This window comes from Sminthopsis crassicaudata, chromosome 2, assembly GCF_048593235.1.
Source record: "Sminthopsis crassicaudata isolate SCR6 chromosome 2, ASM4859323v1, whole genome shotgun sequence".
In the NCBI taxonomy this organism is placed as follows: Eukaryota; Metazoa; Chordata; class Mammalia; order Dasyuromorphia; family Dasyuridae; genus Sminthopsis; species Sminthopsis crassicaudata.
The window spans coordinates 133974637-134109295 of record NC_133618.1 but is presented as its reverse complement, the minus strand read 5'-3'; the positions used below and the strand labels follow the sequence as shown (position 1 = coordinate 134109295).

General features: G+C 34.5%; 1 protein-coding gene across 2 annotated transcripts; it reads right to left on the bottom strand.

Moving 5' to 3' along the window:
• Nucleotides 1-36899: 36899 nt before the first annotated feature.
• On the bottom strand, nucleotides 36900-134445 carry ADAM32 (ADAM metallopeptidase domain 32). Of its 2 annotated transcripts, XM_074287311.1 has the most exons (21): nucleotides 134289-134445; nucleotides 131956-132032; nucleotides 127283-127344; nucleotides 119172-119250; nucleotides 112970-113046; nucleotides 111622-111799; nucleotides 104933-105001; nucleotides 94481-94552; nucleotides 93963-94129; nucleotides 87579-87660; nucleotides 75128-75261; nucleotides 72965-73151; nucleotides 69853-69948; nucleotides 67428-67623; nucleotides 60189-60297; nucleotides 58780-58963; nucleotides 48290-48376; nucleotides 46518-46626; nucleotides 42063-42231; nucleotides 37569-37607; nucleotides 36900-37098 (listed from the first exon to the last, which is right to left on the bottom strand). In XM_074287311.1, the coding sequence occupies exons 1-21, from the start codon at nucleotides 134344-134346 to the stop codon at nucleotides 37083-37085; spliced, it is 2247 nt and encodes a 748-aa protein (XP_074143412.1). In that variant the 5' UTR covers nucleotides 134347-134445; the 3' UTR covers nucleotides 36900-37082. The 2 variants fall into 2 exon arrangements, with proteins under 2 accessions (XP_074143412.1, XP_074143413.1); XM_074287312.1 differs by lacking the exon at nucleotides 37569-37607 and having other exon boundaries at nucleotides 36900-37144; nucleotides 42048-42231.
• Nucleotides 134446-134659: the final 214 nt, after the last annotated feature.

The window sequence follows — 134659 nt, the reverse complement described above, 5'->3', positions numbered from 1 at the left end:
GACTTTATAGGTTCGGTATAGAATTATATACGTATGTGGTAAATTTCTCCCCCATTAGAATATAAATTCATTGAGGAGATTTTTGTATCCTTAATGACTTATAGCAGTGCCTGGCAATTACTTAATGAATTCTTATCCAACTGATATTGTATAAGTCCATGAACAGCAAGACTCTGGTTCAGCTGTTACTTGAGACCTGGGAACAATTCAAACTATTGGCTCACCATCTCCCTAACAATTAATTATAAAGACATACGTGATAAATTTAGGATAATCTTGATATAGAATGCATGTGAAAGGAATAAGGCATTTTAACTATATTATTTACCCCTTAACAATGAATTTAAGACATGCTTGAGATAAATACATTAGCATGATAATTTCTGTTATTTATTACTTTGTTTCCACAAGTATTAGGGACTGAGAAACATCACAATTATTCTGTTGGCATTGATGAGCATCACAACTATGCTATTTACAATTTTATGTTAAGTATCTTGGATACTTATAGTTAAGGTGGACACTGAAATGTCAAAGTATGGATTGTGCATTAACCCTGAAAAGTATATGATGTCATCTGAAGGTAGTTAGTAATATTGTAACACTAGCCTAAAAGATACATACATATATGTAATATTTATGTGTGTGTGTGTGTGTGTGATGAGCTGGTGAATTTGGAAAAAATATAGAAAGACTTGAACTTATGAAAGAAGATATTATTCATCGTCACAGAAACTGAGGACAAGTAAGCATATGACGTATATGAATGTATATATGTATATATGTATATATGTCTTTAGCCCATCTGCCGAAATGGTTCATCAGGGTGTGGCTGCTGTGCATGCTACAGCTTCACAGAGTCACAGATTATAGTTAGGTAATCAAGTGGAATCAAAGGTGGAAAGCAGCTGTCTTCCCAGAAGTACTAATCTTCCCTGATCACACAAACTAGGTTGAAGGTAACCAAGGAGTCTCAAACTGTATGGTGAATTGGGGAACGACAGGTGTCTACCCCAAGCGTGTAAAGACTTCCCTTGGTGGAATGGTCCCATGAGAACAATTTGTTTGACAAACCCAAAGATCCCAAATTTTGGGATAAGAATTCATTATTTGACAAAAACTGCTGGGAAAACTGGAAATTAGTATGGCAGAAAATAGGCATGGACCCACATTTAACACCACATACTAAGATTAGATCAAAATGGGTCCAAGATTTAGGCATAAAGAACGAAATCATAAATAAATTGGAGGAACATGGGATGGTTTACCTCTCAGACTTGTGGAGGAGGAAGGAGTTTATGTCCAAGGGAGAACTAGAGACCATTATTGATCACAAAATAGAACATTTTGATTACACCAAATTAAAAAAGTTTCTGCACAAACAAAACTAATGCAAACAAGATTAGAAGGGAAGTAACAAACTGGGAAAACATTTTTACAGTTAAAGGTTCTGATAAAGGCCTCATCTCCAAAATATACAGAGAATTGACTTTAATTTATAAGAAATCAAGCCATTCTCCAATTGATAAATGGTCAAAGGATATGAACAGACAATTTTCAGATGACGAAATTAAAACTATTTCCACTCACATGAAAGAGTGTTCCAAATCACTATTGATCAGAGAAATGCAAATTAAGACAACTCTGAGGTATCATTAAACACCTGTCAGATTGGCTAAGATGACAGGAACAAATAATGATGAATGTTGGAGGGGCTGTGGGAAAACTGGGACACTGATGCATTGTTGGTGGAGTTGTGAAAGAATCCAACCATTCTGGAGAGCAATCTGGAATTATGCCCAAAGAGTTATCAAAATGTGCATACCCTTTGACCCAGCCATACTACTACTGGGCTTATATCCCAAGGAAATACTAAAGAAGGGAAAGGGACCTGTATGTGCCAAAATGTTTGTGGCAGCTCTTTTTGTAGTGGATAGAAGCTGGAAGATGAATGGATGTCCATCAGTTGGAGAATGGTTGGGTAAATTATGATATATGAATGTTATGGAATATTATTGTTTTGTAAGAAATGACCAACAGGAGAAATACAGAGAGGCTTGGAGAGACTTACATCAACTGATGCTGAGTGAAATGAGCAGAACCAGAAGATCATTATACACTTCAACAATGATACTGTACAAGGATGTACTCTGATGGAAGTGGATATCTTCAACAAAGAGAAGAGCTAATCCAATTCCAATTGATTAATGATGGACAGAATCAGCTACATCCAGAAAAGGAACACTGGGAAATGAGTGTAAACTGTTATTTTTACCTTCTGAATCCAATTCTTCCTGTGCAACAAGAAAATTCGGTTCTACACACATATATTGTATCTAGAATATACTGTAATATATTTAACATGTATAAGACTGCCAGCCATCTGGGGGAGGGGGTTGGGGGAGGAAGGGAAAAAATCTGAACAGAAGTAAGTGCAAGGGATAATGTTGTAAAAAATTACCCATGCATATGTACTGTCAAAAAAAAAAAAAGTTATAATTATAAAATAAAATTAAAATTAAAAAAAAAAAAAAAAAAGAAATTGTTTTAACAGAAAAGCAAAAGCTGGAGGATAAGTTTTCTCCCTGGGTTTAAGACCAAAACTTAAATTTAAATTTTTTTAAATACTAAAAGTTTTATAAATCCAGGTTTAATTGGGTCCCAAATTTGTTGTGTTCAATTTGAATCTTGAAAACTGTTTCGCTTCTTGATCACCAAACAGATTTTTAAATATTGATCCTTTTCTGGTTCTTGAAAAGGGAAAGTTTATTTAAGGAATGTACTTGAAGCTGCATGACATTTAACCTGAGGAAGGATTTTTTTATTCGTCAACAACTTGTAGTCCTACACCTAATTACTCACATAACCCCATGATAGCCTTGAGGTTGGGGACACATTAACTAGATACAAAAGACTCTAAATTTTAAATGCTGACAGATGTTTCATGGTAGCCTCAATGACATAAACTAAGATCTTTTGGGGGAACCTCTGTGTATCCCCTTCAGGGAGCTCTCAGACCCTGGGAAAAGCCTGCAACCTCCCAGTTAAGTGGTTTCATTCAATTGGAAATCTTGGTCAGTCACCCTCCATTGAATTGCCACAAATAACTCTCAGTGGCTCAAACTCCAGTTAAGTAATCTCATTCAATTTTAAATTGAATTGAAAATCAGTCTTTCAGGAGTTGGCCCCTATCTCTGGGCCAAAGATCAAAGAAAATCCCAATATATCTAGGGTTACATGTCCAGATCTTTTTGGCAGAAGTCTTAATAGACCATGCCCACTAGTGAAGATATTCTCTTCTCAGTGTTAACCTTTGCTATCTTCTTAACAGGACCTGTTGCCACTAAAAAATCGATCTTTTAGCAAAGCTGGCTTCTCAGTGCCAATAAATCCCTTTTTGCCACACAGATTTCAGGTTTTAGTATTCTTTCCCATAGGACCTGTGGCTTTAACCAGAGGGGATTTCCCATCCCTATTCTTAGACCTCTTCACCACTACCACTAGCCTCATCATTTGCACCTCATCATTTTGGTTCCCTGACCAGGAATCCCAAAGAATCTGGATGAGGTAAAGCCTTTTTCTTTCTTTCTTTTTTTTAAATTTTATTTATTTATTTATTTTTTTGTTTATTTGTTTTTATTTTATTTTATAATTATAATTTTTTGACAGTACATATGCATGGGTAATTTTTTACAACATTATCCCTTGCACTTACTTCTGTTCAGATTTTTTCCCTTCCTCCCCCAACCCCCTCCCCCAGATGGCAGGCAGTCTTATACATGTTAAATATATTACAGTATATTCTAGATACAATATATGTGTGTAGAACCGAATTTCTCGTTGCACAAGAAGAATTGGATTCAGAAGGTAAAAATAACAGTTTACATTCATTTCCCAGTGTTCCTTTTCTGGATGTAGCTGGTTCTGTTCATTATTAATCAATTGGAATTGGATTAGCTCTTCTCTATGTTGAAGAAATCCACTTCCATCAGAATACATCCTCGTACAGTATCATTGTTGAAGTGTATAATGATCTTCTGGTTCTGCTGGTTTCACTCAGCATCAGTTGATGTAAGTCTCTCCAAGCCTCTCTGTATTTCTCCTGTTGGTCATTTCTTACAGAACAATAATATTCCATAACATTCATATACCATAATTTACCCAACCATTCTCCAATTGATGGATATCCATTCATCTTCCAGCTTCTAGTCACTACAAAAAGAGCTGCCACAAACATTTTGGCACATACAGGACCCTTTCCCCTCTTTAGTATTTCCTTGGGATATAAGCCCAGTAGTAGTATGGCTGGATCAAAGGGTATGCACATTTTGATAACTTTTTGGGCATAATTCCAGATTGCTCTCCAGAATGGTTGGATTCTTTCACAACTCCACCAACAATCCATCAGTGTCCCAGTTTTCCCACAGCCCCTCCAACATTCATCATTATTTGTTCCTGTCATCTTAGCCAATCTGACAGGTGTTTAATGATATCTCAGAGTTGTCTTAATTTGCATTTCTCTGATCAATAGTGATTTGGAAGGTAAAGCCTTTTTCTTGTTATCTATTCTTTAGCTATTTCCAGGAAAGACTTGGGTTATAGGAGCTCCAGGGTCAAGCAGAATTTGTCTCAGAGAGACACTTGAAATGGTAACAAAAGTCCCCTTAATCAGGGAGCATTTTGTCATCTCTCTGTCTCTAGGAGATGCCTAGAGCTATAGACTCAGAAAATCTAAGGCTTGTGGCAAAATGGGACAGAACACCTCCATTTCTAAGAATCCTTCCTTAGACACTCAGAGCAGAGAAGTCTCAATATCAAATCTCTCCCAGACTGAAGAAAAGGTTGGCCATTACTGTGGGGACCCCATGCAGCTTTTGAGGGTTCCAAAGCCAATGTCCTCCTTGATCTATCCTGGGGAGATGTTAATATTAAACAATATGCCCCAGATATGCAGAGGAAGCTGCAGAAACCAATTATGGGCCCTCAAATTTCTTCCACTCTATTGTTAGAAATAGCTGTTGGAGTTTTTAATAATAGGGATCAAACTGCAGCAGAGGAGAGAGGCTGCAGAATTAAAGCAAGATTTGGAGAAAAGTCCCTTCTCTTGGCTACTAATACTTCTGGGAACCGCAGAGATTCGTGCTTTAGGTGTCATGGAAACTGTCTGAAGAAACCCCCCAGTCTTTGTCCTGAGTTTGAGCATGAGGAGCCCTGGAGGAGGGACTGCCTACAGGGGATTACCTACCCCGCAAAATACCCTCTCAATGGAGCGGGAGCCTAACACTTGATGGCCTGTAAGATGGAAGGGGTTTCTCCTTTATTCTCCCTCTTGCACTCTGGTCTCCCCCATAGAGTGGGGATTGCAGGGGAATTTAAGATCTAGGGACCTTTCCTCTCCCTCACCAGCTTGGTGACCTGTCATTTAAATGCTCATCTCTTATTATTCCCTCCTATCCTGCTCCCTTATTGGGGTGTGATTTAATGGCGAAATTGGGGACCCAATTTTCTCTTCTCAGACCTCCAGATGGTCTTTTTGTACTGCTCCCAAAGCTCCCGTATATTTCCTCTGAAATCTGAGAGAAAATAGATTTCTCCACTCCAGCCTTAGTAAGGATTGAGATATTTCTTAAGCACAAACTTTGGAGCTGCTTAACAGCAATCTTAGCTTGATCTGCAGGCCTGGAAGGCAGGGCCACACCCTGGCCTATCCCAGATAGGTCATCTGCTTCTCAAAGAAACTGGATACCACTTCCCTAGGATGGCCTTCCTGCCTTAGAGCAATGACTGCCACGGCCCTTTTAATTTAAGACGCCTCAAAACTAACTTTGGGACAGCCATTAGAGGTTTAAACACACCCCCCCATTAGGTACAGAGCATTTTGGAAGCCAAAGGGCACCAGTGACTTGCTGGTGGAAGGCTTAATAGGTATCAAGCTCTCTTACCTGACCTGACTCTCTGGGTGTGCACACTCTTTACTCCTGACACCCTGCTCCCTGACACCACCTAGTGGGGAGACATCATTCATAGCCTTTTTGAAAATGGGGAAAGAAAGGCAGGTTATTCTGTGGTGATTCTCAATCACGACTTAGAAACTAAGCCACCGCTTCCTGGGACTTCTGCCCAGAAAGCTGAACTCAGTGTCCTAACCAGAGCTTTGGAATTGGGGAAGGGAATGAGAGTGAACATCTATACTGACTCCAAATATGCTTTTCACATTTTGTATGCCCACAGGGCCATATGGAAAGAGAGGGGTCTTTTAACAACAAAAAATTCTCTCATTAAACATGCAGAAGAAACCCAGGGAGGTTTCAGTCATATTTTGTAAAGGACACCAGAAGAGAGATTCACTTCAGGCCAAGGAAAATAGGTTTGCAGATTCAGTTGCTAAAGCTGCTGCCCATTTATCCCTAACCATGGTACTTTTAATCCCCCAGCTCTCTGATTGTTATACCCCTTCCTATAATTCACAGGAAAAAAAATCCTTGCAGAAGAAAGGGGATACATCTTTTCTTTTTCTGGATGGTTTCAAATACCCTCAAACCAACTCTTAATCCCAGAGGCAAATCAATGGAAACTGATATTTGGTTTTTAATCAGGGCACACACCTGGGAAGAAATGCTCTTCAATCCCTGGTGAAATGCATTTTCACAGGTCAAAAGCTGGGAGAAACAATTAGGCAGGTCCACCAGGCCTGCCCAATTTGAGCTCAAGTAAATCTTTTTTTTTTTTTTTTTTAATTTTTATTTTATTTTATAATTATAACATTTTTTTGACAGTACATATGCATGGGTAATTTTTTACAACATTATCCCTTGCACTTACTTCTATTCAGATATTTTCCCATCCTCCCCAAACCCCCTCCCCCTGATGGCAAGCAGTCTTATATATGTTAAATATATTACATTATATTCTAGATACAATATATGTGTGTAGAACCGAATTTTTTGTTGCACAGGAAGAATTGGATTCAGAAGGTAAAAATAACAGTTTACATTCATTTCCCAGTGTTCCTTTTCTGGATGTAGCTGATTCTGTCCATCATTAATCAATTGGAATTGGATTAGCTCTTCTCTTTGTTGAAGATATCCACTTCCATCAGCGTACATCCTCGTACAGTATCATTGTTGAAGTGTACAGTGATCTTCTGGTTCTGCTTGTTTCACTCAGCATCAGTTGATGTAAGTCTGTCCAAGCCTCTCTGTATTTCTCCTGTTGGTCATTTCTTACAAAACAATAATATTCCATAACATTCATATATCATAATTTACCCAACCATTCTCCAATTGATGGACATCCATTCATCTTCCAGCTTCTAGCCACTATGAAAAGGGCTGTCACAAACATTTTGGCACATACAGGACCCTTTCCCTTCTTTAGTAGTCCCTTGGGGTATAAGCCCAGTAGTAGTATGGCTGGGTCAAAGGGCATGCACATTTTGATAACTTTTGGGGCATAATTCCAGATTGCTCTCCAGAATGGTTGGATTCTTTCACAACTCCACCAACAATGCATCAGTGTCCCAGTTTTCCCACAGCCCCTCCAACATTCATCATTATTTGTTCCTGTCATCTTAGCCAATCTGACAGGTGTTTAATGATACCTCAGAGTTGTCTTAATTTGCATTTCTCTGATCAATAGTGATTTGGAACACTCTTTCATGTGAGTGGAAATAGTTTTAATTTCGTCATCTGAAAATTGTCTGTTCATATCCTTTGACCATTTATCAATTGGAGAATGGCTTGATTTCTTATAAATTAAAGTCAATTCTCTGTATATTTTGGAGATGAGGCCTTTATCAGAACCTTTAACTGTAAAAATGTTTTCCCAATTTGTTACTTCCCTTCTAATCTTGTTTGCATTAGTTTTGTTTGTGCAGAAACTTTTTAATTTGGTGTAATCAAAATGTTCTATTTTGTGATCAATAATGGTCTCTAGTTCTCCCTTGGACACAAACTCCTTCCTCCTCCACAAGTCTGAGAGGTAAACCATCCCATGTTCCTCCAATTTATTTATGATTTCGTTCTTTATGCCTAAATCTTGGACCCATTTTGATCTAATCTTAGTATGTGGTGTTAAATGTGGGTCCATGCCTATTTTCTGCCATACTAATTTCCAGTTTTCCCAGCAGTTTTTGTCAAATAATGAATTCTTATCCCAAAATTTGGGATCTTTGGGTTTGTCAAAGATTAGATTGCTATTTTTATTCACTATCTTGCCCTGTGATGAACCTAACCTATGCCACTGATCAACTAGTCTATTTCTTAGCCAATACCAAATGGTTTTGGTGACTGTTGCTTTATAATATAGCTTTAAATCAGGTACACTTAGACCACCTTCCTCTGACTTTTTTTTCATTAGTTCCCTTGCAATTCTTGACCTTTTATTCTTCCATATGAATTTTGTTGTTATTTTTTCTAGGTCATTAAAATAGTTTCTTGGGAGTCTGATTGGTATAGCACTAAATAAATAGATTAGTTTGGGGAGTATTGTCATCTTTATTATATTCGCTCGGCCTATCCAAGAACACTGAATGTCTTTCCAATTATTTAAATCTGACTTTATTTTTGTGGCAAGTGTTTTGTAATTTTGCTCATATAATTCCTGACTCTCCTTTGGTAGATATATTCCCAAATATTTTATACTATCGACTGTTATTTTGAATGGAATTTCTCTTTGTATCTCTTGCTGTTGGATTGTGTTGGTAATGTATAAAAATCCTGAGGATTTATGTGGATTTATTTTGTATCCTGCGACTTTGCTAAAATTCTGAATTATTTCTAGTAGCCTTTTAGCAGAGTCTTTGGGGTTCTCTAAGTATACCATCATGTCATCTACGAAAAGTGACAATTTGATTTCCTCATTTCCTACTCTAATTCCTTGGATCTCTTTCTCGGCTCTTATTGCCAAGGCTAGAGTTTCTAGTACTATATTGAATAGTAATGGTGATAGTGGGCAACCTTGTTTCACTCCTGATCTTACAGGGAAAGGTTCTAGTTTATCACCATTACATATGATGTTTACTGAAGGTTTTAAATATATGCTCCTTATTATTTTAAGGAATAGTCCATTTATTCCTATACTCTCAAGCGTTTTTTAGTAGGAATGGATGTTGGATTTTATCAAATGCCTTTTCTGCATCTATTGAGATGATCATATGGTTTTTATTAATTTGATTATTAATATGGTCAATTATACTAATAGTTTTCCTAATATTAAACCAGCCCTGCATTCCTGGTATAAATCCCACTTGGTCATAGTGTATTATCCTGGGGATGATTTTCTGAAGTCTATTTGCTAATATCTTATTTAAGATTTTAGCATCAATATTCATTAAGGAAATTGGTCTATAGTTTTCTTTCTCAGTTTTCGATCTACCTGGTTTAGGTATCAGTACCATGTCTGTGTCATAGAAGGAATTTGGTAGGACTCCTTCAATCCCTATTTTTTCAAATAGTTTACATAGCATTGGAGTTAGTTGTTCTTTAAATGTTTGGTAGAATTCACCTGTAAATCCATCTGGTCCTGGGGACTTTTTCTTAGGAAGTTGGTTAATAGCTTGGTCTATTTCTTTTTCTGAGATGGGACTATTTAGACTACTTACTTCTTCCTCTGTTAATCTGGGCAAGCTATATTTTTGAAGGTATTCTTCCATTTCATTTAAGTTATCGAATTTATCAGCATAAAGTTGAGCAAAGTAGCTCCTAACTATTGTTCTAATTTCCTCTTCATTAGTGGTGAGTTCACCCATTTCATTTTCAAGACTATCAATTTGCTTTTTCTCTTTCCTTTTTTTAATCAGGTTTACTAAGGGTTTGTCTATTTTGTTGGTTTTTTCATAAAACAAACTCTTAGTTTTATTAATTAATTCAATAGTTTTTTTACTTTCAATTTTATTAATCTCACCTTTTATTTTTTGAATTTCAAGTTTTGTGTTTGGGGGTTTTTAATTTGTTCCTTTTCTAGCAATTTTAGTTGTAAGCCCAATTCGTTGGCCCTCTCTTTCTCTATTTTATGCAAGTAGGCCTGTAGAGATATAAAACTTCCCCTTATTACTGCTTTGGCTGTATCCCACACATTTTGGTATGATGTCTCATTATTGTCATTTTCTTGGGTGAAGTTATTAATTATGTCTATGATTTGCTGTTTTACCCAATCATTCTTTAGTATAAGATTATTTAGTTTCCAATTATTTTTTGGTCTATTTTCCCCTGGCTTTTTATTAAATGTTATTTTGATTGCATTATGGTCTGAAAAGGATGCATTTACTATTTCTGCCTTACTGCATTGGATTTTGAGGGTTTTATGCCCTAGTATATGATCAATTTTTGTATAGGTTCCATGAACTGCTGAGAAGAAAGTATATTCCTTTCTGTCTCCATTTAGCTTTCGCCAAAGATCTATCATATCAAACTTTTCTAGTATTCTATTTACCTCTTTGACTTCTTTCTTATTTATTTTGTGGTTTGATTTATCTAATTCTGAGAGTGCAAGGTTGAGATCTCCCGCTATTATAGTTTTGCTATCTATTTCCTCTTGCAGCTCTCTTAATTTCTCTTTTAAGAATTTAGATGCTGCACCACTTGGTGCATACATGTTTAATATTGATACTGCTTCACTATTGATGCTTCTCTTTAGCAGGATATAATGCCCTTCCTTATCTCTTTTAATTAGATCAATTTTTGTTTTTGCTTGATCTGAGATGAGGATGGCTACTCCTGCTTTTTTGGTTTTGCCTGAAGCATAATAGATTCTGCTCCACTGTAACGTGCTCTCCTGGCAGTTACAATTACTAGTCTGTCCTAGACCCACCAGAGTACCTTTGACCACTGTCCTTTGCAGTGTGAGCTCTACCCGGCTCGCCTCCTCTGAGGCCTTCTAAGGTCTCTGGCCACAATCTCTTGAATCTATAGCTTAATAACCGGTAGCGCACTCAAGAACAGCCATGTGTAATCTTAAAAGCCTTTATTATACCTACTCACATAATGCCCTAACTGATGCCCTGACTTGTTGGTTCCCTGGTGAACACCTGGTCAGAAGACCCATGTGTTCACTACCAAAACCCTTACCTCTTTCGGCTACCCATCTTGGCTTGGCCACCCCGGCTGGTGAGCCAGGGTGAACAGCAGGAGGTTAAAGAGGGCGTTTGCTGCCTGCAGTGGGCTTACATAGGGCCTGTGAGGTCACGCACACAGCCAATCAGCGAGAGAGTCACCCATTACAAAAGTATCTCAATATGGCCAGGATCCCGCCCAAGGGCAGTCCTAATATCCACAGAAATTACTTCTGGGCCTCAATCCCGATGCACTGTGTCCGCCCATTTAAAGGGCCCTTACAATTCCCTTTCTCTTGTTTTGCGGGAACCGCACATCTCACCAAGCTAAACTTTTAGCACCAGCTATAGTTCACTTGGTCCATGAGATGACAGAGTGTTATGCCCAAGGAGGTACAAAGCAGCAGATCAGTAAACAGAAGTATGACAATGAGAACCAGGCTCAACAGTGGCCCAAATGTTCAACCCATTCATCAAAGTCATACTCGAGATAATAGGCCAAAGAGATTGGATGCCAATGAGGTAGGATGTCAACACTGAGGTGGGAAGTCAACAAGGTAAAACATCACAATTCTAGTTAACAAATATCAGTAGGTAGGTTGTCACAATTCTAGTTACATTTATCACAGTTCTAGACCAATTCTAGTTTCTTACAATTTTCTGTTGCACTTTTCACACTCCTAGAACAATTCTAGCTTATCACAATTCTCAATTGCACTTGTCACAATCCTAGAACAATTCTAGTTTATCACAATTCTCAATTGCACTTTTCACAATTCTAGAACAATTCTAGCTTATCACAATTCTCTATTGCACTTTTCACAATCCTAGAACAATTCTAGTTTATCACAATTCTCTATTGCACTTTTCACAATTCTAGAACAATTCTAGATTCACAGGTGCACATAAGCAAAGTCATGTCCAGTAACATTGTCTCAATAACAATGGCAGGTGGGTGTGTTGGTTTTTCACCCACTAATTTAAAAGCATAGTCCTTCAATAGAAAGCATAGGGCAAAGCCTCTTCCCAGGCCACCATATGGCAAGTGGCCACGGGAGAAGCAAGCAGGCCCATTGTCCATTTACAGTCTTTATATTGCGTATCACCCAAAACAGTCCATTTCAGCTGCAACACTGGAACTGTGTCTGGTGTCTCTGGTCACGGTCAGGAGGGACATTGCTGCCATCAGCGTCTGAAGGGCTGCGGACATCTGGCTGGTCTCTCTGGACTGTTGTCTGGTCCTTCTCTTGGATCCCAGGTTACAAATGTCTCTGGTGGGGATGAACTCTACTGCTGGATCTGCACCTAGGAAGGAATGTCCCCGGGGCCCAACTTGGGCCTTTCCAAATGCCATCCAGGCCTTTCCACATCACAGTGGAAACAAAGTTGTTGTCAAAAAGATTAACAAGTCAGACAAAAGTCAGTCTGTCACTTAGCTGCACTTTCTGTGTATGCCCGAAGTGCATTGCTAAGGTAAAATGCAAAGAATTTAAAAATGTAAAACCAAAATAATTTAAAAGTGTAAAACCGAAATAGATTAAAAATATAAAACCAAAATAACTTTAAAATGTAAAATCAAAATACTTTGAAGATGTAAAATCAAAAATGTTTAAAAATGTAAAATCAAAATTTAAAAATTGTAAGTAATCACATATCCCAAAATTCCCTTCTCTTGTTTAGAAGAGAAGATCTTGGGGATAGTCTGTGCAGTAATGACTTTACTAGAACACTCGGCTATATCCCTGAATTCTTTTGCCTAAAAATCAAAGTTTGAATTTCTGATACCGAATTGTACTCCAGGAGTGTGAATCAATAAATCTGATATTTTCCTCCTGGGTCAAAGATCACACACTGTCTATTTATTCTAGTGATTAAAACAGCAATTTTCCAACCCATTCTAAACATAAACCCTGTTTTATAAGTACCCGTAGGGGGTTGGGAAATCAAGCTCACCTGTGGAAGTGGAAAATCCACGAGGTAAGAAAAGAGGAGTTTCAACTCTCCAAAGACGATCCTAGCAGTTTTAAAAGTATAAAACTCCACTCTCTCTAACTGCAAGGTCTTGTCCCTGTAAGGTTTCTTAGAAATTAATGGAACTGTATTTTTAAAACTTTTCTGATTATACTCAATACCCCACAATTCCTTTTTGCCTTGGGGCATAAAGCCATCATTGGATTCCCTAACAATGAAGCAATGGACAATAGATTGGTTTTGGACTATTTCTTGGTTGCTGAAGAAGGGGTATGTGTGTCTGGTGTCTACATACCCTCCTTCTAGGACTTCTGGAAATCTCTTACAATACCATGTTGATTTATATTGTTTGTTATATCACTATTTGCATGTACAATTCCTGTTTGTTACACCACATCGAGTCTGCACTGATTGTGGGGAGAGTCACCACTAATAGCCTCTGCGTTATTGCTATGTGCTTGTGTAATAACTCCCATGCTGATGGGTTTGTGCATACTTGTCTCTAATAAGGCCCTTCAATCCAGAAACCCGCTAGCAAATCCCCCCCCCTCCCAAGGCTGGGGTTAAGTGACTTGCCCAGGGTCACACTACTAGGAAGTGTTAAGTGTCTGAGATCAGATTTGAACTCCGGTCCTCCTGAATTCAGCACTGGTGCTCTATCCACTGCGCCACCTAGCTGCCCCTGAGACATCATAAGACTATTGTAGGACTTGAAAGTCTCAGAAATCATTGGATTCTCTGAGACATCATAAGACTATTGTAGGACTTGAAAGTCTCAGAAATCATTGGATTCTCTGAGGCATCATAAGACTGTTGCTGGACTTCAAAATCTTGTGGGGATCATTGGATTCCCTAACATATAAAAAGACTGATGTGGGATTTCAAAAACTTGTGGGGATCATTGGATTCCCTAACAATGAAGCAATGGACAATAGATTGGTTTTGGACTATTTCTTGGTTGCTGAAGAAGGGGTATGTGTGTCTGGTGTCTACATACCCTCCTTCTAGGACTTCTGGAAATCTCTTACAATACCATGTTGATTTATATTGTTTGTTATATCACTATTTGCATGTACAATTCCTGTTTGTTACACCACATCGAGTCTGCACTGATTGTGGGGAGAGTCACCACTAATAGCCTCTGCGTTATTGCTATGTGCTTGTGTAATAACTCCCATGCTGATGGGTTTGTGCATACTTGTCTCTAATAAGGCCCTTCAATCCAGAAACCCGCTAGCACTCCACCCTTTTACTTTTAGTTTGAATGTCTCAGCCTGTTTCAGGTGTGTTTCCTGTAAACAACATATAGTAGGATTCTGACTTTTAATCCAGTCTGCTAACTGCTTCCTCTTTATGAGGCAGTTTGCCCCATTCACATTTATGGTTAGAAGGACTAATTCTATATTGCTTGCCATCCTATTAACCCCTGCTTATGCTTTTCCCCTTTCCTTCCCTTTTACCTGCCTATCCAGTATTAAACTGGTGAACACCACTTGCTTTTCACAGCCCTCCCTTTTTAGGATCCCTCCCCCACCTTAAAGATCCTCCCCTTATTTTACCCCTTTTCCTCGAAATTACTGTATTCCCTTCCCCTTAGCTTACTCCTTCCCTTTCACTTTTCAATGAAGTGGAAGAAGTTTCACCATAAATCGAATATGTCTATTGATACACGCTATGTTCATCTCCCTCCTTTCTTTCTCTCAGATATAATAGGTTACCTTTGCCTCTTCATGAGATGTAGTACCACCACTTTACACTTTTTTATGATATAATCTCCTTTCCACCACTAGTTTCTAAGACAAATTGTACATATGTTCTTTACATATTTTTTTGACAGAAGTATAGTTCTCAAGATTTCTTTTTACCTTTTTAGAAATCTCTTGAGTTCTGTATTTGAAGATCAAACCTTTTATGTAGGTCTGGTTTTTTCATCAAAAATAGATGGAATTCATTTATTTCGTTAAATGTCCATCTTCTTCCCTGAAAACGATGCTCATTCTTCCTGGGTAAGTTATTCTTGGCTGCATACCAAGTTCCTTAGCCTTTCGGAATATCATGTTCCAGGCCCTGCGTTCTTTTAATGTGGACACTGCTAGATCCTGGGTTATCCTTATTGTGGATCCTCCATATCTGAATTGCTTTTTTCTAGCAGCTTCCAATATCTTTTCCTTTGTCTGATGGTTCTTGAACTTGGCCACTATATTTCTTGGCGTTTTGATTTTAGGGTCCCTTTCAGTAGGTGATCGATGAATTTTTTCAATGTCTATTTTACCCTCTGTTTCCAAAACGTCTGGGCAGTTCTCTTTGATAATTTCCTCGAAAATGGTGTCCAAGCTCTTTTTTTCCTCCCATTTTTCAGGGAGTCCGATTATTCTCAAATTGTCTCTCCTGGATCTGTTTTCCAGGTCTGTTGTCTTTCTGGTAAGGTACTTGACAGTCTTTTCAATTGTTTCATTTCTCTGGTTTTGCTTGACTCCCTCTTGGTTTCTCCTTGAGTCATTCATTTCCACTTGTTCCAGTCTAATTTTCAATGATGTATTTTCTTCACTCACTTTTTTTATATCTCTTTGTAATTGTCCAATTGAGTTTTTATCTTCTATGGAATTTTTTTCCATTTTATCCATTTTATTTTTTAGAGAGCTGATTTCTTTTTCCAGCTCACTAATCCTGTTTTCCTTGGAGTTGTTTACCTTTTCCAGCTCACTAATGATTTGATTTCTTTATCCACTCTGTCTTTGAATGCATGGGATGACTTCTCCAGGCTGTCTTGCCAAGCTTCCCTTTCCTTTTCCCATTTCTCTTCCAGCTCTCTTGTGAGAGCCTTTTTGATTTCCTCTATGAGGTTCTTTTGTATTGAGGAGCAGCTTATATCCCTCCCAGGGGATACATCTGGGGACAGTCTGTTCCTAGTCTCCTCAGCATTTGAAGTCTGCTCCCTCTCCACACAGAAGCTGTCAATGGTTAGAGCCCTTTTGAATTTTTTGTTCATTTTGTCAGAGCAGGAATCAAAGAAAACAAACTGACAAGAGAAACAATTGGTCTGTTTTGCGGGGGATGGGGCTGGATGGTATTAATGGGCTTCCTCTACAGACTGGGGGTAGGGCAGCAGAGAGCCACTAAGAGAACAGCAATGACTGTACTGAGTCTGCGCTCTGAGGCTCTGAGAACGCACCGAGTCAGTCCAGGTGGGGGTTGGGGGTGGCCGGGCTCTGAGAGACGCTGGCTTTCTGGGGTTTTAATCTTCACCTCCGGTGTTTACACCCCCTCCACAGCTCCTGGCTTGCTGCCAAGATGGAGCATCCACACTGGGGCAAAAGCCCTTTCACAGAAACGGCAGAGATCGTACCCCTCCCCCTCAGGTCTGAGCTGTGTGAGCTGCCTGTCTTGCTCTGGCTGTCTGCCCTCAGTCTGCGCCCAGTCTGATTGACCCTCCCCCGAGCAAACACAGACCTTTTCTGGCGACTTTCAAGGATGTCTTCTCTTGGTGATAATTTGTGGATTTCTTTCTGGGTCAAGCATTAAGTCAGAGGCTTGTCATGAAGTAAGTTCTGAGAGAAAACGAGGAGCTCAAGCAGCTGTCTGCCTCCACGCCGCCATCTTGAGCTCAAGTAAATCTTGAAGAAGCTGTTAGCCCTCCCCCTCTCCTGAAGCCTGTTTAGAGAAGGGGCACACACCCAGAGGAAGATTGGCAAATACACTTTGCACAAATGCCCCCTTGCAGGGGTTTCAAATGGCTTTCGGTTTTGTTAGCACCTTTACTGATTGGATAGAAGCATTTCCCTGCAGTACTGAGAAGGCTCTGGAGGTATCAAGGCGCTTGCTAAAAGAGATATGCCCAGATATTTTTTGTAGACATTTTAATAGACCATGCCCACTGGTGAAGATAATTCTCTTCTCAATATTAACCTTTGCTATCTTCCTAAGAGGACTTTTTACCACTTAGAAGTCTGTCTTCCTAGCCCTGCTGGCTTTTCAGTGCCAATAAATTCCTTTTTGCCACACAGGTTTTCGAATTTTTTCCCATAGACCTGCAGCTCTGACCAGAGGGGATTTCCCACCCCAATTCTTGCACCTCTTCACAAAACCACTAACCTCATCATTTGCACCTCATCAGCATCTTAATTATCCTCTAGCATGGCTTCCATGAGTCCCCTTTTTGCAGAACACTCTGCCTTCTGCCTAAACCTCTTTACAAATCTGCTGGCATGGGATGCCTATCCAAACTTCTGTTTCCTGAAGATATTTTGTCCCTACTGCTGCCCACCCAAGAACTAACATCAGGACTATGTGTTTAAAACTGCAAAAGTAAGTTTTTGCCTTTAAGGTATACTTTGAAAAAGGTTCTCCAATATTGATCTTGAAGATGATCAATTCCTGCAATTAATGCTTAAGATGTTCCTTGATTGCATGTGATAACTTATATCAGATTTATTGCCATCTTGGAGAAAAGGGAGGGAAAGAGAAAAGTTTGGATCTCAAAATCTGATGTAGAGAGCCAGAACTCTGGAGAAGTATACTTGAAAGAAATCCTATTTTTTTGTGGAAATTCAAAGGCAAATAGCTAGCCAATGTTAGCAAATACTTCCTTATTTCAAGCAGCCCAAGAATCTCATTGTAAATATCATCAGGCTGCTGGAGCTTTACATTTGCAATTTGGGATAACAAAAGAGAAAGCTAGAAGCATACTAAAAGCCATACAGCTTGCCTTCCTTTCCACTCTCCTATGCTCCCTCCAGGGAAGAACCCTCATGGTTTGAGACCTAATGAAATTTGGCAAATGAATGTGACCCATTATAAATCTTTTGGTCATCTGTCTTTTATCCATGTTGTGGTAGACACCTTTTCAGGATTCACTTTTGCAATACCAGCAGCAAAAGAGACAGCTCAAGTGGTCACTGAATTCCTTATACAAGCATTTGCAGTTATGGGTGTGCCACAAGCAATAAAAACAGATAATGGACCTGCATATACTTCTAAACATTTTGCACACTTTTGTGCACAGTATCAGATTTTACACACCACTGGCATACCTTTCAATCCTCAAGGATAGGCAATAGTAGAGAGGAAAAATAGACATCAAGATGCTCCTCCAAAAACAAAAAACAGGGGTAGCCACAGATAGCCCTAGAAAACTTCTAAATTTAGCTCTCTGTACAATTAACTTCTTGATTTTTGACAAAGATGCACTGGCTCCAGCAGATAGGTTATATAACCCACTGGAAGGGCAGTGTTCAGTCAAGCAGCTCCGCTAACTTTAAATAATTGCCAGGTGATGTGGAGAGACCCAGAAAGTAGCGAAGGGAAGGACCAGATAGCTTAACTGCTTGGGGGAGAAGGTTTGTTTGTATATCCACAGATGGAGAAGGAATCAGATGGGTGCCAACGAGCTGTATTTGCCTTGTCTATCAGAGAGAGACGGAGCAGACCCTTGAAACGAAGGAGAAGACCCAAGATACATCTGGTGGTTACATTGCTGATTGTGCCCACCACTGAAAGAGCCTGGCAGTTTTGGCAATTGACTCATGAACATTAAAAATTGTTAATAAGACAGTTGCAGAACTTTAAAACCAGCAGGAATCATTGGATTCCCTGAGTTAACACCTTGTTTCAAGTATACTTCTTTCAAGTATACTTCTCCAGAGTTCTGGCTCTCTACAATCTTACAAAAATTAATGTTAAAAAATAAAATAAATTTAGGGAAAAATGTCAAACTTCCAACCCATTGACCCATGTTATTTCCAGGAATATTCCAGGATATAGCTCAAACCAGATTTAAATGAAAATGGAAATTGTATCAAAATTAATAATAATAAAAAACATAATACATTAAAATGTGTGATACTTCTATAACAACCATATTAAGAAATATTGGTAACAATTGAAAATTTTAAAAATTGCAAAGTATTAACTGAAAAGTGAAGAAATAGAAAAGATATGACAATTTGGGAAAAATGCTTTGATCTTTGCAATGACATAGCAGGTCTTGTTCAGACTTTTTTGTTAACTAGGACTAGAAAAACTCAAAATGACTACTCCTGTGCTTTGAAATGGACAAAACACTGGCTCCCTCATCCCTGGGTCAAGGGGCCTCAGGCTTATAGGAAAATGTTGCTTAAACTAAATTAAGGGAAGTGTTATATTCAGATTGGGCCCCATCCCCAGGTTCATGAGACCCTAGACTTTCCAAGAAGTAGGTGTCTACATTGCAAAAAGTTTCCGTTGTGTACTCACTCTCATCCAGACACTTCCCCATTGTAAAGGAGAAACTATGTCAGTGATTCCCAAAATTTGTAACCGCAAGGCTGTACCAGGATGTGGGAAATGGGCTTAAAAGTACACCTCACTAAAGGTTCGGGGCTGATCTCTACTAGCCTGTCTAGTGGAGTCAGTCGCCGGCCGACTAATAAATGATGCTTTAAATTGAATAATTTGGTCAGAGCTGTCTATCTCATGTCTGTCCATTGCAGCTTCAACATAAATAAATATGAAACACTTTTGACCTTCCAACAATTTTTTATGGAATTACTAAGGACATCTCAAAGGATTTTTGAAGTGATTGTCCAACAGATTTCTTCATATATTGGGACGATAAATGAAGAGTATAGATTTCAATCTCCTTTTGAGAGAATGGGAAATATCTGAGATGTTGATGCTTCTAAAGAATACTTGAATTATAACTAATCAGCCGATAATAACTATATAGCTTAGGAAAGCAAGGGTTTTAATGTAATGGGTTTTTAAAACAATGCATGCTAAAGGAAAATGTAATGCTAAAGGAAATATTCAGTTCAGTATACATAGTCTGGGATATAGTTGGAATATAGAAAATGATATGGAAACTTTGTGGTTATTCATGATATACAACTGGAATTTCCTGGGTTTCAAAGCCAGGGCAAGGGAACATTAGGCTGACAAGCAAAAGGGTGGGGACAAGAAAGTATCATGCTATTTAAAGTACTTTGAAGATAGAGAAATTATAGGGAACCAAGAGTCTATGTGTCTTTAAGAACGAGCCAAGTGAAAAGCCAAGCTTCTATGTTGAAGCTCTGCCAGAAATCTTTGAGACTTAACATGTTTCTATTAGGAATAAAAAAACTCCAGAAATTAAATCAGAATGTGCTTCCCTATTGGCATAATTTTGGTAGACTGATAACCTAAACACTTTAAATTTTTGACAGTGGTTTAGTGAACTATAGGCCTTATACTATGAAGTATTTGAAATAACTGCACTTTGTAAAAAATACTAGTAAATAATTGAAACTATTAAGTATTTTGTATGATATCATTTGGGAATATAGATTCATGAATAATTTAATCCTGGTTTCATTTTAACTGGGAAGAACTATGATCAGTTAGACTATTTGGCATGGAGAAAAAGTATTGGGAAAATGCATAAGAAAATGTATTTTGTGACCTTAAAAAATAATCTTAAAAAAAGTTACCCTAATATTGCTTATATCTGCAACATTACATAGAGTTAATGCCTAACATTACTTTGATAAATCATTGCATTAGAAATATCGTTCCTAAAAAAAAAAAAAAAAAATTTGGATTCTTTTGATTTGTATACTAAATTATTAAAAGATTGATATATTTGAAAATTATCTATTTGCAAATATAATGGATAATAGTGACAATCATCTTTGAAGTTGGTATAGCAAGGATCCTTTAAAATGCCCTCATCTGTGAAAGCAGAGTCCTAAATATCTTGTTAACCATATTAATCTTGAAATAAATGACTTTAAGTATGGAGTTTGAAACAAACCATTATCTCATCTGCTCTTAAGCTCTTTGTAATACAAAATACTTATCAAAAGATCCTTGGGTAACTGGGTCTGATAAACTATCAGCTTTAAGGGAACTAATTTTTAGATGGATTTTATATTCGATTTTGTACTGGAACAAGATTGTCATACTTGAAGTTTCTTCTCTGAAGTTTGAGTGGACAAAGAAAAAATGGACCTTCAAAGAACTTGCAGATTTTCAGGACTTACTATCAACCAAATATGAACTTCAAATTTAACATACAAGAGTCAATATGAAAGATCAGGTTTTTTTTTTTTAATTCATCCATTTAGTTTTATTTATTTATTATTATTATTATAGCTTTTTATTTACAAGATATATGCATGGGTGATTTTTCAGCAATGACAATTGCAAAACTTTTTGTTTCAATTTTTCACTTCCTTGCCCCCACCCCTTCCCCCAGATGGCAGGTTGACCAATACATGTTAAATATATTAAAGTATAAGTTAAATACAATATATGTATACATGTTCAAACAGTTATTTTGCTGTACAAAAAGAATTGGACTTTGAAATAGTGTACAATTAGCCTATGAAGGAAATCAAAAATGCAGGCAGACAAAATAGAGGGATTGGGAATTCTGTGTAGTGGTTCATAGTCATCTCCCAGAGTTCTTTCACTGGGTGTAGCTGGTTCAATTCATTATTGCTCTATTGGAATTGATTTGGTTCATCACATTGTTGAAAATGGCCACGTCCATCAGAATTGATTATCATATAGTATTGTTGTTGTAGTATGCAACGATCTCCTGTTCCTGCTCATTTCACTCAGCAACAGTTCATGTAAGTCTCTCCAGGCCTTTCGGAAATCATCCTGCTGGTAATTTCTTTTCTTTTCTTTTCTTTTTATTATTTTTTTTATTTAATTTTTATTTTATTTTATAATTATAACTTTTTTTTTTTACAGTACATATGCATGGGTAATTTTTTACAACATTATCCCTTGCACTTCTGTTCAGATTTTTTCCCTTCCTTCCCCAACCCCCTCCCCCAGATGGCAGGCAGTCTTATACATGTGAAATATAGTACAATATATTCTAGATACAATATATGTGTGTAGAACCGAATTTCTTGTTGCACAGGAAGAATTGGATTCAGAAGGTAAAAATAACAGTTTACACTCATTTCCCAGTGTTCCTTTTCTGGATGTAGCTGATTCTGTCCATCATTAATCAATTGGAATTGGATCAGCTCTTCTCTATGTTGAAGATATCCACTTCCATCAGCATACATCCTCGTACAGTATCATTGTTGAAGTATATAATGATCTCCTGGTTCTGCTCGTTTCACTTAGCATCAGTTGATGTAAGTCTCTCCAAGCCTCTCTGTATTTCTCCTGTTGATCATTTCTTACAGAACAATAATATTCCATAACCTTCATATACCATAATTTACCCAACCATTCTCCAATTGATGGACATCCATTCATCTTCCCTGCTGGTCATTTCTTACAGAACAATAATATTCCATAATATTCATATACCACAATTTATTCAGTTGTTCTCCAATTGATGGGCATTTACTCAGTTTCCAGTTTCTAGCCACTACAAAGAGGGCTGCCACAAACATTCTTGCACTTATAGGTCCCCTTCTCTTCTTTAAAATCTCTTTGGGGGGCAGCTAGGTGGTGCAGTGGATAGAGCACTAGCCTTGAATTCAGGAGGACCCGAGTTCAAATCTGGTCTCAGACACTTAACACTTCTTAGCTGTGTGACCCTGGGCAAGTCACTTAACCCCAGGCTCAGGGGGGAAAAAAAATCTCTTTGATATATAAGCCCAGTAGTAACACTGCTAGATCAAAGGGTATGTACAGTTTGATAACTTTTTGAGCATAGTTCCAAATCGCTCTGCAGAATGACTGGATCTATTCACAATTCCACCAACAATGTATCAGTGTCCCAGTTTTCCCACATCCCCTCCAACATTGTGCATTATCTTTCCCTGTCATTTTAGCCAATCTGACAGGTGTATAGTGGTATCTCAGAGTTGTCTTAATTTGCATTTCTCTGATTAATAATGACTTGGAGCATCTTTTCATATGGCTAGAAATAGTTTCAATTTCTTCATCTGAGAATTGTCTGTTCATATTGTTTGGCCATTTATCAATTGGAGAATGGCTTGATTTCTTATAAATTAGAGTCAATCTTTATATATTTTGGAAATGAAGTCTTTATCAGAACCTTTGACTGTAAAAATATTTTCCCAGTTTATTGCTTCCCTTCTAATCTTGTCTGCATTAGTTTTGTTTGTATAAAAACTTTTCAATTTGAGATAATCAAAATTTTCTATTTTGTGATCAATAATGATCTCTAGTTCTTCTTTGGTCATGAATTCATTCCTCTTCCACAGGTCTGAAAGGTAAACTATCCTATGTTCTTCTAATTTATTTATAATCTCATTCTTTATGCCTAGGTCATGTATCCATTTTGACCTTATCTTGTTGTATGGTGTATTAAGTGTGGGTCAATGCCTAGTTTCTGCCATACTGATTTCAAATTTTCCCAGCAATTTTTGTTAAACATTGAGTTCTTATCCCCAAAGCTGGGTTTGTCAAATACTAGATTATCAAAGTTATTGACTGTTTTGTCCTTTGAACCTAACCTATTTCACTAATCAACTGGTCTATTTCTTAGCCAATACCAAATGGTTTTGGTAACTGCTGCTTTGTAATTTTAGATCTGGTACAGCTAGGCCACTTTCATTTGATTTTTTTTTTCATTAATTCCCTTGAAATTCTTGATTTTTGTTTTTCCGTATTAACTTTGTTGTTATTGTTTCTAGGTCAATAAAATAATTTGTTAGTCTAATTGGTATAACGCTAAATAAATTAATTTAGGTGGTATTGTCATCTTTATTATATTTGCTCACCCTATTCAAGAATATTTAATATTTTTCCAATTGGAAAAACGTAGGAAGATGTGTATGTGGTGTGTTTGTATGTGCGTATGTATGTATACATTTTAAATGGTAAGGGGATGAAAGGGGGGGAAAGAATGTGTGCAGCAGAGAACCAAATAACAATTTATAAGAAAAAAATGGTCATGAATATAATTTATTCTAATATACATACATACATACACACACACACACACACACACACATATATATATATCTATTATATATACACTTACTTGATCTGGTAATTGTTATATATATTTTGAATCCTCCCTGATATTCTACTGGACACATGACAATGTTCTCTTTTGTTTTGTTTTTGTATTTGTTGTTTTTTAACTTTTTTCAAATAAAAAAAAAGGAAAAAGGCTGTTAAAATTTTTAATTGCTTTCCTTTTACTCTGTTAGTTCCAACTTGCCTTTACATATTATGGACAAGATTTTAATCTCAATCTATTCCAAAACAAATGATAAGGGGGGGAAATGAACAATTTCAAGGTTATTGAACAGGAACATTGGACCTGCAGTCAAGAACTGAATTCTTCTTCAGATACTTTCTGGAAAAAAAATCACTTCAGTTCCTCATCTGTAAAATGGAGATCTAACTCAAGTATCTAACAAGGATTTTCTGTGACTAAAATAGAACATACTGTACAATTTATAAGTGCCATATAAATTCTAACTATAAAAGAACATGCAAATTTACAGAGAAGTGAGTGATGGAATCAACTGGAATTGAAATGCAGTTATGTACAAAGGATTTTTTTTTTTTTTTTTTTTTTTTTTTTGGTGAGGCAGTTGAGATTAAGTGACTTGCCCAGGGTCACACATTAAGTTTCAAGTATATAAGGCCAGATTTGAACTCAATTCCTCCTGATTCCAGGGCTGGTGCTCTATCTACTATCCACAAAGGATACACTTTTAAAGTTAATTTGCATTATTTTCTATGTCACTTTTTTAATAGCAAAAATACTTATTTATCCAGCTTGAAAACAAGTCAAAGAAAATATAAAATATATACCAAGCAATGTAGAGTGAAGGACTCTCTCATGGGGAATAAATTCAAATAAGAAAAGAGTCCCAGGTCTTACCCAATAGGAAATTTCTCTAAAATCTTGATGTGTACCATGGTGACTGCCAATTCCTCTCACATTGGCTTCTATTTTTCTTTGGGCCTGAAGAAAAGTTGGGATCCCAAATATTTTTTCTCTTGCTGTTGGAAACCCCAAGTTGTTTCCATGAGCCACTATGAGTTGGCTCCAATATACTTCTGTCACTCTTCTGTTTCAATATTAATCTTTCAAAATGGGATCTTTAGAGAGAGAGAGTTGAAAATCAATTTTAATGACAGGGTTTTGTTTTTGTTTTTGTTTTCTGCTTGTTTGTCCTTGGCTTTTGGGTGTGTGGTTGAGCTACCAAGTAAGATACCTTGCCATAGGTTTCCAGATCTTCAAGGAGAGAGTCTACACTTATCAAGGTCTTGCACCAATTCAAAACTTTTCACATACAAAGTTAAAGTGATCTGTTTTTATTTTCACTAATTTTCTAACATTATATGGCTGGCAGGGCTGCTACAGAAATATTGCTGGTTAATAAAAGAGGCTTTAGCACCTAAACCACCTTACAATTTGTGCCACAGAATGAGGCAAACAATTGTAAGGCAAAACAAATATCTAATTTCTAGATTTTATTAATATCTGGATTATTTTTTACTTAAGTGATTTCAATAGTAATCCAAAATCATTGATATGTTAACCAGAAACAATCCTCCTTTTGATATGTTCAATTCATATGTCTCAAAGGGAATTTGAGAGGCAAATCTCAAAGGTAGCATATTAATCAGGGTTACATGACCTAATAAAGGATAATTATAATGTTCTGTCTCTGGCCAAGAGACCCTAAATTCAAAGGTGCAATACGTTTTTGTAAGCATAGAACAAAGAACAGCTATCTAATCAACATCACACAGATCAAAGTAAGCAGTCCTAATAGCCCCAACATGTCATGAGGTTCATTTTAAGGAATGCCTTTGTAAATTAGCAGGGCCTACCTACTTGATTAAAACAGATTTACGGGGCAAGGTCAGATTACCATAGTTTCTTAGGGACACCCCACAAAACTGAAACAATGTTTCATGAGAAAATGGGGAAAAGTATTTCTAGTAGCAATTATATCTTTGGAATCTTCAGAAAGGGGGAGGTTAAACTTTGGTCTATATGTTTGTATCTCTACAAATGGAGAAGGAATCAGATAGGTGCCAACGATACATATTCGCCTTGTCCATTAGAGAAAGACGGAGCAGACCCTTGAATTGAAGACGACCCAAGATATATCGGGTGGTTCCATCGCTGATTGTGCCCACCACTGAAAGAGCATTTCAATTCCAGTTGATTCCATCACTCACTTCTCTGTAAATTTGCATGTTATTTTATAGCTAGAATTTATATGTTACTTATGAATTGTACAGTATGTTCTATTTGAGTCACAGAAAATCCTTGTTAAATACTTGAGTTAGATCTCCATTTTACAGATGAGGAACTGAAGTGATTTTTTTTTCCTGAAAGTATCTGAAGAATTATTCAGTTCTTGACTGCAGGTACAAATGTTCCTGTTCAATATCCTTGAAATTGTTCATTTCCCCCCCCTTATTTGTTTTGGAATAGACTGAGATTAAAATCTTGTCCATAACATGTAAAGGCAAGTTGGAACTAACAGAGTAAAAGGAAAGCAATTAAAAATTTTAATAGCCTTTTTCCTTTTTTTATTTGAAAAAAGTTAAAAAACAAAAAATACAAAAACAAAACATTGTCATGTGTCCAGTAGAATATCAGGGAGGATTCAAAATATATAACAATTACCAGATCAAGTAAGTGTATATATAATATGTGTGTGTATGTGTGTGTATATATATAATATATATATATATTAGAAATTAGTCATGACCAATGTTTTCTTATAATTTGGTTCTCTGCTGCACACATTCTTCCCCCCCTCTTCATCCCCTTACCATTTAAAATGTGTATACACACACACATACACACACACACACACATACACACACACATACACACCACATACACATCTTTCCTATGCTTAATTCTGCTCCATAACTTGGTTTACTATTGCTTAACCCTCCTCTCCCCACCTAGGGATCCCTCATCTTCTTCCCTCACTCTTCGCTTTCCCATCCACCCATCCTTCTTCCCTTTATAGATTTAGGGGGTGCTAAACCCTCCATGATATAGGTAATGTGGTCTATTGAACCCATTCTGGATGTGAATAGGTTTTCAGAACTTCTAATGCCCATCTATTCCTATTCCATCTAATGCCTCTCTATTCTTCCATTGCATCTAATTTATTAAACGTTATTTTTCCTTCTCTGCCAATCTTTGATGTAAATCTCTCTCTCTCACACACACACACACACACACACACACACACACACACACACAAACACACAGAGTTTGTCCATGTTCCTTAAAACTGATCTTTCATATTGACTCTTGTATGTTAAATTTTAAGTTCAGGTTTGGTTGATGGTACATTCTGAAAATTTGAAAGTTCTTTGAAGGTCCATTTTTTCTCATTTAAAATTCTAATTTTGCTGGATATATTCTTGGTCACAGATCTAGTTCTTTTCATTGGTAGATATGATCCCAGGAATAGTCTTTTATTGTAGCTGCTAAGTCTTGTGTAATTCTAATTGTAGCTCTAGGGTATTTAACTTTTGTTTCTTGCAAATTTTCTAACTTTCCCCTCATGTTCTATCACTCCAGGACAATTTTCTTGGATTATTTCCTGCATTATTGTGTTAAGGTTCTTTTTTTGGTCACATTTTTCAGGCAGTTCAATTACACTTTCTCTTTTTAATCTGTTCTCCAGATCTGTTTTTCTTATAAACTATTTCACATTGTTCTATTTTCTCATGTTTTGTTATTTCTTGGCCTCTTATAGCTTCACTGGTTTCCCTTTGACCAAATTATTTTCATCTTTTCAGATTCTGTACCCTTTTTTCTAGTTGGTTTAACTTTTTTACATGATTTTATTTAACTTTTCAATGTCTCTCAGATTTTTGAATTCTTTTTTAAGTTCTAGAAATTCTCTCTGGGCGGGGAGCCATTTCATGTTCTTTGGGTTAGTGTCCTACTCTGAAGATGAATCCTGGTCTTCCCTCTCAATGTTTCAATGGTGGGCTTTTTTGATTTTTTTAAAATAAGAGGTATTAGTGAAAGCATCTCTAATTGTGGGATAGGGATATGGTCACTCCAACTTCCCTTCAACTTTCTACTAGAACCAGAAACCCCATACCAAGAACTCCACCCTCCTCCAAGTGCCCCCAGCCAGTAGTTTCCCTGACCTGCTGCCTCTACACTCATTGGGTGCTGGTTCCTTTTCGCCCAGGGCCACATCTCAGCAGCACAGCTAGTCTCGCTGTTCCCAATCATCCAAATTTTGTTCAGTCTTCTGGGACTGAGTCCAGGGAGTCAAACCCTGACTCCACAAACAATCTGGGAAGTGAAAGTCTCTGTGGTTCTTGCTAAAGCTTCAGCCACGCCCAGCTAGCCCAAAAGATTCCCATTTGATGTTTCCATGGAGCTAACCTGGAGGTATTTATTTGTACATCAGATGGGTTAATCCCCAGCCCAGGGACTTTCTTCAGATCTTCTCAGGTTGTAACAGGAACCCCCCTCCCAAGTTCTGCCCCAAGTCGTCTTGGTTTTTCATTGGTCTGTGTTCACAATGAGGCACAATTTTTATCTATTTGTGGGGGAAATCAGGGAAGCCTGAAATTTACCAACCTATTTCGACATCTTCCCAGAATCCTCCCACAAGATAATTTCAATATGCTATTCTGTATTGTGCTGCAAAGTAAAACCTCAATATTATCTTATTAATATTGTCATTAAGTTGTCAAAAGTGTTAGTATGCAAGATGAAATCTGGGGACTACAAAGTTAATTTGTTACCATGATCTTATGGTGATAAATCAGCAATCTAGTAGTACCCTATGTGGTTAATCAATTCTATGTGGCTATATATTACTGGAAATGTTGGAGGGATAATACTGTGAAGGCTGGATCCCCAACTCATTTCCTTTATTCTCAGCTTCTCTTTTCTTAATAGTTTCCCATTTATTATACCATGGACATGGCTATTACAACTATTGAAAAATGCAAACTTATTGATTCATAAACTGATTTTTCCAGAAAGATTTTTGACTCATGCCCAAGATCAGAGTTCAAGATTCTTGTCCTTACACATCTATGGAAGGTGGATTTGTAACATTTAGATCTAGATCTAATAAAACAGCACAATATACATTTTTTAACATTTGTCTTTCCTTTCTTGTGGTAAAATTTTCTATCCAATGAAGGGTGATTATGTTAAAGGAAAATTGCTTGCTTCAAATTTCTTTCTGTACCCTAACAGTATTTGTCAATATGTCAGTCATACTGGAAAATCTAAAAAGATTAAATAAGCAGGTCTTTAATTCCCATGAAGATCTTTTGTGAAAAATAAGACTGATTTTACTCAAAAGCCAAAATTTTGTTTTTAATGCACTTGTAATCATTTGCTTGTACTCAGCATGACTTGAAGATTTTCCTTTTAACAGAAACAGACTTTTAAAGGAATTTATTTTCAGATGTAATATTACCCTATCAAAAGTGACAGAAGCACCCAATTTACAAAATAGTTGTAAGGACATTTTGCAAGACTTTGAAGATTCAACATCATTTTTATTGTATGCCCTGGATCCGCACAGGCAATAGAACGATAAAATAAATTCTTAAGAATAACATAACTTAAGATTTGATATGTGCTGATCCTGGATTTAAGTGACCTAATATTCTTATCACACTTATGTACATTCAGAACATTCAAAACAGAAGACATGCCCTAAATGTTAGATTCTTCTTATATATGCCATGCATATGCTATCTAGAATTCTAGTCCCTCTACTAAACAAAATTCCAATTGAGATTAAAGCAAGCTAAATTGCTATAAAAATTAATGATTTGTCTTGTTTACCAACAGATGTCAAAAGTTATGCTCTGACTGCTTAATAACTCTTACTATATAAACTAAGTATTATTCCTTGAAAAAATTGCCCTTATGAACTACTAGAAAGGGTCATTTGATGTCTTGCTTACCATTAGCATTGACAAGACCATCAGACATGGATCTATATATCACCTTGCAAAGAAACTTACACATTCTAGGAACTAGCCATTTTTTCCTCCTTCCATGCCCCACACTGATCAAGATAAAGGAAAAGAAATCCAAAATGAATACACTAAAGTACCAATACTACATTTCCACTAGTGCTCCAAGCTGAGATTCTGTCCCTCTCCATAGCAATCCTGGATCTTCTCACATCTTTGTAGAATCTGTGCCCTAATGCTTTAGGCTTTCATTGATCAGTATGAATTTAAAGGGACTAACCTTCACACCTTCTAGGATTTATACCTTGTGGCAATGAAAGCTATGACCTGGACTCTTGTTCTTGAGATTGTTCTCAATAATAGGTAATAACATTAGTTGCATCCTGAATTTACAGTCTCATACAATAGTTAATATCAGTATTCATTGGTCTTTTCTCTTGACCTACAGGTTTTCATATGTATCACCAAAGATTTCACACAAACTAAGTTTTACAACCATCCAACTAATTATCTGAAGATTTCAAGTAAAAATTCTAATTACAGAATTATTGGAGATGGATATCATTGAGTGAAGCTACTCATACTGAAAAGTGAAAGGGGTAGCAGTTCAAAGGGACCCTTATTTTCCTCCTATTATGTGAGTGACTCAGAAGGTATGATTCATGAAACTAGCTCCAGTACAAATGAACTGAAGTCATATAAACTTTTAAGTTTTTAAGTCTCCTTATAAGACAAACCACAGAAAAAAAAAGTTTCCCTATTCTCTGTTCCCGAGTTCAATGGAACACCTTTTTTGTCCTTGAAAGAACAATTGCCCTATCCTGCCTCCAAATTGGCTGCAAAATTTAGAATTTAACCTAATTACCCCTTTTTTTCCCTTTTAATCAGTACACTTGGTTCACATGAATTTCTCTGCAAACCTAATTGGTGCTTCTTGCTATCATGGCTTCTAATAACAAAACATCTTTCTCTAATCTATATTCTAAAATTGCATATGTATAAAACAAGTGGTCACCAGATTCTGCTTGAAGATAGACCTCCACTGAAAGAAAATTCACTCTTCCTGTGACAGCACATTTCGCTTTTGGATGAATCATGTTTTTTAGAATAATTTTCCATATATCAAACTTTTCCTATCCAAAGCTCCCAAATTTTGCTTTTAGCTAAGCCCTCTAGAATCAAATACAAAAACTTGAATCCTTCTATCATGAGATAATCCTTTGAATTTTTGAAGATGCCTACCATGCTGCCACCTCTCTCCTGGTCTTCTCTTCTCCTGGATAAATATCCCCAATTCCTTCGGCAAATATTCAAATGATTGGGAAAAAACCTCAAAACCCTTTAATCACTGGGTATCTTCCTTTGGATATCATCTAGTTTCTCAAGTGTCTTTTTTAAAAACTGTAGCACTAAGACTGATTACAAAAAATCAGATTAGGTCTAACCAAGCAGAAGTCCTTCTGAATCATCTCCCTATTCCTAAAAGCTATGACTCTCTTCACAGAGCCCATAATCACCTTAGTTTTTTTGGCTAAACATTAATTCATTTTCAGACTGTTTTCTGAACACTCGAGGGAATTCTGATTATTGCTCCCAGACCATCCCAGCAGAAACTCTACAGATAAGCAAGTCAACATGCTGTTACCATACCAAGTGATTTGAAAATAACATAGCAATCAGTCAATAAGTAGCACCAGGAGGATACAGAGCAAGATATCAGACTGCAAATCACAGGACGACTTTTCCCAATGTGGCACATGTACTTTGTTTTACATGTACTCTCCTTGTGAGAATTTATGCTAGTTATATTATTATCATACATTACTCTCCAAGTGGGATCTTCTGTATTCTGGATAACCACATAGTTCCATCAAGGCTTTAGGACCTTCCAGTGTTAGCAAACTCTTCCTCCAATTTCAATATTTATATATCTTGTAATGTAATCAACACCATTAATGCTTGTCTGTCTTTAATGAGCTGATGACTCTTTCAGGGAGTTCGGCCCATCCACTGGGTGCATAAATCTCATCAAAATGTGTTTGCTTGGGTTGGAGATTGTTGAAGCCTGAACACCTTCATCCTCCTCCATTTTCTCCTTAAGGTGATTTTGTGAACCCAAATATAAGACTTTACATTTTTTTCTCTTGAAATCATCCCTCCTCACCCAACTCCATCTCTAATTCATACAAAAACAATTTGGCCAGAAGTGGGAAGGCCTGTCATGAGGAGGTGTGCTTTTTCACCTTTGCACCTTGCGAAGAGACTGTCTCACTTTTGTTTGTATCCTTTTCCCTTTATTGATTCCTTTACCATGGTCTCTGGAAAAGGTAGCTCTTTCCTTCAACAATGCTATAACCCTACATTATCTTGTCCTTTATCCACTCCCATTTGTTCTGGAAGTTCATTCCAAATGATCCTGTCTCAGTGTTCTGTATTTTCCCATTTGCTGGCTGCAAACATGCTCAAGTCTCACCCACCTCTTAACTCTTTTAGCCATACTTCTGTCTTAAATTATGCTGTATTTTTCTTTCATCCTCTTTAAATTCCTCAAGAAAGTTATCTCTATGTTTTGTCCCTAGCTCCTCTCTCACTACATAATCCAACCGTAGTAAGACTTCTACCCAACTCAAACTGAATTAGTTACAGATCTTCTTTGGCCTCTTCCTCATTTTTCTTCTCTGTATCATTTGTGATTGAAGAGTATATTACAGCATAATTTGCATAATGGTTAGAGAGATAGAACATAATATTCCCTCTTCTAGATTTTTGTAACACTGATACCTTGGTTCTTTTTCTATCTCTCTAACCATTGACCATTCTTCTTTAGTCCCCTAACTGTGGGTATAATCAAAGATTCTATACTGGACCCTATTTTCTTCCACCACTATACTCTAATAATAGCACCCACCTCATTATGTTGTGAAGATCCAGTGAGATCTAATAATGTGACATAGTAAGTACTACATAAATACTTATTTCCTTCTTATCTGCTTGTCTCAGTAGTCCTATTCTTGTGCAAATGACTCTGATGGATATAGCCATCTTTGGTTTCACCTGAATTTCACTTCCACCTTCCATTTTAAAATCAATATCCTATAGATATTTCAGTACCAACATATTGAAAACTCATTATATTTCATCCCAAACCCACTTCTCTTCCACACCTTATTATTGTCAAGGAAACTAGCATACTTGAAATCACTCAGGTTACCAATTCCTCACTCTCCCTTATCCCCAATATCCAATTAGTTGCAAGACTTTAGAGATTGTCCTCACCTTCACATTTATTATTTTCTCTCTATTCCCACACCCTACTTCAGGCTTTTATTATTTCTAAGCCTAATTGATCTACCTAAAGTCTCTCCTCTCCTTTCCACAACAACCAAAATGAAAGTCTAATCATCTCCTTGCTCAACAAAAGTATATGGCTCACTGTTATCTATTACATTAAATACAAATTGCTCTCTTTGACTTGTAAAAACCCTTCAGAAGCTGACACAAACTTAACTTTACCTCATTATACATTATTCCCTTTTCATGAATTGTATAGTTTCACCAAATGGTTCCTCACATGTTAACATATCCCCAAAGTCTACACCTTTACTCAGCTGTTCCTCATACTTTATGCTGCTTAAAATCTAATTTCCTTTATAGCCCACCTCAGTTGTTGCCTTCCCCAGCTTCTGGTGCCTCTCAAAATTGTATCTACTTATTTTCTTACATTATGTCTGAGGCAATGTTTTAGTACCTTTAAAAGGAAAAAAATATCCCATCCTATGGAGCCCAAAACATAGGTGCTTACTGGGACATGACTATTAGGTTTTCTTTAATGTAGAAGCTGTTACCTGATTACTTTCTAGTATATAAGTTATACTTGTTTGTTTCTGGATGCTTGCACTATGGCTTTATTAGAATTATTTCTATTTTCTCTTTGACCTGAAAGTTCTGGAATTTGGGTGGGAGTTTTTATTTGGGGATCTTTTAGGTAGTTATTGGTGTATCCTTTCAGTTCTATTTTACCTTCTGGTTCTAGAATATTAGGACAGTTTTCCTTAATTTCTTAAAAGATATATCTAGGCGCTTTTTTCATCATGAGTTTCAGACCAATAATTTTAAAATTCTCTCGCATCAATTTTCCAAGTCAGTTGTACTTCCAATTAAATATTTCACTTTTTTTTTCTATTTGTGTTTTTTTTTTTTTTGGTTGTGCTTTATTCTCTCTTGATTTCCCAGAGTCATTAGCTTCCATTTGCTCAATTCTAATTTGTAATTATTTTCCTTAGTGAGCTTTTGTACTACTTTTCCCAATTTTCTAATTTTGTTTTTGAAAGCATTCTTCTCTGGCGGTAGGTAGGTGGTACAGTAGATAGAGCACCAGCCCTGAATTCAGGAAGACCAGAGTTCAAATCTGATCTCAGACACTTAGCACTTCTAGCTGTGGGACCCTGGGCAAGTCACTTAACCCCAGCCTCAGGGAAAAAAAAAAAAAAAAAAAAAAAAAAAAGCATTTTTCTCATTTGCTTTTTAAGATTTCCTTTTTCTCAACTCAAAGAATTCTTTTCATATTTTTTCCTTTATTTTAAAAATCTCTTTTGAGCTCTTCCATAGCCTAAGAACATTTCTTTTTTCTCAGAAACTTTGGATATAGGAACTTTTGAATGTGTTTTTTGACTTTTTTTAGTCTCCATAGTAATTTTCAATGGTCTATTGTCTGCTGATTTTCCTAGCCTATTACTTGATTTCTAGCTCTTTGTATTAAAAGCAAGCTGTTTCCAGGGTACAGGATGCACTGTTCCAAGTTTCAATAGTTTTGTGCAACTTTTTTCAGAGATCCTTCTAGGAACTGATTATATGCCCTCTTTTCTACTCTGGAACTTTTAGGAGTATCCCAACCCCACTGTAGCTGCAAGATCTAGTGTGCTAAAGCCACAGTTATATCCTACTGGGGCCAGGGCTGGGGCCTCAGGAAGCTGCTACACCACCACTGCCCATTCCCCCTTCTTGGTTTGCTAGTTTCCTAGTGACTGATCTTTTATGCTGACCTTACAAGTCATCTTTGGTGTCTCTGGACTGAGAGGTCTAGAAACAGTCTGTGCTGCTGATTCAGGGATCCTGCTTTGTTGGAGTTGGGGTAGGGCTAGAGCTGGGGCTGGGGCTGGGACAGGAACTGCACTGGCAAGTGCATTAGGACGCTGAACTCCCACTCTGTTGTCATAGACCTTTTCTGTTGACCTAATTTGTCTTCGGCTGAAAAATGTTCTACTCTGTCTTTTTGGGTGTTCCTCCCTTTACTCCATCTTGGCTCTGCCTCATGACTGTTAACTTTTCAACCGATATGTTGAATTGTAATAAGTTATGTTTACTGGATTTTGTTTTTAATCATTTATTCATTCTATGATTATTGCTCAACATTCCCTTTGTGTATGTAATGTACCTATACCCATTCTGATTGTACTTTTAATTTTCTTTCTCACTAGGAAGGAACCCTTAAGATTTAAAGCCAAAAGCTATTATAATTAGCAATGTATACCAATTGCTAGCAGCAATTTTCTCTAGAATAGCCCAGGTAGGGGGAAAAGGCAATAACTGTGAAAATATGGCTCTCTGATGTGAACTTGACAAATTGTGACAGTAGGTAAGTAGTATTAAGGACAGAAGTGAGTGCAGGTTGCTATACCCTAGGGCCATAGTTTAATCTAACAAGCCTTCTGGTTAGCCATTGTACTAGATTCTATAACTTCATACTCTTGTTTAAGATCTTAATTCCTCATTGTATATCTTTGCCTTCCCCTTTACATTCTATGATTTTGCTGGCTGGGCTGAGGAGATTTTAACTGATCAGGAGCTTCCAACTCCAAACTAAAGAAGCTGCTCCCTCTGAGACTTTCTATTATATTACGGTAAGTAACTTTGGTATAGTGGAAAAAATAATGTATTTATAATCAAAGATCTATGTTTAAAGGCAGACATTGTGTAACACTAACTCTGAGGCTGTTATGAAATTCAAATGAGATAACCAATATAAACCATAAAAGATTATTGGCTATCATTGTTGTGCCACAGTTCTCTTTTATTGTCCTGACTCAATTTCCCTAATTATTCTGCCTTAGTTTCCCTAAATTGTCCTGCCTCAGTTTCCCTAATTGTTCTGCCTCAGTTTCCTTGTTTTGCCTCAATCCCCTTAAGTTGCAAATCCCCCTCTAGTTCATGAAGACTAATATAACTCAGGGCTATTAACTCTAAAGTTACAAATTGTCAATATCTAAATTCAAAAAGGGGGAGTCCAGACTTTCTGTCTAGCCCAGATACTTTCTTACCTCCTGGTTTGTTAGAATTTATGGTCCCACCTCCCAACCTGTTAGAACCACATTAATGGTTTCTGCCTGGAGATTCCCGCTCACCAGAGTTTGGACTCCACCCCCTGCCTTTGTTTAGCTACTGTGTCTAAATATGTCATACAGAACTCCAATTCTTGGCTGGATGCTGGATTCTTGGAGATGATAGTCTCATTCAGCCCTGGGACCAAACCATGGATCCATTTGGTCCCAGTAAACCTCTCCCTTTCAAATAAAATATTAAAAACTCTCTAATCTCTATCTTGCCTCAATTTCTCTACCATTACATCATTATTATTACCCTGCTGTCTAGTGTGGCATTGTATTTCTTCCTATTGAAGGACATAGACCCTTTCAGGGGCTTCTTATCCAGTATCATGCTTCTGACCTTACATCTGAATTCTGTAAACACTGTTAAGTCTGTAATAACAAATGCCTTTAGCCCTAAATAAGGCATCTTTCCTTGGACCTCTCTCTTTCTCCAAGTTCATTTTTAAAACCTAGTCCATTATATTATTAAAGGGGTAGTTTCTAGACTATGAGTCTCATAATTATGATCAGTAAATACTTAGGACACAGTATGCAATATCAATCTAATTTTCCTTTCTATTCAAACCTAGCCCAACATTATCAGAGAATTATCAAATTGCCATGGAAAAGTAAAGAAATGTTAGACAGAATTTATAATGGTTCCAAAAATAGTTTACTCTAAAAAATATTAATATCCTCAAAAGTGACAAACCATCGATTGGCAAGGAAAAGGGGGAGTGTGAGAGTGGAATATTTTTCCTATGTTTCTATTAGTCTGATTTCTGATGCAGTGAATTGTAATTTATTTTCTCCAGAGTTTTGCTTTTGGCATCTTAGGTACTATGTTCACTGTAAAACAAAGAGTAATGATCAACATTACTTTTTAATGTGATTACTATGAACTGGTAGATAATATAGCCAGAACAATTCAGTATCACACTAGAGATGACTTCTTTTTCTTCAACTATAAAAGTTACCTTAGAAACATCTAAAACTAAATATACTTTTTTCAAACTCAGACATGTGTGAATTATAAAATCAGTTCAATATACTTAGTTACTGTCATGTACTAGGCATTAGGGCTAAGAAAGAAAAATAGATAAAATTTTTTTATTCTCAAGGATTTTATATTCTACTGGGATGAATAAAACTATATATATAAAAGTATAATATAATTCAGGACAAAATGTTCTAATTAAATTTGAGTAGGGAGAGCATTTTCATCTAGTCAGGGTGCAGTTGTCAAAGAATGATGGAATGGAATAATGCATTTCATATATTTTTTAAAAAATATGGTTAAACTTCTTAGATATACTTACCTGCTACTGCTATATGAATATGTACTTTCTGATCCAGACCTATGTAAAAGTAAAAATATTGTTCTAAATTAGCAATTATGCCAAGGCTATGTAATATCATACAAAACTTTATTTGGAAGATCAGTTTTCCCAAATATCTCTTTTAAAACACACTGTTGACAAATTCAACTTTCAAACAATTTCCTCCGCTTATCAAAAATTATATTTGTGGCAAATAAGAATTGGAAGAATCAAGTCACTCTTTTTTTTCCTCTGGCCACCTTTCTGAGTCTTTAGAAATGACTAAAGCAAGGCCATAAATATTTCTAATGACATACATTTTTAGGGAGGAAGAGCACACAACTATCATGAAATTTTGTTATGATTAACTGAAATTCAGAGTATAAGAAAGCATTGACTTCAAAGACTTTGTTCATAAATGTTGTTCATGGTTTATTTTAAGTGAATTTTATCCCTCTTTGGTTGGTAGATGATCTATATATTTTTCTCATCAACTATTTACCTGAAAATGATTCACTAAATTAGTAGGGTTTTTTTTTTACATCATTGTATCCATTTTGTGTATTATTCTCTTGTGTCTGTTCACCTTTATATTAGTTCACACTAATAGTTAAATGAAATTTGGTTATTCCAAAATTTCTTTTAATTACTCATATTTATTGGCATTGTATAATTTTTATTATACTCATACACCCCAATTCACTTATTCATTTATATCCCTTTCAAATAAATTTTCCATCATTCTTTACTATTTCAAGGAAGTCACTAGATTTCATTAGTGATATATTTTACAAAATCTTGTCAAGTTTGTCATAGAATCTCTCTTTTTGTCATTTCTCTGCAAAATTTTGGTAAATAAATTAGAATAATCTTTGTATTCTTTTTGATTATGTTTTTTAAGATGACCAAATGTACCATGAAGTTGTCTATTGTTTATTGTTTCCTTTGGGTGCACATTGAAATCAACATCATCAAATTTCTTTGCCTGCACAATGATGCATCCTTCTATTTCAATTCTCTTATTTCTTTTGGTTCATTTAGAATTAGAATATCAATGTAATTTTGCTTCTCCATATTATGTCAATTCATTGGCTATTCTAGAAATATCTCATTTTTAAAGTCCAACCTCTTTTTTCATAATTTTGCATACTCCCTACAAAGATGCAAATTGCAAATTATCCATGCCTCCTCCTGCTTGTGATTCCTTGTCCATGTTCTAATTTATCCGTTAGTTGTCACCCAACTTTCTAAAGGCTTCTCTCTTGATATTAAATACTAATGGAGCACATAGGCTGCCTATTACTTAAGCTTCTTTGCTCTTTTGCTATATGATTTTGTGCCCTCATTTCCATCCATCTCTTTAATGACATCGAATTACCTCTTCAATATAATCTAGTTAGAAATTCTTTAGCCTTCTATCATACACTTTTCTCTGGATGATCTCTGGACATTCTAGTATTAAAATGATTCATAACCACACATCAAAAAAACATTGACACTTAAAAAAAAAACGGGCCTTTGTTTCAGAGAAAAAATCTAAAGTGCTTCACATATGTTATCTAATTTGATCCTCATGAGCCTATTATGTATTATCATTTCATAAAGAGAGTTACTGAAAAAGGCTATAACTTGACTAGGGTCAAGAAGATTTTTTGGTATTAAGCAAGTGCATGATGTTTTATTAATGTGATTTACTGATTCCAATTAATCTTTTTTTTTTTCTGGTCTGATGATTGTACAACTATATGTATCTATGCTTGCTTCCAAAAGTAATGCCTCTGCCTTTTGGAAGTTCATTTGCTGGATTATACACAGTTCTTTCTATATTTTTGGATGGTTATCTGTGCTCCAAGGTACTGGCTTGACTTCTTCAGATTTGGAAGAACATCAGGAACTAAAATATCTTTGGAACTTTGGGATAGCCAAATTAAATTCCTTCAGTCTGGTTAGCTTTGGATACTTTATGTGCAGCACTGAACCTATTACTATTATATTACTCAGGTATTTGATCAGTGTTTGTATTTCTGGTTCCCACTTATGTAAAAAGCATCACAAATTAAAATTCAATTAATCTTTTATCCTTTTGGTCAGATGAAGAAAAACTGGATAAATTTATGAATTTCGACACTATTCAGAGAGTTTTACTGAAGAGATGGAGACCTATTTTACCCAAGAAAAAAATAACAATTTTTTTAAAAAGAGATTATAATCATCCCATACTTATTCATAGCATATGTATGAAATGCAGTGACTACTACTTCCAATAATTTCTTATATTCAAGATATTCAGAGGAAAAAGTGACACAACTGTAAAAATGATGTTGAGGGACTAATTCACAGAAGGTAATAATAAAGATAACATACAAAATGTGTGTTAAAAAAAATCTCATTCCTTACTAATAAAGAATATCAATAGTTACAAAATCAATCATTTTTTTAAAATGTAATATTTACATAGCGCTGTTTTGCAAACTACTTTACATGTTATCTCATTTGCTTCTCACAACAACCCTGTACTGCTGTTCATGTCTAGGAAGAGATTTTTACCCATTTTCCTTACTCCAAGTCTACCATTCTATCCATTATGAAATATTGCCTCTTACATAAAATAAATCCAGGCAATTTCCCTTCTTACACACAATTCAGGACTTAGATCATTCCTCAAAAATATCTGTCCAAGACATAGTTACAGTGGATTATCTATGTAACAACATAATACATATTTTTCCTTCACTTGGACTTTTCAATTAACTAGTCAGTCTGAATTCTTTTGAGCCATCAAAATTATTTTAGGAAGCACTACAAAATTCTATCATTTGATGTAGTCAGCACAATGTTATCTGCAAATAGAAGCATCTAAAAGACCTTAACATTTATAAGGAATCCTTTATGAAGATCCAAGTTCTTTAATTTGAACAATACTTTATGTGATGATAGCAAATACATTTATTTGATGAGCATTTTTTGTTTTTTGCTTTACTTGATGTTATAAGATTATAATCAGAAGACTATATGAGATCCCTCACTAATAATATGTTTTAAGGAATATATTATGATTATGGGATCTTTGTAGGTGATACCTTAATGGAGAACAGCCTTTAAGGTAGTATCTTGTCCATGAAATAATGCTTTTTTTCTAGTCCACAAATATATATATATATAAACACTGCGATCTTATGATCTCTACAAATTTCAGTTAATTTTGTAACTACCAAAATGGCATTCTGTAGAAAATAATTTTTAAAATCTTTTTTTTTTCCTTCTAACCCCTTAATAGTTCACAAAATTAAAAAAAAAAAACACTTTGTGGACATGGGAATAATGATTAGTGGGTACTGACATTTGTATAATATTTGAGATTTTCCCCAAGCCTCTATTATCCTTTATTATTTATCCTTTTAGACTTTAATGCAGAAATTCTACAAACTTTTTTTTTTCCATTTTTTGTCCTCTTTCCAGTTTTATACTTTCTATCTTTAGGATGATTTGGCTTAGTTAAGTTGTTCAAAAGACTTTCTTGAAATATGATTTTCTCTCTATTGTTATTATCTTATGAAGTGATATTGCTCATATCATGTTGCATGGAATACTTTACAAGTGAGTTTATGTTTTGTCTGACATACTTCTAACCTGATAAGGAGATTCAATAATGGATAAAGTAACTTTTGTATTTTAATCACTCTTTTTCTAGTCTCCTCTAGTATCTTTATTATGACCAATACCCTATAATAGGTAAACTTCCCTAAGAAATGGTATGCTTTTATCTATTCTTTTATACTTTTTTTTCATTTTTCAGTCCCAATATACTTTTATCTGCTGTTGCTTTTTTTTTTCATTTTTCAGTCTCAGTACCTTATTAAATAGAGCAATTTGAAGTTGCCTCAATTTCTTTCCATATATCTTCTCGTTTTTGTTCTTCTAGTTTGTACCAAATCTAAAATCTTCATTCTAATAAATCAATCATTTAACTTTAAGCTAAATACTAATTCAGAAATTACTCTCACAGTTTTTTTCTGCCATTAAAATGTAATCTATTTTATTATTTGTGAGACTGAGATGCTCTCCCTCCTGTCATGAGCATTTTTTCCTCATGAGAGGCTTCTATCATTAAGCTTCCAGACATTCAAATTCCTTATTCTAACTACCTTTCAAAAAATAATATCTAGGATTTTTTTTACAATCTTTTTTGATGATAATATCTGAAGTTTTTATACTAGTCCCAGTGGTTTTGTAGCCATATTCTATAGGGAGTAATCAAGATCTTTAATCTGAGCAGACTTCTTTTGTAACATCACTCTATCCAATGGTTTTCAAAGATGTCTAAATTGATCAAGGTCTTTCCCCACAATCTAAAGACTAAAAATGAATGATTGATTAATTACAAATGAGTGATTGATTTATTCAGTGGAGGTGCTCTAGACCTTTTTAATACCCAGTGAACAACTGAACACCCAGTGAACCCTAGTGGTTAAAAAATACACAAATTCAATTTACTCAGTAATTGGTGATTCCTCTGGCAATAAGCATTCTTTCAGAGATTTCCATTTGAGAATTATTATGACCATAATGAAAAAAATAGGTAGAGAAATGTAGAAACTTATAAGCAGCCAGTTCTTCTTAGGAAGTTCAGCAGCTCTGTCAAAGGTGACAGGCAGGACTTGTCCTAAAAATAAAAACACAGCAAGAAATGAATGACATAAAAATCAGCTAAAATGAATAATAGTTTTAATAATAATAATTTTTTTCAAACAAGACTACAATGAACATAAACGTTAGATTTAAAAGCAAAGACCGAGTGATCAAGATTTATTGAATGTTTTATTATATGCCAAGTGTTTTGGTAAGTCCTAAAAATGCAAAAAAATGGAAAAAGCACCATAAATAATGAATCAATATCATTTTTTTAATATGTGTGTGTTAAATGGCATAACATCTAAATACTTAAAGAGCTAATCAGATTACAGAGAAAAAAAAGTAAAACTATAATCCTGGGGATTCTAATATTGTGCCCGTTCAGTCTGGACAAATGAAACAAAAATATAAATAAGAAAAGTTAAAGATGAGAATAGCATTTTAGAAAAGTAAGATGAGAAAAATACCTGGCAAATATTGAGTGGGAATTGAAAAGAAAATTTAACATTTCATAACATTTCTTAACTTCTATAGCACCTATATAAATAGCAATCTATATAAAGATATAATCTTCAGAAAAAAATAAAAGAAGCTTACAAAGCACAAGGTAAGTGAAGAAAAGATCAAAATAATTGAATCCTATATAATTTATTCTTAAATTAATGAATCAAATCATAGCAATAGTAGAAAAACTTCTTTAAAGAAAATGACAATGATGAGACAGTATTTCCAAAAGGTATGGAGAAATTTTTCACACCTAAATGATTTCATGAACACAAGAAAGAAAAAGAAAGAAAGAAAGAAAGAAAGAAAGAAAGAAAGAAAGAAAGAAAGAAAGAAAGAAAGAAAGAAAGAAAGAAAGAAAGAAAGAAAGAAAGAAAGAAAGAAAGAAAGAAAGATAAGAATTGAGAGTGCAACTAAAAAGGAATACAGAAAAATAGAAAAAAATAAAATATTAATATTAAAATTTTAGAAATTTGGAAAATTAAAAGACAATAGTAACCAAATAGAAAGGAAAAAAAAATTTTTTTGAACTAAGAATTGTTTCTTTTTAGCTAATCAATTAGAGAATGAGAATCCTGGCTGAGGAGTAACATAGTTGGCCTTCTAGCCATAAGAACCATGGTAGTATGTTATAAATACAGTGTCTTACAACTATTCCAGAAGACCAGTGATGAACTTTGCTATCTATCTCCTGAAAGAGGTGTTGTATTGGCATAGAATAAAGTATAAAGGTATACATTTTGAGATGCAATTAAGGTGAAAATGTTTTTTACTTGATTAGGAGCCAAGGTCCTGATATTCTGGGAATATATCCATTGCATCAGACTGAAACAAGAATATAATTGTCACAAAGGTACCTTGGGGAGGTTCATTGACTATATTCCTCCCACGAAAGGTTCCCAGGTCTACTTTGTATTCACTATTATTAATAATAATAACTTATCACAAGGTTTGTACAGAGGTAAATGTGGAAACTATCTTTGCATATATTTGGGAAAATAAAATACTATTTAAAAATAGTAATTTACATTTACACAGTATTTTAAAATTTGCAAAGCATTTCTTGTATGTTCAGGGAAGCAAGGAGGTGTATTGGGTGGGGAAATGGGTAGGTTTTCAGACTCACTCCTCTCTTCTCCAGACACTGCCCTCCCACCTGGCAATACTTCTGCCCCCCTGACTGAACTCAGGCTCCCAATAGCATTTTGTCCTCTCCTTCCCATCCCTATGCACCACTTTTCAACTTTCTTTGACAAATTCTTCTCTAGCAGAATGAAAGCTCCTTGTGGATTGGAACTGTCTTTTTACTGTTGTCTTTGTACTTCCAGCGCTTAGCACCAGGCCTGGAACAAAGCAAAGTCTTCATGAATGCTCTGGTATATCTAGCTGGCTAGTTAATTTAGTTGACTATTTTAAAGATCACAATATGTCATAACGAACTTGCCACAATACTAGACCACAGTGATGTAGCTGCCCAAGAAAAACAAAAATTCTCTCTTAAAGCACATTGGTTCTTTGGCATATCTTTGAGAGTAACCCACTGACCCATGTGACCCAAAAATACCAATATCATTTATTGTGTTATCTAACACTAGCAAATGAAGTTGGCAGCAAAGCTTCCCCAGCAGAATGGAAATCATCATTATGGGAATGGGGTATTCCTGCTGTGCTACATGTAGCATCCTTTCCTACAACATCATTTTCATACCTTCCTATAACAGCCCTTTACAATTCCCCCATAATTAAAGATTGATAAGGAAAGTGTTAATGGTCAAACTTCTGTTATGGATACTCAGGAAAAAAAAAGATGACAAAAACCCCAGTCATACATATTAAGTGGCTGAATCTAAGGTAGTTTGTCATATAATATCTCACATACATATCACATATTAATATCTTGTCATAATATCTCACAATGAAAAGCATCTATATTTTGAAAAGCATTTAACGTGCATTATTTTACAACACTATGAAGTGGGTACTATTAAACCCATTTTAGAAATGAAGAAAATGAGACTCAGAGGGAGTGAATAACTTGTTAAGTCCCACACAGTTAGTAAGAATTTGAGGTGTGTTTTAAATCCAGGTTTTCCTAATTCCAAATTTAGCACTATATCACTGAATATGAGTGCCTCATTAAAATAACTGACCCAAAAGGCAATATGAAATTCAGAGAATAGGAATGAATCAGAGGTACAAATAAAGAGATGTTTGAATGAATACAAAGATGGATGAATGGATGAAAAAATGGATGAATGGAAAGATGGGTAGCTAGATGAATGAACAGGTGTTTATTAAGCATTTATAATGAGACAGGCACTGAACTAAGGCCTAAGGCTACAAATACAAACACCAAAATAGTTCCTATCATCAAGGAGCTAGTGGTCTGAGTAAAGAAAACACATAAAGGGAAGCTAGAAAGCAACATTGGAGGAGAGGTGAAAAAAAGAGCAATAAGTACATTAGCATGGTTTGATAATGTCTAATTCCAGGAAAAATAAAATGAAATCTTTCCAATAAAAGCTCAAGATGCCAGGGGACAGAGTCCAAAGTCTGATGGGAGGCTGATGAGGAAAATAGACAAGATACATGTGGAATAGTTTGAAATAAATGTCCCAGGAGTTACTAGAAGTCTGGTTTTAAGCAGCTTAAGGTTTTAAGCTTTAAGCTTTAAAGATTTAAGCTTTAAGAAGCCCATATCAAGAATATTGGAGGGGATGTGGGAAAACTGGGACACTGATACATTGTTGGTGGAGTTGTGAAAGAATCCAGCCATTCTGGAGAGCAATTTGGAACTATGCCCAAAAAGTTGTCAAACTATGCATACCCTTTGACCCAGCATTGCTGTTATTAGGATTATATCCCAAAGAAATACTAAAGAGCGGAAAGAGACATATATGTGCCAAAATGTTTGTGGCAGCTCTTTTTGTTGTAGCTAGAAACTGGAAGATGAATGGATGTCCATCAATTGGAGAATGGTTGGGTAAATTATGGTATATGAAGGTTATGGAATATTATTGCTCTGTAAGAAATGACCAGCAGGAGGAATACAGAGAGGCTTGGAGAGACTTACATCAACTGTTGCTGAGTGAAATGAGCAGAACCAGAAGATCACTTATACACTTCAACAACAATACTGTATGAAGATGTATTCTGATGGAAGTGGATATCTTCAACATAAAGAAGATCCAACTCACTTCCAGTTGATCAATGATGGACAGAAATAACTACACCCAGAGAAGAAACACTGGGAAGTGAATATAAATTGTTAGCACTACTGTCTATCTACCCAGGTTACTTATACCTTCGGAATCTAATAATTAATGTGCAATAAGAAAATGGTATTTACACACATATATTGTATCTAGGTTATATTGTAACACATGTAAAATGTATAGGATTACCTGTCATCGGGGGGAGGGAGTGAAGGGACGGAGGGGATAATTTGGAAAAATGAATTATAAAAAAAATTAAATTAAAAAAAAAAAAAAAGAAGCCCATATCAAGACTCAGGGCTTCCATATCAAACACTATACTCCCCTTTAGCACTTTTTCTTGACTGTCCTTATTGCATACTGTCATTGCTCCATCATCAGGAATTCTGTGCCACTAGAGCCAAGGTTAAGTACATTCCAGTTGCTGCCAGCCCCCACCAGAATGATGCCCAGGTATCTTTTCCTAGAATAATTATGTATTTTTCTTTCTTTAATTACATGAGAGCCTAAGTGCCCTACATTCCTTTCCTGCTGATGATAAAGTAAAAAAAATAATTCTATTCTACATTTGTTTATAGGCTGTATTATGGATACTAACCTTTTAACCACGAAATGAAATCTTTAATAACTCTACTTCTCCTTATACTGCAATTTGTGCTGAAATATCCTAAATGACACATGCATAGTTCAGGTTCATTAGTGCACGCCTAAGATAAAAAAAATAAAAATGAAGATTATGGATATCATAAATGATTATTTGGATAAATGTTCTGCATGCATATTTTCTTTTATATACTTAATTACAATAACATTTTAATATATGTATGTGTATATATATCATATTTATCGTAGCAAAATTGACAAAAACTAAAGAACTTCTTCAAGGTCAATTAATGATCACCAACCATTTCTTCAAATAGTCTAAACCATGACCTTTTGACTAAATGGTTACTTAAATCCCATCAACATGTCAACAAGTCAACAAGCATCAGGAATTGTGCTAAGCACTCAATAAAGAAAAACAAAATTAGTATTTGCCCTCAAAGAGATCACATTCTAAAAGGGGGGACAACAAAAATATCTATGTGTTACATATATTAAATGTAGAATAAATTGGAAATAACTTCAGAGGAAAAACATTAAGGGGCACCAGGAAAGGAATCTTTCAAAAGGTGAGATTTCAGCTAAGATTTAAGGAAAATAAAATTCAAAGATGAAAGGGAGCACTGCAGACATGGGAGATAGTCACTGAAAATACATGGATTTTGAAACTGAGTATCTTCTGTAAGAAATAGCAAAGAGACCAGGGTCACTGGATTGCAGAGTAAATAATAGGGTTGGGGGAGTGTGAGAATAATTGGAAAGATAGGAAGACATGTTAAGAAAGGTTTTTGAATTCCAAACAAGATTGCAGCAACAAAAAAATAACAAGAGTTACAATATTGCTATTATCATCTGCTCTCTGTAAAATTCTATTGCTTCCATCCTGTTTATGTATTCACATTCTATTTATGGGTGCTGAAATTGATGCTCTGGGCTTTCTGACCTTTTTATATAGCCTACACTATGAGTATTATAAACTGCTGTCTCTATCTTTACATTATTGATTAGTGACTGGCAACTGTACTTTTTCATTCAGAAAATTTTGTCACAATAAACAACAAAAATCTGTTGAACAACTTCACCAAATTTTTTCTTTCTCTTGCTCTTTTATAGTATTTATTTTCTCCTTCAGATTCTTTTTGTTTTTCTTCTATTCATTTTTTGCAAATATTTAATAATTTTCTTTTCCTTAATCTTTTTTTCTTTTCTTGGAATCAGTAGCCATGGTCCTCCCACCCAACAGAAATCTTTCCCCCAACTTAAAAAAAAAAAAAGATATTTCAAAAAACTTTGAAATTCATAGGTATAATTAAGTAACACAACTCTATGAATTGGCGATATTGTGTCAGTCTGTGTTTTGATTCAATTTCCTCAGGAGCCTAAGATAATTTCTGAACTAAGGGCTCATACTGAAAAATTCACAATATTTCTCAAAGGCTAGTTCAAATTGGCTCTAGGACATTTCTATCTGTGGCCAAAGACATATGAGCTATGGTATAGAGCATCCTAATCTATGTCAGGAAGTTCATGCGAACCGATTCTGTGCCCCTTACAAATCATTGAATTACACAAATACATGTATAGCTGTAGACAGGCTTATCCTAAACTTTCACCTAAACTAGCTTTAGCCGTTTAATATGGTGTTGCAATTATAAGTTTATAAATGATATTTGTAAGTATTTAAAATGAAGGTGATTAAAGGAAATACCTAAATCACAAATTATAGGATGCCAAATGATGCTATTGAATTAAAATGATGTTACTTACTCCATGACCACTGCAATACGTCTCTGAACAAGAAGTTGCTTCACCTACGAGTTTACTCAAATATACACACTCAGAATTAAAACAAAACTAAAAAAAAAGAAAGAATCCATATTAGGTGGGCCAAGACATCTGAACTTTCTATTCAACTTTTGTACAAAACAAATCAATGCTTAAAGAATTATCAGAATTTGAGATAAAATATAAATTTATGTTGACATAAACTCTTAGGTTTTACAAAGACAGGATTTTTTTTTCAATTCTTTTTTTTTTAATTTTTATTTTATTTTATAATTATAACTTTTTTTGACAGTACATATGCATGGGTAATTTTTTACATTATCCCTTGCACTTACTTCTATTCAGATTTTTTACCTTCCTCCCCCAACCCCCTCCCCCAGATGGCAAGCAGTCTTATATATGTTAAATATATTACAGTATATTCTAGATACAATATATGTGTGGAGAACCGAATTTTTTGTTGCACAGGAAGAATTGGATTCAAAAGGTAAAAATAACAGTTTACATTCATTTCCCAGTGTTCCTTTTCTGGATGTAGCTGGTTCTGTTCATTATTAATCAATTGGAATTGGATTAGCTCTTCTCTATGTTGAAGAAATCCACTTCCATCAGCATACATCCTCGTACAGTATCATTGTTGAAGTGTATAATGATCTTCTGGTTCTGCTCGTTTCACTCAGCATCAGTTGATGTAAGTCTCTCCAAGCCTCTCTGTATTTCTCCTGTTGGTCATTTCTTATAGAACAATAATATTCCATAACATTCATATACCATAGTTTACCCAACCATTCTCCAATTGATGGACATCCATTCATCTTCCAGCTTCTAGCCACTATGAAAAGGGCTGCCACAAACATTTTGGCACATACAGGCCCTTTCCCTTCTTTAGTAGTTCCTTGGGGTATAAGCCCAGTAATAGTATGGCTGGGTCAAAGGGTATGCACATTTTGATAACTTTTTGGGCATAATTCCAGATTGCTCTCCAGAATGGTTGGATTCTTTCACAACTCCACCAACAATGCATCAGTGTCCCAGTTTTCCCACAGCCCCTCCAACATTCATCGTTATTTGTTCCTGTCATCTTAGCCAATCTGACAGGTGTGTAATGATACCTCAGAGTTGTCTTAATTTGCATTTCTCTGATCAATAGTGATTTGGAACACTCTTTCATATGAGTGGAAATAGTTTTAATTTCATCATCTGAAAATTGTCTGTTCATATCCTTTGACCATTTATCAATTGGAGAATGGCTTGATTTCTTATAAATTAAAGTCAATTCTCTGTATATTTTGGAGATGAGGCCTTTATCAGAACCTTTAACTGTAAAAAATTTTTCCCAATTTTTTACTTCCCTTCTAATCTTGTTTGCATTAGTTTTGTTTGTGCAGAAACTTTTTAATTTGGTGTAATCAAAATGTTCTATTTTGTGATCAATAATGGTCTCTAGTTCTCCCTTGGACACAAACTCATTCCTCCTCCACAAGTCTGAGAGGTAAACCATCCCATGTTCCTTCAATTTATTTATGATTTCATTCTTTATGCCTAAATCTTGGACCCATTTTGATCTAATCTTAGTATGTGGTGTTAAATGTGGGTCCATGCCTAGTTTCTGCCATACTAATTTCCAGTTTTCCCAGCAGTTTTTGTCAAATAATGAATTCTTATCCCAAAATTTGGGATCTTTGGGTTTGTCAAAGATTAGATTGCTATTTTTATTCACTATCTTGCCCTGTGAACCTAACCTATGCCACTGATCAACTAGTCTATTTCTTAGCCAATACCAAATGGTTTTGGTGACTGTTGCTTTATAATACAGTTCTAGATCAGGTACAGCTAGACCACCTTCACTTAATTTTTTTTTTCATTACTTCCCTTGAAATTCTCAACCTTTTGTTGTTCCATATGAATTCTGTTGTTATTTTTTCTAGGTCATTAAAATAGTTTCTTGGGAGTCTGATTGGTATAGCACTAAATAAATAGATTAGTTTGGGGAGTATTGTCATCTTTATTATATTCGCTCGGCCTATCCAAGAACACTGAATGTCTTTCCAATTATTTAAATCTGACTTTATTTTTGTGGCAAGTGTTTTGTAATTTTGCTCATATAATTCCTGACTCTCCTTTGGTAGATATATTCCCAAATATTTTATACTATCGACTGTTATTTTGAATGAAATTTCTCTTTGTATCTCTTGCTGTTGGATTGTGTTGGTAATGTATAAAAATGCTGAGGATTTATGTGGATTTATTTTGTATCCTGCGACTTTGCTAAAATTCTGAATTATTTCTAGTAGCCTTTTAGCAGAGTCTTTGGGGTTCTCTAAGTATACCATCATGTCATCCAAAGACAGGATTAATACACATATAAAATGTTACTTTTTTTCATTAATATAGTCCCTATATCTATTTAATTAGATTAGAAATTTCAAGATATGACAACCTCTATTATAACACTGAACAATAGTTCAGATAACTTTTGTAATGATGACATGAAAAGAGGACTAAACTATCATCAGAAGACCTAAATTGGATTGCCATTTTATTAGCTTTGTGACTACAAACAAGATAATTTCTCTCTTTGACACTTCCTATTTCCACGTCTGTTTCATTTTCAATCCCATCAAAGGGAGAGGGAAGGATGCCATTCATAAAGTACTGAGCCTGGACTCAGGAATAGAGACTTGCCTTCAGATCTGGCCTTTTTATGTGACTCTGAGTAAGTCAACTCATAACCTCTGGTTGCTCCAATTTTCTCAATTATAAAATGGGGATAATAATAGCACCTATCTTACAGGTTTGTGGTGAGAATCAAATGAGATAACATTTATAAAGAACTTAAAACAGTGCCAAATACATAAGAGTTATTATGTAAATACTAATTCCCTTCTCCTTTTCCCCCACTCCGATTTTGTAAAATATGGGGATGGTAACAGTATCTAATGACACTCCACTGAAACTTGATAAGGATTAGAGAAGTACATGCAAAGGTACTTTACAAACAAAAAAGCATATTTTTAAAATTATTATCAGGGGGGTGGAGCCAAGATGTCAGAGAAGATACACGCAAATTTGTGAGCTCCCTTCTTCCCTCAATACCAACTAGTTAAATCAGCCTCAAAAATAACGCTGGACGGATAAAAACCACAAGGATTAGAAGCACAACTTACCAGCTGAAGAGATTCTGAAATTTCCATCGGTTCCAAGGGGAGGAAAAAAAGACCGGCATAGACAGGGTTGGACTAGGGGCCAGCACACTGTGACAAACGGGCTGGGGAGAACTCTGGGATCAGAGAAGGCACTGAGATAAAGGAATATGGCACAGGCTGATAGCTCTACTCTACTTATAAAACAGCAGATCAGAAGAGAAATCAAAGCCACTTTAAAATAAAAAGCCAGAAAATATAATCACCCCAATCCGGAAGTGACCTAAAATAGATCTTGGCACGGCTGTGCAGCTGCCTTCTGCTGTCCAGGGCTTTTCCTTGGGGCAGTTAAGAACCTGAACAGCAGGGAACACAGCCCGGGACAGCCTCTAATCCAAATAGTGGGGGGCTCAGCCTGAGGCAGTGGAATTCTTGCAGTAGTGAAACTCCAGCAGCAGTAGAACTCCCACAGCAGCAGAACCTCCACAGCAGTGATTGTGCTTCCCGGGCAGAAACTTCCGGTTTGAGTGCAGGGGTTTTTTGCAACAGCTGCCAATATCCACGGCCCCATGGGAGGCATTGGCAGGGGTTTGTGACGCTTTCACTGTTCAGCCTCAAACCTCAGGGCAGTCGCTAGGCCACACAGCGGGGTTCCTCACTGGGCACTCCTTGCAACGCAGCCATACTAACCACCTCTGAGTCATTTCCAGGCAGGGGGAGGGGAACTCTCTCCCAGGACTCTCTCTTAGCCCAGTCACAGGATTGCTGCATCCTATCCCCAGTCTGGGAGGAAGCTGGTAAATTTCCTACCCAAAGGCAGACCCCCAGAGATTTTTAACAATGAGTAAGAAGCTGAAGAGAATGATTGACGCCTTCTATACAGAGAAAGACAGGGTTTCCAACCCCGAGGAAGTTAATAGCAGAGAGTCAGCAGATAACACCCTAAAGGGAAATGATACCTGCCCCACATCAAATAACTCTCTCCTAGAAGAGACTATTAAAAAGTTAAGAGAGTTTGAAGAAAAATGGGGAAAGGAAAGAGAACCTATGATAGAGAATAACAAGGTCCTGAAATTTGAGTTGGAAAAAATAAAGAATGCACAGGAGGTGCAGGGAAACAAAATTTGTGAATTGGAAAAGATTAAAAAATCACAGGAAAGTAGGATTTCTGAATTGGAAAAGATAAAAAATTCCCAAGAAAGTAGGATTTGTGATTTGGAAAAAGAAAATAACTCTCAAAAAAAAAAAATTAGTGAAATGGAAAAAAATTCAACTGAGCAAAATAATTCATTTAAAAATTCAATTGGATATATATAAAAAGAACTAAAAAATGTGAATGAAGAAAATAACTCAATAAAATCAGGACAGAACAAATAGAAATGAATGATTCATTGAGAAACCAAGAATCAGTCAAATAAAATAAAACAAAACAAAAAAAATACATGAAAAGCTGGAGAATAATGTCAAATATTTACTGGGAAAATCTATAGAACTGGAAAATAGATCTAGGAGAGATAATCTGAGGATCATTGGACTTCCCCAAAATTATGATGAAAAAAAGGGGCCTAGATTCTAGTTTACAGGAAATCATCAAAGAGAACTGGCCAGAGATAATAGAAACAGAAGGGAAAATAGGCGATGAAAGAATTCATCGAACACCTTCTGAAAAAGACCCTGAAAAAAGAGCTCCACGGAACATTGTGGCTAAGCTGAAGAACTACCAAACTAAGGAAAAAATATTTCAAGCAGCTAGGAAAAAAACAATTCAAATATCAAGGTGCCACAATAAGAGTCACTCAAGATCTGGCTGCCTCCACATTAAAGGATCAAAGGGCCTGGAACCTGATATTCCGAAAGGCAAAAGAACAAGAATTACAGCCAAGAATAAACTACCCAGCTAAGTTTAGCATTTTCTTCCATGGACAAAGATGGACATTTAATGAAACAGAGGAATTCCATTTGTTCTTAAGAAAAAAAACAGACTTAAACAAAATATTTGATCTACATCCACAAGACTGAGAGAAGCAGAAAAAGGTAAAAAGAACTCTTGAGAACTGTATCTCTGTTGTGAATATATATTAAGTCCACATGGATAATTTGATTTTACTGATATAACATAAAAAAGGGAAGTAGTAAAGGGAAGATGATAGTATCAGAAAAAGGGAAAGGAGAGATAAAAAGAGGGAAAATACATCCCAGGAAGAGACATAGAAAATTTTACCACATCTGAGGGAATTTAGAGAGGGGGAGAAACATTGTGTGAATCTTACTCTCATCAGAGTAGGCTCAAAGAGTAAATAACTGACATATTTGTTTTTCAGAGAATTCTCTCTAACCTCATTATAAGGGGGGAGAGGAAAAGGGAAAAGGAAAAGAGGAATAAGGGAAGGGTACAAGAAAGAGGAAGGGACTTAAAAGGAGGGGGGAGGGATACTAAAAAGGGAGGGCTGTGCATCACAAGTGGGGTCCATAAATTAAATATTGGGGAAGGGGTTCAGGGGGGTCAAGGGATAAAAAAATCATAATCAGGGGATAATATGATGGCAGGAAATACAAAATTAGTAATTTTAACTGTAAATGTGAATGAACTCTCCCATTAAACACAGGAGGATAGCAGACTGGATCAAAAGTCAGAACCCTACAATATGTTGTTTACAGGAAACACATTTAAAGCAGGGAGATACATACAGAGTAAAACTAAAAGGTTGGAGCAGAATCTATTATACTTCAGATGAAGCCAAAAAAGCAGGAGTAGCCATCCTTATCTCAGATCAAGAAAAAGCAGAAATTGATCTAATTAAAAGAGATAAGGAAGGAAATATATCCTGCTAAAAGGTAGCATAGACAATGAAGCCATATCAATACTAAACATATATGCAACCAAGTGGTATAGCATATAACTTCCTAAAGTTGAAGTTAAGAGATTTGCAAGAAGAAATAGACAGCAAAACTATAATAGTGGGAGATCTCAACCTGGCACTCTCAGAATTAGATAAATCAAATCACAAAACAAATAAGAAAGAAATTGAAGAGGTAAATAGAACATGAGAAAAAACTAGGTATGATAGATCTTTGGAGAAAACAGAATGGTGATAGAAAGGACAATACTTTCTTCTCAGCAGTTCATGGAACCTATACAAAAATTGACCATATATTGGGACATAAAGATCTCAAAATTAAATGCAGTTAAGCAGAAATAGTAAATGCTTCTTCTCAGATAACAATGCAATAAAAACTACATTCAACAAGAAGTTAGGGGTAAATAGACCAAAAAGTAATTGGAAACTAAATAATCTCATCTTAAAGAATGACTGTGTGAAACAGCAAATTATAGAAACAATTAATAATTTCATCCAAGATAATGACAACGATGAGACATCATACCAAAATTTGTAGGATGCAGCTAAAGCGGTAATAATAGGAAATTTTATAATTTTGGAGGCTTACTTGAATAAAATAGAGAAAGAGAAGATCAATAAATTGGGCCTACGACTTAAAAAGCTAGAAAAAGACCAAATTAAAAACCCCCAACCAAAAACTAAACTTGATATTCTAAAATTAAAAGGAGAAATTAATAATATTGAAAGTTAAAAAACTATTGAATTAATAAATAAAACAGAGTTAGTTTTATGAAAAATCCAATAAAATAGATAAACCTTTGGTAAATCTGATCAGAAAAAGGAAAGAGGAAAATCAAATGAAAAGGGGGATCTTTCCACCAATGAAGAGGAAATTAGAGAAATAATAAGGAGTTACTTTGCCCAACTTTATGCCAATAAATTTGATAACTTAAGTGAAATGGATGACTACCTCCAAAAATATAGGCTTCCTAGATTAACTGAGGAGAAGGTAAACTGCTTAAATCGTCCCATTTCAGAAAAAGAAATAGAACAAGCTATTAATCAACTCCCCAGGAAAAAATCCCCAGGACCAGATGGATTTATATGTGAATTCTACCAAACATTTAAAGAACAATTATCCCCAGTGTTATATAAATTATTTGGGAAAAAAAGGGGATGAAGGGGTCCTATCAAACTCCGTTTAGACACAGACATGGTACTGATACCTAAACCAGGCAGGTTGAAAACTGAGAAAGAAAACTATAGACCAGTTTCCTTAATGATTATTGATTCTAAAATCTTAAATAAGATATTAGCAAAAAGACTTCAGAAAATCATGCCCAGGATTATACACTATGATCAAGTAGGATTTATACCAGGAATGCAGGGCTGGTTTACTATTAGGAAAAATATTAGTATAATTGACCATATTAAAAATCAAATTAATAAAATCCAGATGATCATTTCAATAGATGCAGAAAAAGCATTTGATAAAATTTAACATCTATTCCTACTAAAAACGCTTGAGAGTATAGGAATAAATGGACTATTCCTTAAAATAGTCAGGAGCATATATTTAAGACCGTCAGTAAGCATAATATGTACTGGAGATAAACTGGAACCTTTCCAAGTAAGATCAGGAGTGAAACAAGGTTGCCCATTATCACCATTACTATTCAATATTGTATTAGATATGCTAGCCTCGGCAATAAGAGTTGAGAAAGAGATTAAAGGGATAAGAGTAGATAATGAGGAAATCAAACTGTCACTCTTTGCAGATGATATGATAGTATACTTAGAGAACCCCAGAGAGTCTAATAAAAAGTTATTAGAAATAATTTACAACTTTAGCAAAGTTGCTGGATACAAAATAAATCCACATACATCCTCACCATTTTTATACATCACCAATAAAATGCAACAGCAAGAGATACAAAGAGAAATTCCATTCAAAACAAGTGTCAAGAGTATAAAACATTTGGAAATCCATCTACCAAAGAAAAGTCAGAAATTATATGAGCAAAATTACAAAACACTAGCCACAAAAATAAAGTCAGATTTAAATAATTGGAAAGACATTAAGTGCTCTTGGATATGCCGAGTAAATTTAATCAAGATAACAATACTCCCCAAACTAATCTATTTATTTAGTGCTATACCAATCAGAGTCCCAAGAAACTATTTTAATGACCTAGAAAAAATAACAACAAAATTCACATGGAAGAATAAAAAGTCAAGAATTGCAAGGGAATTAATGAAAAAAAAAAGTCAGATGAAGGTGGTCTAGCTGTACCTCATCTAAAGGTATATTATAAATCAGCAGTCATCAAAACCATTTGGTATTGGCTAAGAAATAGACTAATCAATCAGTGGAACAGATTAGGTACACAGGACAAAATAGGGTACAACTATAGCAATCTAGTGTTTGACAAACCCAAAAATACCAACATTTGGGATAAGAATTCATTATTTGAAAAAAAAACTGTTGGGAAAACTGGAAATTAGTATGGCAGAAATTAGATATGGACCCACACTTAGCACCATATACCAAGATAAAATCAAAATGTGTCCATGATTTAGGCAGAAAGAATGAGATCATAAATAGATTAGAGGAACAGAGGATAGTCTAACTCTCAGACCTGTGGAGGAGGAAGGAATTTATGACCAAAGGAGAACTAGAGATCATTACTGATCACAAAATAGAAGATTTTGATTACATCAAATTAAAAAGATTTTGTACAAACAAAACTAATGCAAACAAGATTAGAAGGGAAGTAACAAATTGGGAAAATATTTTTTTACAGTTAAAGGTTCTGATAAAGGCCTCATTTCCAAAATACACAGAGAATTGACTCTAATTTATAAGAAATCAAGCTATTCTCCAGTTGATAAATGGTCAAAGGATATGAACAGACAATTTTCAGATGATGAAATTGAAACTATATCCACTCATATGAAAGAGTGTTCCAAATCTCTACTGATCAGAAAAATGCAAATTAAGACAACTCTTGAGATACCACTTCACACCTGTCAGATTAGCTAAGATGACAGGAAAAAATAATGATGAATGTTGGAGGGGATGTGGGAAAACTGGGACACTGATGCCTTGTTGGTGGAGTTGTGAAAGAATTTGGCCATTCTGGAGAGCAATTTGGAACTATGCCCAAAAAGTTATCAAACTGTGCATACCCTTTGATCCAGCATTGCTGCTATTGGGCTTATATCCTAAAGAATACTAAAGATGGGAAAGGGACCTGTATATGCCAAAATATTTGTGGTAGCCCTTTTTGTAGTCTAGAAACTAGAAAATGAATGGATGTCCATCAATTGGAGAATGGTTGGGTAAATTATGGTATATGAATGTTATGGAATATTATTGCTCTGTAAGAAATGCAGGATGAATACAGAGAGATTTGCAGAGACTTATATGAACTGATGCTGAGTGAAATGAGCAGAACCAGGAGATCACTATACACTTCAACAACAATACTGTATGAAGATATATTCTGATTAAAGTGGATATCTTCAACATAAAAAAGATCCAATTCACTTCCAGTTGATCAATGATGGACAGAACCAGCTATACCCAGAGAAGGAACACTGGGAATTGAATGTAAACTGTTTGCACTACTGTCTTTCTATCCAGGTTATTTATGCCTTCGGAATCCAATTCTTACCATGCAACAAGAAAATTGGATTTACACACATATATTGTATCTAGGTTATACTGTAACACATTTAATATGTATGGGATTGCCTGTTATCTAGGGGAGGGAGTAGAGGGAGGGAGGGGAAAATTTGGAAAAATGAATACAAGGGATAATGTTGTAAAAAAAAAAATTACTGATGCATATGTACTGTCAAAAAAATTATAATTATAAAATTAATAATAAAATAAAATAAAATTATTACCATAATTTGCAACTCAACCACAATTTGCCAGAAACAGGATTTGCTGAGCTTTTAAAAACTCAGTACCTCAATGTAGTATCTAGCAGTCATAGTCTATGTTCTCAAAGTCCCAACTTTGAGTTATCTTGGTTCTCAACTATGAGTTGAATTTAATAAATTTTAAATCCTACAGCCTCCTAAAATCAAAGGCAGAATTATATTTCATTTTCACAAGATTTGGACTTTTACAATTTATACTACAATTTATGTGTACATGTGTAAATTCTTATAGTGTTGTTCTCAATAAGTGACTTTCAAAATGAAAATACACCTCACCTAGAATCATCCTAGGAACCTTTGAGTTGTAGGCAGTTCTAAGGCTTAAGTCGTGTCTTAAGAGAAGGCTGCTTTTCAACAGAGTTAGATAATAAGCTACAGAAGAAATAAAGTAAGATTGGTGGCAGCATTTTTGGGTATATTCATTAGGAAATGCTTTGATTGCACTCTCATATTTTATATTGAAAAAAAGAAATGTGAATTTTTATGTTTTAATAGGAAACAAATATGTAATTATTTTCCTAAAAAAGATTTTACTTACCTTCTTCACATCACATGGACTTCCATTTCCTATCAACATTGGATCTGGAGTATTTTGTTTAAACTTGTGATCTAAACTTATACATACAGTGTTTAGCACAAAAGTATATATCACAGCAACATTTTCTCGAACATATGGTTTTCGATATGGATATGTACAAATTAACTTGCCACAAAGAAGATTCCTACAAATGTAAAAAAGAAATTGTTAAACACATAGTGGGAAAATTCTGATCATCTGATTTCCAATGATACTATCTGATGAAGTCAAACAATGTGAGGGGGGATGACAACAGAGCCAATAAAGTATTAAGTGAAGTAGAAAGATATGAAAACATTAATCAGTCAAACCTGACAGAACTAGTTACTAGGTAACCCTTGCATAAAGTTTAAAGAAGGTTTTGGCCAAACTTGGTAGATTTACAGAATAGATAACTCTAAGGAGTGTGACCTCTGGCAAAAGGAAGAAGGACCCACTGAAAAAGAACCTGTGGATTTACCTTTCTAAATCTATAGTTCACAAGCATCCACCAGGATACTTACCTACCTGTGATGTTCTGTTTCTCTAAGTCGTGATCGTTCTCTGGGAGGTAGTTTCTTTGGGGAGCTTCTGGAAGCAGCTTTAGTTTCAGTTCAGTTCAATAATCTCAAAATGCAGCCAGGAGTTAAAGTCCTTTATTGTCTCTTTCCAAATCTTATATCTAGATCCTTTATTTTCTCCTTCAAGCCTTGTCTCCTTCACTTGGGGCTCGGCTAGCTTTCTCTGAATCCAAAGCCTCCAGCCAGCACAAAGGTAGACGAGGGAATAAATCAGACTCTGCCTCCAAGAGTGTGGGATTGTGGTTTTCCCAGAATTCAATCCTAGTTATGAATATCCCGGAAGTCCATGAGCAGGGTTTTCCTTTAGACTTATGAATCTCCCCACTGAAATCCTGGCTCTCTGAATCTTCTTGAGCTTCCCTGAAGTTCTCCAGGGAAATCTTCTTGACCCAATCCAGACTGACTCTCCTTATTGAATCTTGGCTCCTTATATCCTCCCAGAGAATGGGCTTGTGGATAATCCCTGGGTTTGTGGGAGCTCCTTAAAGGATTAATGAGTGAGCTCCTTTAAAGGTGTAAACTCCCTCAAAGGTTTGAACTCCTTTAAAGGTGTGAACCAAGAAGATTACCTTGTCTCAAGTTCTGGCCCATAACATCTGTAAGAATTCTAACACCTACCTTTAGTAGTCAGTGTGTAGACACAATCAGCTTAAAACAAATACATTCTGAGATGACATCATAAGGATATTAGCTATAAAACATACTACCTAAAATCCTGGGCTATATTCTTGGGCTGCTGCAGAGATATTATTCCCACTGAAGAAATCACTGATCCTTCTATTTATCAAAATAAATATTTTCAAAACATACCTCCAGTTACAGAATTTAAATATATTTTCTGCATGCCGGCCACAATTCCCAAACCTGTCTTGCTGACTATTGATTTCTTCATAGCAAGCAAAGGGACCATTCCTGGAACCTGAGAATTAAAAATAAAATTGGATAACCAAGGCTTTTCTTTCTCACTTATACTATGCTTTCCATTTATTTGTCCATAATTGTGATGTGAATCATGACTGATATAACTAAAGAGCTTTCTAGAAGTATGAATAGGAAGAGGTCACGCACATGAATAATTATCATTGGTTATTTCATAATATAATACCACGCATTCTGTCTCTGTTGATGATTCCAATTTGACTCAAAGCCCATTAGTTTGATGATCATTCAATTTTAGTCATAAAATAGCAAGGTCCCTAGATGGAATGTCACCAAATTGAAAATGTCTTCCTGAAGTTACAAAGGACAACTCCAAATAATGAAATACACTTAAAAATGAAATAGAACCTGTTGAAAGACATTTTCCAACCAAGCAGAAGGGTTGGTGATTTGAAGCCTTAATTATTACATACAAATTATTTTAATTCTGGCATTTCCTAGTTTCTAATGAATTTCATTTCTCTCTGAACCATTCTGGAATGTTTTTATCATTGTTCCATCTTCTCTGGGGATTCCAGATGGTTCTATATTTCATAATGTTCACTTTCTTGTAATGTATGTTAAGATATATTTATACTTTGGGATCCTCCCTGTAACATTTTTAATCAGCAATTATTTTTGTCTATTTCTTTTTAAACCCCATGAGAAAAGGTGGACATGAATATGCACAATCAATTCTCATACTGGCATGTCAAAAACATCTCATTTTACATATTATCCATCATTTCTTCAAATAAACAACAACAAAAATGATGAAAATATTATGTTGTGATCCACATTCAACCCCCCCATTCCTCTCCTTGGCTCTTATCACAAGATCATTGGAACTAACCTGAATCACCTCACTATTGAGAGCCATGTCCATCAGAATTGATCATTATATAATCTTGTTGTTGCCATGTACAATGTTCTCTTGTTTCTATTCATTTAACTTAAAATCAGTTCCTGTAAGTCTCTCCAGGGCTCTCTAAAATCATCCTGTTGGTTGTTTCTTACAGAACAATAATATTCCATAACATTCATATACCATAACTTATTCAAACATTCCCCAACTGATGTGCATCTATTCAATTTCCAGTTCTTTACCACTACAAAAAGGGCTGCCACAAACATTTTTGCACATATGAGTTCTTCCCTTTTTTAAGTTCCCTTTGGGATACAGACCCAGGTCTTTTACTCTCCAGAATGATTGGATCAATTTACAACTCCACCAACAATACATTCCAGTTTTCCCACATCCCCTCCAATATATCATTATCTTTTCTTGTCATCATAGCCAATCTGAGAGGTATGAAATGATATCTACCTCAGAGTTGTCTTAATTTGCATTTCTTATATCTCTAATCAATAGATTACTATTGATAATAAATCACTATTGATTAAGAGCATTTTTATATGATTAGAAATGGCTTTAATTTCTTCATCTGAAAATTGTCTTTTCATATTCTTTGACTATTTATCTATTGAGGAATGCTGTCTCATTTCTTAACTAGCCTTAATCAGTAATTAGGTCTTGCCTCAGTCAAACTGAGACCTAAAGTTCTTAGCTCTAAAAGGCCTTTCCCAGGGACCCCTATGTGCAAAAATGTTTGTGGCAGCCCTTTTTGTAGTGGCTAGAAACTGGAAATTGAAAGGATGCCCACCAATTGGAGAATGGCTGTATTAACTGGGGTATATGAATTTTATGGAATATTATTATTCTATAAGAAATGATCACCAGGACAATTTCAGAGAGGCCTGGAGAGACTTACATGAGGGATCAGTGAACTGATGAACAGAATCAGATTATTATACACTTCAACAACAATATTACATGATGATCAATTCTGATGGATGTGGCTATCTTCAACAATGAGAGGATCCAAATCATTTCCAGTTGATCAGTAATAAAGAAAACCAGCTACATCCACAGAAAGAACACTGGGAAATGAGTATGGACCATAACATAACATTTCCACTCTTTCTGTTATTGTTTGCTTGCATTTTTGTTTTTTTCTTCTCAGGTTATTTTTATCTTCTTTCTAAATCCAATCTTTCTTGTGCAATAAGATAACTGTATAAATATGTATACATATATTGTATTTAACATATACTTTAACATATTTAATATGTATGGGACTACCTGCCATCTAGAGGAGAAGGTGGAGGGAAGGAGGGGAAAAGTTGAAACAGAAGTTTTTGCAATGTTGAAAAATTACCCCTGTATATGTTTTGTATATAAAAAGCCATAAAAAAGGCCTTTCCCCTTGCACCTGGGGTGATCTCCAGTTGTCCTGATAATCTATCTATATCTTGCCAATGGAGAAAAAAGGAGAAGTGAGCCCTCCCCCTCACTCAAATCCAGTTCACCTCTTGTCAAGGTATCACCTCCCTGATGTTATGGTCCTTATTTCCAAAGGACAAACAACACTATCTAAAACCATCAGCAAGCATTATCTACAATGGGAGTAAGCTGGAAGCTTTCCCAATAAAATCAAAGGTGAAACTAGGATGCCCCTTATCACCATCATTCAATAATGTATTAAAATATAATTCTAAAGGAGGAAAAAGAAATTTAACGGATACTAACAGGAATGAGGAAACAAAACTACTTTTTTTATAGATGACATGTAGAATCCTAGAGAATCAACTAAAAAATCTTTAGCAAAGTTTCATTAAATAACAAACTCACATAAGTTATTAGCATTTCTATATATTAACAAAATCCCAAAGAGACCAAAAAAAAAAAAAAAAAAGAAAAGAAATTCCACTTAAAATAACTATAGACAATATGAAATACTCAAGAGTCTGTTTGCCAAGACAAACCAGGAAATATATAAACACAAACACAAAACACTTTTCACACAAAGAGAGTCAGAACTAAACAAATGGAAAATATCAATCTGCTCATGAGTAGTCCAAGCCAATATAATGAAATTACAATTTTGCCTATATTAATTTATTCAGTGTCATAACAGTTGTACTACTAAAAATTATTTTATAGAGCTAGAAAAAATAAAAATTTAATTCATCTAGAAGAACAAAAGAGAAGCTGATGAAAAAAATGCAAAGAATATGGCCTAGCTCTATCTGATCTCAAACTTTATTATAAAATAATAATTGTTGGGATTCTGATTGTTGCCTCTAGCCCTGAGCCCCACTGAAATAATTAATCATGCATCTTACTAGAATAATGAGCAGGTTAGCATATTCTGTAATCATATGTGACAATTATCACAATTATCAGCCAATAGTAAAGTAGCACCAATAGTTTATAGACCGGGACGTTGGACCACAAACCTTCATAAAAATCTTTCCCCCAACAAGGTGCCTCTGCAGTTCCCCTTCTTTGCTGTCTTTGGGTGAACCTATATAATATATAATTATAATTATATTATATAATATATAATTATATAATATCATTACCATACATTAATACCACCCTAAGTTTGCAATGTTCACAGACACTTGAGAGAAATGGGACACATCTTTTTTTTTAATTCAGGAAATTATAACTATTCACTCTCCCCTTCCAACTTGGAAAGTCTTACTTTTCCTCCAATTAGAAAGAAATGTATAAAAGTTTGTCTCTTCCTGTCTTCAAGGTCTAGACCTAAGCTAAGGAAATCTGGGACCTATCTATTAGATATACATTTCTTTAAAAATCAATATGCTCAGAAGATCAAACATTTGTTTCCTCCTTTCACTCATCACATGTTTAATCTTGTAACATGGTTTTGAGAGCCTTAAGGGAGTCTATAAGCTAATAGAACATGGAAAATATTGTTACATATGTGTCCTCCAAATAATATTTTGTCTAGCGGCAGCTTGTTTTTATCACTGATAATACAAACCTTCTAAATAATAGTTTGGCTACCACCAACTTGTTTTGCCTTTTTGACAATACCTCAAATAATAGTTTGCCTAGATTCCTGATAGACAATTCAGCTAGCACCAAGGAGACCCACCAAAATTATAGTATAAGAACCTCACTTTCAGAAGAACACTTGGGAGCATACTCTCTTCTCTAGTAGGAGTGCCCATTTACACTGGAGCACCACCTCCCCTCCAACCAGGATCATACCCTCTGTCCCAGCAAGTGGATTACCCCTTTTCTGCCCAATGCAGAATATAACAAGTTATATTCTATGATAGTGTGTATACTTGAGTGGGATGTCAAATCCTCTTTTCCTTTTGTCCCTTTCCTTGAAAACTTCGCTTGAACTGCCTATTATTTATTATAGCTTTTTATTTACCAGATATATGCACGGGTAATTTTTCAGCACTGACAATTACAAAACCTTTTGTTCCAATTTCCCCCCCCTTCCTCCTACCTGCTCCCCCAGATGACAGGTTGACCCATATATGTTAAATATGTTAAAGTATATGTTAAATACAATATATGTATACATGTCCAAACAGTTGTTTGGCTGTACAAAAAGAATCAGCCTTTGAAATAGTGTACAATTAGCCTGTAAAAGAAATCAAAAATGCAGGCAGACAACAATAGAGGGATTGGGAATACTATGTAGTGGTTCATACTCATTTCCCAGAGTTCTTTTGCTGGGTGTGGCTGGTTCAATTCATTACTTCTCTATTGGAACTGAATTAGATCTTCTCTTTGTCAAAGATATCCACTTCCATCAGAATACATCCTCATATAGTATTGTTGTTGAAGTATATAATGATCTCCTGGTCCTGCTCATTTCATTCAGCATCAGTTCATGTAAGTCTCTCCAGGCCTTTCTGAAATCATCCTGTTGGTCATTTCTTACAGAGCAATAATATTCATAATATTCATAATAACATTCATATACCACAATTTATTCAGCCATTTTCCAATTGATGGTCATCCATCTACTCATTTTCCAGTTTCTGGCCTGTTAGGTTCCTTACTAGGTGCTAAGTCGGTACTTAACAATTCTCTAGCTCAGAGTTCACACCTTTAGTTCAAACCTTTAAAGGAGTTTACACCTTTAAAAGAGCTAGCTCATTGGTGTAAAAGAGTTCCCACAAGCCCATTCTCTGAGAGGATAAAAAGAGGCAACACAAGTCTAGAGAGGCAGCCTTAGCTTTAGTTCCAATACTAGTAATCCCCAAAATGCAGCCAGGAGTTAAAGTCCTTTACTGTCTCTTTCCAAATCTTCTCTCCAGCTCCCTCTGAATCTAAAGCCTCCAGCCATCTCGGAGGGTAGAATTTCTAATCCTATTCTTCCTGAATCCTGGCTCTGAATCTCCTCAAGCTTCCCTGAAGTTCTCCCGGGAAGTCTTTCCCTTGACTCACTCCAGACAGACCCTTCCAGACTCTTAACATCTTCCAGACTGCCTCCTTCCAGACTGACCCGTGGCTCTTTTTATCCTCCCAGAGCCTATGGGAACTCCTACAACCAATGAACTAGTTCCTTTTAAATGTTAAACTCCTTTAAAGGTATAATCTCCTTTTCAGAAGTTTAAAGGTATAAACTCCTTTTAGAGGTGTGAACTAAAGGTGTGAACCCTGAGCTAGAAAATTTTTAAGTACCGACTTAGCACCCAGTAAGAACCTAACATCTCCCCCTTTCTTTTGATTTAGAACATAGGGTGGTCATGACCTTGAAACATAAATCCTTCAATATGGATTACTTAAACACATAGTAACATAACACATTCTAGAAGTGATGTAACAACATGATCAAATAATCATAAACTGAGAATTTATATATGTCCATAAGTCCATTGTCCATTAGTACATGTGTCAGCAATCCAATAATTCCTGAAAGTTTTAAAGTCCTACAATAGTGTTCATCAACAATTTTTCATCTCAAGAAGTCCAATGATCTCTTAGCACCTAGTAAGGAACCTAATAGGCTGCCACAAACATTCTTGCACATACAGGTGTCCCTTTCCCTTCTTTAAGATATCTTTGGGATATAAGCCCAGTTGTAACACTGCTGGATCAAAGGATATGCACAGTTTGATAACTTTTGGGGCATAGTTCCAGATCGCTCTCCAGAATGACTGGATATATTCACAATTCCACCAACAATGCATCAGTGTCCCAGTTTTCCCACATCCCCTCCAACATTCCTCGTTATCTTTCCCTGTCATTCTAGTCAGTCTGACAGATGTGTAGTGGGATCTCAGAGTTATCTTAATTTCCATTTCTCTGATTAATAATCACTTCGAACATTTTTTCATATGGCTAGAAATAGTTTCAATTTCTTTGTCTGAGATTTATCTGGTCATATCCTTTGACCATTTATCAATTGAAGAATGGCTTTATTATAAATTAGTGACAATTCTGTATATGTTTTGGAAATAAGGTCTTTATCAGAACCTTTGACTGTAAAAATGTTTCCCAGTTTATTGCTTCCCTTCTAATCTTGTCTGCATTAGTTTTGTTTGTACAAAAACTTTCCAATTTGAGATAATCAAAATTTTCTATTTTGTGATCAATAATGATCTATAGTTCTTCTTTAGTCATAAATTCCTTCCTCCCACACTGCCTATTATTTTTTAAGTTATTCTCAGCACTTGAACTTATTAAAAAGTTGTTTTTTTCTCCCGTGTCTTTGGCTGTCCTGAAAGCCTTTTCTCTAACATAAATTGGATTCACAGAGAAAGACTTACTTATTGACAGCTACATCTACACTAGGGGAATATGACACTCAGAACTCAATTGTAGACAGCTAGGATCAACAGAGGAAGACTCCTCCCACCCAAGAGGGAGCTAGAAAACAGTCATAAAACAATTATAAAACACAAGGCCAAGCCTGGGATGACCAAGACTTTTTAAAGATTTTATGAATTAAGGAAGTGTCAGTGTGAGGACAAGCCTTCAAGTCTATAATGGTACCATCATCTTAGCCAAGTCTGGATCTACATCTCTGGTTTAAGCTTCATTGGTCACATAATTCACCTTAAATTATTTCCCCAAGAATATATATCCCTTATGGACTCTTAAAATATAGAATCAAAAAAACTGGGTGACCATCTTATATCACCTATCCTTAAAGCTATTAGTGTCATCATCATTATTATTTAATAATTTAATTTAATAATTTAATAATAAATTATTATTTAATAATTTAAGTTCCTGTTTTAACTTTCTAGTGTTGATAACAGTAGTCAAAGTATACACAAATATCCTACCTCTTCCATATAGACGCCGACATTGGTGATCAGGGTTCTGGCACATTCCACCAAAACATAAGCTTGTACCATCAGCACATAAACTTCCATCTATTGCCTTTAAATCCCTTGGGCATGCTGAAGAACTGCCGTTACATTTCTCAGGAAAATCACAAAGTTCATCATATGCAGGTCTACATAAAGTCCCTCTATTAAACTGGTAAATAGCACATGAAGAATAGAGGAAAAATAAGAAAATTACTGTGTAAATAAACTTACTAAATTTTCTACTTCAAAACTTTACAACTTTTCTTTGTAATTTGTTAATAGTAACAAATTTCCCTTTGGGTAAATGAGCTAAAACTTATAAACATTCCTACTGCATGTTTTAAACCATATCTTGAAATGAAAACAAATTGAGAATTTTCAGAATTAAATTTTGAGATGAAAGGGATAGGAAATATGAAGCACGGGAAGAGGAATATATAGTAAGCCAAAAGAAGCGTTATGATTTCTTCTCTTACTCTCTTAATATAAATATTCTCTAGCAGTCTATTTTTAACACTCTTCTTTGCATATGCCTTCTTTCAGTGATTTTATCCACCTCCTATGGTTTCAACTAACACCTTCTCTGCAGAGAACTCCTAAATCTATATATTTAATCCTGGTCTCTTTAGAACTTTACTTATCTTCTCAACTATCTACTAGACTTCTTTACTTAACATGAAATTGTATCCACAATTCAACACATTCAAAACTTAATTTACCATTTCACTCCCCAAAAGATATGTTCCTCTTCTTGATTTTATGAACTCAGCCAACAATGTCCCCATTCTTCTAGTTATTTGTGTTTGTAATCTTAGATATGTCATTTTTCATTTCCTCCTCTCCTTTAATCTACACACCTAATAAGTCACCAAATACTGTCAATTTTATTGCCAAAATATTCCTTGAATCAAACCACATACACACACACACTTAGTATTCCCACTGCAACAACAACAACAGTGTAGTTCATCAGTAGCCAGCTAAATTATTGAGTTGTCATGTATAGATAAACCAACAGGGAAAACATTGATAATTGAAGGAAATATGGCCTCCAGATCAAATAAACAAGTTCAGACATCTATGAATACAAAAAACACACAAAAGAATGTGATTTAATACTTGATAGATGGATTTTGACAATACCATGGAATCATAAAATAATGTTCTTGAGTGGTTTAAAAAGAATCAGAATTATAACAACAGGATTTATGGCCTGCACAACAGAAATAATTGGCAAAATAGGAAATCCAGTGGTTAAATAAATAAATAAATAAATAAATAAATAGATAGATAGATAGATAGATAGATAAATAGATAAATAAATAACTAAATAACTAAATAAAAGAGGTTGCAGACAGCAAGATGCAACATGGTTAAATTTAACAATTCAACTCAAAAACAAATTCTTCAAGTGACCAGAAAACTTTTAAGCACAAAGGAAAGTAAATTTTAATAACACAAAACTATAATGGATCCAATATAAATTGCAAGAGAAAATTGAATAAATGTTATTATAAATAATAGTGGGGCTGAGGATAAAGCCTAGACTGACCAATAATCTGACAATCTAAGCTTAAAAACACAGGAAAAATAATGAAGCAATTGAAACATTCTTAAACAAAAATCCAAAGATTTTCTTCTGGAACACTCCAGACAACAGAAAAGCAAGAGATGAATGCCTGCAGCAGTCAGTCAGAAACAAAGTGACAGCAGATCAATAAAAGAGTTCTTTCTAAACATCCATGAGGAAATCAGAGTGAAGACAAAAGTGAAGTAGAATAACAATCATGTACATTATAGACAGGACTTTAGTCAGCAAAATTTTTAGGATATCACTGAAAATGTTTTATCAGGATAATGGTATGATCAAAGTTTTGCACCAAGAAGGCTATTCTGATAATTACAAATAAGAGAGTCTGAGTGCAGGCAGATGTCAGAATTCTACTACAATAGACCATGTTAAAGGTAATGAGAATCCTGAGAAAAAGATTACATGAATAGGATAGGAAAAAAAGAGAGATTTTAGATTACAGAGGAATATTGGCAAATAGTTACAGTAAAGAATGAAGGAAAGAGAGAAAACAAAATGATTACTTTGAATAATGACCTCAAGACTAAATATTTTATATCAGTGATCTGAAACCCCAATTTCAGTTTCTTTAAAGTTAAAAGGACATGTGGATTAGTACTGCAATTTAACTCTTTGTCTCTCTTCACAAAGATTTGCTAATCTGATTACCTATCCTTCCAAAGGTAGGGATAAGAAATGTATGCCATTTATGAGACTGGGGGTGGAGAGGACTAAAAGCTGACTTATGCTTGGTTTGATATCCCTGTTTTAAATGATTTCACTTAATACTTTTAAAACTTTTTAGGTGTTACCAAATGAAGATCTTACCTTACAATCTGGCTGGCAGCAAATTCCAGAAATACAATGTGCAAAATAATTTCTTCGACAGTAAATTGGATTACAGCATTTTGAATAGCCACATACCTATTAATAAAAAAGTAAATAGTTAAATGAACTGTATCTCATTTCAATAGAATCTATATTTCTTGACTATCTCTTAAGCATTAAGATTTTTTTATACTCACAAACTTACCACTTATAGTGTTTTATGTAAGAGTCACTTATATGCTAGAATAAATTTAAGGAAATATAATTTTAAATGTCCTCATACTACAAACTGTATCATTGTGAGTTTTATAAATATAACAAATCTTTGAATATGAAAAGCTTATCAAAGTCATAGAAAGCTTTATGTATGAGTCTAATTTTTTATAGTGTTTTCCCATCTTCATAACACTAAAGGAATTGAATGATAAAATCACATAACATTACAGATTGAAGGAATCTTAAAAGAAATTATCTAGTCTAATCCTTTGTGTTTGAAGAAAGCTGAAGCCAATAGACTTCATTCTCTTCTAAGATTTTGATTTTTTGATTTGCTTTTAGTTCTCCAGACTTTACTACCATGACTCATATTGGCATTTCTCTCAGTGCCTGAAACCACTTTGCTCTTTTCTCCTGTTGGTAAATTCCTTTCCAGGTCTCCATTGAAGAGGTCAGGTTTAACCTGGCCATGTTTTATTTTCTTCTTGGATGTGCTTTTGACTCTTCTGACTTTGTTACTATAACTTTAGTTGCCTCCTAAAATTTCCCACAGTCCCTGGGACATTCTCATCTCAGAACAATATATAGATTAATAGTCCATTTCATCTAATTGTGGGTGTTTCTCAAGGCTCTTTCCTAAACCCTTTAACTCTTTTCTCTACACCCACAACATATCCCATGAATTTGTTATTTCCTAATAATTCACAGATATAAATACATATATGGATATAGATTTGGACATGAATGTGGACTTAACATAGCCCCAGTATGCCCCCTGAGTTTCAGTCCCACATCGCTAACTGCCTATGGGATACACTGGATACAACTCAAATTAGCATGTCTAAAACAGAATAATTATATGAATGAGGTGCAAGAACAAGGACTGACACACAGAAATTAGATGAAAGAAGAGCCCTGGTAGTTCTGGAATCTTACATTGGGAATGGGTTAAAGAAGGAACAATACACACATTTGTAGGAGGACATAAAAGATTTCTAAATTTATTAATAAGAGGGAGAGGGAATAGGATAAATGGAATATGGAAGCTGTGTGTGGATTAATGGGAATGGGATAGTGTGAGGAGATCACTGGGATTGGAGTAAAGACGAAGGTAAAGGATAGGAGAAAAGAGTGAGGGAAGAGGATAATGGAGGGATCCTTGGGGTGACAGGTTAAATAATAGCAAGCAAGATAGTGGGTAAAAGTAAAGTAGTCAGCAGGGATAGGAAATGAGATACACACAACATAATAAGAATAATTAGAAAAAAAGCAGAGGTAGTAATCACTGATCTCAAAGTTAAAGTTAAAATAGATTCAATCGAAAGACATTAAAAGTCAACCAAATTAAGCCATATTATTTTAGATTATTTAAGACTACTACTATAAGTTTAAATATTGCTGTGGAATCGAAAATGATGAGTTGGTGGATTTAAAAAACATGCAAAGACTTGGCCCCAAAAAGGATAATATCATTCACCTGCAGGAAAAACAAGCATAGTAAAAAAAAAAACAAAAAAAAAAAAAACAAGCATCTCTTACATAGATGTATATGAATATTTAGTATATATGTGTATGATTAGAAATATGCATATGTGATATATTATATGTATATATATATATATATGTATATGCATATACATATATCCACACTTAATTATAGCCTGCTTGGAGGAGGTGGGGGGGTGGAGAAAGGAGAAGGAAAGAATAAGAAGAATAAAATTAAAAGTGCATAGCAGAGAACAAAAGAAAACCTAAACAGAAGCAAAAAAAAAAAAAAAAAAAGTTCTGAATATAAGGTGTAATATTTATTATATATCCTTTATTAAAATGAATATTCTTTCATTTTTTAATCCTCACCTATCCTGCTAGGCACATAATTTCTTTTCCTTTTTCTATTTTGTATTTAAATTTCAAATAAGTACATTTAAAAAATTACTCCCTTTCACAAATTCTATAATCCAACCAAAATGGCTTGCTATTTCTCACATACATCTTCTGTAGTTGTGCCTTTGCATATCTGGAATTCCACATATCTGGAATGCAATATATCCTTCCCTACATTCTTCAGATCCTTATTTCTTTCAAAAGTTTCACCTCCTGAATGAGTCTTTCCTGATCTTCCCAGTCAACAATGCCTTCTCCCCTCAAAATTACCTTGTATTTATTTTGTGTGCAAATAAGATAGATAAGGCAAATATGCATGTTTATGTACATGTTTTTCTTCTCTAATAGAATATCAGAAACTGTGTCATTTTCCCCTTGTATTCCCAGTTTCTAAGACAGTGTAGATCAGGGGTTCTCAAACTACAACCCATGGACCAGATGCGGCCCACCAGGTTATGGCAAATGGGCTGAGGGGCAGAGACAGAGTGTGAGTTTTTATTTTTACTATAGTCCGGCCCTCCAAGTCTGAGGGACAGTCAACTGGCCCCCTATTTAAAAAGTTTGAGGACCACTGGACTGTAGATGATTGACAAATAATTGTTGATCCATAGATTAATTGCTTAACAGTTTTTCCTTTATTAAAAATGAAGAATCATTGGTCAGGTTGCAGGGAGGAGAGAAAAGGATTCTGAAGAGATCAATCAGGATATGACTTTGATTAAAAGTAAAAGCACTAGTAAAAAAAAAAAATTACCAAAAAAAACATTCTATGAAGGGGAAAAGGTCCTCATGACGAGTTTTTTAACAAGTTATTTTTTTGTGGCACTTTTTAGACTTATCCAAAACTCCACAGCCTAACTCCCCTATGTTTTACAATATGTCTTAATAATGGTTTTTGACCTTTTTTTTTGTTTTTTAATGTTGCTGGATATACAGATTTTACAAAATATTTCTTCATAGCAATTCACAATATGATATGTTCATAATAAAATATGTTTCTCTTAATATTTACCGAGGGAGGGCCACAATCACACTCTTCATATTCAGATACTACATAATTCCCACAGGATCCATAACCCTCAGCGTAAAAATATTTAAGAGTTGGTTGATTTTTAAGACATTTAGCTCCTGTCTTTGAAATGAAATTGTGAAGGTCACTCAAGCTGCAGCGACTAAACACCTTAATTCCACTGGAGAGCCTAAAAATGAAATAAATAACTTTGAAAGAAATATTACTTCTGAAAACCCATACATTTCTTGACCTATTAAAAAACAAATGTGAATATTGATTAGGTTAAGAAAAAATCTAAGTGATTCAAAATAGAAATTTAATTAACTCAAACTGATACTGTCAACATGAGATAATTCTACTTTTCTTATTGGAGTATATTAAAATATATAATCTTGATTTGGCAATGATTAGATATATAACCTTAACTTTTCAGGTTTGTATTAGAATGTAAGAATACTGCATTGGGAAACAGCATCATGAGGCAGGACAGTTAATTATGTCACCAATTATGCTCAAGGATATAAACATTTCAGGAGCTATTTGGTTAAGCTCTATCATAGACCTAAGATGCTGAAATGGACTATAGGGGTCATCTAGTTTGAACCCTTCAGATGAAGTAACGGGCTCAAAGCTGAGAAATACACATATTCTTTCTTTTGTCAGTTTCTATTGCAAATTTGAATGCTAAGGCATTTGAAAGATATTAGTTTATTATGAATAATGGCTGTCTATAGTTTCTTTCTAGAACAATATTAACATGCTGTATTTTTATTATTATTTTAATCTGATTTGGGTCACACCAGGACTTTTGTGGGATCCATGCATCTTGCAGGCTTTTCTTCTAGGAATTCTGATGGACTTTAAAAAATTTTTCTTTGTGTTTATAAATGTTTTGAAGTTATTTTCTTCTGGATTTGTCTTAAGCATCCCTGGTTCCACCTTTCTTATCAACTGTTTTTTGGGGGGTTATTCATTCTTCCAACCTTATTTCCTTTGTATGAAGAATAGTCTCTAGAGCCATGATAGAGGTCTTACTTGGCTCTTATCTGTATTATCTAAGATCTTGACACTGTTTTCTTTGAACATTATGGACAGAGCACCAGAGCACAGAGCACTTCAAGGATCACAAGGAGCCACTTGAGGATGGGTCAAGTCAGTGAACTCTATAAGTTCCAACTCAATTTTGGGTCAGAAAATACAATTTCAGGTTTTCCCCCAGTTGGAGCTCTAGTAGATAGAATTTGACCTTAAACTACATCAGTCAACTAGAAAGCCCTTCAAGTTTAGAGCCAAAGAACTTCAGAACTCATCCTTAGTCTGATCTTTAACTACTTATCTATAGACTGCAGCCCAAACATAGGCTAAAATATAATCTAAAATCTTGTACTAATGTCAATTGGATGGCACAGTGGATAGATTCCCCTTCCTGAAGTCAGAAAGATTCATGTCCCTGAATTCAATTCTGGGCTTAGATTAGCTGTGTGATCCTGTTTGCCTGTTTCCTCATCTATAAAATGACCTAGAAAAGGAAATGGCAAACCACTCCAGTATCTTTGTCAAGAAAACCCTAAACAGGGTCACAAAGATTTGGATACAACTGAAACAAGTGAAAAACAAATGAAAGTGATATTTTCACAGATATAAAGAAATAGAACTGTCCCTATTCACACCTCCTACTACAGGTCCTAGCCTCCCTCTAAGCTGTGCCTTTGACATTATTTCTTTATAGATTGTTATTGCCTAGAAACTAAAAAAAGATTATAGATACTTCTGAACTTTAAGTCTGATTATCAATAACTGCAAAAAAAATTAATTAAATTTTTTTTAAAAACCCTGTAAACTTTGTCTCTTGTATTTCATCTGTAAAGAAATCCTGATAAATTCTGTAATGCGAATAGCCTAAGTAGAATAACTTTCCTAATCTATCTTTTAAATTAAAATTTGGTATCAGAAATTGTCTGAAAGGCCTATCTGCATTCATTCATTCTTAAAACATGTTTATTTTTTAAGTGTCTATTTTGTAAGGGATGGGCCAATTTGTGTTTTTCTGGGTATTTCTTTGTTTCTTTCTGGTCATTAGTTAGAAATGACTTGGATCTTATATACAAAATATATTTTCAATAAAATAAAAAACATAAGAAGGAAATGTTTCTTTAATCTTACACTGCTTCTGGGCTCATAATGCAGGTAGATTGCAAACAATGGCATTTCTTGTCATCATATCTTATTCCCAGACTAAGTCCCAGCAACTGTGCAATAATAACAGAAAACGCCTCCACAGTTATTCCTTTGGGATACTAATGTTGAGAGAAAAAAAAGGGGAGGGGAGGGAGAATTGTTATCAAAAAGTTTATTGAAAAGAGTAAGAAAATTAAATTATCAAAATTTTTCTTACTATTGCTATAACAAACATTGAAAAATAAGACTATTTAACAACCTGATCACCTATTCTTAAGACCTAGCTGGTAAGGTAAGCTCTATTAGTTTGGTGTGCCACATAAGAGCCATAACTGGCTGTCAGGATTTTAACTTAAAAGCACAGCTTGAACACTGGGCTTAACTATAAGATATGTAACAAATACACAAAAAAGACAACACACCATCAGGAATATATAATTCAGTAAATGTGATAAAGTGTAACTATAATATATAACTACATACAAGTTGGGACAGCTATGTTGTGCAGTAGATAAAAGTGCTAGGTCTGAACTCAGGAAGATGTAATCTTCCTGATTTCACATCTGGCCTCAGAAACTAGCTGTGTGATCTTGGGCAAGTCATTTCACCTTTTGTCTCAGTTTCCTCATCTGTAAAATGAGCTAAAGAAGCAAATGGCAAACCATTCCAATCTGGATCATGAAGAGCTAGACAAGAGTTATTTTGTCTATTTTGTTGAGCAAGGTTAGAAATGGTAAATAATGGAGAAAAGGAGGCATAATTGATAATTGGTAATAAAAGTATTCATATAGTGCAAAGGTTTGCCAGAAAAAAAGTTTTTCTTTCAAAAACTATCAGGATTATAATGCTTAAAAATTATTTTATTTAATTAATTTAAGTAATAAATGCTTAATGAATTTAATATTCAGTTTTGAGAATATTTCATACTACTAGTACAGTTCTGTCATTAAGATGAGGATGTGGATAGGAACCAAAAACAGAAAACACAAAGGACAACTTTAGGACAGAACTCCATAGATGTTTTCACCTTTTTGACACATCCTTTGCCCTCCCTTCCTGTCCTAGAAGAAGAGGAACCATATATGTGTCCACTTTCATCATCAATTTAGGGAATAGTTCATCACAATATAGAAAATCTACATAATTTCTGGCCCTCTCTTACCAGAGAATATGAATTATGTCATTAAAATGTTAAATGTTGATATTATATAATAACATACAGATATTTTATGCATTTCTGAGTTTCTCAAATTTTTTTGTGATGGCTTCCACGTGTCATTGTCAAAATGACAATACTCTATTAGAGTCAAGTTCCAGTGTGTATGATTGTGGCTGCTCAGATCAATACAATACAAGAGTCCATGTAAACATTTGGGGTGGGTTCTCTTAATTTTGCACGCCATCTCTTATGAGGACACACTGGGTGATCCCATATCAATGTTTCTCATTTCATACAATTAGTCCTAAAGAGGAATCTTAAAAGGGCTCTTGTATTGTTTTTTCTGACCACCACATGAAGGCTTACCCTGTGTGAATTCCCCATAAAAGTCTTTTTGGCAAGTATACATTCAACATTCAAACAATGGGACCAGTCCAACAGAGTTTCACTCCTTGCAGATTCATTCAAGAAAGGATGTCAGTGCCTGTTGTCTTATATTCTCAGGTGATCTTCAGAGTCTTCCGAAGACAATTCAGATTTTCCTGGCATGGTGCTGACAAATTGTCCAGGTTTCATAGGCACACAACAATGAAGCTGGCACAATTTTGTAAATCCTCAGTTTAGTAGTCAGTCTAATACCTCTCCCTCCCCACACTTTCTCTCAGAGCCTCCCAAACTCTGAGCCAGCACTAGCAATACATGTGTCAACCTCATTATCATGTGGACAATCTTGGAAAGTTTACTGCCAAGTGAACTTATCCACAGCATTCAAAACTTCTCCATTTGCTGTAACTGATGGTTCCACATATGAATGATGTGGTGCTGACTGCAGTACTATCTGAGTCTTCTTGTAATTATCAGGTCAAAATTAGGACAAGCAGCAGAGACTCAATCCATACTTTGCTTCATCTGTTTCTGAGGCTGCATTGGTGCACAATCCATGACAAAAAATCATGCACCAGCACTGCCCCCCACTTTAGTTTTGGCTTCTAGTCTTTTCAAGTTGAAGAATATACCATTAGTGTGGCAGCTGACTTCAATGTCATTTTGTTCTCATTGAAAGCATTTGATCACATGGCTGAAAATATGCAAAAAAGTTTGGGAGCAAGCACCCAGCTTTGTTTCAGTCCGCTGGTGACTGAGAAAGTATGAGAGCATCCTCCATAACCAGAACCCAAGAGGATGCCACTATGAAACTGACATACAATACTGATGAACTTCTCTGGGAAAGTAAATTTTGACACAATTTTCCAATAAGTCCTCATTACTGACAGTATCAAAGACCTTCGTTAGATCTACAAATTGAGTTCTGCTCCTGGCCCTGGATTTGTCAAGGCAACAAAGAGAGTATCAATTGTTGCTTAGTCCTTGCTGAAGCCACACTGGCTTTGTGGAGGTCCCCTCCACCACAGCCACTCCAGAAAAATGTGTATCCACAACTTACCAGCTGAAGAGAATCTGGAATTTCAACAGAAAAGGTCAGTTTCAAGGGGAGAAAAAAAAAAGACCAGCACAGACAGGGTTAGGTGCTAGCACACTGTGCCGATTGGGCTGGGGAGAACTCTGGGATCAGAGAAGCCACTGAGATAGAGGAATATGGCACAGGCTGTTGGCTCTTCTCTGCTTATAAAACAGCAGTTCAAAAGAGAAATCAAGCCACTTTAAAATATGAAGCCAGATCCTAAACCCACCCCAATCCGAAAGTGACCTAACAGATCTAGGCATGGCCTTCTGCTACCCAGGGCTTCTCCTTGGGGTAGTAGTTGAGAGCCTGAACAGCGGGGACATAGCTCAAGGCAGCCTCCAATCCACATAGTGTGGGGGTCAGCCTGAGGCAGTGGAATTCTAGCATCAGCGAAATTCCCGGAGAAGCAGAACTCCCAGAGAAGTGAATCCTTTGAAGTAGGGACTGCGGTTTCTGGTCAGACACTTCTGGTTTGAGCTCAGGGGCTTTTCACGTCAGCTGCCAATATCCACGGCCCCATGGGAGGCATTGGCAGGGGTTTGTGACGCTTTCACTGTTCAGCCTCAAACCTCAGGGCAGTCGCTAGGCCACACAGCGGGGTTCCTCACTGGGCACTCCTTGCAACGCAGCCATGCTAACCACCTCTGAGTCATTTCCAGGCAGGGGGAGGGGAACTCTCTCCCAGGACTCTCTCTTAGCCCAGTCACAGGATTGCTGCATCCTATCCCCAGTCTGGGAGGAAGCTGGTAAATTTCCTACCCAAAGGCAGACTCCCACAGATTTTTAACAATGAGTAAGAAGCTGAAGAGAATGATTGACACCTTCTACACAGAGAAAGAGCGGGTTTCCAACCCCGAGGAAGTTAATAGCAGAGAGTCAGCAGATAACACCCTAAAGGGGAATGATACCTGCCCCACATCAAATAACTCTCTCCTAGAAGAGACTATTAAAAAGTTAAGAGAGTTTGAAGAAAAATGGGGAAAGGAAAGAGAAGCTATGATAGAGAATAACAACATCCTGAAACTTGAGTTGGAAAAAATAAAGAATTCACAGACAGGAGGTGCAAGGAAACAAAATTTGTGAATTGGAAAAGGTTAAAAAATCACAGGAAAGTAGGATTACTGAATTGGAAAAAGAAAATAACTAACTAAAAAAAATTAGTGAAATGGAAAAAAATTCAACAGAGAAAAATAATTCATTTAAAAATTCAATTGGACATATATAAAAAGAACTAAAAAATGTGAATGAAGAAAATAACTCATTAAAAATCAGGACTGAACAAATAGAAATGAATAATTCATTGAGAAACCAAGAATCAGTCAAACAAAACAAAACAAAACAAAACAAAAAAAATTAAAAGCTGGAAATAATGTCAAATACTTACTGGGAAAATCCAGAACTGGAAAATAGATCTAGGAGAGATAATCTGAGGATCATTGGACTTCCCAAAAACTATGATCAAAAAAAGAGACTAGATTCTATTTTACAGGAAATCATCAAAGAGAACTGTCAAGAGATAATAGAAACAGAAGGGAAAATAGGCATTGAAAGAATTCATCGAACACCTGAAAAAGACCCTGAAAAAAGAACTCCCCGGAACATTGTGGCTAAGCTGCAGAACTACCAAACTAAGGAAAAAATATTTCAAGCAGCTAGGAAAAAAAACAATTCAAATATCAAGGTGCCACAATAAGAGTCACTCAAGATCTGGCTGCCTCCACATTAAAGGATCAAAGGGCCTGGAACCTGATATTCCGAAAGGCAAAAGAACAAGAATTACAGCCAAGAATAAACTACCCAGCTAAGTTTAGCATTTTCTTCCATGGACAAAGATGGACATTTAATGAAACAGAGGAATTCCATTTGTTCTTAAGAAAAAAAACAGACTTAAACAAAATATTTGATCTACATCCACAAGACTGAGAGAAGCAGAAAAAGGTAAAAAGAACTCTTGAGAACTGTATCTCTGTTGTGAATATATATTAAGTCCACATGGATAATTTGATTTTTCTGATATAACATAAAAAAGGGAAGTAGTAAAGGGAAGATGATAGTATCAGAAAAAGGGAAAGGAGAGATAAAAAGAGGGAAAATACATCCCAGGAAGAGACATAGAAAATTTTACCACATCTGAGGGAATTTAGAGAGGGGGAGAAACATTGTGTGAATCTTACTCTCATCAGAGTAGGCTCAAAGAGTAAATAACTGACATATTTGTTTTTCAGAGAATTCTCTCTAACCTCATTATAAGGTGGGAGAGGAAAAGGGAAAAGGAAAAGGGGAATAAAGGAAGGGTACAAGAAAGGGGAAGGGACTTAAAAGGAGGGGGGAGGGATACTAAAAAGGGAGGGCTGTGCGTCACAAGTGGGGTCCATAAATTAAATATTGGGGAAGGGGTTCAGGGGGGTCAAGGGATAAAAAAATCATAATCAGGGGATAATATGATGGCAGGAAATACAGAATTAGTAATTTTAACTGTAAATGTGAATGGGATGAACTCTCCCATTAAACGCAGGAAGATAGCAGACTGGATCAAAAGTCAGAACCCTACAATATGTTGTTTACAGGAAACACACTTAAAGCAGGGAGATACATAAAAAGTAAAGGTAAAAGGTTGGAGCAGAATCTATTATGCTTTAGGTAAAGCCAAAGAAGCAGGAGTAGCCATCCTTATCTCAGATCAAGCAAAAGCAGAAATTGATCTAATTAAAAGAGATAAGGAAGGAAATATATCCTGCTAAAAGGTAGCATAGACAATGAAGCCATATCAATACTAAACATAAATGCACCAAGTGGTATAGCATCTAACTTCCTAAAGGAAAAGTTAAGAGAATTGCAAGAAGAAATAGACAGCAAAACTATAATAGTGGGAGATCTCAACCTTGAACTCTCAGAATTAGATAAATCAAACCACAAAACAAATAAGAAAGAAATTAAAGAGGTAAATAGAACATTAGAAAAACTAGGTATGATAGACCTATGGAGAAAACTGAATGGTAATAGAAAGGACTATACTTTCTTCTCAGCAGTTCATGGAACCTATACAAAAATTGACCTTATATTAGGCCATAAAGATCTCAAAATTAAACGCAGGAAGGCAGAAAATAGTAAATGCCTTCTTCTCAGATCACAATGCAATAAAAACTACATTCAATAAGAAGTTAGGGGTAAATAGACCAAAAAGTAATTGGAAACTGAATATTCTCATCTTAAAGAATGACTGTGTGAAACAGCAAATTATAGAAACAATTAATAATTTCACCCAAGATAATGACAACAATGAGACATCATACCAAAATCTGTGGGATGCAGCTAAAGTGGTAATAAGGGAAATTTTATATCTTTGGAGGTTTATTTGAACAAAATAGAGAAAGAAAAGATTAATGAATTAGGCCTGCAACTTAAAAAGCTAGAAAAAGACCAAACTAAAAACTCCCAACCAAAAACTAAACTTGAAATACTAAAATTAAAAGGAGAAATCAATAATATTGAAAGTAAAAAAACTATTGAATTAATAAAACCAAGAGTTGGTTTTATGAAAAAGCCAATAAAATAGATAAACCTTTGGTAAATCTGATCAGAACAAGGAAAATTGTTAGTCTTACAAATGAAAAGGGGGATCTCTCCACCAATTAAGAGAAAAATAGAGAAATAATGAGTTACTTTGCCCAACTTTATACCAATAAATTTGATAACTTAAGTGAAATGGATGACTACCTCCAAAAATATAGGCTTCCTAGATTAACTGAGGAGGAGGTAAACTGCTTAAATCGTCCCATTTCAGAAAAAGAAATAGAACAAGCTATTAATCAATTCCGCAGGAAAAAGTCCCCAGGACCAGATGGATTTACATGTGAATTCTACCAAACATTTAAAGAACAATTAGCCCCAGTGTTATATAAACTATTTGAAAAAATAGGGGATGAAGGAGTCCTACCAAACTCCTTTTATGACACAGACATGGTACTGATACCTAAATCAGGTAGACTGAAAACTATAGACCAGTTTCCTTAATGATTATTGATTCTAAAATCTTAACTAAGATATCATCCCCAGGATAATAACTATGATCAAGTAGGATTTATACCAGGAATGCAGGGCTGGTTTAATATTAGGAAAACTATTAATATAATTGACCATATTAAAAATCAAATTAATAAAAACCATATGATCATCTCAATAGATGCAGAAAAAGCATTTGATAAAATTTAATATCTATTCCTACAAAAAACGCTTGAGAGTATAGGAATAAATGGACTATTCCTTAAAATAGTCAGGAGCATGTATTTCAGACTGTCAGTAAGCATAATATGTAATGGAGATAAACTGGAACCTTTCCCAGTAAGATCAGGAGTGAAACAAGGTTGCCCACTATCACCATTACTATTCAATATTGTATTAGATATGCTAGCCTCGGCAATAAGAGTTGAGAAAGAGATTAAAGGGATAAGAGTGGATAATGAGGAAATCAAACTGTCACTCTTTGCAGATGATATGATGGTATACTTAGAGAACCCCAGAGATTCTAATAAAAAGTTATCAGAAATAATTTACAACTTTAGCAAAGTTGCTGGATACAAAATAAATCCACATACATCCTCACCATTTTTATAAATCACCAACAAAATGCAACAGCAAGAGATACAAAGAGAAATTCCATTCAATACAGCTGTTGAGAGTATAAAATATTTGGGAATTCATCTATCAAAGTAAAGTCAGGAATTATATGAGCAAAATTACAAAACACTTGCCACAAAAATAAAGTCAGATTTAAATAATTGGAAAGACATTAAGTGCTCTTGGACAGGCCGAGTAAATTTAATCAAGATGACAATACTCCCCAAACTAATCTATTTATTTAGTGCTATACCAATCAGAGTCCCAAGAAACTATTTTAATGACCTAGAAAAAATAACAACAAAATTCATATGGAAGAATAAAAGGTTGAGAATTTCAAGGGAATTAATGAAAAAAAAAAGTCAGATGAAGATGGTCTAGCTGTACCTCATCTAAAGGTATATTATAAATCAGCAGTCATCAAAACCATTTGGTATTGGCTAAGAAATAGACTAATCGATCAGTGGAACAGATTAGGTACACAGGACAAAATAGGGTACAACTATAGCAATCTAGTGTTTGACAAACCCAAAGATACCGACATTTTTTTATAAAAATTCATTATTTGAAAAAAACTGTTGTGAAAACTGGAAATTAGTATGGTAGAAATTAGATATGGATCCACACTTAGCACCATATACCAAGATAAGATCAAAATGGGTCCATGATTTAGGCATAAAGAATGAGACCATAAATAGATTAGAGGAACAGAGGATAGTCTACCTCTCAGACCTGTAGAGAAGGAAGGAATTTATGACCAGAGGAGAACTAGAGATCATTACTGATCACAAAATAGATTTTGATTACATCAAACTAAAAAGTTTCTGTACAAACAAAACTAATGCTAACAAGATTAGAAGTGAAGTAACAAAATTTGGAAAATATTTTTACAGTTAAAGATTCTGATAAAGGCCTCATTTCCAAATTATATACAGAACTGACCCTAATTTATAAGAAATCAAACAATTCTCCAATTGATAAATGATCAAAGGATATGAACAGACAATTCTCAGATGATGAAATTGAAACTATTTCCACTCATATGAAAGTGTTCCAAATCATTAGTGATCAGAGAAATGCAAATCAAGACAACTCTGAGATACCACTACACATCTGTCAGATTAGCTAAGATGACAGGAAAAGATAATGATGAATGTTGGAGGGGATGTGGGAAAACTGGGAACTAATGCATTGTTGGTGGATTTGTGAAAGAATCAGGCCATTCTGGAGAGCAATTTGGAACTATGCCCAAAAAGTTATCAAACTGTGCATACCCTTTGATCCAGCAGTGCTACTACTGGGCTCATATCCCAAAGAAATACTAAAGAGGGGAAAGGGACCTGTATATGCCAAAATGTTTGTGGCAGCTCTTTTCATAATGGCTAGAAACTGGAAAACGAATTGATGTCCATCAATTGGAGAATGGTTGGGTAAATTATGGTATATGAAGGTTATGGAATATTATTGCTCTGTAAGAAATGACCAGCATGATGAATACAGAGATGTTTGGAGAGACTTACATGAACTGATGCTGAGTGCAATGAGCAGAATCAGAAGATTACTATACACTTTAACAACAATACTGTATGAGGATGTATTCTGATGGAAGTGGATATCTTCAACATAAAGAAGATCCAATTCACTTCCAATTGATCAATGAGGGACAGAAACAATTACACTGGGAGAAGGAACACTGGGAATTGAATGTAAACTATTAGCACTACTGTCTTTCTATCCAGGTTACTTATACCTTCGGAATCCAATTCTTAACAAGAAAATTGGATTTACACACATATATTGTATCTAGGTTTGTAACATATGTAAAATGTATGGGATTGCCTGTCATCCAGGGGAGGGAGTAGAGGGAGGGAGGGGAAAATTTGGAAAAATGAATACAAGGGATAATGTTATTTAAAAAATTACTGTCAAAAAATTATAATTATAAAATTAATTTAAAAAAAGAAAAAATGAGTGTTGAAAACTATCTTCACATGTAATTGGAAAAAAATAAAATTTTAAGTTTTTTGCTTTTTTTTTAAAGATTGCTTTAATGAAAATGATGGGGAAATTCAGTGAAAAATAAAAATTCTATAGGGTTTGCCAGCAGGATAGTTTGTCCATTTCTAAGAGGTAGTTTTTAACTCCATCAAAAGTAAAGTATAAGCAAAACTTAAAGAGATAAACAGGATTTTGGGCTCAGTAAAAAGGCAGATGAAATTTAGGTTTTGCTAATAGTAACAAAATAAGACATTTTCATGTTTTCCTGATAATTATTTATGGACCAAAGGCATGTGGTCCATCTCAACTACTCAGTGTTGATAAAGCCATATTGATTAGTAGTGATAAGAATATGATCCTGGAGAAATGGGTTGAACACTTCTCAACATACAATCAACCACCAATGCTAAAACTACTGACCATGTATTTCAGATTGAATGAAGTCTATCATTCTAGCCAAACAAACTGAAGAAAGGGGTTTGAATGTCATTAGGTTCTTCTCATGTAGCAAAGTACCTGTTGCTGAATCTATTCCAGCTAATATTGACAAGGCAGGGGTCTTATTACTCATACAAAAGCTGACTAAAATCTTCCAGGTTATATGGCAAAAAAAATATCTCCATTGTCCACTTCTATAAAGAAAAAGGAAATAGGTTTTCTTATGACCATCACAGGGAGTCATTGCTCACATGATTCTTGCCAGAGAACTCCTTAACTGGCTGATCCTTCACCTGTACAATGGTCATCCACTCAAGAGTCCATTTGGCTTCAGAAAGTGACAAGGAATATTTTATATGGTGTTTGTTGCCTGACAACTTCAGAAGAAATGCCTGGAGCAAAGAGGATCTGTATATAGCATTCATTGATCCAACCAAAGATTTTGATACTGTCAGTTATGGGAATTTATGAAAGATCATGGAAAAATTTGGTTCCTTAAAGAAGTTCATCAGCATTACACATAACAGCATGCTTGTACAGGTTCTAGATAATGGACAATTCTCTCACTATTTCCCAATCACCAATGGAGTGAAGCAGGGCTCTGTGTTTGCTCCCATGCCTTTTAGTATGATGTTTTCAGCCATGTAGTCAGATGCCTTCATCAAGGACAAAAATAGCATCAAGGTCAGATTCCCCACTGATGGTAACTTATTTAACTTGGCTATAAGCCTCTAAGAGTGAAATGCAACATAGTGATTGAAGCATCTTGTTTTCTAGTCTCTCATGACATTCTTTATGCTACTTCTGTAAAAATTCTTTAAGTCAGTCCAAAAGTTTCATTCATTTTTTTACAGAATGTGGTATTCCATGATTTTTTTAATCATACATTGTCACTGGAAGAATTTAGGGATTAAAAATATTAATTGCTTCAAAAAAAGCTTAGACATTTGAAGAACTGCTAATCTTGCTTCTTCCTATTCAGTTGTCAATCCATATAGATGTGTATGTATGTATGTGTATCATAATATACCAACATAACAATATTCCATGTATAGCAAGAAGCATTTTTCATCCACTTGATTTTTTAAATGTATATAACTATAGTTAATGGAATCCTTCTATGTGGTTAATGATCTAATTTAGAAAGCTGGGTGATCTTTTAGTGACTGACATAGTCAGTACATCCAGATCAAAAAAATTAATCTTTTTTTCTACCAAGGACTATTTGGATATTTACTCAACATTTATTCATCATTCATGTGCCATACAAAATTATCAACTTAAGAGTACTAAAGAAGGAGGAAATTAATTGTACCTAGCTTTCAACTCATTGCTTGCCTTAGCAGATGATTTCACAGACATGTGAGCCAGATGCTCCTCACCTCTGATATTTAATTTAGATTCTGTACTGTATTAAAAGTTCAATGACTATTTATTTCAATCTTTTATAAATCTATGACTCTTTGTCTTGCTTGAGAATAATACAAGACTGTAGAACAACGTTAGCTCTTGTGCATCAGTTAAGATAACTTGTATCATTTTTACCTATGCATGGGATTTACCTAATTGCAAGAAAACATTTTAAATAGTGTTTTGAAAATGATGATGTTTCACCTAGTAGATTGGCAAAGATGATTTTTAAAATGACAAAAGTTATATTTGGAGTTGTGGAAGCTGCAAATAGAACTAGAAAAGAATTATGAACCATGCTTAGAAAGTAACTAAAACAGCCATCTCCTTTGATCTAAAGAGATCTCTACAAAGTTTGTACTTCAAGAAAGTTATAGAAATACAAAATATTTTAAGAGCATTTTTATAGTAACAAAAAATTGGAAATAAAATGAATAATCATCGACTGAGAATTGATTAAACAAACTGTAAAACATTAATATAAAGAAATATTATTCTGGAAGAAATGAAAAAGTTAGAAATATTTCTACAAACTGATACAAAATGAAGGAAAACCCAGAAAAACCATAAGCACAATAAGATTATAGATGGGAAAAAAAACAAATTATTATAATGATTAAGCTTAACCCTGAAAAAAAAGTGATATAAGAATGTTTTTCTCTTCCTTTTTTGCAGAGATGAGAGCATGTGCTATGGATCACTGCATATAATGTTGAAATGTATCAAGTATAGACTACTTTAGCTGAGCTGTTTTTAATTCTTTAACATAAGGGATAGTTTTTTGGATTGAGAGGGATTTATTGGTATTTTTAAAAAAGGTAATTTAAACAGAGAGTGAAAAGAAACATTTATTAATTACTTACTATGTACCAGGCACTATGCCATGTGCAGAAGATACAAAGAAAGGTAAAAAATGCAAAAACAAAAGATATCAATAAAAAATCCGAATTATGCTTTTCTTTATTTAATCAAATGTTTTGGGGTTTTTTATTTAATAGTGAACAAATCAACAGAGTGGGATCTGATATTTAGGTAACTATGTGTCTAAAAATGTGTTCTGTTGTAGTACATTATTTGTGAAAGCCTAGCTAAGCCTTCCTTTCTCAACTTTCATCAAAGATGCCCTTAACAAATGTTCAGATTATTATCATGAAAATATAGTATAAATGAGAAAGTATCAAATTTTGAATCTAAATTTAGAGCTAGAAGGGACTTGGTCCTTAAAGTATATAAACAATATGTAAATGCTACTATTTGCTATTTATATGTTTGTTTTTAGATACCAAAGTATTAAATAGTTTATAAATATTTGAAAAGAAAACAGTAAGGTTAATTAGGTCACTGCATACCAAAACAATTCCTGCAGCATAATGAAGAATGCACATCTTTCCAGGAAAAGTTGCTCCTATAGAAGTAGAATGTTCCCTATAACTGAAGAAAAATTATATCTTTATTCACAATTATTATTAACAAAAATATCAAATTTCAATATTGTCATTCAGGATTTAACTTGATTGTTTATAAATACTCATACTTAATAGTCAGATTTTATGATAAATTTGATATACTTGAAATATTTTCAGATATTCAATTAGATAGAAAACTCATGCTATATTTTCTAGAATGCATCCAAAGCATTAAGATCTCTGATGGCTTCCCACTTTCCACACAATGAAACAGAATTTTATGAGTCAGAAATGTTAAGAATAGCAAACAATCTATTATTCTAGTACTATATTTTGAGCAGTGAGAAATATTAAGTTTCTCAACATAGAAAATGACTCCTTTCCCAATCAGGAAAATGTGCAGTCAGACTCCCAACTAGTTGACACAAAAATTAACATAAAATAATACTGGATAAACATGAAAAAAAATCAGAAATACATTAAGTACAATTTTAAAATAACTTTGACCTGATCCACTCAAATAGTTTTTGATGGCAAAATACAACAAATAAAAAGCGTATATGAAGATATTGTCCTTGATTATGATATCCAATATAGAAATTTAAATTATGTCAAGCACCATCTAACCTAAAAAAGCCTCCAAACTGCCACAAACACCTCATCACTTTACCAACTGGGGACATGAGACAGCCAAAGGCAATACCAGGTTAGAGTGTAAATCCATTTGAAAAATATTATGGAATATTATTATCAAATTAAATCATAAAATTTCAGAAAGTATTTAATATTAAAAAAGAAAAACTAATGCAGAAAAACTTGTTTGAGACACCTAACTAAGGCAGGTCCATCACCAAAGCATTGATGAATTACAGAAAGAAAATTTCAGAGCTGAAAAAGGCTCCAGTGATCATGTAGTTCAAACAGAAAAATGATTGCTTTCTAACATAGCCAACCATTGTAATTCAGCTTAAAGACCTTACAATGACTTCCTTTTTAAAGGATAAACAAATTTTGCAAAGAACTCAATTTAAGCCCATTGGCCTATAGTTTGCAAACTTTGTTTTCTTTTCTTCTTTGGGAAGACATTTGCCTTCTTCAATCCTGTAATCCTCATTTCTGTTTTTTATGATCTTTCAAAGATACCTGGCATCTGTTCAGAAAATGCATCTATTTATTTTTTTTCAGTATTGTGAATGTAGTCCATATGAAGTAGGTTACATTAAGTTATTTTCATGCTTCTTCTTACTTGAGTATCAACTACCCATTAGCTATTATTTCTTCTCTTTTCCTGTTCAAAGACTATTTTCCTTAGTAGAGAAAAGCAGCAAAATAAGACTTGAGCAGCTCTATTTTCCCTGCCATCAACCAGTATTGACCACCTACTCTAAACAGCATTTCTAATTCTTTGATTCTTTCTCTTTTTTTCCCCCCCACTTTCACTTTTTAAAAAATCATTATGTTTTGAGGTCTTTAGCTTTCCTCGCCAGTCTCAGCTCATTTTTCCTTTGTTGTTCAGGCATTTTTCAGTCATTTCTTCTTGACCTATTCTAAAGTTTTCTTGACAAAGAGACAGGAATAGGTTGCCATTTCCTTCACCTTATTTTATAGATGAGAAACCTGAAGCAGAGTTAAGTGATTTGCCCAGGGTCTCCTAGTTAGTAAGTGTTGAAGGCAACATTTGAAATCAAGAAAATGACTCTTCTTGAATTCAAGCCTGGTACTGTATCCACTGCTTCACTTACCTGACCTCACATTTTAAGCTTTAGCAATTCTGGTACCACATTTCCATGTTCTTTATGTTAATTGACCTTCCTCCAATTTCCCCTACATTTCTTTTTAAAAATCCAAGTTGATATATTTTCTATGCATTTGAATCAGTCTCTTTAGCTAATTCTCATTCTTCTTCCAAATCATAATTGTTTCTGTTTATACCTTCAAAACTTCTTTGGATAGAGTTTTATATCTGTCTTAGGCTGACTTTCCCTGTAGAATTTTTAAGTACCTATAATATGCCAGGCATGGGGCTAAATACTAGGGAATACAAAAAGAAGCAAAAGATAGTCCCTGCTCTCAAGAAGTTTATAATATAATAGGGAAAGAAACTTGCAAAAACACATATGCAAAGCAAGCCATATACAGAATATTAACAGGAGATAATTAGCAGAAAGTCATTAGAATTAAAAGAGATTAGGAAAGGCTTCCTGTAAAAAATATGAGAATTTATTTGGGATTTAAATTAGGAGAGAGAGCATTTTGGGTATGGGGGACAACAAGAATATGCCTGGGAGCCAAAAGACGGAATTTAGGTTTGCAAAAATCTCTAAAAGCCCTAAGAAGTAAATGCAATTACTATTTTCAGGAAAGACTTCTGGGAAGATGGCAAAGGAGGTCATATAATTCCAGCTCTCCAGATTTCCTCCACAAACAAAACAAAATTGCACAGCAAGGCAAGCATGAGAGGGGCACCAATTAAGACTTGGGGCAGAACTCTTTGAAAATTAGATTTGAGCAAAGAGAAGCCAGTGAAGTACGAGAGCTAGAAATAATAAAACAAAATATAACGAATAAATAGAAGAGAATATGAGATATCTCATAAACAGATTGGAAAACATATCAAAAAGAAAAAATACAAGAATAATTATATTCTTTTATGTAACTGACACAAGAATATAAAAAAATAATCAAAAGAAAATTGCCCTGAAAATCAGAAACTATTTGAGCAAAACTACAAAACACTTTTCACGCAAATTAAGTCTGATCTAACCAATTGGAAAAATATTAAATGCTCTTGGATAGGATAGGGTGAGCAAATATAATAAAAGTGACAATTCTACCTAAACTAATCTATTTATTTAGCACTATACCAACCAGATTCCCAAAAAACTATTTTAATGACCTAGAAAAAATAACAACAAAGTTCACATGGAAAAACAAAAGGTCAAGAATTTCAAGAGAAATTAATGGGAAAAAAGTCAAATGAAGGTGGCCTTGCTGTACCAGATCTAAAATTATATTATAAAGCAGCGGTTACCAAAACCATTTGGTTATTGGCTAAGAAATAGACTAGTTGTTCAGTGGAGTAGGTTAGGTTCAAAGGACAAAACAGTCAATAACCTTAATAATCTAGTGTTTTACAAACCAAAAGACCCCAGCTTTTGGGATAAGAACTCAATGTTTGACAAAAATTGCTGGGAAAATTGGAAATTAGTATAGCAGAAAGTAGACATTGACCCACACTTAATACCGTACGCACCAAGATAAGGTCCAAATGGGTTCATGATCTAGGCATAAAGAATGAGATTATAAATAAATTAGAAGAACACAGGATAGTTTACCTCTCAGACATGTAGAAGAGGAAGGAATTTATAACCAAAGAAGAACTGGAGATCATTATTGATCACAAAATAGAAATTTTTGATTACATCAAATTAAAAAGATTTTGTACAAACAAAACTAATGCAGATAAGATTAGAAGGGAAGCAAACTGGGAAAACATTTTTATAGTCAAAAGTTCTGATAAAGGCATCATTTCCAAAATATATAGAGAATTGACTCTAATTTATAAGAAATCAAGTCATTCTCCAATTGATAAATCGTCAAAGAATATGAACAGACAAGTCTCAGATGAAGAAACTGAAACTATTTCTAGCCATTTGAAAAGATGCTCCAAGTCATTATTAATCAGAGAAATACAAATTAAGACAACTCTGAGATACCACTACATACCTGTCAGATTGGCTAGAATGACAGGGAAAGGTAATGCAGAATGTTGAAGGGGATGTGGGAAAACAGGGACACTGACACATTGTTGGTGGAATTGTGAATACATCCAGCCATTCTGGAGAGTGATTTGGAACTATGCTCAAAAGTTATCAAACTGTGCATACCTTTTGATCCAGCAGTGTTACTACTGGGCTTATATCCCATAGAGATCTTAAAGAAGGGAAAGGGACCTGTATATGCAAGAATGTTTTGTGGCAGCCATATTTGTAGTGGCCAGAAACTGGAAACTGAGTGGATGCCATCAATTGGAGAATGGCTGAATAAATTGTGGTATATGAATATTGTGGAATATTATTGTTCTGTAAGAAATGACCAGCAGGATGATTTCAGAAAGGCCTGGAGAGACTTACATGAACTGATGCTGAATGAAATGAGCAGGCGATCGTTGTATACTTCAACAACAATACTATGTGATAATCAATTCTGATGGATGTGGCCATCTTCAACAATGAGATGAACCAAATCAGTTCCAATAGAGCAGTAATGAACTGAACCAGTTACACCCAGCAAAAGAACTCTGGGAGATGACTATGAACCACTACACAGAATTCTCAATCCTCCTATTTTCGTTCTCCTGCATTTTTTATTTCCTTCACAGGCTAATTGTACACTATTTCAAAGTCCAGTTCTTTTTGTCCAGCAAAATAACTGTATTGGACATTGTATTGGACATGTATACATATATTGTATTTGATTTATACTTTAACATATGTAACATGTATTGGTCAACCTGCCATCTGGGGAAGCAGGTAGGAGGAAGGGGGGGGGGAAATTGGAACAAAAGGTTTGGCAATGGTCATACATACATACATGCATACATTTTGTAAATAAAAAGCTATAATTAAAAAAAAAAGAAAAGAGAAGAAAATTGCCCTGAAGTGATAAAAAAATAGGGGAAAGTAGAAATAGAAAATAATTCACTGATCAATACTAGAACAAGATCCTGCAAGGAAAACATATAAGAACATCATTTCCAATTTTGAAAACCCCCGATCAAAAATAAAATTTTACAAGCAACAATAACAAAAACAAACAAAAATTCCAAAATGCTGTAGGTATAATTAGAGTTACACAAGACTTATCATCAAAAACAAACAATTAAAGACCTCAAGTCCTGGAATATTATATATTGACAATTAAAAGAATTAGAATTATGGCCAAAAATATAATATCCAGCAAAATTAAATATTGAATGAAAAAAATGGACATTCAATGAACTTTCAGAGTTTCAGGACTTTGTTACAAATAAACTTGAACTCAAATTTTATGATGTAAGAGTCAACATCAAAGGCCTATTTTCAAGTGACACAAACTGTTTATATATACATGTATACATAAACAAACATGTTTATACATGAAAATATAAACCCTGTCTCTAAGATTATCATTAGTAATTGAATAGTCCAAAAGATTGTGGTAGAACTTAGGATAATGTAATTTTAAAAAGCAAAACTATGTAGGGAAAAGTAAAAATAGTAATTATGCTAAATAGATGAGGTACCAGAGTAAACTGAGGAGGGCTAGTAGTTCTGAAATCCTACTCAAATCAGAACTGTGTTTAGAGAGAACTATATACACACACATACCAAGAAGAATATAGTATACTCCAAATTCTATTAAAAAAAAAATTAGAGGGAGAGGAAATAGAATAAGGCAAGGTGTATAGATTAATAGAAGTAGCATAAGGTGTATAGATTAATAAGAAAGGGATAAACAAGAAAGGAACGGTGGTACAAGAAGATATTGGAGGGATTCTCCAACGGGGAGGAGGGGAAGGTTAAGTAAATAAGTAATAGCAAGGCAAGTAAGCAGATAGAATAAAAGTAGAAGAGTTAGCAGGGATAGGAAACAAAAGACAGTACAGATAAATGTATGTCTATGTGTAGATATTATGTAGATATTTTGTATATACATATGCATTTATGTATGAGAGTCTGTATGTGTGTGTATGTATGTATGTATGTGTGTATATGTGTATATGTATGTGTACGTAAACATAAGTATATTCATACTTAATTATATAATTTGCTTAGGAGAGGTGGGGGGGAAGAAAAGGGAAAAAAGGAATAAAGTAAAAGTATACAGCAGAAAATAAAAAAAACTTTGAAGAAAGCAGATAGACAGTTCTGAATACAAGTTTTATTATTATATATGCTTTTTAGAAATGGAAATTTATTGTTTCATATTTTCAATCCTTTCATGTTCTATGCACATGACAATCTTTTTTATTTTTATTTTTTTCTATTTTTTTTTAAATTTTAAAATAAAGACAATGACAGAGACCGAGGCCAGATAATTTGTCCAGAGTCACAGAATTAATAAATATCTAAGCTGAATTTGAACTCAGATTTTCTTGATTCAGAAGGTTTGGAGTTTTATTTACCATGACAAGCTCACTTCTACTATTGCATGATTTGTTACGTTTTCTCCAATGAGAATTTCTAAAAATCCCTCAGTTCAAACAGGGAAAAAAACAAAACAAAACAAACGTAGTTGATACATATATTTGTTAAATTTCTAGCAAAGCAGAAATAACAGACTTACACAAATAAATATGCCATGTCATAAGGTCGCAGAACCAGGTAAGAATTTTTCCATTCCAAAAATCTTTGTAATATTTCATCTGGTTCCCCAGTTGTGGAAATCTTATTTTTATATGTCCACAATTCCAAAGATGACAACACAACTGTCATTTTAAATTGGGTAAACATCTAAAAATAAAAAAGATAACTATAGTTTGTTTTTAGTTGCATTATGAATATGCTATGTCAATCAATAAACACTTATTAATTGTAAACAATGTGCCAGGCATTGTGCTAAAGACTAGGGATACCAAGGAAGGCAACAGGCAGAAGGAATTCACAGTTTAAACTACTACATACAGTTGTTACTTAGTAAATGATTGATGAATGGAATTTAACTGAATTGTGTTTTGATAGGGTCATACAATTAGTTTACATTTGGTCTTTGGGATGATTTATTATACAAGAGACCCACAATAAATCAATTTGACTCTAAAGTCAAAACAATGAATTTTATCACAAAAAGGGAAATAAACTTACTGCATTTATAAGACCAAGAATCTGGATGACTTTATTTGTTACAGCCTCAATGTCAGAACCCATGTAATCAAACTGAAAAACAAAATCATGTTACCACTTATTTAATAAATTTAAATGAATTTAAATTAAACATTAAATCTAAATAAATTTAAATAAAATTAATTTGTTAATAAAATTTTTAGACCTAAGCACAAATCATTAAAATTATTTATTCATTTACTATTTCTAAAGACCTTAAAAATAATTAAATAAACCAACAGAAAAAAAAGTAACAACAGAAGGAAATATAACCTCCTGATCTAATATAAACAATTTCAAATACCTATGTATAAATACTGCAAGATTAAAAAAAGTGATTCAATATTTGATGAAATTAGGAATTTATGGAATTGGGAGAAAATATGCAATCATAACAATATGTTCCTGAGTGGTTTGAAAAAGAAATAAGAATTATGAGAGCAAAATTATGTCCTGCATAGCAAAAAAAAATAATGCACAGAATAGAAAAACTTGAATTAACTTCACCAAAGAAACAAAAAAGAAAACAACAGATTAGGAATGCAAATATACAGAAGTGAAGGATGATCTAGAAGAAGAAAAAATTAAAATATATCTCACTATACAAGCAAAATATATGGATTTCAAAGATAGAATGTATAGAGACAATCTAAGTATCAATGGTTTTCCAGAAAAACATGACAAAAAAAACATTAATACTAAGAAAATACTAAAAGGGAACTGTCAAGTTTCTGAATATAGAAAATGAAATTCCAATTGAAAGAATGCAGATTACTTCCACGGGGAAAAACAAGGCTTCAAAGTCTAGACATGTAGAGGTTAACTTTAACAATTCAATTCAGAAACAAGTTCTGAAGCCAATCAGGAGAGAGTCCTTCAAATACAAAGAATATTCAAATATTAAAAGATTATTCTGCACCCAATAAAAAAGGGGGTGGGAATAGAATAATGTATTCTGAAGAACACTAGTGCTCAGATGCAGCCCACAGTGACCAATCCTGATGAACTAAATTAGTCTGAAACATTTCTAGAAAGAAAACCAAATGACAGATTAGAGTCAATACAACTCTCAAAATTCCCCTCCGAACAACTCCAAAATTCCCCTCCAAACAATTCCAAATTAATTCCTCAAATCAAGTGGCAGAGACAAAAAGGGTTGGCAAGAGAAATTTTTGACACTGGGATAAAAAAAAAAACCTGTCTAAATCCCATACACAAACAGCAGGAATGGCATCAGAAGTAGCAGATTCATTAGCTCTTAATCCAGGGAGTCAGAAAACTGGTCAGTAATAAATTTAAAGGACACTTTGCTGGTACTGGGTACATTTGGCACTGACTGGCAATTTTATTATCTGTACACAATCCCACAATCTATACACACAGTTCCAAGGAGCAGAGAAGTGCTGGGGCTTGTTCAAAGGACACAGGGGCCTTGATTGCAGTTCACAGCAAAGAAAGTATTAGTGCTTGTGGCTATAGGGAACCAGGGGCTCATTCTGGGTAAAGATCAGAATGCAGACCTGGAGATAAATGACCACATCTCTGCAGGATCACACCACCTTGGAAGCAAGGAAAATTTTCAGCTCCCCAGAAGTAATTTTGAAAACAGCACACTAAAAAGTCTGAAGCTGACAGTACTCCCTCCTTAGGTTCAAGGTGAGCAGAACCCAATTTAACATAAAGTTCAAAGTCAAGAAATAGGCTATAGGGGGCAGCTAGGTGGTGCTGGATAGAGCAACAGCCTTAAATTCAGGAGGACCCGAGTTCAAATCTGGTCTCAGACACTTAACACTTCCTAGCTGTGTGACCCTGGGCAAGTCACTTAACCCCAGCCTCAAAAAAAAAAAAAAAAAAAAAAGGCTATAAAAATGAGCAAACAACTGAAAAAAAGAACCTGACCATAATAAGCTGCTATGGTGGCAGGAAAGACTAGGATATAAATTCAGAAGAAGACAACAGTGTGAAACAGCTTAAAATAAAAGCTAATTCAAAGAAAAGGGGTAATTGAACCCAATGACAATAAGAATGTCTAAAAGCATTTAAGAAAGATAAGAGTGCTAGAAGAAAAACTGAGAAAAGAAATGAGAGGGATACAAGAAAATAATGAAAAGAATATTAGGCTTGAATGAGATGAGGTGAGATCTTTCAAGACAGTTGTAAAAATCGAGTAAGGCTTCATCTACTTCAGAGTTTGAGTAGTCCTGAAGGACTTTGAGCATTGATTCAAGGGCATAATTGAGTCCCCTTCCTGCTATCCTCCCATGATACAATTTCCTCCCTATTTCAGTCAATTATGGGCAACTATGTACTTATTGGTCAAGTTCAATTTCGTGGGTAGATCTCCCCTTTAGACTGTAAGACTCTCAGCCAATGAGGATGAGGGTCAGTGATGGGAGGGGATGTTTTGCGTTAGGAATTAAAAGTGCTGTCCTGCCCACAGGAGGCGCTTCCTCTCTTTGATTGTCTGCTGGATGGGGTGGACGCCCTTCTCATGAATATACAATAAACTTTGCTTTACTCTAGAGACCTCTCCAGCTTTTTTTATTAAATGGTGTTCCCTCACCATTTCTGTACCACACAGGCTTGATAAAAAGAGGCACCAAAATACTAAAGAAAATTCACTTAAGAACTCCTTAAAAAACAGAATGGGCCAAATGGAAAAAGATACAAAAAAGCTCAGAAAAATTAAAAATTAGAATGGGGCAACTGGAAGTCAATGATTTTATGAAACATTAAGAAAAAATAAAGTCAAAAGAATGAAAAATGGAAGAAAATCAGAAAAACAACTGACCAGGGAAATATATCCAAAAGATCAAAATTAAAGAATTATTGCCATTACCAAAGCCATTATCAAAAAAGGGGCATAAACATCATCTTTCAAGAAATTATCAAGAAAAACTGCCCCAATATCTTAAATCTTTACTTAGATCTCTTAAGTAAAACAGAAATTGAAAGAACCCACTGATCACCTCCTGAAAAAGAGATTCCAAAATGAAAATTCCCAGAAATTCTACATTCATATTCCAGAGCTCCCTGATCAAAGAGCTTTTTGGCTTCAAGAAGCCAAAAGCAATTCAGATATTATGGAACTATAGTCAAAATCACAAAAATACAGCAGTTTCCATGGTAAAGGGTTTAAAACATGATACTCTGTAAGTTTACAGACTTATGATGACAATAAAAAAAAAAAAAAAAAATCCACACAACAAAAATGAGTATAGTCTTTCAAGGGGAAAAAAATGAACATTTTTGGAAACAGAAGACTTTCAAGCATTTCTGATGGAGCTGTATAAAAAAATTTGACATTCATATAGAAAACTCAAGAAAAGAATAAAAAGGTAAAGTTCTCAATAAAATTAAACTATTTGCATTCCTATATGGGAAAAGAATATATGTAATTCTTAAGAATTTTATCCTTACTGAGACAGTTAAAAAGAAGTTTACATAGAGCATGGGTGTGAGTCAATTATGTTGGAATGACCTCCAAAAAATGAAGTGAGAAAAAAAAATGCACTGAGAGAGGGGGAAAGGAAGAAGTAAAAAGAGAAAAATTTTTTCTCACATGAAAAAAGGTGTACAAGAAAGAACTTTCACAAGTTAAAAGGGAAATGGGTTAGCTCCTGTGGTGGGCAATGCTTGATTCTTACTGTCATCAAAATTGATTCAAAGAAAAAAATATAGAGAAAAATATATGGCAAAATAACTTACCCAATATGGAAATAAAAAAGGAAGGGAATAAATTAAGAAAGAGTGATAAAAGAGAGGGCAAACTATGAATATAAATGGAATGAGCTCATTCACAAAAACAGAAACAAATAAAATTCAAACTTGCTGTCTATAAAAGACACACTTGAAAAAACAAAGAAAGTTAAAGTTCTAGAGGATAACTTTATGCTTCAGCTGAATTTTTTTTAAAGTAGGAATAGCAATCATGATCTCTGACAAAACAAAAGCAAAAAAAGACTGAAATAAAAGAGATAATCAGGGAAATTACATTTTGCTAAAAAGGTACCAGAAGTAATAAAGTAATATTAAATATTTTTTCATTTTTTCTGATAAAGACCTTATTTCTCAAATATATATTGAGTAAAATTTATAAAAATAAGAGTCATTTATCAATTGTTAAGTGGTCAAAGGATATAAATAAGCAGTTTATTAAAGTACCTCTAGTTATATGAATAAATGTTCTATATCACTTAGAGAAAGCCAAATTGAAATAGCTCTGAGACCCTCTGATACATATGATAAATGACAAATGTTGGAGATAAGGGAAAAATAAAAACACTAATTATAACTTTGGTGGAATAATGAACTGGTCCAATCATAATGAAATAAAATTTGGAACTAGGCCCAAAGGGCTATAAAATTGTAGATAACCTCTGAACCAGTAATACTATTATTAAGTCTGATCTGTATCCCAGAGATCAAAGAAAAAGGAAAAGGACCCATATGTTCAAAAATATTTGTAGTCACGATACAAAAACCATCAAGATGATGCACATTACTTGAGTAATAGCTGGAAAAGTTGTGGCATATGATTGTGATCAAGGACTACTGTGGGAAATGAGGGAAATGGTTTCAGAAAAATTTGGCAAGATCTATATGAACTTTTGCAAAGTGAAGTGAAAAGAACTGGTATATCACTGTGTACAGTAATAACAATGTTTTAAAGATAATCTGTAGTGAGCTTTCTAGAGCCCCCAAGTTGGGGTGACAAAATGTATTCTGGACTAGCTCTCTGGAGGACCTCAGGACCAGCCCCAATCCTTGGTCTTAGTGGAGGAGTAAAGGAGGCAGGAGACTCACGAGGATTGCCAAAGATGGAATCCATTTATTTCAAGTCTTCTAAGCCTTAAATACCTTAGTACAATTACATCACTACAGCACACTGTGTATGTGCACCCTGCTATTGATACGTAAGTTCCTCTTACTATAAGTATCCCTTGCTTCATATAGAACACAGGTGGTCACGTTCTCCCTGACTTCTCAGGAAGACCAAGAGCCCTTAGGGGAGATGGGGAGCCAAACAAGACATCAGTAGGTTCCCTCTGGTCTGAAGGGTACCAGAGTTCCCCTACTATCTGCAGCCCTCTACAATGAAGGCATGAAAGACCTGGCTACTCTGATCAATACAATGGTCCAAGATAATTCTAAAGAATTCATGGAGGTGGCTAATCAGGACTAAGGCTACTATGAGGTACTCTCACCTTCCTCATAGTATCTTCTCTTTAATGGTGTCTTTCTGCTTACTATAGTTAACTCTGGTTAGTCTGCTAAATTCCTCTATGGATTTAAGTTGCCAGTCAATGATATATTCCTTCTCTTGGTAATCCCAAGACTCTCCCCAACTATTTCATATTTATCACTCCTGGTACCAATTTTTCCTCTTCATTTTGCATGTAACCTATTCTCCTAAATATATGTCCCTTTTGGCCAAATAGTTAAGTAGTAAACAGGAGATATGATGGACAGAACCTCTAACATCACACCTTACAGGTGAATGCTTCTTAATGTGAGATGACATGGGGGGGGGAAGGAAGATAGAAGTAAAAGATGGCACTGGGGTTCAATTAAAAACCAACAATGGGAAGACCATCCCTATGAGTCCCAGAAAGAAAAAACCTACAAAGAAAGGAAAGACTGAAAAGAGAAGGAAAGAAAGGAGGCTTTATTTTGAAAGTAGGAGAGGTTCCACTGATGAATGATCCTATGAAGGAAAGGAAATGAGAATGTTACACTGGATAAGGCATGAGGGATTTTGATGCCTGAAAAGTCTGCTTGTCCTAGGAAGGGGAGAGGTAGAGCTCCTGTGGGCAATTGGCACCTGGAGTAATAGAATAGCATGGACCCAAGGGGGTGAGTACTAGGCAAATATTGGGGCAGGGGAGGAAGAGAGGTAGACAAGAGAATATAGATCAGAGAGGAGCGGAATGGGGAAGAAATCCACCAATGGGTAGTGCCTCTTTGACATCAGCAAAAAATAGCCATTGTTTTAAGAATAAGACATGATAGAAAAGGGAATATATGGATTAAGCCCTATAAGGCAGTGGTAGAAATTACCTAACTGGGAGAGGCTAGAATGGATACCTTGGAACCTTTGATAATACAAAAAATACACAGATAATAAAGACCAAATGATTATAGGAATTATGAGTTAGAGAATAAGGGTCTAGAGAAAATAGAAAGATAAGATAATGAAGAAAGTGAAAAATCCCTTTTGGAAAGAAGCAATCTCAGAAAAGGAAATAGATTTAGGTGTAAAAAGACTACCAAAGACAAAAATTCCTGGACATGATTAATTTACAGAAGGACTCTATCAAACCTTGAAAAAACAATTAGTGCCAATATTTCACAAATTATTTCAAAAATCAAGAAGGTTTTTTTTATGATATATAATCCAAATATATAAATATATACATATAATATAGTCCTAATACCAACACTAAGGAAAGAGAGAAAAAAGGAAAACTATAGGCCAACATCATTGAGAACACGTTAAAAAATACTATCAAAAATATTAGTTCTCTATATCCAAGGAACCACTATTTTTCAATGTTTTGATTTTTAAAAATTTTTTAGTTCCAAATTCTATCCCTCTCCATATTCCTCCTTTCTGAGATTATAAAGCAAATAGTCATACATTTGAAATTATGTAAGACATTTCCAAATTAGTAATTTTGTATACCACCAAAAAAATTAAAGTGGAAAATAATATGCGTCAGTCTGTATTCAAACAGCATCAGTTTTTTGTTTTGTTTTGTTTTGTTTTCTCTAAAGGAAGATAGTATGCTTTATCATTAGTCCTTTCTGATTGCCTTGGATCATTGTATTACTTAGAATAGCTAAATCATTCACAATTCTTCATTGAACAAAATATAGCTGTTATTGTATATAAGTTTTTCCAGTTCTGTTCATTATCCATCAGTTCATGTAAATCTTTCCAGGTTTTTCTAAAATCATCCTGTTTATCCCTTACAGTCATTATGCCACAACTTGCTTAACATTCTTCAACTGATGGACATAACCTTGGATTTCCAATTCTTAGTCACCATAAAAAAAGATACTATAAATATTTTTGTACAAATAGGTCCTTTTCCTTTTTTAGATGTTTTGGGGATAAAGACTTAGTATTGATAGTGTTAGATCAGTTTTGTAATCTTTTAGGCACACAGTTCCAAAATGCTCTTGAGAATGGCTGATCAGTTTACAACTCTACCAACAATGCATCAGTGTCCCAGTTTTTCATATCCTCTCCAATATTCAAAATTTTTCTTTTTTTCATATTAGCTAATCTGATACGTGTGAGATGGTGCCTCAGAACTGTTTTAATTTTAATTCCTTCAATCAATACCTATCTAGGAATTTTATGACTATAAATAGCTTTGAAAAAAAATCAATCATTATGATCAAGTAGAATTTATACTGATACAAGGATAGTTCAATATTAGAAAAACAATCATTAGGATAATTATATTATTCTTTAGTTCAAAAATACAAAATAATGCAATCATCTAAAAAGAAGAAGGCTTTAACAAAGTATAACATTCTTATACACTATAAATCCTACAAAGTATAGGCATACATAAACCTTTTTTAATATCATAGAAAACATCTACCTAAAAACAAAATCAAACATCATATAAAATGAGGATTCACTGAAATGTTTTATAATATAGGTGAAAGATGCTTACTTTCTTCAGTATTATTTGATATAGTTCTGAAAATGCTAGAAATAACATTAAGAGAAAGGAATTTAAAGAAGTAAAATAAGGAGTAGATAAAAGGAAGGAAGAGATAAAACTTTCCCTGTTTAATGATGACATGAAGGTTTACTTGAAAAATCCCAAGGAATCAGCAAGGAATTACATAACTACTAGATTCAGCAAGCTGCAGGCTACAAAATAAATCAACAGCAATTCTAGATAATAATAAAACAAAAGCAATAATAAGGAAAATTCCATTTCAAATAAATACAAAATGAATAAAATATATGTGGATCAACTTCCTACAATACATTCTAAATTTAATTATATACATAAATATTAATAATATATATTCTAAATATATATCCATTTAGAATATATATGTATATAAAACCTTAGTATAAAGAGATTATACTATTAAAAAAGTAGAAAAGAAAAAGATCATGTATATCTCACATCCATCAGTAAAAGATATATTCTTAATCAAACAAAAGATAAGGATAATTATAAAGGACAGACAACATTAATGCATCTAAGATAAGAAGGGAAGTGGTTAAACAAGGAAAATAAATCAAATTCCTCTGATAGGGATTTGGTATCTAGAATATATAAACAATTAATGAATATGTATACATATACATATTTATATATGAGACTAATAGCTATTCCCAATAGATATGTGGTCAAAGAACATGAAGAATCAGTTCTCAGAAGAAAAAAAAAGTTAAAAGTATTCACAATTATGTAGAAAAAAAAAAAAGTGCTCCAATCCACTAATAATAAGAAAAATACACATCCAAACAACTCTTGAGGTTTCACTTACATCTTGTAAACTGGCAAAAATGACCCAAAAAAAGCAACCACATTCTTGGAATAGTTGTGAGAAAACAGGCACACTAATATATTGTTAGTGAGCTGTAAAATGGTATTATTTTGGAAAGCAATTTGAAATCATGCAAATAAAGTGGCTAAAATGTCCATATCCTTTAAACAAGGGACTCTATTGTATTACTGGGTTTATACTGTAAGAAAGCCATTGGTTAAAAAAAAGTCTTCATGTACTCCAAAACATTTATGCCAATACTTTTTGCGATACCTAAGAATTGGAAATAAACTAGATGGGCATCAATTGTTGTTTTTCAGACACTTTTTAGTAATCTTAAGGAAGATGGACTATTTAATAAAGAAAGACCTGAAACAGATAAATGGATTAAAAAATTATCATAGTACATTTGTCTTTCTTCTGTATCCCCACTACTTAGGACAGCATATAGTTATCATTTAAGTGTTTATTGACTGACTATCTTGTGTGAGGAATAAATAAATGGTGAGATTAACATTCAGGAAGAAAATAATGAAAGCATAAAATAAAAAGGCATATTGGTTTACTACAAGGTTGTACACTCTCCAATTAAAGGGGATGAGTCTAAAAAGAACAGAGCAACAGAAAAGAGGGAGATGAAATCCAAGATAACTGCAATTTTTGTAGGAGGCAGGGAGGAAAGAAAGGAAAAACACATTTATTAAGAGATCATGCTAAGCATTTTACAAACTATCTCAAGTGATCTCCACAACAAGCCGAGAGCTAGGTATTAGTTATTGTCACCATTTTATTAATGAGGAAATTAAGTCAAGCAGAGGTAAAGTAACTTACCCAGGATTACACAGTCAATGCTTAAAGTCAAATTTTAACTCGTCTCCTTGACTCCAGTGACTCCTGGCACTACCCACTATGCTACTTCCACTGTCTCCACTGTAAAATGTTACAAATCATAGAGCATAGCTCTAATGTTGAATATGTAACCTTTGCTTAGCCTGCTGGAGCCTCAGTTTGTTATTATTGTTTACTATGAACATGGCACTAAGAGCTGGGGATAGAGAGAAAAAGCAATTTAAAAAGTCCTCGTACTCTTACTTATATAGCTTACATAGGAGTGGTGAAGTTAACACTTTTATAAATAGATACATACAAAATACTTTCTAAGTATATACTGGGAAATGTAGATAAAGCAAAAAACAAAATATATCAATAAAAATACAAATTCCATCGAGTGGGAGGTAGAATTTAAGACACATAGATATATATGCAAAATAATTTCTAAGTTTACATTGGGAAATGTAAATAGTGCAAAAAACTAAATATATCAATAAAAAGTAATATAATTTCTGTTAAGTGGAAGGTAAAATTAGTTATTAGAGTGGTCAAGAGGATACAACTTCAGAGTTTAAAGGGATCACATAAATTGTTTACTCTAGGTCACAGGATAGCATTTAGAGTTTCCACTAGAGAAGCTTGGAAGTGGACAGTAGCTCTAGGAATGGCTCATCATTTGCTCTAAGCTGCAAGAAGGAAAAGTGTTAGAAAGGATTCTACTTTTGGAATGATAATAGTGTAGCTCATAAGGAGAGAAAAGCCTGGAAAGTGGGTGGGATTGAACAGATAAAAGAATTTCTTTGTGTGATAAAGACACTCAACTCTCTTCTTCTCTGCCCTATAAGCTTGTGTTTCTCACCTCCTCCTATTCTACTATAAGAAACTAAAGATAGCCTTTATATAATAAAATATACCCTCTAAATTTTCAATGCCTAGATTACCTTTAATGTTAGTCCTTAATGTTCACTTTCAATAATTTTGCCTAGATAAAAATTTTAGAGGAGTTGGAAGAGTGGAAGGAGCCCACCTAAAAATGTAAACACAAAACCATTTAAGATTAAAGAAATAAAGACATACCAAACCTTTGTCCAAGACTATATGAATTTCCACATACTGAGGTGATAGTTTTGGACCAAATGATCTTATCTAGGAAAAAATCAGAAATTATTAAGAAATTTCATAATTTACTATACATTAGAGCAAAGTAACATACTGACAACTTTGATGATGAGTGGAAGGAAATTTTAAAGAGATAAAATTTTCAAACTTAAACTGCATCATGTCTTTGGGAACACCTTGTCATGTAATTAGTTCCCTGCCATGTTTAACACACAAGTTCTTTTGGGAGAGTACCCCTAGTTCTAAAAAATGCTTTATAAATTCATTCTCTTAAAACTTCAATTGTTCCTTGTTCTGTGGCCTAGATTTGCAATATTTCAAGGTTCCATGGGTTCATCAACATTTCCTCAATTATTGCAGGTGTATTATATTCTCTGATACTCAGAAAACAGACATGGTTTCTGTTTCTGAACCCACCTTTAAAAGCTTATTTGTATGGCTGGCCAGACCTACTAGACCTTTGGCTCCATTCCTATAGCTTTTGAGAATTCAGGGTCCCCCTCTATGAAACAGTGAGATATGAAGCAAGATTTTAAAATAGATTTATCTTCATAACAGGAGATAATATGCATTTGTTTTACAATTAGGCAGTGTCATTTAGGTAAAGAGATTGAATGTCACACATTTGTCTGAGTCAAATTTCAACTCGGATTCCATAAAAGAAATCTATTTTATGTAGTAACAATTCCCAAGTGGCACCAGAAAAGAAGCCAAGAACCACAATTTAATCAGCTCATCAAGGTTGTTGAAAGAAGCAATTCTATAGATTAGGACTTCTTACCTCCTCATTAAGAGCCTGAAATATGTTCAAATTCAATCACTACCATTCTCCAAGTAATTATACATATTAGAAATGGCTTTTATTGGGGCATTAATTTGGAGTGAAGGATGTGGAAGATGGCTTATTTTGCTTGCAAAGAACCATGGGGAAACCATATCTCATAATGTGTGAATTATCCTGTCATTCAAATTAAAAGGACAATTTTTATAAATAATGCACATAATGTAGGTTTCCCTTTATCTCTCATCCCCTAATTGCATCACTCATATCAACTTCCCATTTGAAAGGCCAGGCAAGTTTAATGAGATAACCTCTAGTAAGGTAGCATGAAAAATGAGTCTAATTCAGCATAATAAAGTTAACAGTTAGAATTAGAGAGTTTCTAAGATCCTTTGTAACTCAATTCTGTGACTTTGCAGTAAAATAAGTAACATGCCCCCAGAGAGAAAAAAATGGAAACGGCTGATATGTACAAAAATATTTATAGCAACATTGTTGTAGCAAAGATCTAAAAGAAAAGCAGTTGCCAATCACTTGAAGAATGGTAGGAAAAAATAAGATGCTTGAATGCAACAGAATATTATTGTATGTTATGGGCCAGAACTCTGTATTTGAAACAAGGTGTTAAGTCGGTGGAATTCATGAGACAATGATTATCTATTTTAGCATGGTGATTAATAGTTCTCTTAAATTCAGTATGATTGATTTCATCTTACAACAAATAATGGTTTCCTAGTGATATACTGACTGGTTTATATTCAGTTTAGAACATATAAACTGGGACAAACTCAGCCAGGGGAGAGCCAGATTCACTCACTTCATCTCACACCACCGTGATGGCAGGCTCTCCTCCTGCACTTCCCCCACTGAGACCAAGGCCAATCTGAAAGGCTCTAAGAAAGCTATTCCGGGCCCCAGGCAAGTAAACTAAATTGTGAAGTAGAAAATAAAGAATTTACACTTTAACACCTGGCTATTCTTGCAGTGATTAATCTGCTGAAAGGAAGGCTGCTCCAAGACCTCCAGAAAACCAACAAGAACATTGCAATTGTACTATAAGGAATGATAAGAAAGAATGGATTCAGAAGAATCTTACATGATATCATTCTAGCTAGGTAGACAGACTATGGTGCTTTAAGGTTTGCAAAGCACTTTACAAATATTTCATTTTATTATCATAACTCTTATTAAAAGAGCTACTTTTATTGTCCTCATTTTACATATGGGTAAAGTAAGTCAGACGGAAGAGACTTGACCAATTATCATTTAATTTGCTATGTGTATGAGGCCAAATTTGAACTCAGGTCTTGTGGACTCCAGGTCCAGTAAACTATACACTATGTGACATAGCTACCTGTATTGATTCTTAGATAAACTGAAGTAGCATGCAGTGAACAGAACTAAAAGAATATTGTAAAAGAAAATAACTTTGAATTCTGATAAATGAAATAACCATGCATTACTCTAGAAGATTTATGGTGAAGCAAATTTTCCCATCATCTTGGGAGGAAAGGTGATGAACTATAATAGAATGAAACATTAATTCTAGACACAAGTATTACAGCAGAAAATTTGTTTTGTTTGACTATATTTTGTTACACTTTGTTAAAAGGAGGTAGTGATAGTAATTCAAATGTAGGGAATTTTGGATATATTATGGTTTTTTGTGTTGTTCTGCCCACGTAGGTTATGTGTGTCTACATAAGCCTATCTAGATTTGGTTCACATTAAAGTAAGAGTAGATTGCTGTAGAGTTTCCTTCCTTCTCCAAAGGAGATTGATTCCTCCTAGGAAGAAAGGCAGGAAGTTGGCACCAGAAGCTTGGCCACTCCACTCACCTTAGAGAAAAGAGATAACTATTAGACTAGAATTATACCTATTTGATTGATCCCTTAAATATTGTCAGTCCAGAGGTAATTGCCACTCTTGATTGCTAACCTTTAATGCATAATATTTATGTATTTATATAGGCATATACAGAACAATTTCCAGAAAAGATGAGTTAAAGTAATTGCTTTCGCAATTGAAAAGCATAAAGGTCTCCTAATTTTAGGAGAACCAGACCATAAGAATGAGGATGTTTTAAGAATATTGGGACAAATAGTGAAAGGATTAGTAGAGTGTACAATTAAGGCCATTGACAAGTAGGTAAGATAACTCAAGAACTTTTTATGGTGCTGCCTGAGAATTCTGGCCACAAAGATATACCTGAGGAATTGGCAGCAGAGAGTCATTCCTGGGAATTTCAGACTTGTCTACCCTCTGAGAATGAGGAATTGCTTTAAAAAGGTAGCAGGCAGGAAAAAGTGGGAGAGGGAGTGGAGAAGGGAAGAGATCAAAGGCATTTCATTCCATGGAGTTGAAACCAATCAGAGCAGCAGAGACAATGTGGAAGCTGAGTTCTTGGCAAAGAAAGGCATTGGAAAGACTCTGGTGCTCTGTCCTCCAGACCTCCAATTTGAGTGGAGAAGACAAGAGAGAGGGCTAAAGACAACCTACACATGGCATGAATGTATACAAACTGTAGTTGAAATATCTGAGGCAGGAAAATAATAAGACCTCTATGCTAATTTTTATTTCTAATACTATATACTCACATAAAAAAGCACTGTAGACTCTGAGAGTATAGGAAGAATTAAACTACAGAGATTGTCTCTGGCTTTGGTCCATAATCTTTGTGTATCTATTGTCATCAGGAATCACTGCCAAGGTGACAGAAGTCTTGACCAGACTATTGCTTTGCCAGCAGAGGTAGGAGCTCTCACTACTCTGTCCATAAACTTAAATTATTGGCTTTAAATGGGAAATTACTTAAAACATTCAAAATATATGTATATAGAACAAAACTCCAAGTGTGGACTGATACTATTGACCTATAATTTGACAGGTACCAAGTTTGATGTTGCTTGTTAGATTAGCAGCATTGATCAATTATGATTTCAGCACACTGCAGGCCTGCCAAGACTAGTAGGAACATAGGTACTTTATCCAAAATTTCAAACAGCAATATAATTATATATGATGATATCAGAAGTTGTGAGAGCAATTTGTGACACTCTAGTCACTAGATTATAACTAAATAGAAGCAGAAACAAGAATATGGGACTGCCATAAAATAACAAAGTATTACATAAATCTTGTGATGCTGAACCTTTGCCACAATTGTCTACAAAAAACTGGTGGAAAAAGCAAATAAGTTACAAAGTAAAACAATTCCCTAAAAGGGGAATGATTCTACTCATCTAAAGTTGCAAGCAGCAAAAAGCACCTTCTTGCCAAAGCAATAGCAGAAAGTGGAGCCAAGAAGTAGAATGTTGATTTGGAACTATGCTCAAAAAGTTATAAAATTGTGCATACTCTTTGACCCAGCAGTGTTTCTACTGGGCTTAAATGAGCTTTCCTGACTCCAAGCCCAGTGTTCTATCCACTATGCCATCTAATTGCCCTTGAACATGTTAGATACATCTCACAATTTAAGGAAAAGCTGAGAGATCTCTACAAACCATTCGCAGTTTTAGGTCACAAAATCTGGGACAAGAAAGAAAAACATTATCTTTCCAGAGTATGATATCTAGACCTTAAACAAGATAATAAATAGAACTTTCTTAAGAGTTCTATTGAGGAATGTTCGAATTCATGTTAGCTGACCAAGGGAAGGCTAACCCATAAAAAGTTACTGAGAGACTGAATAATAGTCAATCTGTAAGTAGAAAGAATTGATAGATATCTAAGCAAAGACTGAGGGGAAAAAAAAAAAACTGTCCACCAACTATGCAAAAATTTTCTGACTCAGTTATGCACTCTGAAAGTAATGCATCTGTTGAATGAGATTTCTGCATATTATTAGAGGGCAGTATAATTGAAACCAGAGGCAATTCATTTCCAGTACAAGACTGCTACTGAGATTCTCAGAGTACAGATTCAAACAATAGGATTCCAACATCCTGACAGTCAACTTGGCATGGCTACCAAACTACAAATAAGTCTAAGGATCCTGAAAGGTTAGGCTATAATAACAATGGGAGAGCTCCTTCATTTGTTTTATATGGCATATACTCTCATATGTATACTTTCTCTGATTTCTGTTTTATTATTAGCTAGGATAAATTAGTTTCTTTGTCATTTTCTATATATATTCATTGTGGAATTGGTATTTGGTGGAAAAGCGATCAAGCTTTAAACATAAAGCATGGAATCACCCTTACTAATAAGTAGCAGTCAGAAATTTAGCTTGAAACTTAAAGTTACTTCCCCTAAACTAGCAATACTTAAGTGAGCAGATAATTATAGTAATGTAATTCTAGTCAGATACTCCCTCTCTCCCTGAGAAGCACAAAATGGTCAGCCTCTGGCTCCAACCTCCAGCTTTTGTAAGTGGCTAGAATTAAAGTGTCTAATGTGGGAGAGGGGAAGTTGCTTAAAATGCCTGTTCCTTCCTCCCTTTGAGCCACATTGAGATGGTCAAAATACACAGATATAGAATCTGAAGCTAAGAAAGGGTGGATGTCTAGTCTAATCAAACATTGCTCATGAATGTTAAAGACTTGAACCTAAGTCCTATTACTAAATCAATCTATAAATTATTTCTTTTAATGAAATTCTATCAGTGAATTATTTGAAATGATCCTTTTTGGCCCTGGAAAAACTTACTAACTGAAAATAAATCACATGTATTTAAACTATTTAGGAAAACATTTTAAAGAAAACTGGGCCATCAATTATCCCTCCCTCCTCTTCTCCCTAACCCATTCCTTTTTGTCCACCTATCCTTGCCCCCCTCTAAAAAAATCCTTTTCAATTCTAAAATTTGGAAGAGGCAGCATGACAATAGAAAGAATTCTGAGGCTGAGTTCAAATTATTTATGATATGACTAATTTCCTTCACTTTGGAGATATTACTCATATCACCTACCTCACAGAGCTATAAGGATCAAACTATATAATATAAACAAGACATTCTGTAAAACACTAAAAAATGCCACCTATTGTTAAGAAGGGAAGCAAGTAATTAACTGCTTATGATAACTAACATAGTAATTTAAAGTCCAATTTGTGATTTCTATACAGTTGGATCTGTATTACATGCCATTTTAACTTGTTTACCCTGCAGTCCATGAAAAGTCCTCTACTAAGAAAAAAGGTTCTTAGTATAGGAATAAGATTTCAAGGAGTCTTTAAACTTGGATAGAAAAAATTACATCATTAAACCTCTAACTGATATTTACCATTTTCTTCAAATATTTAAAAACATTGTTCTGAGAAGTTTGTAATTTTCACCTGACTGCCAAAGGGATACATGAGTAAAAATTTTAAAAAGGTTAAGAACCTCTGATTTACAATACGGCATAGTATGTTGAAGCTTTCATACAATCAATGTCTAAAAATATATTTATGCTGATTTTATGAATTCTACTATTTAAATTATTTTGGAGGTCTGTAGTTGTTGAATCTGCTTTTATTATATATTGCTAGACATTTATGATGATTTGACTCCTAATCCTTGGTTTGGAATGAAATATTCTATATTGTCTTCATAAAAATCCTCTTTATGACTGTATTCCCATAAATATTCTGTGATTTTAAAAAAATGACAACCTAAGTTCACATTGTACACAGCACTGTATTAGGTGGCCAATTTAAAAACAGGACCAAAAATACTCCACCCTGTGAGCTTACAGATGGCAGAATCATGAAGTAGATGCTTCCTTAGCAAGTAATGATAAGAATAAAGGCAAATTAGTCACAAAAAAAGTGAGTAAGGATTAGATTTCAAAAAAAATGAAAGATTCCACAGCACTCAAATTCTAATAATCATTTTAAGTAGATGAGTAATAAAACCTTTGGAAATGATAAAATTTCAACTCACTTCACCACTAGATTCAATTCTATACTTCAGGTCCTCAGATTCCAAATGTGTATTATTTTCTGCTAAAACAGCAATATCTGTTTTTTCACTTCTTAATCGATAAATAAGATGCTGAAATCCACCTGCAGATCCAAGGGGCTCAATTCCATAAGTAACATTTTGAAATTGCACTAATCCTCTGCAAAATAAATTAAGTTTAAAAACAGAAAATTTATTTTATTTTTTATTATATAATTCTGATATATTCTCAGATGACAAATATTCTGGAAATATTTATTATATCTATTTTATACTAAGTCCTATGCTAAGAGAATACAAACACAATGATTTTTTAAAATCTTACTCAAAAGTAGGAATTACATTATAAGCGAGGATTCAATGACATCTTTAAGTATATACAAAATAAATATTAAAAATGACAAATACAAATAAAAACAAAATACTTAATTACAAAATTTAGAGAGTATATTGTTTATCAAATAAAAGGATTGAACTTGATATCCTCTGAGATCCTTTCTAGCCCTAGAATTATGATCTATTAAAGGAATCACAGAAGCTTAAAAGATTCTCAGAAAATATTACACAAGAAGGGGCAGCTAGGTGGCGCAGTGGATAGAGCACCAGCCTTTAATTCAGGAGGACCAGAGTTCAAATTTGGTCTCAGACACTTAACACTTCCTAGCTGTGTTGTGACCCTGGGCAAGTCACTTAATCCTAGCCTCAGGGAAAAAAAAAAAAAAAGAAAATATTATCCAAGAGATTAAGTCCTTATGTTATGATGTTTGTGTCCAAAGGAAGAAGTCAGTTAATAGTCCCAAATTTATTCCATTTTTTCCTCCAGTACAGACAGCCCTCCTCTTCTCTAGATCTTAGGGATAGGGATATTCATAACCTTCTAAAGTTAGAACCAGAAGGTGCAGAGAGCTCCACAAAAGATAGTGTGTACTGGGAAGTCTCTTCTGCCTTAAGAGAGCAGAGAAATTATATCAAAGGGGCAACTGAAACATACTTTTTCATTAAATCAGTTCTCTAATTCTCTAAAATTCAAAAAAGGAGCATGAATTTTTCAATCAGTGGATTCTTGGATGTCTTCATAGAGGTCAAGTGAACCTTTTTGCCCTAAAAGTTATAGGAATGAGTGGAGGATGGTCTTTGGAAGTCTGATAAAGTTCATATATTCCACTAGTAAATAAATTGACAATCTGAAAACATGAGAAAATCTCATCCAAGTTTTCATTCTGCAATCACCACCACATCTCCACACATATATCTACTCGAACATAGCAAATTCATTATGATCAAACATTGTAAATGTGTTTTTTATAATCAACTACATATTTAAAAAAACCTGAGTCCAGAACAGGCATGAAGTGTGACAACCGAATTTGGAAAACCTGCAACATATCCTTGGTAGTTACAATATTTCTGGAGGGAAAAAAAAAGAAATAGATTATTTGGGAACTAGTTCTATCCAACTCTTTCATGCTTTCTTAGAGCCTTTCACGATTGCTTTTATATTTTTAAAAGGTTATAACTAGCCTAGCTATGATCTCCTAAAATCAAAGGAACTCCCATAGTTTTACATGGGCCATTAGTACTATTTCCTTAGAGATTAAGAATTTTTCTCTTCTAAATGGCCTTGGGGATTCCTATTGTATTTCCCATTTCCAGAGTGAGTCACCCATATTACATTTCTCAGGGAACAAATTCTAGTGCACTAACATGCAATGAATTTTAGCATACTTTATACATATGTAATTTAAAGATGCTTGGCTTATTCGCTAAATGCAGGATGGCAAGGTTAACAGATAAACATGGCTTTTCAGTTCCAACTTGTTTCATCTCCAGGGTGAAACTGGGGAAAATGACTGAAAGTATCTGCTCAGATTAGGAAGACAGTGGTATAATAGAAAGAACGCTAAGCTTAAAATTTTCAGTGACTTCAAATAACTCTGAATCTTACTGTCTATATGACCTGAGGTAAATCATAATCTCTAAGCTGAAATTTTCTTTACTATAAAGTGGGACCATATTTATATTACCTATGTCACAATTACAGCAGTAAAGATTGAGTAACCATATGTTATTAAACTTGTACTATTCCAATCCAAAGGCATTTACATCATTCCAAAGTAATCATCTCATCTCTGCTCCAGTATCATAGAACTATCTATACATTTTTAAAAAACCATTTGAAAATCTCTATCTTGAACCAAAATCTCTTTCCCTATAACTTCTAAACACTCACTAGTCTTGGTTCTCCGTAGGTAGAACAAGAAGAATAGTTTCAATTCTTCCACAAAACAAGTATTTGAAAACAGCAGTCAAGTCTCTAGTACATTTTTTTTTCCGAAGGTTAAAAAAAGGAGGCAGTGTAGTATAGTGGAAAAAATAACTATTTTTTTTGACTTGGGACACCCGAGTTCAAATGCCATCCCTAATTCTTACTATGTTCAAATGCCATCCCTAATTCTTACTATCAGTGTCACCTTAGGCAAAGTCTTGGCACTTTCTTCACTGGTAAAAACAAGGTTAGACTACATGACCTCTAATATCCCTTGTAGTTCTACCTTTCTGCAAAGTTATGATTTAATGAATTCTGTGATATAAGTGACATAAATTTATCCCTGTATTATTACAAGGAAATTAAAAGTTCAGAAGTTATACAATTTACTTTTAAGGTCACATGACTGGTTAAATTGTAGAATCACAGTCAAACATTAACTTTAAAATTCTACATCTAGGGGACAGTTTTCTTTCCAATAAACCATGAAATAACTGAGTGGGTAGAAGGAATGATCCAAATAGTAATGGGACTTTCCATCTGAGAATCCTAGCAAATCCACAAAGAAGAGGAAACAGAATAGAAAAATCTCTTTGGAGATATACCAGGATCAAGTTTGAAAACCAAATAATTGTCCAATAGCTCATTTCTGCATAAAATTTATATTCATCTATGTGTGTGTGTGTGTGTGTGTGTGTGTGTGTGTGTGTGTGTGTGTACTCCAGAGAAACTGCTACCTCATATGGGGAACATAAATGTTGTTATTTTTACAATTATTATTATTACAATAATATAGTTCTAATATAATATAGTAATACTATAATTCTATGCCATAGAATTATAAATTCAACTTATAGAATACTAGGAAAAAGACTCATTCCTCTAGGCTATATGAAAAAGATGTGAAATTTCTGTAATACTAAGAAAGTAATAGAATCATTTTTAGGCAAAATAAATCTTTTCATAATTGCTCTTTGACCCCTCTTTATTATTAATTTATTATTAATGAATGTGAATTCCAAACAGATTTCTGCTGCACCCACAAAAAAAACTTGAATTCATATCTTTTAATTCTATAGCCAGGCAGTAGTAAGAATTCTTCTTTAAATTTTAGAATTGTAGAAATAAGGCAAAAAAATTTTTTAAAAATAAGTATTATCTTAAGTTTTCAAAATTTCAGAAAGGGACAGAATAAATACAACAAAATTTTGGGGAAAAAAACATGCTGGAGTAGCTAGGTGATGCAGTAGACTGAGCACTAGCCCTGAAGTCAGCAGGACCTGAGTTCAAATGTGGTCTCAGACACTTACGATTTCCTAGCTGTCCACCCTGGGCAAGTCATTTAACTTAATCCCAACTACCTCAGAAAGAAAAGAAACATGCTTTTTTGAAAAATATGGACCATTTAGGAATTAAAAGCGAAGTATGACACATGCTAATAATTGCAAAAAATTGTCATTTTCTTCACTGATTTACTGAGGAATAAAGATCTAGCTAATTTGTTGTACTTCTATGAACAATCTGATTCTATATATTTGAAACTCAGGAAAATACTTCCAGCTTTTGTTATTTGTATTTCAATTCTAATCTAGTAGAAACTCCTCTTTGAAAATGAAGTCTGAATAAAATTTTACTTTTATCATCTTTTTTCATATTTATATTTCTAGCACTCAGTGCATAATAAGTTTGTGAATTAATCTTAAAGTAGTTTTCATTATCAGATCTCTATTTTAATAATTTTCTAAAGGAAAAAATATTTATTTCTCCTTCTTGAAAGTAGTATATATCAGATCCCACTGTTACATGCCAAAGTCTCTGGAATTTAGGATATTGTCCTGAAAACAAGCAATGTAGTTTTGCATTTTTTGCAAAAACTGATAAGATTAATTTTCTTGAAACTCAAATAATATAATGCACAGAAAATAAAAAGTTTATTATAAATTATAAATTCTTCCTTCGTTATTTTGAATGTTCATTGTACTCATTCATGTTCCCTCTCCTAGCATTATTCCATAAGACTTAGGTGTTAACAAAGATAAAGAAAGCACAGAAGAAAATCAAGTACACATGTGACCAAGTTATTAAATAATACTAACCACCTATAGAATAATACATTCCTCTGACAGACTAATTTAGGGATGTGGAGTGTCACTTAGAACTGAGAAAGCATGAGGTCTTTTTTTTTTTTCAAAATATCACCCATCATAAACTTACCACTATTGTAGAGGAAATTAAAGCAATAATTAGGAGGCATTTTGCTCAAGTATATGCCAATAAATCTGACAATCTAACTGAAACAGATGAATATTTATAAAAATATAAATTTCCCAGATTAACAGAAGAAGAAATAAAATACTTAAGTAACTCCATTTTAGAAAAACAAATTGAACAAGCCATCAATGAACTCCCTAAGAAAAAATCTCCAGGGTCAGATGGATTTACAAATGAGTTTTACCAAATATTTAAAGAACAATTAATTATATGTAAACTACTTGGAAAAATAGTAGATGAAGTTTTAGCAAATTTCTTTTATGACCCAAATATGGTAATGAAGAAAATTATAGAACAATTTCCCTAATGAACAATGATACAAAAAAATCAAAATATTAACAAAGAGAATGCAGCAATTTATCACCAGGAGATAGATAGATAGATAGATAGATAGATAGATAGATAGATAGATAGATAGATATATGTGTGTGTGTATATATATATATATACACACACATACACACACACATTACATACATATACATACATTAATATGCCCACTATCATCAAGTGAGATTTATATTATATATATATATATATATATATATATATATATATATATATATACACACACACATATATATTATTTATATATGTATATATATGCATATATATACACACACACATTATATACATATACATACATTAATATACCCACTATCATCAAGTGATATTTATATATATATATGTATATATATTATTTATATATGTATATGTACATATACATATATATATATTATATACATATACACACATTAATATATCCACTATCATCAAGTGAGATTTATACCGAAAATGCAGGCTGGTTCAATGTCAGTAAAATTATCACCACAATTTACCATATAAATAACAAACAAAAATCATATGATTATCTCAACAGATGCAGAAAAAGCTTTTAATAAAATATAGCATCAATCCCTATTTTAAAAAACAGTAGAAAACATATGAATAAATGGAGTTTTCTTTAAAATGATAAGCATCATCTATCTAACATCAGTAAACAATTATATATAATTGACATAAGCTAGAAGCATTCCCAATAAGATCAGGGTGAAACAAGTATATCTGTTCTCACCACTTTTATTTTATATTGCAGTAGAAATAGCTTTAGCAATAAAATGAGAAAAAGAATTTGAAGAAATTAGAGTAGGCACAGAGGAAACAAAACTATCACTTTTTGCAGATGGCATTACTATATGGTTAGAAAATCCTAGAGCAACAACTAAAAACTACTTTAGCAAAGTTGAAGGATATAAAATAATCCCACATAAATCATCAGCATATATATAATACCAATAAAGCCCAGGAGCAAGAGATAGAGAAATTCCATTTAAAATATTTGTGAGTCTACCTGCCAAGACAAACCCAGGAACTACATGGACACGATTACAAAATTTTCACATACAAGTCAGAGCTAAACAACTGAAAACATCAATTGCTCCATAGCCAGGCCAAGCTAATATAATAAAAATGACAAGTTTACTAAATTATTCTAAACTGCCGAAAAAAATTAGAGCTAGAAAAAAATAACAAAATTCATCTGGAAAAACAAAAGATTGGACTTTCAAGTCTTAATGAAAAAAATGCAAAGGAAAGTAGCCTGGCCATACCAGATCTAAAATTAACATCCCATACTCTATATCAAGATAAGGTTGAAATAGGTTCGATTTAGACATAACAAGAGATATTGTAAGCAAATTGGGATTTTCCTCCAAATCTTTGGAAAAAAATATGAATTTATAACCAAACAAGAAATAGAGAACATGATAAAATGCAAAATGGGTAATTTTGATCGCATTCAACTAAAAAGTTTTTGCATAAAAACCAGTGTAGTCAATATCAGGAAGCAGAAATCTGGGAAACAATTTTTATAGTCAGTGTTTCTGATAAAATCTCATTTCTAAAATATATAGAGAATTGAGTCAATTTTATAAGAATACAAGTCATTCCCCAATTGATAAATGGTCTAAGGACATGATCAAACATTTTCCAAATGAAGAAATTTCTAGTCATATGGAAAAAATGCTCTAAATTACTATGGATTAGAAAAATGCAAATTAAAACAACTGAAGTACTATTTCATACCTATAAAAATGACAAATGCTGGAAAGAATAAGTAGTATATTAGTGAACTTCTGCTGGCATAGTGAACTAGTTGGACGATTCTAGAAATCAATTTGGAACTAGATCCAAAGGGCTATCAAATTGTGCATATCACTTTGATCCAGCAATGTCTCTACTGGTTCTGTTTCCCAAAGAGACTGTAAAAAAAGACCCATATGTGCAAAAATGTTTGTAACAACCATTTTTGTAGTGGCAAGGAACTATAAACTGAGTGGATGTCTGTCAGTTGGGGAATGGCTGAATAAGTTATGGAATATTATAAATAAGTAACAGATTATTATTGTTCCATACGAAATGATGAGCAAGCTGACCTAGAAAGACTTGCATGAACTGATACTAAATGAAGTGACCAAAACCAAGAGAACGTTGCATTGTACATGGTAACAATAAGATTATGTAATAATCAACTGTGATGGATTTGGCTCTGTTCAACAATGATCAGGTGATCCAAGACAATTCCAATAGATTTGTGATGGAAAGAGCCATTCTCACCCAGAAAAAGAACCAAAGAGACTGAATGTGAATAAAATCATAGTATTTTCACTTTTTGTTATTGTTTGTTTGCTTGTTTTTTCTTATGATTTTTCCCTTTTGATCTGATTTTTCTTGTGCAGTATAACGAATCTGGAAATATGTTTAGAAGAATTTCACATGTTTAACCTATATCTGATTGCTTCATACCATGGAGGAGAGAAGAAGGAAAAAGGGAGAAAAACTTGGAACATAAGGTTTTGCATGGTGAATGTTGAAAATTATCTTGGCATGTATTTGAAAAGAGAAAATACTAATTTTTTAAAGAAGAAAAATACCCATCCTAAGCAACAAAATAAAAAGAAATGAAAAATCTCAAGATACAAAACATGCATCTTACCATTGTACTTTTGGAACTAGAATACAAAGCACCTTCACGATTGTACATATAGACAACAAAATCATCTGGTAAAAACAATCTGGATGTGAGGGAGAAAAAAAAAAAAGAAAATCTGAGTTGTGAAAGTTGCACTATTCATTTTTTATCATGTTAAATAAGAAGGTTTCTGCCATTTAAACTAATTGCATTATTTGAATACTGCCCAAGATATCCACATCTGTCTTCATTCAAGCTTCCCTATTCCACATTTTATCACTCTTCTGCATTCCAAATTTCCCCCATATCTCACTGTTCTCAATTCACTATTTCTTCCATGGGTATTCCTCCAATTCAGCTTTTCTTCTTATAAGGGAATATATATCCTAAGTATTAGAATAAAATACTTATTCCAAATGGAGTTGTGTTTGGATGACTAGTTTCCACAATTCAATTTTAATTTTAACTTATTGATGAATACTTTAAACTGTTTATCACTTCAGTGCTTCTATCAAATATGATACTTACTAAGTACCTACTATGTACCAGACACTGTGCTAAGTACTGTGAATACATATAAAACAATCCCTGTTCAAAGGGGGCATATAATCTAATACATAAGATACACACAAAAGGAAGCTAAAGCTGGCAGGCCCTCTATGTAGCTAGCCCAGAAGCCCAAGGGTGGTGGAGTTAAACCCAAGAAAAAACAAATTGGTTAGCAAATGAAGAGTTGGATAGAATTTTGAATTCTCTATAAAGGGAAGGGAAAGAAGTTGATTTTTTGTTTGTTTGTTTCTGCTCTGTTCTCAGCCCTCCAATCAGAAAAGCAACTAAGAGTACTGATGAGATATGAAGCATATCTCTGTTAATGCATTTTCTAATGAGAAGCATATAGTAGAAGGTGGTGAGCTGGGATAGAGGGAAAGTGGAGGCATGATGATAATGATAATAGTGGAATGGAAATCAAGTAGAGCAGTTGGTGGCAAATATGTCAATTCAGAACTGTCTCATCTTAAGCCTGTATATATTTTTATTACTCATTTCTATAATTAATGAAAAGAGAATTGAGAATTCCACAGGTAAGAGAGCTTAGAATTAGGAAGATTTCTGGATATTCAAGTGCTAACTGTGTAAATCTGGTCAAGTGACTTAACATCTCAATGCCCCAGGCAATTCTCTAAATTACCAATGATCACTTACAAAGGAAATTCCAAACTTGGAGCTCCTTGCAGTGATGAAATAGGATTGATTTTTTTTTTTTTTTAAACAAATTCTTCGTGGAAAAAAAAAAGATTAATACAAAGAAAATCCTAGGAAAATAACAGAATGAAATCTAGGAATAGCTTCCCACACTCCCCATATTTTGTCATTTTAGGAGTTCTCCAATCAGAAAACTCATCAATAACAAGAAAAAAATTAACACACACATACATACACGTTATACAAACAATAAATGTAGAGCAATTCAATCACTCCATCACTATTAGAGTAACTTCACAGGACTCCCAGCTTAACTTCCCTGATCCCAATATCGACATGTTATCCAAAGGGGTTCTCCAAGACTCCCATAGCTTTGCAAAAGTTTTTTTGATGAAAATTTCATTTCTAGAATATATAAGGAACTGAGTTAAATTTGTAAGATTAAGAGCCATTTCATGATATTTTCATCTCTTTTTGTTTTTTCTTATAATTTATGCTTGCACAACATAACAAATATCGAAATGTATTTAGGATTGAACTTATATATGTATGTATATACATATGTATATATATAAAAACACACATACATATATATATATATATATATATATATAGGATTAATTGTTCTCTTGGGGAGGGGAGATAGAGAATGGAGGGAGAAAAATGGGACATAAAATCTTATAAAAATGAATGTGGAAAATTATCTTTATATGTATTTAAAAAATAAAAAATTACTGAGAAAAATGACAAATTTATAAAACTACAAGTCACTCTCCAACTGATAAATAATCAAAGGATATGAACAGGTAGTTTTCAGACAAAAAAAAAATCATTTGTAGTTATATGAAAAAAAAATGTTCCGAATGATTGTTAAAGAAATATAAATTAAAATAATTCTGAGGTACCACCTCACATCTCTCAGATTGGCTAATATGATGCTCCTGATAGAGCTATGAATTAGACCAGCAATTCTTAAAAGCATTTTGGAACTATACCCAAGAAATTATTAAATTGTTCACAGATACTCTGAACCAGTGATGTGATATCTAGGTCTATATTCCAGAGAGTTCCAGAGAGATCAAAGAAAAGAATAAGTCAAAATGCATAAAAATATTTAAAGCAGCTCTTTTTATGATGGCAAAGAGTTGAAAACTAAGATGCCCATTCATTGGAGAATTTCCAAATAAGTTATTACAATATATGAAAATGACAGAATATATGATATGTTATAAAAAGAGGATGGTTGCAGAGAAAACTGGTAATATTTATAAGAACTGATATTAAGTTATATATGAGCACAACCAGACAACAATTTATATAACAATACTATAAAGACAAAACATCTATGAAATTCAGGAACTCTGATCAACACAATGACCAGCCACAATTCTAGAGGACTTATGGTAAAATAAGTTACCAATCTTTAGACAAGATAAATGAGTTCTCATCATAGTAAGTGAACACAGAATGAAAAATTTTTAAACATAGTCAATAGAGAAATTTGTATTGCTTAATTATATATGTTTGTAAGAGATTTTGTTCTTCTTATTTTCTCAATCAAAGAGGGAGAAAGGTAAAAGAAAAAGGAAATATGATTTTAAAAATTCAAAAAGAGTATCCAAGAAGGAAAAGTGATCAATATGTGACAAATGCTTTTGAGGGAATTAAAATAGCTAATGATTTGAGGTCACTTGATTTGGTGATTAAGATTATTAATAACTTTGAGAAATGTAATAGTCTGCCATTTAAAAACCTATTTTCTAATAGAATCTGTCTTATGGAAGAAATTTTATCTTTTTTTCAAAGAGTATAACATTTTAAACATTTTATTAAAATAAAGATTTTTGATGAGATAAAAAATTATATATAGCAACTTATTCCAGTGCTAAAAAGAGTTGACAATATAAATTTTAGTCAAATTTGATGATTGTTTTAAGAAGTCCCGGGATAAAGCCAGATGGAAATGGCTCCTGAAAACTACTGTTAAATTTTAATATGAGCATACACTTTTTCCAGAGACCTTGTTATTAAACATTCACTAATATAGATAGCCCTTGTCTTAGGTCAAGTTTATAGATAGTGGCCTCAAATGTAAGTTTAAGATCGGGAAAGACTGGTTATAGTGAGGCAGAATTTTTTTTAATCAAACTCTTTTACTAAATATAAAAATTCTGAAAGTATAGACATTGTCAAGTGTAGATTTCTAGGTTTACATCCACAGCAACTCACCCAGTTTGATAACAGCACATAATATCAGAACAGTGAAAATTAATATATGCTAGCTATTCAGGTAACCAAAGGGAGCCATATAGGACTAACTTGTCCAATCAGCATACAGAATGGCTTGACAACCAACCATCCTTTTCAATGACCAAGAGTAAACCCACTTGTACCCAATACAGCATCAGTGACTCTGATTAGCTTTGCTCAAACTAGCTTTGGGCAGCCCCTGAGCTATCTACTTTGTGCTCTTAAGAGACGCATCATTTATCTTGTGGTCTATACTCAAGTACTGTTCAATGTACCAAGAAGTCGGTGTCCCTTGTACCTGGAACTCTGTCCATAACATACCCTATTCCCTTCCCAGATCAGCCTATTTTCTGTTTCCCTTTATTAGGAAAAAAAGCTAGCTTGCTTTTATCTATATCCTCTCTTAAGTTTACCAATGATGATTCACTCAAATGCCAGAGGACTAACTCAATTACTTCTTAAAATTTCAATGTTACCTACTGTAACATGCCCACCTGGCAGTTACAATTACTAGTCTGTCCTAGACCCAAGAGAGTACCTTTGACCACTGACCTTTGCAGTGTCAACTCTACCAGGCTCGCCTCCTCTGAGGCCTTCAAAGGTCTCTGGCCACAATCTCTTGAATCTACAGCTTAATAACTGGTAGCGCACTCAAGAACAGCCATGTGTAATCTTAAAAGCCTTTATTATACCTACTCACATAATGCCCTGACTTGTTGGTTCCCTAGTGAACACCTGGTCAGAAGACCCACATGTTCACTACCAAAATCCTTACCTCTCTGGGCTATCCATCCGCTTGGCTCAGGGAGCCAGGTTAAAGAGTGCCAGGTTAAAGAGAGGGACTTCTATCTGCAGTGGGCTTATATAGGGCCTATGAGGTCACACACACAGCCAATCAGCGAGAGAGTCACCCATTCCGAAGCTATCTCAGTATGGTCAAGATCCCACCCACTGGGCAGTCCTAATATCCACAGAGAATACTTCCGGGCCTCAATCTCCCGTTGCACTGTGGCACTGCCCATTTAAAGGGCCCTTACAACCTACCAATGTAGTATTTTGTCTACTCATTATCCCTTTCTTGCTCTATGAATAGCCCATCTTTTTTCTGTCATAAATTTATATACACACACACACACACACACACACACACACACACACATATATACACACACACACACATATATATATATATATATATATATATATATATATATATATATATATATATATATATATATATATATATATACACACATATATATATATATATATGTGTGTATATATATATATATATGTATGTATGAATGTGTGGCATCTTGTGAAAGCATCAGCTCTTTGTATATAGCATTTTTCACAGTAAGTATTTCAGAACTATCTTAGATCATTGTATTGTTGAGAACAGCTAAGCCATTCACAGTTGATCATCATATAATATTAGGGTTACTGTATACAGTCTTTTCCTGGTTATGCTCATTTCACTATGCATCAGTTCATATACATTTTTCCAGGTTTTTCTGGAATATTCTGCTTGTCAATTTTTTAGCACAACAATATTTCATCACAATTATATACTCACAACTTTTTCAGATACTCTCCAATTGATAGTAGGCATCTCCTCAATTTCTAATACTTTATCACAATAAAAAGAGCTGCTACAAATATTTGTGTACATACAGGTGCTTTTTCTTTTTTTACCTTTTTGAAATACAGACCTAGAAATAATTATTGTTTTTCCTTCATTTTGGAAGAGGCCATGACATCACGGAGGTGAAGCCATGACATACTAGTGAACTAGATTTCAGTAAGGGAAAGCCATGCAAAGTTACCAGCCTCACTTTCTTGTCCAGACCCATTTGAATCCAGGGGCCAGATATAATCAGGATGACTAGAGATGACCCTGGGTGCAATGGAAGACCTTGGCCTTTTTAAGCTGGCACTTAAACAAGTCTCAGTTTAACTGAGGCAAGGTCCCATCAGTGATTAAGGCAAGGTAAGAAATGAAACAGAGAATACACACACACACACACACACACACACACACACACTCACACACACTATTATTATTTATATTCACTCTGAGCAAATCAGGGCCAATCAAATGGAATTTGGCCTGGAACTAACTGTTGGCCAATCATTGATAGTCAAAGTGATTTGGATTTAAAGCATGATCTTATTAGCCCATAAACCCCAAGATATCTTGCAAGATTTCAATGATCAAAATTTACATTCCTTTGGGCAGTACAAGTGTATATAATACCTTATGTAGACATAGGGAAAGGATAGAGGGATGAAAGGAAGCCAAGAAGAAAGTTAAGAAGATAGGCAGACAATAAGGAAGACAGCAAAGCAAAAAGGAAGGAAGGCAGGAAGGCAGGAAGGCAGGGAGGAAGGAAGGGAGGAGAGATGGAGGAAGAGAAGAGGAGAAGAAGGGAGGGAGGGAGGGAGGATGTGATGCCCAACTGGCCAGTTCCAATTGGGTCTTCAGTAAGAGTACAATGGATAGAGCAATATACCTAGAATCAGGAAAATTAATCTTCCTAAATTCAAATCTGGTCTGTGTGAAACTATGCAAGTCATTTAACTCCTGCTTGCCTCACCTGCTCATCTGTAAAAATGAGCTGGAGAAGGAAATGGCAAACCATTCCAGGATCTTTGCCAAGACAATTACAAATGGGGTAACAAGCAGTCAGACAAGATTGAAAAATGACTGAGAAACAACAAAGTAGTTGAACACTGGCACCTTCTCCTATCTGCATTAATGAATCTATTTAGACTAGATCTATTAAGAGTTCCAATTATCACAGACTTTCAGAGATAGCAGAAATGTTAAGGAACATCTAGTCAAATTTCCTAATTTTAGAGATGAGAAAACTGAGTTCATATAAAGGATACAATTTGTTCAAAGCTGCATGAAAATAACTAGCATGTATGTCCCAGACTATTTTAAAATCTTAATATTTAGAACTAAGAAGAAACACACCAAAAACAAACAAAAAAGCTTGCTTAGAAATAAAGTAGTCCAATACCTCATTTTAAGGATAAGAAAATAAAGGTTCCAAAAGAGAATCCAAAGTCACATGGATTTTGGCAAAAGAAAAAGGATTTGAATCCTGGTTCTCTTCTGCTTCTTATATACTGCAATGCCAAATAACAACTGCTATTGTTGGGTCAAAGATATACATGATATATTTTGGGCTATATCATCTCTTCACATTCAACTAACACCTGTGCCCTCTGTCCATATATACTTAAACCACCTGTCCTTATGAGAAAGTTCTTATGAGTTACAAGTATCATCTTTTCATGCAGAAATGCAAACAATACCTTGTGATTTCCCTTTTCTGTTTATATTTTATACTTCTCTTGAGTCTTGTAATTGAAAGTTAAGTTTTCTATTCAACTCTGATCTTTTCATCAAGAATGATTGAAAGTTATCTATTTCACTGAATATTCATTTTTCCCCTTGAAGGATAAAATTCAAGTTGTGCTAGATAGGTGATCCTTGGTTGTAATCCAAGATCTTTTGCCCTTTGGAATATTATATAACAACCACTGATCTTTTAATCTGTTTAATTTTGTTATTATCTTTACTTGGCTCCATGATATCTGAATTGTTTCTGATGCTTGCAATATTCTCTCTTTCACCTGCAATTTCTGGAATTTGGCTATTATAAGAATAATCTCCTAACCTGTGCTCTGATTTATGAGTGACACAAATACTCTGTTCTGCCCTGAAACTGTGACCAGCATGCTTAGGCCCCTGTTGCCTCAAGCTCTAATGTGCTAGTGTTCCTCCTTATTTGTGATCCTGACCTGGATCTAAGTGTTGACAAGGCAACAAAGTCCTGTACTCAGTGATAGCAAAGGAACCGCTTTAATCTTTCAATCAGTTGTGCCATTCCCTTACTGCCTATAACTTGAGGGTTCCAGAAGCGACTACTGCCACTACTGATTCAGTTATTCCCAGTGCCAACTCCTAGTTTGCTGGGATGCCACCTTTGTTTTATTCTCAGAACAGTGTGGCAGACCAAGTTATCTTGGGCTAGAGAAGTGTTTGACCCCATAATTTTGATGGGCTCTGCCACTTCAGAATTTGTTTTGAGATATTAGTTAAAGTTGATGGGAAATTTGGGAGAGCTCATTCAAGTTCTTACCTTTTCTCTGCCATCTTGGCTTCACCCTGTATAAATAATATTCATAATAAAGATGGGACACTGGGCATACAGTTTAATATTTCTTTTGGTTGTTTTTTTTGTATTATTAATATGGTAAAAATTATTTGATATTACTTAAAGGGAAGCAGATAGCAGAGTAGATTAAAAATCAGAATTCTATAATATGTTGTTTACAAAAAAAATATTTGAAGCAGAAAGATAAATACAGAATAAAGACAAAAGGCTGGAGAAGAATATATTATGCTTCAGCTGAGGAAAAAAAAGCAGAGATAACAATCCTGATCTCTGATCAAGCAAAAGCAAAAATAATTCTAATTCAAAACTTAATTCTTTATCTTCCTCCCTAAACTCTTCCTTCTACCAAAATTCCCTGTTAGAATATCACCATTTTTTCAGTTCACAGTCTTAATATCATCTTCAATTTTTCATTCAAGTCATTTTACAATATATTATGCTTGGCTTATTTTTAATTATGAGTACTTAAAATTAATCCAAGAGAATATTTACCTTTTTGTGAGATGTAAAGTATACAGTCTCCCTTCTATTGAAATAGTATATGAAATCCCTTCCTAAAATATCAAGAACAACAAGAAGTCAATATAGCAATTTTGAAATAAAAGTATAATGTTTAGATTTAGTATTCCACAAGAGATATTTACAATGTTTTTCTTCATTAATAGTGTTTCGTATAGCATTTAACAAATACTTTTTCATTCATTAAAGATAATTTTGGTTTAAAATTTACATTTAGAATTTTCTGAAAATTACATTAGCCTATCTTTTAAATATTATGTCCCAAGTTCATAAATACTATCATCTATAAAGAGATCTGTAGGAGACATAATTAAAAGGAGACCAAAAACAAACAAACAAACAAACAAACAAACAAAAAACCTCAATTATAACCAGAAAAACAGTAGAAACTCAAAAAATGGGATCATAAAAAAGCATTATTGAGGCAACTGGCAGTATTCAAGTATATTAAATATCCTAAGCCTTAGATCAACAATAAGATTCTCTTGTGTCTTTCTGAATGATTTACCAAACTCATAAAGTTCCACTCAGGATTTCCCATATCCTAGCTGACAGTGTGTCAATGTGTTTCTAGATCATAACTCCCCCAAGTAGTAGATAGTATAATTTCAGAAAGAATATAGTTATGCCACATCTTATCTTAACAAGAAAATATATGAAGCACTATACCATTTAATTGCTTAATTATTCTGAGCTAAGACTGGTTTAGGCCAGCTTCCTATGGTTAGGTTTAATAAAGGAACAAAGTAAGACACTCATAAGTCACTTAGCCATTTACAAAAGCAAAGCAAGAAAATGTTAAGTAGGTTATACATTGAGAATACCCAATGTTGACTGAGCTGAATGAAATTCCATTGTTTGAGTTGCCCATTGAAGTTGGTCAAGCAATAGAGTACTTGCAGTTCCTCATAGTTTTTTTGTATTTGGGTAACTAGGAAGTGAGTATCAACAGCCTGAGCATTAAGTCCCCTTGATGCGGTCTGAGTGATCTCAATTCCTGGTGGTCAAGAGGTTAATGGCAATAAGACAGTTAAGAATTGCCTTTACATCAGCTGCAGGTTTAGAGTGAAAGAATTCATTCATTCCCAAATTATTAATTGCAAAATGAAAGTTTAGTTGGATAGAAATCAGTTTACCAAGAGACTGGCTTCTATAGTGGCAGATCTATTGGAAAATGGAGTTTTGAACTGAGAATGGTTTCTCAGTGGACAGAAGGTCCTGACAGCTGAGTGAGCTACCTAGGTCCATCTGCAAAGACCTAGTTGAAGGAAGGTGTTATAGGTTATCTTAGTGGGGGCTGGGTCAACCTGAGCAGGTTCAGACTAGGTGGGGGGCTGGGACAGCCCAGGTTCCCGGGTTTAGATTCTTATCAGCCCAGATCTCCTATTCAAAGTAACAACACTTCAAAGGGGTACTTTTTGACCAGGATTTCTGATTGAATCAAAGGCTCTGACATCCTGGAAAGATAACTTGTCTGGTGGGATATGCCCTCCCCAGGAATGGTTGAGACTATGAAAGGGATCACATCAAAATGAAATAGTTTCTTAATGGGAACACAACCTGCTTCACCCTGAGCCAGTTATGTCTCATGAAAAGGGTGAATGCTTTAAGGAACAATCAGCATAAATTGAATTGAGGGTAAGGATTAAGTTGTTAACCTTGGGGAAGAATATGGAATAGGAAACTAATTGCTTCCAGTCTCTTAAAGCAGCTAATTCTATTTCTGGTGATATTATTCAGTGTTGAGCTGTATTTGATGAAGAGGGTTTCCTCATCTGGGAGTTGTAAGTATCACTGAAATTATACTATCCAGTCCCTATTCCTATTTAACACTTGCCACAACCAACATCTTGTTTTCTTCTTGAAAAAAGTTTTCATGACATATCGATAAATCACTGTGGTGACTGCTTTCATTTCGTCTATTAGTCTTAAATTCTATTTCCCAACTTTCTCTCAAATTACTATTACTACATTCTTTAGATAATTTTTCTATTTATTAACCAACAACAAAATCACAGTTCCATAAGACATCATGTTGTAACTAGATTTTTTACAAGAAAAATGAACATGAACGTGAATCCAAACAAAGCCAAAGCAAAAAGTTCACAATCCATACAGAAGTTTGCGTATTTAAGATAATACAACAAAGGAAAGAGAAGAAATAAAAATCTCCACCCAAAAGGGAATAGCATAGGAAGGGGAAAGGTGCAATAAAGGTGGAAAAGGAGCAAAACCCCACTTGAAAGAGAAGAACAAAGTGATGGCAAAAGCAGTATTCATTTTCCTTCCTAGACCTTGAAGGATCTACTTATCACAAGCATCTTAGCTGCACAAGCAGCTTCTCAGCTGAGTACACACTGACTGCTGCTTGTCTAACTCCTAAGGACATATGGAAGACAAACAACAAATTATGTCAGCTGTGGGAAGGATCATTCTTGGCACATTTACAGCTTCCTGCACTGGTCTAGTGTTTCTAGAAAATATAAAAACTCAAAAAGAAAAGTACAGGAGACCCCCTAACATACTTCTTCATTCTCTATGATAAATATCTGGCCTATATACACAGCAATTTTCTTCATGGAAGTATTTTTAATGGTTATTATAATCATTACAAGAGAAGATGAACTGTCCCATTAAATGATAGCTCTTAATTCTTTTGAGTGCATGATCAATTCTGCCACTTCTCTAAATCACTTTTGTAAAATCACTTCTTTAAAAACTCTGAGCTTTCTTTTCATTTAGAAGCAAACTTATTTATGCCTTTCTCATTTCATTTATAGCATAAATGCCAATATGAACATGTTCCTATTTATATCAATTTGTTGGTTATTTCACGAAGACCTCAGGCTAAGAGCACTAAAAAGTTAATGTCCATAAATAATCTATAAAATTGAGATTCTTATCACCCTTTCCCTTACTGCCACCATCACTGCAAGTACAAAAGGAAAACATTTTTATTTTTATGTAAGTGGAAGGAGACCAAATGTATTTTTATAGCACAGGATAGGAATATAAATTATCACCCACTAGGCAAATAACTAAGAATAAACTGTTCCATAATTAGCTAGATTATTAATCTATGGACAGCTGCTGAGTCAAATCAGCAAGCATTTATTAAACACCTATCATATGTCAGCTACTGTGCTAAGAGTTGTTAATTCAAAGAAAGGCAAAATAATTGCTAAAGATAATCTAAAAAAATAATTAAAGTCCTTTTTTCTCAAGGAGCTCACAGTTTAATGGAAGAAACAAAGTGTAAAAACCATATACAAAAAGGATAAAGACGGTAAATTGGAGATCATTAATTGGAGAGAAGGCACTGCAATTTTTCAAGATTAAGAAAGACCTCTTGTAGAAGGAGGGACTTTAGGTAAGATTTGAAGGAAATCAGAAAAGTTATCTAGCATAGCTGGAGGTGGGAGGCAGAAAGAATATCAGGAGATAGAATTTTAGGTTACAAGAACAGCAAGAAGACCAATGTCTGTCATATGGACCTGACTCAAATCTACAATTATGCACCAGAGTATGTCTGGTATAAAAAAGAACAACTGCTAAATGAATTAGAAAAAAATTTCCCCTGAAATAATTATTTTTCTTCACCTTTCCCAGTAAATAAATTATATAGTAAATGCCAAGTCACATTAGTAAGGAATTTATTAAAATACATTAATTGTTTCAGACTAAAGAACACTATTTTGACATATTATTACTATAATATTCCTTAAAAGAGCATTACTCAATATTCTTGCTACAGTGCTACTACTGGGCTTATATCCCAAGGAAATACTAAAGAAGGAAAAGGGACCTGTATGCGCCAAAATATTTGTGGCAGCCCTTTTTGTAGTGACTAGAAACTGGAAAATGAATGGATGCCCATCAATTGGAGAATGGTTGGATAAATTATGGTATATGAATGTTATGGAATATTATTGTTCTGTAAGAAATGGCCAGCAGGATGAATACAGAGAAACTTACATCAACTGATGCTGAGTGAAATGAGAAATAGGAGATCATTTTACACTTCAACAACAATACTATATGAGGATGTATTCTGATGGAAGTGGTTATCTTCAACATAGAGAAGAGCTAATCCAATTCCAATTGATCAATGATGGACAGAATCAGCTACACCCAGAGAAGAAACACTGGGAAATGAGTGTAAACTGTTAGCATTTTTTGTCTTTTCTCCCCAGGTTATTTTTACCTTCCGAATCCAATTCTTCCTTTGCAATAACAACAACAACAACAACAAAAATTCGGTTCTGCCCACATATGTTGTATTCATATATATGGAATTAAGATAATTTTGTATATAATATCAAGCTAAAATATTTTCCCCCTCAAAAATCTGATTTTTTCAGTGAAAAGGTTTAGATTTTTAGTGAGGAGGAAATAAAAGTATATAATATATAAAATCTCAGTTCTGCACTTGACCAGTTATATAAAGATCTTATATAATTGACTTTAAAAACCCACCAATTTATTTACTCTCATTGTCCTTCAATGTAGCTGTTAGCAAATTTATATTCCTTTTAGGTGGTCATATATGTTGGTAGCTTTACTTACTGAAGTATTACTAGGTTTCTTGATGCAATTAAAGAAGAATCAATATCATACTTATAATTCTGAGTAACTCTGTTCCTTACATATTCCAAATCTGAATCACTTGAATTTGATAGGACCTCCTCTGGAACTGTGATTTCTACGAATGACTGCTGAAAATCTGGAGAAAGTAAACAAGTGTTTAAGTACTTGATAAAATAACCTTATTTTATCTAGGGCCTACCAGGCTTCTCTTTATTATGTTCCAAAGTATTCTTCTATTTCTAAGTTTCCTTAATAGTATGGCTAGTTTAGCCTTTTCTACATGTGACTCCCATTTGTCTCTGAAATTAAGACTTCTTATAACCAAAATTTGTGCCAGCAAGATTCTTATAATTTCTGTTATTCTAATTCAGGGGTTCTCAAACTACAGCCTGCAGGCCAGATGCGGTCAGCTGAAGATGTTTATGCGGCCTGCTGGGTTATGGCAAATGGGCTGAGGGGCGGAGACAGAATATAAGCTTTTGTTTTTACTACAGTCAGGCTCTCCTACAGTCTGAGGGACAGTGAACTGGCCCCCTATTTAAAAAGTTTGAGGACCACTGTATCTAATTCCTTACTTTCACTATTCTCTCTGTGATCTTTCATTTCCTTACAACTGACTGAAAAGATAGTTTTTCACAGAATATACAACCAGGGTTTTTTTCTCTACTTTGAACTCCCCCTTACCATCAAACTTATCTTGCATCTTTCTTATACCCATACATTTCGCCACCTGACACTACACAGATATTTGAGCCACATACAAATTAAACAGTAGAAGAACAAGACTGCTTCCTACTTTCCACTTCCACAGCTATAGCAGTGAGATGGCAAACTGTAAAGTCTGGGCTAGTTCCTTAGAGGCCTCAGATCAACCCAAGTCAGGATAAATAAAAGTCCTTGGTCTTTAGGGGGAGAAGTAAAGGAGATGGACACACTGCCACAAGCTCTCCACCAACTTCTCTCCTCCTCCTCCTGCCACAAAGTAAGTCTGGCTTATCTCACCCCCACCCTCTAATCTCTCCTACTAGCTTCAAGGAGTTTATAATATTCTCAATATTTCCAATATAATATAATATTGGGATGATATAAAGATAAAAATAATACAAAGCAAGTGGAAAAGATAGAGGACATAGTTAGGAAAACAATAAGAAATTCAAAAGATAAAGAAATTCCAGAGAATCTGAGGCTGGAGATGGATGTTAACAACAATTCTGCCAATAACTGGCAAAAAAAAGGATAGTGGTTCATTAGTGAAAGAAAAGATGATAGATTCAAGAAATTTTGTAGTATTTGCCAGAAAACGGATTGGCAGAAAAATGGATTAGATGTGGAAAAATGAGGGAAAGGTCAAGAATGACCCTAATGCAGGGATTCTTATCTTGGGAGTATATGAACTTGTTTTTAAAAAAAATAGTCAGATATACTGTTACCATGTTTAACATATATTGGATTATGTGCTATCCAGGGGAGGAGTAGAGTAAAGGACTGGGAAAATTGGAATACAGAGTTTTTCAAGGATCAATGTTGAAAAATAATCCTCGCATATGTTTTGAAAATAAACTTCAATTAAAAATAAAAATTAAATTAAAAATAGTTAAAATTTTATTTCAATGTAATTGGTCTGCTTTTTAACTATTTTGTTTTATGAATTTAACAACATTATCTTAAAAAAGCTTCCACAGTTTCCATGTATTGATACTAGTTCTGCCCTTTAGAATACAGCAAAACAAGTCTAATACCATTTCCCATATGGAAGCCCAAATACCTGAAAATAATTCATTACAGGATCACCGACTTAGAGCTGTGATCTCAGAGGGCATCTTAATCCATATCCCTAAGTGACTGAAGCTCTGCCATAGTACAAGTCATGCAAGACCAGGCCAGATGTGACCCGTCTTTCTTCTTCAGTATTTCTCCAATACTTCCACCAATGCTTGTCCCGCAATCCCTACCACGATGTACTGTCATGGTTACCCACTTCCATATGTGCTCCCGCTAGTCTATGTCCTTACCCTAATGTGGTACCCAGCTATCCATTGTTGCATATAACAGTGTGCTAACGAAGGCAAGTCAAGAATTTACTTTCTCTCAACTTAGTAATACATGATGCTCAAACCAAGCTTGTCCTTCAACGACAAAAGGTTTCCAAGAGATGCTCTGGAAATTACAGTTTGAGAATTCTGAGTATCACCTAGTCCTGACAATTATCCCTCCCTCACCACCCCCTGTGAATTATGGGATTATTTGGGCTGGAAGGTCACAAGGTTCCTAAGCTCACATTCCTGGACCTGAACAGAGGAGTGTCCGGCCTAAATCCCGGGCTCTTTTTCAAAGCACTTTCTTCACAAGGTACCCCCGTGTGATCCAAGTCCCCAGTTACTCAGAGACTCACCAAGCCCCAATATAAGCAGCTTATTGAGGCCTGCAAGAAGGACAAATAGGTAAAACATGGCGCGAGCGTCTTGCCTCAGTTACTTAGTCGGAGCAAACTGCCCAGGCAACCGTTTGAAGACTAACGCTTGCACGCTAGCACACCCAGGGCCGGAAGTGCGAGAGGCAAGACTAGGAGGTAGGAGCGCGCTGTACCGGAAATGCGAGGAGCAGAGGGGCCTTCCTTCCTGCCGGAAGTGTGAGGAGCAGAGGGGTGGGAGGGAAGGACGTGCCGGAAGTGCAAGGAGCAGAGGGGTGGGAGGGAAGGACGTGCCGGAAGTGTGAGAGGAAGGACTAGGATGTAGGAGCGTGCCGTGCCAGAAGTGCAAGAAG

Bases quoted from the DNA above. Each gene is read 5' to 3' on its own strand.
- ADAM32 (XM_074287311.1), bottom strand. From the start codon at position 134,346: ATGTTTTACCTATTTGTCCTTCTTGCAGGCCTCAATAAGCTGCTTATA. The intron at 113,047-119,171 runs GTAAGATGCATG...TTTTCCCTCCAG, and splicing joins CTAGTTCCAAAAGTACAATG to AAATATTGTAACTACCAAGG. The intron at 94,130-94,480 runs GTAAGTTTATTT...TTTTATTTTTAG, and splicing joins TTCTTGGTCTTATAAATGCA to ATGTTTACCCAATTTAAAAT.